At 44.1% G+C, this 113,759-nt stretch overlaps 14 protein-coding genes and 1 pseudogene across 23 annotated transcripts; 8 read left to right on the top strand and 7 right to left on the bottom strand.

The window, feature by feature from the left end:
• The first annotated feature begins 5,435 nt into the window (after positions 1 to 5,435).
• On the top strand, positions 5,436 to 6,444 carry LOC4330587 (nuclear transcription factor Y subunit B-1-like). Its single transcript, NM_001402119.1, has 2 exons — positions 5,436 to 5,519; positions 5,660 to 6,444. The coding sequence occupies exons 1-2, from the start codon at positions 5,498 to 5,500 to the stop codon at positions 6,196 to 6,198; spliced, it is 561 nt and encodes a 186-aa protein (NP_001389048.1). The 5' UTR covers positions 5,436 to 5,497; the 3' UTR covers positions 6,199 to 6,444.
• A 26,007-nt stretch (positions 6,445 to 32,451) lies between these two features.
• Positions 32,452 to 33,626, top strand: LOC4330586 (nuclear transcription factor Y subunit B-3). Its single transcript, XM_015769434.3, has one exon. The coding sequence runs from the start codon at positions 32,548 to 32,550 to the stop codon at positions 33,310 to 33,312; it is 765 nt and encodes a 254-aa protein (XP_015624920.1). The 5' UTR covers positions 32,452 to 32,547; the 3' UTR covers positions 33,313 to 33,626.
• A 2,605-nt stretch (positions 33,627 to 36,231) lies between these two features.
• On the bottom strand, positions 36,232 to 38,789 carry LOC4330585 (tRNA (guanine(9)-N1)-methyltransferase). Its single transcript, XM_015767795.3, has 3 exons — positions 38,284 to 38,789; positions 37,297 to 37,656; positions 36,232 to 36,841 (listed from the first exon to the last, which is right to left on the bottom strand). Exons 1-3 carry the CDS (start codon positions 38,704 to 38,706, stop codon positions 36,413 to 36,415), a joined length of 1,212 nt encoding a protein of 403 aa, XP_015623281.1. The 5' UTR covers positions 38,707 to 38,789; the 3' UTR covers positions 36,232 to 36,412.
• Positions 38,790 to 39,188: 399 nt separating this feature from the next.
• On the top strand, positions 39,189 to 40,323 carry LOC4330584 (early nodulin-like protein 15). The gene is made up of 2 exons (XM_015769526.3): positions 39,189 to 39,522; positions 39,588 to 40,323. The coding sequence occupies exons 1-2, from the start codon at positions 39,342 to 39,344 to the stop codon at positions 40,061 to 40,063; spliced, it is 657 nt and encodes a 218-aa protein (XP_015625012.1). The 5' UTR covers positions 39,189 to 39,341; the 3' UTR covers positions 40,064 to 40,323.
• An 891-nt stretch (positions 40,324 to 41,214) lies between these two features.
• On the top strand, positions 41,215 to 42,975 carry LOC9268927 (protein NOI4). The gene is made up of 3 exons (XM_015769359.3): positions 41,215 to 41,605; positions 42,281 to 42,502; positions 42,646 to 42,975. The coding sequence occupies exons 1-3, from the start codon at positions 41,600 to 41,602 to the stop codon at positions 42,688 to 42,690; spliced, it is 273 nt and encodes a 90-aa protein (XP_015624845.1). The 5' UTR covers positions 41,215 to 41,599; the 3' UTR covers positions 42,691 to 42,975.
• A 1,135-nt stretch (positions 42,976 to 44,110) lies between these two features.
• LOC4330583 (cellulose synthase-like protein E2) lies at positions 44,111 to 49,072 on the bottom strand. 3 transcript variants are annotated; one of them, NM_001401960.1, is made up of 8 exons: positions 48,701 to 49,072; positions 48,165 to 48,486; positions 46,310 to 46,450; positions 45,940 to 46,071; positions 45,622 to 45,834; positions 45,304 to 45,522; positions 44,804 to 45,151; positions 44,115 to 44,712 (listed from the first exon to the last, which is right to left on the bottom strand). In NM_001401960.1, exons 1-8 carry the CDS (start codon positions 49,012 to 49,014, stop codon positions 44,164 to 44,166), a joined length of 2,238 nt encoding a protein of 745 aa, NP_001388889.1. In that variant the 5' UTR covers positions 49,015 to 49,072; the 3' UTR covers positions 44,115 to 44,163. The 3 variants fall into 3 exon arrangements, with proteins under 3 accessions (XP_066163148.1, NP_001388889.1, NP_001388890.1); XM_066307051.1 differs by lacking the exons at positions 48,165 to 48,486; positions 48,701 to 49,072 and adding an exon at positions 46,554 to 47,420 and having other exon boundaries at positions 44,111 to 44,712; NM_001401961.1 differs by lacking the exons at positions 48,165 to 48,486; positions 48,701 to 49,072 and adding an exon at positions 46,565 to 47,420.
• Positions 49,073 to 49,256: 184 nt separating this feature from the next.
• Positions 49,257 to 53,670, bottom strand: LOC4330582 (ribulose-1,5 bisphosphate carboxylase/oxygenase large subunit N-methyltransferase, chloroplastic). Its single transcript, XM_015769708.3, has 13 exons — positions 53,240 to 53,670; positions 52,945 to 53,108; positions 52,769 to 52,852; positions 52,629 to 52,686; positions 52,278 to 52,331; positions 52,042 to 52,113; positions 51,796 to 51,876; positions 50,890 to 51,062; positions 50,405 to 50,507; positions 50,144 to 50,275; positions 49,869 to 49,991; positions 49,619 to 49,772; positions 49,257 to 49,539 (listed from the first exon to the last, which is right to left on the bottom strand). The coding sequence occupies exons 1-12, from the start codon at positions 53,615 to 53,617 to the stop codon at positions 49,686 to 49,688; spliced, it is 1,509 nt and encodes a 502-aa protein (XP_015625194.1). The 5' UTR covers positions 53,618 to 53,670; the 3' UTR covers positions 49,257 to 49,539; positions 49,619 to 49,685.
• Positions 53,671 to 54,479: 809 nt separating this feature from the next.
• Positions 54,480 to 58,204, top strand: LOC4330581 (altered inheritance of mitochondria protein 32). Its single transcript, XM_015769705.2, has 5 exons — positions 54,480 to 54,885; positions 55,804 to 55,889; positions 56,003 to 56,308; positions 56,429 to 56,512; positions 57,450 to 58,204. Exons 1-5 carry the CDS (start codon positions 54,565 to 54,567, stop codon positions 57,862 to 57,864), a joined length of 1,212 nt encoding a protein of 403 aa, XP_015625191.2. The 5' UTR covers positions 54,480 to 54,564; the 3' UTR covers positions 57,865 to 58,204.
• Positions 58,205 to 59,239: 1,035 nt separating this feature from the next.
• On the bottom strand, positions 59,240 to 62,579 carry LOC4330580 (protein kinase G11A-like). 2 transcript variants are annotated; one of them, XM_015769704.3, is made up of 4 exons: positions 62,391 to 62,579; positions 62,115 to 62,214; positions 60,513 to 61,499; positions 59,240 to 60,293 (listed from the first exon to the last, which is right to left on the bottom strand). In XM_015769704.3, exons 3-4 carry the CDS (start codon positions 61,400 to 61,402, stop codon positions 59,417 to 59,419), a joined length of 1,767 nt encoding a protein of 588 aa, XP_015625190.1. In that variant the 5' UTR covers positions 61,403 to 61,499; positions 62,115 to 62,214; positions 62,391 to 62,579; the 3' UTR covers positions 59,240 to 59,416. The 2 variants fall into 2 exon arrangements, with proteins under 2 accessions (XP_015625190.1, XP_015625188.1); XM_015769702.3 differs by lacking the exon at positions 62,115 to 62,214.
• LOC136355368 (uncharacterized) lies at positions 61,934 to 70,024 on the top strand (annotated as a pseudogene).
• Positions 70,025 to 79,473: 9,449 nt separating this feature from the next.
• LOC107277014 (vegetative cell wall protein gp1) lies at positions 79,474 to 80,895 on the top strand. The gene is made up of 3 exons (XM_015769595.3): positions 79,474 to 80,287; positions 80,413 to 80,497; positions 80,601 to 80,895. The coding sequence occupies exons 1-2, from the start codon at positions 79,525 to 79,527 to the stop codon at positions 80,487 to 80,489; spliced, it is 840 nt and encodes a 279-aa protein (XP_015625081.2). The 5' UTR covers positions 79,474 to 79,524; the 3' UTR covers positions 80,490 to 80,497; positions 80,601 to 80,895.
• A 1,518-nt stretch (positions 80,896 to 82,413) lies between these two features.
• LOC4330579 (26S rRNA (cytosine-C(5))-methyltransferase NOP2B) lies at positions 82,414 to 87,660 on the bottom strand. The gene is made up of 17 exons (XM_015767171.3): positions 87,233 to 87,660; positions 86,886 to 87,049; positions 86,726 to 86,789; positions 86,176 to 86,309; positions 85,939 to 86,022; positions 85,737 to 85,811; positions 85,586 to 85,657; positions 85,426 to 85,499; positions 85,122 to 85,174; positions 84,894 to 85,003; positions 84,499 to 84,567; positions 84,342 to 84,416; positions 83,744 to 83,836; positions 83,594 to 83,673; positions 83,415 to 83,514; positions 82,805 to 83,238; positions 82,414 to 82,712 (listed from the first exon to the last, which is right to left on the bottom strand). Exons 1-17 carry the CDS (start codon positions 87,594 to 87,596, stop codon positions 82,676 to 82,678), a joined length of 2,082 nt encoding a protein of 693 aa, XP_015622657.1. The 5' UTR covers positions 87,597 to 87,660; the 3' UTR covers positions 82,414 to 82,675.
• A 388-nt stretch (positions 87,661 to 88,048) lies between these two features.
• Positions 88,049 to 92,383, bottom strand: LOC4330578 (nucleotide-sugar uncharacterized transporter 2). The gene is made up of 7 exons (XM_015768653.3): positions 92,033 to 92,383; positions 90,802 to 90,953; positions 90,475 to 90,683; positions 90,280 to 90,373; positions 89,855 to 90,021; positions 89,611 to 89,781; positions 88,049 to 88,468 (listed from the first exon to the last, which is right to left on the bottom strand). The coding sequence occupies exons 1-7, from the start codon at positions 92,166 to 92,168 to the stop codon at positions 88,207 to 88,209; spliced, it is 1,191 nt and encodes a 396-aa protein (XP_015624139.1). The 5' UTR covers positions 92,169 to 92,383; the 3' UTR covers positions 88,049 to 88,206.
• A 5,241-nt stretch (positions 92,384 to 97,624) lies between these two features.
• On the top strand, positions 97,625 to 98,733 carry LOC4330575 (uncharacterized). The gene has a single exon (XM_015771944.3). It carries the CDS (start codon positions 97,857 to 97,859, stop codon positions 98,583 to 98,585), a length of 729 nt encoding a protein of 242 aa, XP_015627430.1. The 5' UTR covers positions 97,625 to 97,856; the 3' UTR covers positions 98,586 to 98,733.
• LOC4330574 (zinc finger protein CONSTANS-LIKE 9) lies at positions 98,724 to 103,636 on the bottom strand. 7 transcript variants are annotated; one of them, XM_066307877.1, is made up of 6 exons: positions 103,400 to 103,636; positions 101,822 to 101,951; positions 101,005 to 101,700; positions 100,308 to 100,508; positions 99,733 to 100,034; positions 98,724 to 99,447 (listed from the first exon to the last, which is right to left on the bottom strand). In XM_066307877.1, exons 3-6 carry the CDS (start codon positions 101,590 to 101,592, stop codon positions 99,318 to 99,320), a joined length of 1,221 nt encoding a protein of 406 aa, XP_066163974.1. In that variant the 5' UTR covers positions 101,593 to 101,700; positions 101,822 to 101,951; positions 103,400 to 103,636; the 3' UTR covers positions 98,724 to 99,317. The 7 variants fall into 7 exon arrangements, with proteins under 7 accessions (XP_066163974.1, XP_015627427.1, XP_015627429.1 ...); XM_015771941.3 differs by having other exon boundaries at positions 99,733 to 100,037; positions 101,865 to 101,951; XM_015771943.3 differs by having other exon boundaries at positions 101,865 to 101,951.
• Between the last annotated feature and the right edge of the window lie 10,123 nt (positions 103,637 to 113,759).

The following is a 113,759-nucleotide window of genomic DNA, read 5'->3' as shown; positions in this document are numbered from 1 at the left end:
GCAGCCAGATTGAGCAAATCAGCAAGGCTGCAACTGCAAGCCTGCAAAGAACGCATCTCCGGTCTTAATTTGCTTGCCTGGTACGTTTTGGATCTTGCTAAAAGGGCACTGCAAGAGCTGGGAGAGTAGTAGTATACACAATAGTCAGCAGTAAACAGAGTAACAGAGAGCATGCGATCTTTGCTTAAAGAAGTGCAAGTAGGAGTGTGGTAAAGAGATCAAAGCGAAGCAAAGTGGTTCCTGCAAACCGAGCTGGACTGTGCATGGATCGGATTAGGATTATACGGAAAGATGAACACGTTAGAACGTAGTAGAAGATGTGAGCACCGGCTTTAGCTGCCTTCCTACTCTCCCTTTTTTGATACGGTGTACTAGGTAGACATATGGTTTACTTTCTCCGGGGATGTAAGTACCGCAACACAGAGATCATGAAAACATTGGACATGCATAAACTTGTTATGCATAAACTTGGAGTAGTAGTCTATTATACATTCAAAAATGGACAGTTTTCGTTTTGAACTCTTGATTCAGTTTTACAAGTAAAGCTCGAGCCTCAATTCTCAAAAACAGACATGACAGTGCGCTAGTACTCCCTTCGTTTCATATTATAAAATGTTTTGACTTTTCCTTTCTAATCAAACTTATTTAAATTTAGTCAAGATTATAGAAAAATATAGTAACATTTTTTTACCCAAAACATACTATTAACATATATTCAATCAATGTCAAATTTAATAAAACTAATTTGATGCTATAGATGTTTGCTAATTTTTTCTATAATTTAATTGAAATTAAATAAGCTTAATTAGGAAAAAGTAAAAAACATATTATAATATGTAACGGTGAGAGCTATGGTTCCAACCCACGTCATTTGTCCAAGGTAGATACAAAACGACGATCTCCCCACAAAACCTACTTTTGAGTTTTGATCTTATTTCAACGTATGTGGGTCAAAATAATGGTCAAACTAGGTAGAGGCATGAAGCCTATCTAGCTTTGAGAATCCTAACTTACTATAAAATTATAATCCACTAATTTTAAAACTCATACCACCTCATCATCCACTAGCAATAATTACATGCAAAACCTATGCAAGCGTAATCTATAATTCATTGAATTCTACGAATCAACATCCAATCATCTTCCTTCACATTATTTTTCACAAAATTTTTTAACATGTATATATCCATCATTTTCATAGTCCTCTCTCTCTCTCTCTATATATATAGAGTAAGACTATTCAATACCCCCTCACGATTCCCCCCCACCCCACGCGCCTCCTCGAGATTCCTCCTCCCCCCACCTCTCCCTTTTTTTTTTCTCCCGATCCCACCTCCACCCCTCCCCTTTTTTGAGAGAGAAAAAAATAAAAGAAAAATTTGCCTTCAATGGGAATAGAACTCAAGACCTTTAATTCAAATTACCATATGGCACTAACCAGTAGGCTATTTCTCAATTGTGAGAGAGTTTTCTTAGTAAAAATTTATCTTCTCATACGTGCTAAATCCTTGTAGTATTTGGCACAGAACATGTAGTAACGATACGCGTCCGGTTACTACAAAATATATATGTTGTTATTATAGTCAAGTGACTGGTATTACTGGGTTAAAGCCTCACATACTAACTATATACTTGTTATTGCACAAAAGTAGAAGTGTTACTACATGATAGGTGCATGTTACCACTTCCAAGTAGCTATGTTACTGTATGATAATGTAGTTTTACTATGTCATGTTTAAGAGATAAGGATCGAATAGGTGGGTTATAGGTAAAGTCTGTTGATGGCTTTGAGCGAGGTCTGATTGATGTAGGAGTGTTTTGAACAATTTTATACATTTGGTAAAACCATGTTACTGCATATATAGGCCCTTGTTACTGCAAGTTACACATTCTGTTATGGTATGTGGAGGATTAAAGTTCAAAATGCCAGTTTTTGAAAAGCAATATCTCACAAGATATGTATTATTTTTTAAAACCGTTTTCACAATGATACTGTAGTGCATGTGGAGGTTTAAACTTCAAAATGCATCTACATATTCTCCTCCTTAAGAAATCGCTCTTCCTCCTTCTTCTTAAGAAAACCGGTCTCCTCCCTCCAATATAGTGTTACTGCATGCATGTATATGACGTTACTGCACTTTTGACAGTAATATTGATGTGAATTACACTAAACCAGAAATTGAAATAAAAATATATGGGTTCAAATTCTTAGATTCTAACCATATACTTGTTACTGCACAAAAGCAAAAGTGTTACTGAACGGCATATACACGTTACCACCTGACAATTACACATTACCGCATGTTTACGTAGTAACACTATCCAATAACTACAGTAAAACACTTTGTTACTGTAGAACATATATAACGTTACTGTACCTTTGGCAGTAACATCATGGTGAAATTATAGTAAACCAGAAATCAAAAGAAAAATATGGGTTAAAAGTCTCACATGCTAAATATACATGTTACCGTACAAAGTGGAAGTGTTACTACATGGCAGGTACACGTTACCACATGTTTATACAGTAACACTATTCATAAATTGCAGTAAGACGCATTGTTACTACAAAACTTATGGTTTTTACTACACACTTACAGTAACGTCGCGATGGGATTGTAGTAACGCATAACAGATAGTACTAACAAGTAGTAATGCTATAGTATTGCTACTTGTGGAGAGTTAAGATCAAAAAACCCAAGCTTCGAATAACAATATCTCTCATGTGATGTATGATTTTTTAAAACCGTTTGCACCATGATGTTAGAAAAAAATGCTTATCAAAAATAGATCCGTCATGACTATATTTCAACTAAATTTGAATGTTGTTACTGCACGTAAGACACAGTGTTACTGCACGATGGCTGTCGCTTTACTGCACTGTTTCGCAAGACGAGAGCTGAGAAGAGGTGGGTGGTGGGGGAGTTGGTAGGCAGTTTGACCGGGTTTTGACCGACGTCGGGGGTGCTTTGACTGACCTTTGACTGAGGTGGGAGGTGGGTTTGGCCCTTGGGAGGGAGGGGGGGATATAGAATAGCTATTCTATACCCGGGTGTAGAATAGTTTGTGTATGTGTGTGTGTGTGTATATATATATATATATAAAATCAAAGTGTGGGATATTATATTTCATGTACAATCTCATAAAGAGTCTACTAAATATACTTCTCTCTGAATATAGTTTGACAAATTAGTTTTGTGTGTTGCTAATAACTAATATAATTTTTTACTTTTAGCTCGATTATTACTTAGGAATTTCCGCAGCAAAGTGCGGGGAATCACCTAGTTAATTAAAGAATTGAGTCCTCATAAAATACCTTTTCAATATGGCCTGAATCATTGTTTGGTTTTTTGGCCTTCTGTTCTATTTGGTCCAAAAGGCCATCTTTCTAAGTTGGACTGGGCCCATGGTTTCGTTATGGGCCAAAAACAACAATAGCATTTTGTTTTATTCTCCCCTTTTGAAAACAGTATGCAGGGGTGATGCTTGTTCATTATAAGAGGCAAAGGGTAGCATATGATATATAAGTTTATAATTTATTATAGATGACAACCTCAAAGGTAACTATCGTTGACATATGTAAATTATGCTACATTACAAAAGAAATAATGTGAACATTGACATTGGTACATACGTGGACATTATCTATAATTATAGACTGACATCTACATTCCCTATGGTTATCAATCGGAATGTCGGCTCTTGTAGCCTTGTGAACATACGTACTCTCTCGCACTATATGTGCATTGATGTGAATCCTCCAATTTGCTATAGGAATGTCGTAGGTTTGAGTAGCCTATGTATTCATTGTCAGCAAATGCGCACCGTGAACTCTTTACGTCAGAGGATCTACGTCAGTCCGCTAGTACGCTCATGACATATTCCCCCTGTTTTTGAAGATGCGGTTAGTTACTCCTTCTGTACACTCCATAAAATGTGCTATCCTACAATACATTCCCCGCTTCAATGTATGAGATATTTTTCCCCATTTTGTTAGAAAATACTTAAGCAATATGTTCCAAATATAATGTTATATTGGGTTGATGTTGTGTTAAAATGGAGTGGTTAAGCATGAGCCTTCATTTCCCTCATAACTGTTTTTTTAGAACTCCTCGCAACTGTTGCACTCAACAATTTCATTTTCCTTCCTGTTATTCAATTAAGGTTCTCCTTAAAAATAAGTCTTTCATGAATAATTTAGTATTTTGAAGGTACTATTGAAAGAATTATTTGGAGATGTCTAATGCTTGAATGATAAGTAATTTGGAAGGCATCTACTCCTACAAAGTTGAATCTTCTAAATACTCCTTCGCTTTTAAATATACGGCATTGTTAACTTTTGAATATGACAATATTTAACAATTTATCTTGTACAAAGATTTAGTGCAAATATGCACAATGCGTAAAGTACCTTTAATGTAAAACAAGCCACAACAAAACAAATGATACTTAGAGCATTTTTTAATAAGCCGATTGGTCGCATCATGTTTAAAAGTCAACCATGTCATATATAAAAAAAGGGAGATAGTTTCATACATAGCTCTAATATATTTTGAAGGTACTAAATTTTAAAAATTGTTGTTGCAGATTGTAAGTCTTGCATATAATTTATTGTTTCTTTTACTTAGCTTATTAGCTCTAATTAATCACACCCTATCTCTCCTATATTTATATAATAAAAACATCCCGACACACCAACGTACATTTTCTCATCTATTTCTAAGGTATGGATGGTATTGTCATGTCAACTTATCTTCTTTCTAGTTATGCACCCTCCTTAATTATTGTACCAACTTAAAATAAGCCATATATTTTGAAATTATCATACCAACTCACAATATGCCATATATTTTAAAATTATTATGTCAACTCACAATATGCTATATATTTTGATATTATCGTGCCAACTCACAATATACCATATATTTTGAAATGAAGGTCATATTTAAGATGTAGAGTAAATGTATGAAATCCTCCCATCCATATCCTCATTATTAATTGCTTCCACCTACCCCAAGCATTTATAGTTAGAGTAGAACAGTTGTGCTCTTGCACCGAAGGGATGACATGTAGGAGCCATGCCTACGTCCCCTGGCCACCCAAGCCCGTTGAATTAACATGGTCCCTCAACAGAAACATCCATTTTTGATGGTGTGCTTCCTTCTTGGCGACCTTACTGGTAGGTGACATGCTAACAAAAACTGCACAGTCATGCAAGGCAGGGGCCGGTCAAAATTGAAGTCCCTCCTACCTTGATTGTAACGCTAATACTATGGCTCACCGCCTCTGCGGCAATCTGGCAGCCACTTCTCCTCCTCTTGGTGCCACAGCTGCACCTTTGACGTGGCTGGCTGCTTGCATTTGTCCAAGCCGGCGCAGCCCTGATGTAAGTCCTTTGGTATAAATACTGCCCAAGCATAGAGCGAGAGAGAGCCATCACAATCCAATACAAGTTCACAACATAAGCATAGTACAGGTCATTGAGACTTGAGAGAGCATGGCAGGGAACAAAAAGCGTGGTATAGTAGTATAGTCAGTACTAGGATTAGTACTTGATAACTAGCACAACAAAAAGCTACTATCATTTTTGCATTCAAAGTGGTAATTAAGAATCGGATGATCATTTTGATTGTTCCTCTTCATTTGTTTTGGATGTCAGGTGGCAGGAACATGGATCAGGTCAAGAAGGCGGCAGTGAGATCGGATGGGGTGGGAGGTAGTGCGACCAACGCCGAGCTGCCGATGGCCAACCTCGTACGCCTGATAAAGAAGGTGCTCCCAGGGAAAGCGAAGATCGGGGGAGCAGCCAAGGGTCTCACCCATGATTGCGCGGTGGAGTTCGTCGGGTTCGTCGGCGACGAGGCCTCCGAGAAGGCCAAGGCAGAGCACCGCCGCACCGTAGCGCCGGAAGACTACTTGGGCTCATTCGGCGACCTTGGCTTCGATCGCTACGTCGACCCCATGGATGCCTACATCCATGGTTACCGTGAGTTTGAGAGGGCTGGTGGGAATAGGAGGGTGGCGCCGCCTCCTCCGGCGGCAGCTACACCGCTGACGCCCGGTGGACCGACATTCACTGACGCAGAGCTGCAGTTTCTCCGGTCGGTGATCCCCTCCAGAAGTGATGATGAATATAGCGGCTCATCACCAGCCATAGGCGGCTATGGCTATGGATATGGCTATGGAAAAAATATGTGAACAACTTGATGCATGTGTGTGTGTACACTGCATGCATGCGTGGAGGGTCAAACAGAGTCAAGACTCTTGTGGTGGTTTCAATAAGTCTCTAGTGACAATATAAGTTGTGTATCGTTGTTTCCTTTGTAAAAAAAAACGTCATGTATCGTTGTGTGTCCTCATCCGGTAATCCTTTACGTGGGTGGGTTATGCGAGAAAAAGAAAATGACGTTGCATCAAATAAAATGCTTGATGTTTGCGTATTTACTGTATCCATTGCATGTGTGTTAAAATCATATCGCAAATTCAACTATCCTGTGCGTTTATTCTCACTGGTGGAGAAAACGTTTGTAGTCCCAGTTTGTAACCCCCCTTTAGTCTTGGTTTTCAAACCGGGACTACCAATCTGGGACTAAAGATCGCTATCTTTAGTCCCGGGTGAAATAACCGGGACTAAATATCGATCTTTAGTCCCTGTTGGTGTCTAAAGATCGAGCTGACATTTTGTTTTTTTTTGCATGGCCTTGTTGCTGCATGGTTTATATATATATATATATATATATATATATATATATATATATATATTATTTATATATGTTTCAAACATATACATGCATAATATATATGTATTTATACATATATATGTTATGCAAATGCATATATGTGTGTGTATGACCAAAATATATATTTACATTAAAGAAAATGTGTACATGCATATAGAAAAATAGACATGTATTAATTACAATCCATTATGATGTCCTAGCTAGCTACAATTTCGACGTAGTAGTAGTCGTTATCTCAGAAGCTAAGGACCTATGAATTGTATTTCCATCGTAGTAGAATTCACCCTTGGGATCAAGGATTTGTTCGTTGATGAATCCCATGAGTTGTTCTTGAACTGCCGCGATAAATTCCTTGTGTGTGATCAGGTTATCCCTCATGCGAATAAACTATATGAATGTATGAAATTAATTAGTAATTAAACAACAAATCGATACGTACGCAATGAAATTTTGAATTTATTTGTACGTACATCGAGCTCTCTTGTGGTGATGATTTGGTCTGCAAGGCAGTGGCAATACTCGCACACGTAGTAGCCGCACAAGTTAGTTCCCTGCTTTTGCTTTGCGCACTATAAATAAATGACAAACGGCGAGAGATCTAATTAATATACACTTGTATGTATTTGAATTGGAGATTGAATATAAATGTAGAGCATGTGTACTCACAGGAAAATTGAACTTCCGTCTAAGTCTTTCTCTCCATTTGCCACGGACCAAATGGCGGAACCTATACCAAGCCCTACATAGAGTTTAAAGCTATGATTCGTAGTAGCAATTAATTATAACAAGATTCTTAATTAACATAGGAACTTATGACAGTACCTGTCTATAAGTTCAAAAACCTTGTCAAACATAGACTCTTTTTTATCCATTGAGTCATATACGTTGACGGTGCAGGCCTCCAGGTCGAAGAGTAAAAGGACCCAGTGGAATCTGCAATGTGCGTGGGATGCATTACATATGAAACACTTAGCATGTTCGTACGGGAATGAAATTTGTTATAGCAAGACAGTAAAAACTAACTCTGTGTTGTACGGCAATAGTATGAATGTCTTGTAATGCTGCGCCTTCAGGAGATGGACGAGATTGTCCTCTGTGGCTTGCGGATACTGGTCGAGTATTGCGACGTTTACTTTCCGAGGGTCGATGAATCTAGTATCGAAAACCCCTCGCTGTCGGGCCCTTTGAATCTCCATTCTACAACGATAAAAGGAAGTATATATTATATATAGTCTACTTATATACAAGGACCTAATTAATTAAAGGAAACGTAATAAGAAATCTAACTGAACGATACTTACAAAATCCAGCAACTCATAATAGAGACGTCGAGGGCGTCCAGCTGGTATAGTTCGTAGATACCCTTGAAATTGATCTAGAGAATGTCATCTCCTTGCAAGAAGTCCGTGTCCCTGATCCTCGCTCCGATCATCCCTCTACCGGTGGCGCTCATCTCCATGTACAGTTGATGGAACTTGTACATTTGTGTGGGTAGGGACTGCAGCTGCTCAGGCTTGACAAACGGTTTACCGAATTCGTACATGTATTTCACTTCCGCCTTTTCGATTGGTGCGCCTCGTAGCAATTGATCCGTATTAGAACTATGCTAACTCAAACAATCTTATATGCTAAGTTTTATTACAAATCTAATAATCTTATACTATGCTAAGTCTAAGTGTCGTATAACCCTAGGTAATCATATATGCTAAGTCGTCTAAGTGTCGTACATTACAAACCTAGATAATCATATATGCTAAGTCTAAGTGTCGTATATTAAATCTAATAGTCTTAATTGCATTAAAAATCTAATAATCATATATTTACATCACTTGCCTGCGCGAATTCCTTCGAGGGCTATCTACCACTCCGGCTTGAGGGACGATGACGACAACGTCTTTTCTGCAACATACAAAAAGATGTATTAGGATAAACGCAAAGTAACATATATTGTATTTCACGTTCGCGTTCTTGTTAAGTTCACATTTCGTTCACGATCATTCACGTTCGCGTTCTCGTTAAGTTCATGTTTCGTTCACCTACGTTCGTTCGTTCACGTGCATTCACGTTAACGTACGTTAAGTTCATGTTCGCGTTCTTGTTAACTTCACTTTTCGTTCACGCACGTTCGTTCGTTTACGTACGTTCACATACAACGTTAAGTTCACGTTCGTTCACGTTCACGTTAGGTTCACATTCGTTCACGTTCACGTACGTTCATTCGTTCACGTTCTCATTCACGTACGTTTCGTTCGTTCACGTTCGTTCACGTTCGTTCGTTCGTTTACGTTCGTTCGTTCGTTCACGTTCACGTACATATCGTTCGTTCACGATCGTTCTTCGTTCGTTCACGTGGCGGCAATGGAGCGGCGGTGTGGCGGCAGCAGAGCGGCGGCGTGGCGGCGCGGCTACGGCTTGGCGCGACGGCGGCGTGGCGGCGCGGCATCGGCGTGGCGCGGCGGCGACGAAGCGCGCGACGTGGCAGTGGCGGCGTGCGCGGCGGCGGCGTGGCGGCGCGGCGGTGGCGTGCCGCGGCGGCGTCGTGGCGTCCCGGCGTCGTGCCGCCACGGCGGCCCGGCGTCGTGGCGCGGCTTCGTCGGCACTGCCGGCGCGACGTCGTCGCCGGTGACGGCCGCATCGAGGTCGGGGTCGGCATCGTCGGCGCGGCGGAGTCATGTTCGGCCGCGACGACGTCGGCGGCGGCGTCGGCAACGAGGCGACCGGCAGTGGTTTGGGGAGAGAGAGAGAGATCGAGGTCGAAGAGAGAGAGAGGGAGGCGGCGGCGGCGGCTATCACCCCAGAGATGCGGCGGCGGCGGAGGCGGCGACGACGACGCGCGCGAGACGACGGCGAGATACGACGGCGGCGGCGGCGCGGAGATGCCCTAGGCAGTGGCGGCGAAGGAGAAGCCGAGAGAGATCGATCGGGGAAAAAACTTCTAAGTGTTGGTGGAGAATACGAGGGCGCGTATCGGGAATATATATACCCCTAGATCTTCTCAACAACCGGGAGTAAAGATATCTTTACTTCCGGTTGTTGAGAACAACATATCTTTACTCCTGGTTGTTCTCATCAACCGGGACTAAAGATATTTTCCCGCTATTTCCAAATTCTTTTTAAACCCGGTTAGGGTTAAGAACCGAGACTACTGATAAGCGCACTGAATATTAATTTCCATTACATATGTGTTTCTAAAATAGAAAATAATGCATTAAAATTATTTAAAGTCGAAAAATTAATGACAATTACTTCGAAACATTATTGTTGTATGTAGTAAATTAAGTGGATAAAACGTAATAAGCAAATATATGATTTAAAATTAATAAAAATTCTAATAATCATATATACTTAGCATATGAATGACATTAAATTGTTAAAAATTGTAATTAACATATGTATATACATACGACATGCATGATTTAAAATTAATAAAAATTATAATAATCTTATATAATTAGCATATGAATGATATTAAATTGTTAAAAATTGTAATTAACATATGTATATACATACGACATGCATGATTTAAAATTAATAAAAGTTCTAATAATCATATATAATTAGCATATGAATGATATTAAATTAATTGTTAAAAACTATAATTAACATATGTAAATGCCACATGCATGATTTAAAACTTTTAAAAATTCTAATTATCGCATATAACTAGCATATGCATGATTTAAAATTGTTAAAACTCTAAGTATCATATGTAATTGCCACATGCATGATTTAAAACTTTTAAAAATTCTAATTATCGCATATAACTAGCATATGCATGATTTAAAATTGTTAAAAACTCTAAGTATCATATGTAAATGCCACATGCATGATTTAAAACTTTTAAAAATTCTAATTATCGCATATATCTAGCAATTACATGATTTAAAATTGTTAAAACCTCTAATAATCGTACGTAATTAACATATGCAATACAACAATTGATTTATATGGATAATTAATACATCTAAAATAGTTTACATCGTGTACACAATAATTACGGTAATACATTGGCGGTGACGGTTGACCGCACGTACTTTCTCCTCACTATTGTTCCCTCCTTCTGATCGCTACGTGAGTAAGGGGTGTCTTCATTTGATAGGAGGATGCTAGGGTCAATCGTCACCGTGAAAGGGGGTTGCCCATCCAACTGATAATAATCCTCATCAGTCTTGTCCTCAACTCCGACGATTTTTCTTTTGCCTGGGAGAACCACGTGACGCTTCGGCTCGTCAGGCCCTCTGCCCTTCTTTCCTTTGCTAGACATGTCCTTCACGTAAAAGACTTGCGTTACATCATTGGCAAGGACAAAAGGTTTGTCCGAGTATCCAACCTAGTTAAGGTCAACCGTTGTCATCCCACTGTCATCAATCATTACGCCTCCACCAGTCAACCTAACCTATTGGCACCGGAACAGAGGGACCTTGAGAGGACCATAGTCAAGTTCCCATATGTCCTCGATGGCACCGTAATACGTGCCAGTTGTTCCATCGTGTCCCATGGCATCGATACGAACAACGCTGTTTTGGTTCGTGCTCTTCATGTCTTGGGCTCTTGTGTAGAATGTGTACCCATTGATCTCATATCCCTGGAATGTTGCGATCGACCCAGATGGTCCCCTCGCCAGGAAGGCCAGTTGTTGGTTGATCGTCTCGTTACCCATGAGATGTTGTCGTAGCCACGCGGGGAAAGTATCAATGTAATGCCGTGTAATCCATGCATCGGACTTACCGATGTTTTTGGCGCGAACTAGAGCCAAGTGCTCCTCGATGTAAGGAGCTACCAATGAAGATTATTGCAGAACCGTGAAATGGGATTTACGGAATAAATTGTTGTCTACCGTCATTATTGCTTTCCTTCCGAGAGTTCCCTTTCCCCGTAGTCTCCCTTCATGGCGTGATTCAGGTACCCCGATTGGGCGAAGGTCTTCAATAAATTCTACGCAAAATTCGATGACCTCCTCTGTTCCATACCCCTTGGCGATGCTTGCCTCTGGACGAGCACGGTTACGAACGTACTTCTTCAGAACGCCTATGTACATCTCGAAAGGAAACATGTTGTGTAGGTACACAGGCCCGAGAATACTGATCTCTTTGACAAGGTGACAAAGCAGATGCGTCATTATATTGAAAAATGAAGGTGGAAATATCAACTCAAAACTGACAAGACATTGCACCACATCATTCTGAAGGGCTTCTAATCTATCCGGATCGATGACCTTCTGCGAAATTGCGTTCATGAAAGCACATAGCTTTGTTATTGTTGCTCGGACATTGTCTGGAAGGATACCCCTTATTACAACTGGTAGCAGTTGTGTCATCAACACGTGACAGTCATGAGACTTTAGGTTTGTGAACTACTTCTCCTTCGTGCTTATTATTCGCTTGATATTCGTGGAGTATCCAGACGGTACCTTTATGCTCTCCAAGCATTCAAACATACTTTCCTTCTCTGCCTTGCTAAGAGTGTAGCTGGCTGGACTCAAGTAATGGCTTCCTTTCTCGTTTGGTTCCGGGTGAAGGTCGCCGCGTTGTTCCATATGCTTCAGATCATTACGTGCTTCCAGTGTATCTTTCGACTTTCCATATACACCTAGGAAGCCAAGAAGGTTTACGCAAAGGTTCTTAGTGAGGTGCATCACGTCGATTGTGTGGCGGACGTCCAAGAATTCCCAATAGTGTAACTCCCAAAATATAGAGTTCCTTTTCCACATCGCCGCGTGACCATCTTCGCTCTCTATAGGCTGGCTTCCAAGCCCCTTTCCGAACACTACTTTAAGATCTTTAACCATAGCAAACACTGTTTTCCCGCTGTGATGTTTAGGCTTCGTACAGTGGTCCGCCTTATGTTCAAAGTGCTTGCCTTTCTTCCGTACCAGGTGGTTTGCAGCAAGGAATTGACGATGACCCATGTACACAACCTTCCTACAGTGCTTAAGATACGTACTTTCTGTTTCATCCATACAGTGAGTGCAAGCCTTGTACCCCTTGTTGGACTGACCGGAAAGGTTGCTAAGTGCAGGCCAATCATTGATGGTTACGAACAGCAACGCTCGTAGGTTAAACTCCTCCTGTTTGTCCTCGTCCCACATGGGGACACCTTCCTTTTTCCACAACAGTTTAAGATCTTTGACCAGTGGTCTTAGGTACACATCGATGTCATTACCAGGTTGCTTGGGGCCTTGAATAATAATCGGCATTATTATGTACTTCCTCTTCATGCATAGCTAGGGGGGAGGTTGTAGATACACATCGTAACAGGCCAAGTGCTATGGCCGCTGCTCATCTCTCCAAAAGGATTCATGCCATCCGTACTTAAACCAAACTGTATGTTTCGTGCGTCTTTTCCAAAGTCTTTAAATTTTCTGTCGATGTTTCGCCACTGCGAACCATCAGCGGGGTGTCTAAGCATCTCGTCCTGTTGACGCTCTTCAGCGTGCCATCGCATCATTCTAGCATTCCCCTTGTTCCTGAACAAACGCCTTAGCCGTGGTATTATAGGGAAATACCACATCACCTTAGCAGGAATTCTCTTCTTTGTTAGCTGCCCGTCAACTTCTCCTGGATCGTCTCGTCTAATCTTGTATCGTAGTTCTTTGCAAACAGGGCATGCTTCTAGGTTCTCGTACTCCTCACCATGATATAGGATATAATCATTCGGACATGCGTGAATCTTCTGAACTTCTAGTCCTAGAGGGCAGACTATCTTCTTAGTCTCGTACGTTGTCTCGGGCAATTTGTTTCCCTCCGGAAGAATGTTCTTGACGAGTTTCAATAAATCGCCAAATGACTTGTCACTAACACCATTTTTTGCCTTCCATTGCAAGAACTGCAGAGTGGTATCCAAATTTTCGTGCCCCTGCTCGCAACCTGGGTACAACGACGTTCTGTGGTCCTCTAACATCTTGTCCAATTTATGGGCCCCCTTTTCACTTTCGCAGTCCTCCTTGGCGTCCTGCAACATCTGATCAAGATCATCCGCAACGTCGTTACCATCAGCATCCCTTTCCTCCTCGCCCGTTTGATTTCCTTCAAATCCAGCGTACTGACCAAAGTCCGGAATATTGTCGTCTTCCACTTCATCTTCTTCCATTTCAACCCCTTGCTCTCCGTGGCAAGTCCAACAGTTATAGCTTGGCATGAACCCCGACTCAAACAAGTGGAAATGAATAGTCCTGGATGCAGAATACCCCTTCTGATTCTTACACTTATTGCATGGACAACAAATAAAACCCTTATACCTATTAGCTTCGGCCATTCTCAAAAAATAATGCACGCCATCAATAAACTCTTTGGACCGCCGGTCAGCGTACATCCATTGCCGATCCATCTACATGAGATGAAAAAAACTCGTACACAAATAATTATTCTTACAATAATGACAGTCATACAATAATTATAAAATAATTACAAACTCTTTCAACAGTCATACAATAATGACATATCATTATTCATACAAAAATTATAAAATATTACACCAAATAGTTCTTATTTAGTATTTCTAAAGTTTTAAACTAATATTAATGTGTTGTACTTCTTTTAATTTTCATTTTAGTTTGTTTTCTATTATTTAAGATTAACTTTCACTATATTTTCCTTCTCAACTATTTTATAAAACCTTCTTTAGCAAATAAACTAAATTTCTATATATTCTTTCTTCCCCACACAAATTTTCTCTCTCATCAACTTACAACTAAATTTTGGAGACAAAATAGTATGCAAAACATAGCTCCAAATGTAATATGACAAAAAAAACATTGGAGGATGAAGTTGCTAACCTTTTTAGACACCTCCGATTTGTATATAATCACCAAAATAAATTCACTAGAAATTTTGGCATGATCTCCTCTCTTTTTTGAAGAAATTTTGAAGCTTGCTCGGGCAGCTGGAGGAGGAAGAAGACATATATATAGGGGTGGGACTTTAGTCCCGGTTGGTGTTATGAACCGGGGCTAAAGATCCCCGTGATCTTTAGTCCCGGTTGGTAACACCAACCAGGACTAAAGTTACGATCTTTAGTTCCGGGGGGGGGGAGGGTTGACAGGCCCTAATAGCATTTGAGCCGGACTAAAGATCAAATATGCCCGTTACCCTTTTTAACCGGAACTAAAGATCATCTTTAGCCCCGATTTTTATTGCAACCGGGACTATTGTGGAATTCGGCCGACCAACGAAAGATTGTTTCTCCACCAGTGTCTGTTGATTCTAACCAAGAATATACTATCCGTAGGCAATTTGAACATGTAACGGACTGGACAAAACAAACAAAAATGGTCAAAACATTAATTGTAGTAGATATCAACAAAATTGTTCACAAGTATGTATATGTCAGGGTTACGGGTCAGGCATACCCTCTACCCTTTGATATACGTTACATATCGACATGGAATACCCACGCGCACGCGGATATTTCCTACGTATCCTAAGGAAACCTTTCACGAAATCTACAGATGGGAAGAGTTCTTCTCGGACAGAACTGGGTCATCGACATATCGTATTGGGTCCGATATCTCCGAGTCCTACTTGGAGACCTTGTATAATTCTTGTCTTTTGATTGTTCGATGTCGTACTACGTAGATCCTTATACCAACGTACCCTAATACCCTCTATATCCGGTCTACGGGTATCACCTGTCGACAGTGGCGCGCCAGGTAGGGGCACTTGGTACTCAAGGTTCTACTACTATGTCATCCAGCTTCGTCGACAACAACGTCAACACCAGCCTCAGCCAAGCGTTCCCTGCTTCAACAATGCTGGTATGGACTCAAGTCGGCGAAATCGTCTTCCCGGTTTACACCACGACGCCGATCTCAACCGGTCCTCCAATGACCGGAAACGAGAACGCAGTGGCTACAAACCAAGGCGACTCCATGTCGAAAAATCCACCCGTCGAAACGGAAAACAGATCATCGACGACATCCAAGCTCGGGAAGGATTCTGATATGGCCAAACCTTGTCCTTCCGACATGAACCACGAGCCGGCAAAGATGACTTCCGAAGCCACAAGGTCTTGGTGTCCTATCCACCACACCAAGAAACACACCCTGCTAGATTGTTGGGTTTTCCTCAACGTCCGTGCTGAAATTCGCGCCTACAAAGAACGTGGAATTCAACGTACTTCTCCAACTCGGGATGTCTATTGTCCTATTCACAAGACAAAGAATCACGACCTCTCGAGTTGCAAAGTCTTCCTCGGCACCATGAAAGCTCCGTCTCCTAAGTCATACGTCCCCGTCAGGGATAACGGCAAGGAATAAGGAGCGACTCCAGCCTCAGATCGATTCGTTGGGGTAATCGATATCGATCCTCACGAACCATCGGTCTTACATCTTCTCGAAGACTATGGGTCATCGACAACGAGCGTGCCGCGGGAGGTATTGGCTATCGATGACGTTGGCACGTCAATGCAAGCCAACGCAGAAGCGGCGAATCAATCGACTACTCCAGCCCAACACATCAGGGCCGTTCAAGCTATACTGAGGGAAACTCCTTACGATCCCGTTCTGAACGATGACCTCGAGCGTTGGACAGAACGACTACGGGAATCGGTGACCAACCTCAGTAACGCGTTTGAAGAAGCCGCTACCGCAGCGCACCAAGATCAGCCGCCAACTGGCGACGCCAATGGTGAAGATCCGGAACGGAGGGAATCACCTCAACGAGCCACTCCTCCACCTCGCGGCGCTGGCGATCTCCGAGATCAAATCAACGGCCGCCGAGAAGCACGACGCATACGAGACAATGTAAATCACTCTCGGCGTCATGTCTCTTCACGGCGCCATGATAACGGAAATCGAGGAGACCGCTCAAACGAGGACCAGGATCACGACAACCACCACGATCGCAATGATCGCGAACGACGGGGGCCAGACAATGCTGGTCATGGCCGCCGCCGTAACGACGACGATAATGGAGATCGGTGCCGAGACAACAGCGAGAGACAACGACAGGATTCTCGAGATCCAGGCTGTCATCCTCGTAATCGTGCGTCGGAACCAAGCGACCCATCGTCATCATCATCATCTGCGTCCTCCTCATCGTCAGACAGACATCCACGAAGGACACACGACCGCCGACAACCCACCGCCCCCAACGCTGGGTGTAGGGCTTTCGGTCGTTCCCTACGTGATGTCCGATGGCCTGAGAGATTCCGACCCGGAGCAATTGAAAAGTATGATGGGAGCACCGACCTAGAAGAATTCCTTCAAGTCTACTCCACAGTACTCTATGCTGCCGGAGCAGACGACAACGCGCTAGCAAACTATTTACCAACTGCGTTGAAGGGTTCTGCACGTTCATGGCTGATGCATCTTCCTCCCTACTCAATCTCTTCGTGGGCAGACCTGTGGCAACAATTCGTCGCCAATTTCCAAGGAACGTATAAGCGCCACGCGATCGAAGACGACCTACACGCGTTGACACAGAACTCAGGTGAATCATTGAGGGAATATGTTTGACGCTTCAACGAATGCAGAAACACAATCCCTGAAATCACCGACGCTTCTGTAATCCGCGCCTTCAAATCCGGTGTCAGAGATCGTTATACTACCCAGGAATTGGCGACAAGACGCATCACAACCACTCGGAGGTTATTCGAGATCGTTGAGCGATGCGCCCATATGGACGATGCGCTAAGACGCAAGAACGACAAGCCAAAGACCGGGGGAGAGAAGAAATCAGCCACAGACGCATCTGAGTCAAGCAAGAAGAAAAATCGCAAAAATGGGAAAAGGAAAGCTCAAGCGGAAGTCCTCGCAGCAGAATGCGCGAACCCTCCCAAGCGCCTAGACCCACAAGGCAGCGACACAAAGAAATCTTGGTGCCCCATACACAAGACGGACGGACATTCTCTAGAAGATTGCCTTGTTTTCAAAAAATCGCTCGAGAAGCACATGGCATTTGAAAAAGGCAAGCGAGTACGCGTTGTCGAGAAGAACGAAGAGACGGCTCCTCATGAATCGGATTCTGCGTATTCAGACTCCGACCTCCACGTCTCACACATTTTCGGCGGCTCCACAACGTACTCCTTCAAGCGAGAATACAAGAAAGTGGAACGTGAAGTCTGTTCGACATGGCGGGGGGCTGCACCCAAGATGAAGTGGTCCGAGTAGAAAATAGAGTTCTCGGAAGAAGGCCACCCCAAGACCGCCGTTATCCCACGACGATATCCGATCGTGGTCAAACCCACTATTCGGAACATCAAGGTAGCGCGAGTTCTCATCGACGGTGGCAGCTCGATCAATCTTCTTTTCGCCAGTACTCTAGACGCAATGGGAATTCCGCAAAGTGAGTTGACACCAACTGATCAACCCTTCCATGGAATTACTCCCCAATCATCATCCAGACCTTTGGGCAAGATTACGTTGCATGTGACTTTCGGCCAGGCCAACAACTTCCGAACAGAGCAGATCACCTTCGATGTCGCTGAATTCGATACAACTTACAACGCCATCATCGGGAGAACTGCACTTACGAAGTTCATGGCTGCATCTCACTACGCATATCAAGTGCTCAAGATGCCGGGACCGAAGGGAACAATCACTATTCAGCGGAACGCAAAGCTGGCGGTGCAGTGCGACAAGCGGAGCCTCGACATAGTCGAGCAAACGCCCAGCCCACCCGCCACGACTGAGCCACCAAAGAAAGTGAGCAAGACAAATAAAACGCCGAAACCGGACGGCGCCATCAAGATCGTTCCACTCTCCAGTGCCAATCCCGACAAGACTGTCAAGATCGGGGTGACACTAAACGAGAAATAGGAACTCGCGCTTATCACCTTCCTCCGCGACAATGCCGACGTGTTCGCTTGGCAGCCGTCCGACATGCCGGGGGTCCCCAGGGAGGTGATTGAGCACAAACTAATGGTGCGACCCGATGCCAAGCCAGTAAAGCAAAGAATGCGGAGATTTGCACCAGACCGGAAACAAGCCATACGAGAAGAGCTCGACAAACTTCTCAAAGCTGGCTTCATCAGAGAAGTACTTTATGCAGAGTGGCTAGCCAATCCAGTCATGGTGCGGAAGGCCAACGGAAAATGGAGAATGTGTGTCGACTTCACCGACCTCAACAAGGCGTGTCCCAAGGATCACTTTCCTCTCCCTCGAATAGATCAATTGGTGGATTCAACAGCCAGTTGCGAGCTATTGAGCTTCCTCGACGCTTACTCTGGCTACCACCAAATCAGCATGGCAAAAGAGGACGAAGAGAAGACAGCATTCATCACGCCGTTCGGGGTATTTTGCTATGTTAAGATGTCGTTCGGACTAATAACCGCCGGGAATACTTTCCAGCGCACGGTCCAGGGCGCACTTAGCAACCAGCTTGGCAACAATGTCGAGGCTTACGTTGACGACATCGTTGTCAAAACCAAGACAAGCGACTCATTGATTAACGATCTGCGGGAAACGTTCAACAACCTCCGACGATATCGCCTCATGCTCAATCCTGAGAAGTGCACGTTCGGAGTACCGTCGGGCAAGCTACTCGGATTCCTTGTCTCTGGCAGAAGAATAGAGGCAAATCCTGAGAAGACCAAAGCAATCGAGAACATGAAGTCGCCCACGAGACTCAAGGAGGTACAAAAGCTAACCGGATGCATGGCAGCACTAAGCAGATTCGTCGCTAGGATGGGAGAACGAGGACAACCTTTCTTCGCTCTATTGAAGAAACAAGACAAATTTATATGGACACTGGAAGCCGAAGAGGCATTTATTGCACTCAAGCGCTACCTATCAAACCCCCCTGTACTTGCTGCTCCCCAACTTAATGAAGAATTATTCCTCTATATTGCCGCCACGCCATATTCCGTTAGCACTGTCATTGTTGTCGAGAGAGAGAAAGTACAGCGACCAGTTTATTACGTCAGCGAAGCTCTCCATGACGCAAAGACAAGATACCCACAGATCCAAAAACTGCTTTACACAGTCATCATAACATCAAGGAAGCTGCGCCACTACTTTCAAGCTCACAGAGTCACAGTTGTATCCTCCTTCCCCCTTGGAGAAGTTGTGAGAAACAAAGACGTTGTCGGCCGCATTGCGAAATGGGTAGTGAGCTAAGCCAATTTGATGTCCACTTTGTGCCGCGGACAGCCATCAAATCCCAGGTACTCGCCGACTTCGTTGCCGATTGGACTATGCCAGACAACAAATCAGACAACCAAGGTGACAACGAAACATGGACAATGGCGTTCGATGGCGCACTCAACAGCCAAGGAGCAGGGGCAGGATTTATCTTGACGTCTCCCTCCGGAGATCAATTCAAGCACGCAATCCACCTCAACTTCAGGGCGACCAATAACACTGCAGAATACGAAGGACTACTCGCCGGGATACGAGCTGTAGCCGCACTTGGGGCCAAGCGACTAATCGTCAAAGGGGACTCCGAGCTAGTCGCGAACCAGTGCACAAAGACTATAAATGCTCTAACCCCCGAGTTATCCAAGTATCTCGCAGAAGTCAGGAAGTTAGAGAAGAGATTCGATGGGATCGAGGTCCGACACGTCTATCGCAAGGACAACGTCGAGCCAGACGACCTAGCACGATGCCCGTCCAGACGAGAACCGCTCGAACCCAGCACCTTTCTCGATATCTTGACGAAGCCATCGGTGAAAGAAGTTAGCGGCGAAGTTAGCCCGAACACCCCCGACATCAGCTCGGAGGTCACCGAGGCAGAACGCGCCGTTGCTGATATCGAAACCACAGACGACTGGCACATCCCATTAATCAAATTCATCAGCAGTGAGGAGTTGCCAGAGGACGATACAGAGGCCGAGAAAATAACCCGTAAAGCAAAGATCTACTGTATGGTCGGTAACGATTTATACAAAAAAGCTCTAAACGGGGTACTTCTCAAATGCGTCTCTACCGACGACGGCAGACACCTCCTCCTCGACATACATGAAGGCATATATGGGTCACACGCCGCCAGTCGGACATTGGTCGGCAAATCTTTTCGACAAGGCTTTTTCTGGCCAACCGCCCTTAAAGATGCATGCGATATGGTCCAGCGATGTGAAGCCTGTCAATTCCAGAGTAAACACACAAAGCTACCCGCGCAAGCGCTCCAGACTATCCCTCTGACTTGGCCGTTCTCGTGCTGGGGGCTAGATATACTTGGGCCATTCCCACGAGGACAGGGTGGCTACAGATTCCTATTTGTGGCGATCGACAAATTCACCAAATGGATAGAAGCAGTGCCCATGGGGGAAATCAAGGCCGACAACGCCATCAAATTCATCACAGGGATATTCTGCAGATACGGACTACCGCACCGCATCATAACCGACAACGGCTCCCAATTCATCAGCGCTGACTTCCAAGATTACTGCATCGGGTTGGGAGTCAAAATATGTTTCGCCTCGGTCTCTCACCCTCAAAGCAATGGACAAGTCGAAAGAGCAAACGACATAGTACTACAAGGGATGAAAACCAGCGTCTACGACAGGCTCATGTCACAAGACAAAAAGTGGGTTGAAGAACTCCCATCAGTACTATGGGCCGTACGCACCACACCGACAACGTCCAATAAGGAAACACCCTTCTTCCTCGTGTACGGCTCCGAGGCCATGCTCCCCGGCGAGCTACGACATCAGAGTACACGAGTACAGAAGTATTCCGACGAGAACCAGGAGGAACACCGAGACAACGATGTAAATCTTCTCGAGAAGCATCGTGAGCGAGTTGTCGTCCGAGCAGCCAGTTATCAACAGTCCCTCCGCCGTTATCATGAGAAGCGCATCCGAGCACGCATACTTTCGATCGGCGACTATGTCCTCCGACGAGTTCAAACCCAAGCAGGGCGAAACAAACTCTCACCAAAATGGGAAGGACCTTACACGATCACACAAGTCTTGCGGTCAGGGGCATTCAAAATCGCAGACGGCGACGGTCGCGAATTAGCAAATTCTTAGAACATTGACCAACTACGTAAATTCTATGTATTAGTCAATACCACTGTACCTGTAAGTACCCTTACAGTATCAATAAAGCCTATTTCTAGGTCCCATATCACAATCAAAGTGTTTTCACCCGATGATCCCTTACTCTGATGACACCTAGCGTTGAAACCTGTCCTTATGTCCCTTTACGCCGTCTCGACAAGGCCTCCGAGGAACCTAAGGGATCTTCGGCTGGGGACGCCCAGAGCCGATAAAGCCTTGTCAGATCCTGTAGAGAAAAAAGACCATGTAAGATCTGGTCGTGTAAGAGTTCTCGCCGTGCGTATTAACCAAACTGTGAAATCGGAAATCAACTTTCCAACCTCATGGCTGGGGGCTAGGATCAGAGCTTATTCAACCAAGGCAGGTCAAGGGTCCAAGAGCCTTATCCTCCGAGAAAATTCCTCCGACGACAAGGCTGGGGGCTAGGGAGAGTGTACGACTCAAACGGCTGACCAAAGTCGTTAACTGAGAACACACTCTTACACACGACATCTAGAGTAAGATACATTTGTTTAAGGAATATTTCTTTATTCACAAAATGATTCTTACAGTTTTTACATAAATTTTCCACTACATTACATCTTTCCCTGTCACGTCCCAAAACGACCCTAAAATATATCCTCTAAATTATGCCTAGAATAATTAAAATCCGTGTGAAAGCCTCCAACAATTAAAATGTGCAAAGTTAAAAGTCAAATAAGGCTTAGAGGATTTTTCTATATTTCCTAAAAGCCTAAAATACGTAAATAAATTTTAGTGGAATTCTCAGAGCACAAATAATAATTATTAAGAAATAAACAAAGTTAAAATGATTTTATAAAAAGAAAAACCCTAAAATTCCTCCTCTCTAATGGGCCGAATTCGGCCCATCTCCCTCCCCCTCTCTCTCTCTCTCCTCTCCCCCGCGGCCTATTCGGCCTCCCTCCCCGCGCGCGCGCTGCTGACGGGCTGGCCCGCCCGCCACCCTCGCTGACGGGTGGGGCCCACCCGTCATCCCCTTCCTCCCGCCGCTCCCGCCGCCTCCCCCGCGCCCTAGCGCTGCCGCCGCCGCGAATCCTGCTGCCTCCCGCCGTCCCCGCGTGCAATAAAGTTGGGGAAATCACTCCCCGTGATCCCCTCTCCCTTTCCCCCCAATTTTCCCTCCCTCTCTCCCTTGGATTCGTTTGGAAACCCTCCCCTAATCCCGCCGGCGCCATTGATGGAGCCCGAGAGCGCCGCGCCGGTTTCCTTCCCCTCCGGCCGCTCTCTCCCCCTTCCAACCCTATTTAAACCCTCCCCGCACCTCCTCCGTCCGTTTCCGCCTCTCGCCGCCCTTCCTCCTCGCCGGATTTGAGCTCGCGACGTCGCTCTCTCTCTCCGCCATCACCGTTGAGCTCCGGTCCACCGCCGTCGTCGCCCCGGACCGCCTCCCACCTCGGCGCCGCCTCCTTCGGCTTCGCCGCATCCTCGCCGACCTCGTCCACCTCTCCGTTTCGGTCGCCGACCGCCGGAGCGCCGCAGTCCCCGTCGACCCGAGCCGCGCCACCGCCTCCCTCCGCTCCGGCCGCCTCCTCCGTCGCCGCCGTCGCCCCGGGGTGAGCCGTGGACCATCGCCTCCTTTCCCCCTTCCCTCCCCTCTCTCGGCCGCAGCTCCGCCGCGCCGGTGGTCGCCGGCGGCGACCATCGGGGCGCGGGCGCGCCGCCTCCCGCCGACCGCGCCGGCATGACCGCCCTCGGGCGCGCCGAGTGGCTGCCGCGTGGGGCCCGGCCGTCAGCCGCCCGCGCCCTCAAGTGCGGCTGACGTGTGGGGCCCACGGCGTCGGCCGGTGTGAGCCCGGGTGCAACCGGTCCACCGTGGACCGTGAGGCTGCCGCGTGGGCCCCACTCCCGTGGACCCGGTCCGCGCGCCCCCTCCCCCCTCTCGGCTGACGCAATAAACCCATTTTTAAATTAAAATTTAAATGAAGAAATTCACAAATATTCATTTAAAGAGCATATGAACTTCAAATGGACATAACTTGGCCATTTGAACTCGGAATTGGACCGTTCAAGTCTCTAATTTTTCCTTAAGAAGTCAAGAACCCATTTTTGTGCTTTGTTCCTGCTTGTTATATGGAGTTTATTAGAGTAAAAGCCTTTTCTTTTCCGTTGGTCGTGTAGACGCTGCAGCTTCGGAAGATCCGCTCTTCATGGAGGTTGAAGCCGACGTTTGGGAAAGCGAGCAAGGCAAGACACATCATCCTTGAGCATATTGAATCCCAGTTTATAAAATTATTTTGATTTAAATTATTGCATTATCGCTTTACTTAAATTCCCGCGTTATCACTATTTTATCTAGCCATGCCTATTTAACTTTGTTATGACCTTATTATTGTTATTGTTATTATTACCTTGTTCACCCTAGGTTAAACAAAACCCCAACTAGTGGACACTCTACTCATGGTACCACTAGTATGATTTTAGGTAGATGCTTCGCTGGTTAATTAGGCAACATTAGGTGGTTTTACAACTCTAGACTTTGGGATATTTATATCACCTGGACACTATGGAATGGTTGGATTATTGTGGAATTGGATTCACACCTCCCCCTCTATTCAAAATCCTCAAAATGGTTTTAGGCTGGGCTCGGGGTGCATGGTTTTGATAGTAGCACCTCGGCCATATAAGGACCGGTCTTCGGGCCTCTGTTGCAAAGCACTACCGTACTTCCACATGTCTAGTGGGTAAGGCTTAGTTTGTGGCTCAGTCTGGTTATAAACAAAAGTACACGGATGGAGATGGACGAAGTCGGGGGTTGATGGACATCTCTAGGACAAATGAAGGCTACACGAGCTGCGGCCCGGTAGTCGAGATGTCATGGCACAGGGCCGGTGTCCTGCTGCTAGGAGCTCAGTCCTGCCAACCTGTCCCGGGGGTTCCGGCCGTAGGTGGGGTTGGATCGGTACTCTTGTCTATGGCTAGGATGGGTTGGAAACTATGTCACGTCTTCCGTCCGTATACCGTGGGGGTATGTGGCACGTGATTACACGTGAGGAAGATGTGTCTTGTGGGTAAAGATGTACACCTCTAATCAGAGTATAACCTATTCGAATAGCCGCGCCCTCGGTTATGGGCAAGCCGAGCAATGTACCCAAGTTAGTGTTTTAATTCTTAAAACCTGCTCAACAACTAAAATGTGGAATGGTTGGCCTGGGTTAGCTTGGGACGAGCTGGGACCCAGGGTCGGGTTGCCAGTTCGGTCTGAATCATCGTAGGCCTTGGGTTAAGGCAGGTTCGTGTGGGTTCACGACCTTGATTAATAATATTGTATAGCTCTAGGACCATGTTTACAAAATAGCTTTGAGCAACTAAGTGTCTTTTAATGATGTTTACTGCAAACCCTAACTCCCTATATTATGGCTCCCTTGTACTCCCTTGCATTTATTCTGCACTTGTGGGTGTGTCTTGTTGAGTACGGTGGTTGTACTCAGTCTTGCTCAATTTTTTCCCAAACCTAGAAGAGGAGTTCCTGGAAGATGAAGGCTTTGGTGTCTAGCTCGTGCCTGCCGTCAAGCACCTGTGGTCGTCGCCCTAGTCTTCCGCTGTTTTTCGTTTGTCTTCTTGTGTGCTGGGCCTTCGCCACCCATGTAATAAATTAATTAATTACGCTTCCGCTTGTTAAACTCTGAATTGTATCAACTTTTGGTGTACCTTGCCTCCTGGGACAAGGAATAATGCACGCACGTAAGGAACGCCCGTTGGGTTATTTCCGGTCGTGACATTCACTAAGATATCTGTGACAGGGCACGAGTACTATCAAGAAGGCCAATGCCAGTCCATAGACTGGAAGATTTTCTCGGCCAGCGGCGACATTGACCTTGCCAGATGGTCTATCTCCGCCGGAGTTCTCCGAGAACGAGCAAAACCTTCGCGGAGAAACTCGAGGTCCAGGCGCGGGCGGTGATCTCGTAGGCAAGCCAGCACGTGCCCTCCGGCGTATTGACTCACTCGACGACACTCTTACTTCAAGGCCTCGTCGATATGCTTGCCGATGCCATCGAGTTGGGCATAGGCCCCGTTTAGCCAAGAGATGTACCCGGCCGTCGACTCCTCGGGATCACTGCGGACTACTCGAAGTTCCCTGCATACTCTGGCCATGGAGGCACAGCAACTCTTCAAGTAAGAATTAAACCACACCTCGCGACCTCGGAGCGTCTCCACAGCCTGCTCTTTCTTCATGGCCAGCATGGTTCTCTCATGTTCCGCCACTTCAAATTTCGTCTTCCAGTATTGGATACGACGATCTTGATTTGCAAGGGCACCCTCGAGATCTGCTAAACGTGACGACCACTAAGACAAGCTGGATACCTCCTTTACAACATAAATAACCTAATCAGGAGGTCACTAAGAGGTGAAAAGGCTACTCACTTTAGGTGGCCGTTGCCATCCCGGCCTCCGCATCAAGAGTTTGATCCACATTGTCAGACGAAACATGTGGTTCAAAATCGAGTGCCAGAATCATCGCCAGTGACTCAGGCTGCCCGCGCTGCTGGACATCCTCGTCATCAACATCTCTACAATGGATAAAACTCCCGAGATCAACATACAAAATTGGACAAGGGTGGTAATCGCACGCACGAAGGCGGCCAGAGTTCAAGATTTACACAATATGTAACAAATACAAGAAGTCCTACTCTTCAAAAAGGGGGAGAACAAACTCCCCCATATCACCGACTTCTTCCATCACCTCTTTACGCGTGTCGCTTGCCGCCCCCTGATCCAAGATCTCGCGCAGATCGAGTTCAGGACGCGACAATCTTACACACGCGAGGACGTGACACGCCTCGGTGTAGATGTCGTTCGACGTCTCCTCCGCGATCCTGGCCGCATGCTTGGAGGGGATTTCCCCCATCGCCGTCGCTAGTTCCGCAAGAGAGGAAGTCAGCAAAAACTCGTCGGGATTCACCGGGATCGTGGACTTGACGCCGCACTCCTCGGCGAGCTGATGGAAGCCAGTGTAGGTGACCCGCAACGAGTGACGGATCTCGGAGAGATTGTTCCCGAGTTTCGACATTCGGTCCTCGAGCCCCTTTCGTTGACGCTCGTTGCCGGCCACCAACTCCCTCATCTTCGTGAGGTCCTCACGGGCTTCAGCTAGCTCGCGCACCAATCTCTCAGCACGCGTGTTCGCCGTCGCCGCTTCCGACCTCGCCTCCGAGATCTCGCGGCCGATGCCGCGAGCACCAGCTTCGAGAAGGTGCCCCATCTCGACTTGGAGCTCTTCCCAGGTGAGAACGGCCGCTGGCAGACCACGACCTGCAGCGGGATCGCTGACGGGGCCGCTAGGCGTCGCCTCCCGGCTCCCGGTCACGAGCACGACATCTGTCGAGGCCGTGGCAGGTGACGCGCTGGAAGCTCCCCCGGACTTGGCCCGTGCAGCCTTCGCCCGCGCCTCCCTACGGACAACCACGAATCAAACACCATTTGAACGAGAAGCACGAGAATCCACGAATCTGTTTACTTACTTCTCGCCGATCGCCACAATGCGCTGTCGTCGTGGAGGTGGAGGGGACGCGTCTGAAGCCTGAAATACAATCAATACAGAGTAAGAAGAAACCCTCCTTGCTGCACGATCTGACGACAAGATGAAATTACCGAGGGGGTCGCTGCCTTGCGGCGATGTCCGAGTACAGACGAGAATTTCCTCGCCTTGGTCGGGACTTCGCTAGTGGTGGCCGCATCAGATGTCTCCTTGACAACCTTCTCCTTTAGAGATGTCGCCACCTGATGGTCCGCGAGCGGCCCGATGATGTCAGTCAAAGGAAGGGCCTACGCTTAATCAGGTCATAAGGTGATTTCGAAAGGAGAATACGGGATGCTTATCAAATACACTTACGTTGATGGCTTCATCACGTTCCGCCGCCCCCTTTTCACAAAGGGGCACGAGGATGTCGCTAGCCGTAGTCGGACCGCTGATCATCATTTGACCGACGCGCCGCTCTACAGCTTCGCTGCTCAGACCTGTTAAACGGGAACCAACTTTTGATAAGTCAAGAGGAACGCGAGTACAAGCACGCCAAGATGAATACGAGAAAGATACCCCGAGGAGAAACCCGGGTCGCGTCATTCGGCCCGAAATAGTTATAGGCTGGATGGGCCCGAGCCTGGAGCGGCTGGATCCGCCTACCAACGAAGTCTGCAGCGACTTCATATCCCGACAAGCCCCGTTCTCGGAGATCATCGATGATGTCGATAAACGACTGAAGAGAGGGGGTCAAAGGGGGCTTGGCGGTCCAGGCCGGAATCTTGTCCGGTTGATCCTCGGGAACAACGAAGACAGGGTTCGAGTCCTTGATCTCAAAATAGAACCACCTATTCTGCCACTTACTGCGGGAAGAAGGACACTGGAAGGGGATATAACGTGACTTCATGCCATCACTAAGTCAGAACCCGACGCAACCAGACACCCTATTGGATTCCATCCAACGCAGTTCATAGTAGAAACGGAAGAGATCGAGAAAAGGCTCTACCCCAATGTAGGCCTCACAGAGATGAACAAAGATACTAAGAAAGGCGATGGAATTAGGATTCAAATGGAGAAGAGAAAGACCATAGAAATTTTCAACACCAGGAGAAGAAACTCCGAAGGTGGAGGAAGAAAACCGTAGACAACGTAATCTTCGATCGCAACCATGCGACCCAAGAGGGGCTGAGGATCAGTACCTCCTACTTCTCTCTCCATGTCTTCACGGCCGGGAAGGGCGCCGTCCTCCTGAAGGTTCTTCAACGTCGCGCCGGTGGAAGACGACTTGCCGAGATCCATTGCTGTTCCAAGATCGCCGGAAAACGAGCCTGAGTTGGCAAACTAGGTTTTCTTGCGGCGGCGGAGAAGGCAAGGAGCGCTGGCAGGCGGTATGTTTCAACAAGATTGGCAGACTTCAAAATGGGCTCCCAAAATTCCTTTAAATAAGCGCACTACCGACGGTGCGAATTCCAAGGAACGGAGAGAGATCCCCGCCGGAAATCTCTGGGCCCGTTACACGCGGCAATTTTCTGGACTTCAGTTCAAAATTCACTCGTGACCGTTGGGCTTCAAACGGCATGCTCGACTACGTTCTATCTCCGCGGTCCTCGCACCAGGAATGACAACGTTCTCGACACCCGAAGTCGTAAATGGTTGCACGAGTTCATTTAAGCAGAAGTCGGGGGCTACTGTCAGGGTTACAGGTCAGGCATACCCTCTACCCTTCGATATACGTTACATATCGACATGGCATACCCACGCGCACGCGGATATTTCCTACGTATCCTAAGGAAAACTTTCACGAAATCTACAGATGGGAAGAGTCCTTCTCGGACAGAACTGGGTCGTCGACGTATCGTATTGGGTCCGATATCTCCGAGTCCTACTTGGAGACCTCCAGATCTGTGATATAAAAGGGACCCCACGGGGAGGGCATAGGGGATCGAATCTCAGAGCCAACACAACCCACACAGCCTACGAAGTCGAAGTCTGCGAGGAGCCAAGTCATCGAGAGCTAGTCGAATCCACTCGACTACGATCTCGCCGGATCCGACAAGTTCCATCTTTCCCTTTATAATCTGTGTTTTCCACCATATAATCCCATATCAACTGGATTAGGTCTATTACCTACCAAGGGGCCTGAACCAGTATAATTCTTGTCTTTTGATTGTTCAATGTCGTACTACGTAGATCCTTGTACCAACGTACCCCAATACCCTCTATATCCGGTCTACGGGTATCACCCGTCGACAATATATATATTGGAATTTTCTAGGCTTTCAACTATTTCCACATGAGATAGTTGTTTTAGCAATGTTACTGTAGCAACAGCAACAAAAAAATATACTATGAAAAATATTTTGTATTGAAAATCAAATGAAATATCCTGTCGATATACAATTCGATCTTATACATATATGTTTTACACTGATGAACAAATCCCAAAAGAGAAATTTACACATGTAGATCCAAGATGTTATTTGATTTAGTTTACTGCCTAGGATCTCTCTCTCTCCGTGTGTGTGTAATATCTCACTGGAGTAATATCCAGTGTTGGCAAAAGGTGTGTTACACCCCAAACTAGCAATAATGACATGTCCATATATATACGTGAAGAATAAAAACAATTGTTCCAACAATGAATGCATTTATTTTTTTAGTGAAGTGCATGAGCGGTTTCTAAACTTGTATGTGTGTGTTATCTAGATCCTTGAACTATCAAAATGTTGTATTTTTGAATCTCCAAACTTGTCTTAGATGTTATATATATAGGTTCAAACGGGCTCTCAACCCGCTCCATACGCTAAAATGGCATGCCACGATGGTGCCTATGTGTTAGTCAGACCCACATGTTAGTTACATAGAAAAAATAAAATTAAATATATATATATATAAATTTAAGTTTACCTTTTTTTTCTCTCTACCTAAGAGGAGAAAATATGGTTTTAAATTTTATTTGTTATACATAACTGACATGTGGATCCCACTAACATGTAGTTGTCACCGTGTCATGCCACGTCAGCATATGGGACAATTTAGAACCGGTTTAGACCTATATGCTACCCAAGACAAGTTCAAGGACTTAAAAATGTATTTTGGAAGTTTAGATGACACAAATGCACAAGTTTAGCGACCGCCTATATAATTCACTCTTTATTTTTCTAGATATGCGGAGGACATAAATACATACAAACATCAGTGGAGGCGTGGAGCCAACATGTTAGGCTATTGTCACATGGCATCAATGAATCTTGATTTAACCTACGTAGACATTATGTTCTTCAATGAATTACATTAGTATATGATTTGCCTTTTGACGCCACCATGTTCCGGCAGAGTTAGCCCATCCATTTGCTTAGCCCATAAATTGATTTAACCATATAAGTTAGCCCATGTGACCATGTTAAAATTATCTACTAAATCCGTTCTAAAATAAGTGTACTCTTGTAATTCAAATTTGAACTAGAAAGTGTACTAGGAGTAGGGGATTAGACAGGGTCGTCCCGAAGGGAGTGCCACAAGTGCGACTGGGCCCCCATTCTCCGGGGTAGAAGGAATTTGTTGAAGTCGCATAGGCCGAACGCAGCACGTCTATTCATTTTCGCTGCGTGCGTTGATTCCCTCCCAAACACGATATTAATCCAAGTAAGTCTTGACCTCGGTGACTCTGAATTATGGATCCGCCCTGTTAAAGTATTGTACAAGAGTACATTAATTTACAAATGATAGTACTCCATCCGTTTCAGGTTATAAGATGTTTTAACTTTTATTAAAGTTAAACTGCTCAAGTTTAATAAAGTTTATAGAAAAATATAGTAATGTTTACACTATCAAATTAGTTTTATTAAATTAATAATTAAATATATTTTCATAATAAATTTATTTTGGTTTAAAAATATTACTATTTTTTTCTATAAACTTGATCAAACTTAAAGTAGTTTGACTTTGACCAAAATCAAAGAAATTTTTTGGTTTTTGTCATCAGAAATTATGGAACAAGTATGTTTGAGTTTTGGATCGTAGACGTGCTCCATTCATGCAGGCACAACGAAAAAAAAATACTAACACGCACGCATGGCTACCAACGCATTGCTACCGCACCAAAGAGGCTCTTGTATATAAGTTAGAGTAATTACACAATAATTATACTCCATTTATCGAAAAGTCTTAAGCATATTTTATTTTCGGGGTTTTCAAATGAGATGATCATATTTGTACCTCCATATATGTAAGACTTAAATAAAGAGATTGTATTTCTCGTTTTGCCATATTAGAATAAATCATTAACCGGAACCCGAGCAACCATCTTAATATTCGTTAGTTACAAGCACACGTATAATTTTTTTTTGTCTCTGTTATAGATGAGTTAGTTTTTTTTTCTTGATTTTGTTAACAAAATAAACACGTTTTAGTTTTTTTTATGGAGGGATTTGGATTAAACTTGCTCTAAACCAAATCACCCAATCTTTCGTTCCATCCGTTTCTTCGCATGTGACAGCTCATCCACACCGATGGAGCAGTGACGAATTTTTTTATTTTTAATTTTATTTATTAAAATATTTACAGAAATAATTTTTAATTTGAAAATTTTACAAAACTAGTCGCCCATCGCCCTTGCCCTTCCAGAAGACGTTTTTTCCGAAGTAGTAGATGGCCGTTGGCTCTACCATAACGGCGGGCCATCGAGGACGCTCAAATTTTACAGGCGGCCCCCTTGCCACCCTCCCAGAGGGCGATTTTTGGCTCTAGGGGGCCACCTACAAAAGGGTTGGGAGGGCTACCTAGAATTTTTGCAGGCATCTCCCTTGCCGCCGCCTAAGAGGGCTATTTTCTACTATAGGGGAGAGGGTGGTATTTTTGCAGGCGGCCCCCTTTAGCCCTCTGGGAGGACGATTTTCTACAGTGCAGGGGGGCCTTTCGTAGGCGGCCCCCTGTAAAGTAAAAAATCGCCCTCCCAAAAGGCTACGAGGGGGCCGTCTGTAAATTTCTCCTCCCTCGATGCCGATTATTATGGGAGGGCCAACGGCTGTCTGCCACATTAGCAAAATCGCCCTCCTAGAGGACGATGGACGACTAATAGTTTTGTAATTTTTTTAAATAGAAAATTATTTTTAAATATTTTAATAAATAAAATTAAAAAATTCGAGCAGTGACCACAGCGAAGCCGGCGCCACTTGTCACGAACAGGCGCCGTGCCACCTCGGCGCATGCCTCTCTACGGCTAGCTACTCCCATTTGTGGTCAACACCTCGTAGCGTCCCTATTTAACGTATCCACACGCATCACAAGATCGACCACCACCAAGCGAGCCCAGCAACAGTTTCACACTTTAGCTGCTAGCTAGTGCTACCACCCACAGGAGGCAACCCTAGCTTTCCCACGCAGCCAATGGAGGCCGGCTACCCGGGCACGGCGGCGAACGGCGCTGCCGCCGACGGGAACGGTGGCGCGCAGCAGGCGGCGGCCGCGCCGGCTATACGTGAGCAGGACCGGCTGATGCCGATCGCGAACGTGATCCGCATCATGCGCCGCGTGCTCCCGGCGCACGCCAAGATCTCGGACGACGCCAAGGAGACGATCCAGGAGTGCGTGTCGGAGTACATCAGCTTCATCACCGGGGAGGCCAACGAGCGGTGCCAGCGCGAGCAGCGCAAGACCATCACCGCCGAGGACGTGCTCTGGGCCATGAGCCGCCTCGGCTTCGACGACTACGTCGAGCCCCTCGGCGTCTACCTCCACCGCTACCGCGAGTTCGAGGGGGAGTCCCGCGGCGTCGGCGTCGGCGTCGGCGCCGCGCGCGGCGACCACCACCATGGTCACGTCGGTGGGATGCTCAAGTCCCGCGCGCAGGGCTCCATGGTGACGCACCACGACATGCAGATGCACGCCGCCATGTACGGTGGCGGCGCGGTGCCGCCGCCGCCGCATCCTCCTCCGCACCACCACGCGTTCCACCAGCTCATGCCGCCGCACCACGGCCAGTACGCGCCGCCGTACGACATGTACGGCGGCGAGCACGGGATGGCGGCGTACTACGGCGGGATGTACGCGCCCGGCAGCGGCGGCGACGGGAGCGGCAGCAGCGGCAGCGGTGGCGCCGGCACGCCGCAGACCGTCAACTTCGAGCACCAGCATCCGTTCGGATACAAGTAGTAACAGCAGCAGAATGGCGATCGGTCTGCACCTGCATGCACACGTATCGCATGCAGATCGAGCTAGTAGTGCAACTGGCTAACTTGAACCAGTTAAAAACTTAAGACTTAGTGATCGTGTGTGGTTTAATTAATTTGCTACGTTCAGGTAGTGATCGATGAGATTTTAATTTCCTACTGTCAGTTTAATTCACCGTTCATGTACTCGATCCAGCTAGTACTACTCCTAGTTACCCTTGTTCTAATCTTAACGCAATTGTGTCGATCGGACGATCGCACGTTTATCTTCAAGTGGAATTTGTCTTATAACACTAATTAAGCGCCTGGAAGCTTATGTACACTTACTCAATTGTGTATTGATCCCTCAAGAGTTGTCAATTACTATTACAAGGTTCATATAAAAGCAAACTCATACAGTGAGTAAGTAGCCAAAGTAACAAAACTAAAAGTAAAAGCAAACTAATAAAAACCAAACAATATAAAGACTAACCATTACTGAATTCTATTGGTGAATCTCCACCAAAAGTTGGTAGAATGCTGCATAATCGTTGACTCAAGTTTACGACACATATCTTTTATTAGCTTGATATGATCACCGTACCTTTATAGTTGAGCCTATTTCTGAAGTCAGTATGTCTCTAAAAAGAACCTACAAATAAGATTTTGACTGCTCAAAATAAAGTTACCAAAACAAAGTTACACTTGCGCACTCGCACTGCATACCAACCCAACGGAGAGAGAGGGAGAGAGATCTAGAGAGAGAGGGAGAGAGATACGGCGCCATATACGGGTGGAGTACTACTGGAGTGTCGCGTGATTTGCCTTCCCCGGCCGGACGGACGCACGCGTGTCCGGTCAAGGACTCACGGTCGCTCGCCTGATCGACGTTGCGTCGCGCCCTCGTCGTACGTACTACGTTCCGAGCCCATCACCGGGCACCGGCGACACGCACGCACGGCGCGTACGTACATACGGATCGTGAATACTAACATATCTACCCAACCCGAATAGATTGCTACGTATCCAACCCGAGTGTTCAGTCTGCATACATACGATACGGGCATGTACAGACACAGCTGTTGCTCGTCGGGTCCGTATTATGATACTCTAAGAAACTTAAGCACAGTAATTGGAGGACGCGATAGAGTCATATGCGAATCATATTATCTAGTCATATGTATAGCAGGATTCTCAGATCGTATAATTGGGCACGCGCGCGCGCTGCCACACCAGCGGATGTTAATTTGGATGGCGCGTCACACGAACTAGCTTGCTTGCGGAGGGTACGTCGTCTCGCTGCCGGCACACGGACGTATACGCGTCGCGGAGGGTTGCCCGGTTCTTCCGCCGCGGCCCGCGGGCGTACGTTAATATATGCTGCTTTCAGCCGCGTGGATCAGTATCAGGGGCTTCGTTTCGTTTACCCCCTGCATCGGTGGCCAGTGCATGCCCGTCTCGGCTGCCCGCTTTGGGAACCGCAGGCCGCAGCATCGCCTAGTTTTGTGAGCTCTCTCCAGCATCGATCGCAGCTAGTAGCTCCTTCCCCATGTATGCATGCATTGCCTACGGGGGCCCTGTCGATCGATCGATCGATCCATCGATGCATCCTCCTCTGTATGTCTCTCTCCCCTACTGTACGCACGACCGGGTGAGGTCAGGTCAGATTTTTTTTTATTAGAGCAGGTACAATAGTATGCTATAAGCCAACTGTAATATAATATATTTTAAAGAGATAAAAAAAGAGAGAGAATAGCAGCGAGCTACATATATGTAGCTAGCTGTAGTATGGACTCCAATACATAATATGTGTATGACAGATGAGTTATTAATAGTATAATAAACAATTATTGCATGAATGGGCTATTCCCAACTCAAAACACTAGACATAGTTTTCATAAACTCCACATCATCAAGAAACTAGTATTATACACTACTATTTCAATGCAAACACCACTATTCCATACTTGACTTTAATGCTACTTATCTCACATGATATCTTGGATGATGTGTAGAAACCATGTCTCATGCAAGACATGGTTTCCTTCTCTTTCCTCATTTATTCACTTGTCATATTATTTTTTATTCTAAGTGACAGCTTATTTAATTCTATAGACACCATATTAGTCATTGGGTTGAGAATGACCTTACATTGTAGAGCAGTGGACTATAATATTAAACTTGCTCTTATTATTCTCTTTCTTTCTTGTGGCTGCTGCACCTGCACTGCACCCGCAACGGCGCTGAATGATGCCATGCGTGCGTGACGAAACATCTGCGTCCCCCCCCTGTGCGGCGCTGTAGCCATGCATGCAGGTGTGCAGCGCCCTGCATTCGCCATGCGGGAGAGCAGTGTACTCCTCCCCATTTTACCACCGACTGTTTACTAGCTGCTTCCAGGGGCACGCGCGCGCTGCTAGTGGTACGTACCACGATTCCTGGCTCCAACGTGCGCACGCATGCTTTAGAACGAATTTAGCTGTGCGCTGCCGCTTTCGGGCCCGTCAACAATTTGTACCAACCGTAGTATCCTTGTGGCTGTACCCTCTTCTAGGTTCTAGTGATGACATGCATGACAACTTTCCCAGTGAACACTGAATTGCAGCTATCATACAGGTTCCTAAACTCAAAAACTACTCGAGGGATGTGATGTGTGTTTCTGAATTTACGGATGAGAAGAAAGCACTCTGTTCACATTTGATGTTTTGGATTCCCTTGGGTAAACATAGTTTTAAATCTCTCGCTATAGCTGGCGCTATCTCCCGCTATAGTTGTTTGAAAAAGATTCTAGCTATTTGATCTCATGTACAATTTAGCCGCTATAGCTCTATTTAGCCTACTATAACTGTTTGAGAAGCTAACCGCTAAATGTCTTAGCCCGCTATTTAAAATATTGGTAAACATCACTGGCCAAACGCTTGCAGGCATTGCAACGGGTTCAGGGCTACCTTGTTATAGTCATCAATGACAAGAGTAGGCTGTCAAACACGACTGAGATACACGAAAAGAGAGCGCTCCAAACAATGTACGCCCGAGTTAAAACCCCGGGTTAAAGAAAAGCAGTTCTACAGAACAGTGATCATACACCTGCAGTCCAGTCTTCTTCAGTCATCGGCACCATTGCTTTCTTTACTCTGCTCAGCCTGGGGGAGAGCGCCTCCGGTGGGTGTCGTCGTCTCTGCTGCTGCACCGGGAGAGTGATCCTCAGCTGGCCTGGTGGAGGCATCCTCTGCCTCACCATTTTCATGTCTAATACACTGCTTTTTCTTAGCCATATCGGTGTCTTCCTCTTGTAGTTCTTCATCAACAACATCGTCATCATCTACATCCTCATCAAAAACCTTGGTAAGGTCACCTTGATTCTCAGCCCCTTCGGCGGCATCAACATTGTTCATGCTTATATCGACCCCATCATTTCCAGCTTCAGCTTCTCCTCTTTTCCTCTGTGGGATCACATGAAAGAACGAAGTCTTCCAGTCCCTTGTTTCCACAAACTTTAGCATTATCTCGAACACTTGGTTAACTGTCAGAACCTGCATAAATTACATAAAAGGAGAGTCAGCAATCTTCAAGTCTTTAGCACAAATTCTCCAACATCCAAATTCCGGGCCATTTTTATAAACTAGGGTTGTTCTAAATAACCCTCTATTTAGACTGATCCATGATAAATGATTGCCATAATATTAATAATAAGAGCCAATCAAAACACATAAAACTCTTACTACTGCACTAACACGTTTGAAGCCTTTGGAGAAGATCTTAAAAAAAACGTTTCTTTTTCTAAAAGAATTTTCAGGATCATTTAACATGCGGAGAGATAATATAACATATCACTGTATTATCTGATAGAAGATGTCACAACATGTAGGCATACTGGATTATTTTGAACCCTTATTGGAAGTATGGATGAAACACAAAACACCATTTGATTGAAAGAAATCAGGCAAGCCAACATTCTGTACTGGGAAAAACATATCCATATGATCACCTGAGAACTTGACATCTTTAAATAATTTCCAATAGGGAGCTTGGCACATTGAATCCCCTGATCAACCGCCTTTTTCAGTGTAATACCTTTCCATCTGTTCCGGTCCACTAGGCCACCGATGATGTATATTTTTGACATGTCTAGATCATCAAGCACAGTTTCAGCATCGGCTGTAAGGTACACAAGGTTTTCTTTACGATCTTCAAATGCTTCAAGATAAGACTTGGCCTCCTTTTCAATCATCCACTTATCATACCCAGGAATCCTTTGAAGATGGGTTGCCATTTCTCCATTGCAACCTGTCAACCATAGATGAGCAGGGTTCGTAGACCTCCCATTAACTGCATAACAGTACATGATCTGTAACTTGCATTAGTACAAGGGTAACAATTTTGCTCGAACTAGACATTAATGAAGGTAGAATGCTTTTTTTTTTTAGAAATTTCTAGGTAGAAGGCATTTTGGTACATAAAGACATTTTGATATTAACTTTTGTCAATATCAGAACATACTTCAGATAGAATAAGAGATCAATGCTATAGCATTAGCACATATTGATATATATGATTAAAACCAGATAGCACAAGCCACCAGGTTGTCGAAATAGAAAAATCATATATGCAAGATTCATATAACTGGTTTCTCTTACAGGTCTACACTTAACATCCAGTTGACACATGAATAAAAGATTCATACGTGAAACTGCTAACATCCAGTAGAAATTATGGACAAGTAATAAAAGTATAAAGATTTATTTATTTTTTTGGAAAAAAAGAATCAGGATATTTTTTTGGCACCTTTAACAAGCCATGCCAATACAAATATGTGATCTGCCATATACATTTCACAAGTAATCAAGTTACTGGAATGTCCTTCGGATATCATATATATCAATACACACATGATTCGCATATTAGCATTATTTCAAGCATGAAGTTTAGTTTCAGCCCAAAATGTACAAAAGCGAGAAGGGCAAAGCAAATCCACCTGCTGCGTGAGGCTGTGAATCTCGTTGGGCCGCATGAGATCTCCGAACTCGAGGTCCAGCACCACCTTCTGCCCGGCGCCCTCGGCCGCGCGGCGGAGCCGCTCGGCGCGTGCGCCGCGCTCCTCCGCGCGCCGCCCCACCCGCTCGCGCCGCGTCTGCCGCCGCGCCTCCACCATCTCGGCGCGGGCCTCCTCCGAGGGCGCCGCGGCCAGCGCCTCCTCCCACTCGCGCCTTCGCCTCTCTATGTCGGCGCGCCGGCGCTCCTTCTCCGCCGCCTTCCGTGCCGCCTTCTGCGCCGCCTGCCTCTCCTGCTTCAGCAGCTTCTTCCTCGCGCTTTTCGACATCGCCGGAGGCTGCCCTTCATCCGCGGCCCCGGCCGCGGCCACGTCCGTGGCTTGCTCACTCGCCGCGTCGTCAGCCATCTCAACTCGCCGCCGCCGCCGCCGCCGCCGGAGCAGTGGCTCGGTTTGGAGAGGGGTTTTTGGTTTCTCGGCACCACGTGACCGAATTACCGAAATAACCTCAAACGTATTACAAAAGTACGCCTCCTAGTGAAGTTAGCGTACATCAAAATTCCGCCTCAATCCAGGATGCAAACCTATGGGCTACGCGAATCTTATTTGCCACGGCCCAAATAGCCATGTAGATGAAGCCCATCTTGGAGCCCATAAGCGAAATGTGTGTGCTGTACTGCTGTTCCTTCGAGCCATTGACCGGTTGATCCGTTCGGTAGCTTCAGAGCGGTTAGACTCCCCCCAACGATCTGCATGGTGTGGCATCTCTTACCAAGTCAATCGCCAATCACGGCTGTCCATACGGAAGCCAGTAAGAGATCAACGGCTCTCAGTGAAGCAACGTCTCTTCTCCAAACCCAACCGCCCGGCGCGTACGCAGTCCACTACCACCACTTCCGCCGGCGCCACTCGCTTTCGTGAAGAAAACCTCTATATAAACTCCCCCGGCCAGAGACACCGCCACGGCTCACGCTCGCAACAACACAAAACCCTAGACTTGCACAGATCGAGACGAGAGAGGCTAGCAGCAACATTCTTCGACAATGGCTAGCCTTGCAATCTTCGCCGCTGTAGCCTTCGTTCTCCTCGCCGCCTCGGTGTCGTCGTCGTCGGCGGCTTTGTACACCGTCGGCGATGCGAGGGGGTGGGCAGTGCCGCCCACAGGCTCAGAGTCGTACAACCATTGGGGTCTAAAGAATCGCTTCCGCGTAGGCGACGTCGTGGGTAAGTACAAGATCATCGCCGATCTGCGAACGGCGATCATTATCACAGTTCGCATCATTTTGCAGAGTTCAAGTACGTGAACGAATCGGTGGTGGTGGTGAACCACGAGGGCTACAGGAACTGCAGCTCGCTGAGCCCGGTGATCCGGTTCACGGACGGCGACACCAAGTACCTGCTCGACCGCCCGGGGCTCGTCTTCTTCATCAGCGGCGTGCAGGAGCGCTGCGAGCGCGGCCTGCGGATGAGGCTGCGCGTCAGGCCCGCCGCTCCGGGGCCGGCGCAGGCGCCGGCGCCGGGGCCAACGAGGGCGGCGCTGACGCTGCGTCGTCCACCCATCGGCGCTCCCAGGCCGGCCGCCGTCACCGCCGCGTTCACCCCGACATCGCCGTCCGCTTCGCGCCCGAGCGCCAGAACCAGCCCGAGTCCCAGCCCTGGGCCGGCACAGGCGCCGAGCGGTGCATCTGGCCGCGCGCTCACGGGCTTCTCCATGGCAGCAGCGCTTCTCGTCGTGTGTGTCGTCTCCGTGTTCATCTTGGTTTGAGGTTATTTGGAGAGGTTTAATTAGCTCTCTGTCGGTCGGTAGTATCGTCGGTTTTGATAGGAATTAATGCTATAATTCTGAGATCCAAGAAGAAGAAGAAGAAGAACGTGTCATGTCATCTCGCGGTAGATGACAGGATCGAGTCCATTTTTGTTAATTAGGGTGTTCCAATGTTTTGTCTAGGGTACTTAATTAAACCCTTATGGCCTTATGTACGTAAACCCATTCCCTCAATAAAATCCCACCAGTTTTATTGTGAAGATCGACTTGGCAATGCCCTCAGATCCACTGGAGTGATTGTTTGATTTGCCATGGAAGTTGAACTGTGCAGCTCCCTATGTTTAACGGCGGATAATAATTTTCTACTTAAGTGTCATGGCACCTATCATTTACATACAACAAAAAAATTTTAAAAAAAATTCAGTACAATTGATGATACAAATTTATACACAAACATATATGACTATGGGCCTATTTAGTTCGCGAAATAAAAAAATTTTGGGTATCAAATCAGATGTTTGACCGGATGTCGGAAGGGGTTTTCGAACACAAATGAAAAAACTAATTTCATAACTCGCTTGGAAACCGTGAGACGAATTTTTAAGTCTAATTAATCCGGCATTAGCATATGTGGGTTACTGTAGCACTTATTAGGCTCAAAAGATTCGTGATTTCCTTCCTAACCGTGCAATTAGTTTTTCTTTTAATCTATATTTAACGCTTCATGCATGTGTCCAAAGATTCAATGTAGAGAAACAAAAATAATAAATCTTATATGTATGACGCAGATAAAAATTGTTATTTATTGTTTCTTCACATGTAGATTAATTTTAGATTTGCATGTTTGTAATAGTGTCTTATATTATCATAGTTTATCTTATCAAATTTTATAAAATTTTTATATAACTACTTAAATTACATGTACATGTGTAGAAAATACATTCATGTTAAACGGCCCAGTCGATCTCACTTTGAACAGGCGAAAGAAAAGTCCGGAACAGTTCAGTTCCGCGCGCGCGATTCCACCGGCGAAACGGGAGCTCCACGTCCGCGTTCTGTTGCGCCTCGCACGCCCGGTTCCACCGCTCGCGCCGCGCGCTCGGCTCCCGTCTCGTCCACATCCCCCGCGACCACGTACGCTGCCACGCCCGCGCCCATGCCCACGCCCACGCCTGCGGCCGCCGGGCCACCGGTTGGTTGTCCGCCTCTAGTTTCCAGGTCGTCCAGAACCTGGGAAAATCAACCGAAAAAAACTCAAAACAGGCGAAGTAATCGTTTGAAAACGAAACGATTTTAGGCAGCGTCGCATGCAAAGCATGCCACAAGAAACAGGGCATAAGTAGGCGCCTCCATGCAGCGCCCCATGAAAAGCATTCCGATTCCTCTGCTCCTCTTCCTGTTCCCCCCCCCCCCCCCCCCCTCTCTTCTCTCCCCCCGGCCGGGGAAGAAATTTTGCCCCCAAAATAATTTTCTGCACGGACGATCAAAGAAAGGGCAAAATTTTTCTGCGCCTCCGGTTGAAGGAAGCCGTGATCCATGTCGGTGAGTGCTCGTCCTCTGCAGGGTTTGTTAGAGGCGTTGCATCTACGTACGTGCAATTTGATTTGGATTCTCGGTTCTTTCTTTCTTGACCATATGCATTGATTGATCGATCGATGCTGCCATTTGGTATATCTTTGCATTATACCGTTTATTCCTTTGAATCAATTGAGTACCTGATGGCAATTGGATGTGTGGAGAAACGTTCAGGGGTTTTCCGATTAGCTATACAAGGTGGTGATAGACGATCTGGGTTCGAAGCCTCAGCCCTCCTAATTATTTGATATTAAGTCCTCTCCTAATATCCATGTCTTTTTATTGGATGTGTGACGAGGAACTTCTCGCAAATTGGATCGACAGGAGCAACCTAGAGAGATTGATTACAAGAATGAAACTAAATCTATAGAAACGTAGATTGGGACTTTTTCCCTCTGTTCTCTAATCGGGACGAAACAGGGCAAACGGTACAATATGCCCTCACGCTATTGTGACCCTTAATTTGTATTGTCTTCAACTCTTCATTTTTCAAACTTGACCATTCCGATTTGTCTTCTAAATAGCCCAATTGATATGCGTGATACAGAAGCAATCTGCAATAGCACGCTAGCTTACTCGTATCATGCATAATCACACTGATCTTGTCATATACATGGGTTGGTTTTTTTTTTTCTCATCAAGGACGAGACTGGCCGCACCATTCCAAAGTTCGGCGCATGGGACGTCAACAACCCGGCCTCTGCCGACGGTTTCACGGTGATCTTCAGCAAAGCCAGGGATGAGAAGAAGGGCCCCGTCAACGTGGACGCCAGCACCAGGTCAAACTCTGACATGAAAGACTCCAATAACAATAAGGCAACAGAGAAGATCAACCCCTACCACCGCAGGACAAACTCCGCATCAGTATATATATACTTCCTTTCTTCCATTTCCTTCCTTAGCATCACATTATTGATCTCAATGAAAATGAAAAAAAAAAGAGATCATCATCAGATCTTTGGCTTGTTACATGTAAGTTACTATTGTTTATTGATCTGTTTTTGCAGAAGAAGTGGTTTTGCTGTGTGTCGCCCAGCCCCACCCAACCTTGAGGAAGCAAAGGAATACCAAATATAACATGATGCTGCTACTGCCGCCTTGTTAATGCATATAGTAATGATTATACACACCCAGTTGAAAATGGCCCGGTGTTATTCTGTGATGGTTGCTCTGTTGTTGTGAGGAGGCTGGTCTTGAGCTCCTCAAGCCTGTCTGTCAGTGACAACAGCGCCATGTATGATTTGTTTTCCGCCGGGCCAACCATGTACGAGTGTATGACTGTTACATGAGAAATTTATGGGTATATGATGATTAAAAACGTCATGATTTTGTGTGTACTCGTTGACGTTTGATTGTAATTATCCATTCGCTCTTGTCCTTTTTCTTATGGTTCTGCAGTGTGATCCTTCCTCAACTTCATCAACTGTCAACTAGTAATTCTGAAACTGTACTGCCCAGTGCCCAATTCAGACTTCTGATCCTGCTGTAACTTCAGTAAGGTTATACATTGGTACCCACTTTTGTTGGAACCTGCATGGGAAAAAAATGTAGGGAGAACCTAGAAACTACCTAAAGAGTAAAATGTATAGGTGGTATCACAACTTGTGAGGTGGGTGCAGTTTAGTCACTCAATCTTACAAATTGCTCAAATAAGTCACTCATCTTACTTCGATGGTGCAAATTTTACCGAATATATTGTCACATGGATTATTTGTTTTTAGATTGGAGGTCGTATTAGTTTTAAAAAAACAATTGGAGGTTGTATTGACCTCACATCTTACATTTTTTTTAGGAAAAATTGGAACCATGCCATTATAATTTCGCAAAATTTGAGATATGCCATCCTGACCCACGTGTCATTCTTTTTTTTAAGCCATGTGGGTAGGGCAAGCATTACAATTACAAATTAGCACTCATATTTTTCATGTATATACTAATACTCCCGCTTTCAATGAACATGGCCATATTATGCTTGACAATCAATAAAAAATTCATCTTTAATTGGATTTTAATACTGGTAGTATTGTACGTTGGCTTATTTATGGATCGTGTGACCATGTTTACAAAACAAATTAACATAGCACATAACTTCATTGCGAACATCCCACACAACACATGTTTTGTATGATTTGCATCCTAAAACAAGATGAGTAACTTGTTTGAGTATTTTACAAGATGGGTGACTAAATTGCACCCATTTCACAAGTTGAGGTACTAGCGGTGCATTTTACTCCTACCTAAAATACACAAATACACGTCTAAGATTTATCCATGTCATCCCGGCAATAAAAAATTTACTCGTGGTGAATTACTCGGGTGATGTGAATAAATCTTAGATTTCTATTTGTGTATCCTAGGTAATTTTCAGGTTTTCATTACACATGGATACATATTTTCCCGGTCTGCACAGTTTTCAGAATGTAACCTCAGAAGAGAACATCTATGTGCCACCCCTCCACAGTATTGAAGCTCTTTTAAGTTTAATTTCTTCCTGATATATAGCATTGTACATACTGTACGTAATATCATTTACATATTGAGAGTATACAGAGTGGCAACACAAAGCAAATGGAAACTCGAGCGACAGAAGCTGGCAAGCTGCCCTTGTCCCTGCGGAGGAAGAGCGCCTCATAAACCGGAGAATTGATGGCTACTATCAGTACACACAGAACAGCCTGGAGAAACAAAGTTTCCAAACCCCCTGGGCCTTCTTGTAACAAAACTCTACTAATTCCTAACACCATGCATGCCAGGTTGAGCAGCGCAACTGTCGTAAGGATTACAAACATCGCCGAGAAGGATCCGAATTCCATCATCCCCTTCTTGTACCTCTCCAAGGCCTGCAAGTCAGTGACCTTCACTGTCAGGTTGAATCCAGACTCAGAGATGCCCAATATTCTGCGGAATGTGTCGATGGTTGCCAGGAGGTATGAGGTGATCCTTCTAATGAGCCACATCCTCTGTGCATTCCACCACTCCACTGCACTGTCACCACATTGCAGTGACTCTGCTAAGCTGCAGGAGTATGCGGCCACCATAACGTACGCAAAGGGTATGAACCAGGGGCTAGTTTTCTGAGTTAATTGCAGATGTAAATCTTGTGTTAAACTTTAAGCCAAGTGCGTACAAATGTCTGAACAAACGTTAAAGCATATGGAAACTTACCTCAGGAAAGAGGGAGATGCCATTGAGGAAGCAAAGAGAAGGAATTGTGACATAGTACAAGGTGGGGAAGCTGTTCACGGCCCAGAAGCCGCAGACAGAGTAGCCCATTTGAAGACCCAGCTTGATCTTCCCATGACCTAATAAGAAGGGGCTGTACCGTGAGAGGGATATTTGGAGGAACCCTTCTGTCCATCTCTTGTACAGGACCAGGATCTGGCCTAGTGAGGTGGGTGTCATGCCTAAGAATCCCTTTCTTTTGGGGTTGTAGTACACTGATCTCCATCCACGGCATTGGATTTGTAATCCTGTAGTTACATCCTCCAGTGGGCACCCATACCTAACCCCCTTCTGCAATTCAGCAACTTGAAGTCAGTAGCTGTAATCAGTACAAAATGAACAAAGTTCTGTAACTATGCGAATGCCCATTGCTGGTTGATGGCTATAGAGGATAAAATCCAACAGTTTACATGTTCAGGGTATGAAGTAAGAGACTAACATACCTCAATTCCCCAGATGGTGTTATGCTCATATGTGCAAGTCACAAGTGACCTGCCCATTTCTTCCAACTCATTAGCATCTTCTGTTCTCCCTGCTACCCTAGTCCAATCTTCCTTATATTCTTGACTATAGATTCGTCCACATAGGGCCTCTCTCCGATGGAAGCATCCAGTGCCATAGTAACACATTCCACCCCAACCATCCAAGCAAGGATGATCCAACTGGTGATCAACGGAATGAAATCACAAACAAAGTTAGGTCCAATTGTGTAAGTATGTCCACTGAAATTTCAGGAGATGCTATGCTATCTTACTACTGACCTCGTTGACAACATTGATTGGGTGGCCATAGATGTCATTGTGCACCACATTTTCAAAATTCTGAGGATACTGTACAAAACCAATATCTTGGCCTTGCTCTTCATCTAGGAAAAAACACAATGCGTCTCTGATGGACTCTGAATTGTTTGAGTACATATCACAATCAACATTCATGATGATTGGACTGTTGCTTATCACTGATGATACCCTTATCTGCAAATATTGACCATAATTTAAGGAATTCTAGAAACACGATAAGGTTGACTCTAAATTGTTGCGGTAGAAAATCATGGACCATAGAGTGGCTAAAAGACCCACCAAAGCATTCAAAGATCCAGCTTTGAAGTGATGCTGTTTCTGGGGTTTCTTCTCACGTGCCATATATACAAGTGTTGGCAATGCATTTCCATCAATATCAACTGCCTTTTGTTTGTTACTATCGATTAAAATCTAGCCATGGAGAACACTTTGATCAGCAGAATCCACAAATATGTTGCAGACAAGAAAAACAAATTTCATATCCCATTAAAGTTTCTTGTGCATGTACATTCTTATATGTTAGCAATTATGATTAGAGCCAACACACCAGCTTTGTTTTAAAATTTTCTAATCATCTCATTATTCTGAATTTTGAATTCAATTAAATGTTCTTCATCTGTTAACCTGGTCATCACCACATAACTTTTACCTGAACTATAGAAGGGTGATCACTAGAAGTGAAATTCTCATTCCACTGTGAGAAGCCTCTGGAATGGCATCGTGGAACCTCGGGGATCCTACCTGAATTTACTACTGAGTTCACACGATCTGTCATGTCTTTGTACAGTTCCTGAAACACAGAAAAAAGAAAGTAAAGGTAATAAGTAGACATGTAAATCACTAGTAGTGCACCAAATGGAAGCCAGTAATAGTGCACAGACTAAATTGATAACCTGAAAACAACCTCTCGCGTCGCTCTCGCGCGGGTGGCTCAGGGGGCGAAAAAACCCTAGCCGCCCACGCCTCCACTCCCTCCCCACCGCCTCGCCGCCGCCGGAGCTCGCCGGCGGCAAAGCCGGCAGCGAGCAGGGAAGGCGGCGGCGAGGTTCTTCCTCCCGGCGACTCCCCCCGGCGTGACGTGGACGGGACGACGACGCCGGCGAAGACCCTCCACCGCGGCCGGAGGTGGCGATGGCGGCGCGGTGTGGGGAGGCAGCAGATCCGGCGCCTCCAAGGCCGGATCCGACCACCCCACGCCTGGATCTGGCACAACGGCGGCGCGAGGTGGCTGGGGGGGCGGCGGCAGCGGCGGCAGGGACGGCGCGGCTGGCCCGGTGCGGCAGCCTGGGCGCGGTGGCGGTGGCTCGACGGCTGGGATGGCGGCTGCCTAGAGGCGGCGGCGGCTGGGAGCGGCGGCGGCAGCTCGGCGCGCGGCCGGTCCGGGCAGCCCGGGCTCGCGCGGCTCGGCAGTGCGGCGGCGAGCCCCCATGGCGCAGGCAGGCCTCGGCAGCCGGGCAGCCAGGGTGACGCCGCGGTGCCCTCCTCAGCCGGGTGGGCTATGCGGCGCGGCCAGATGGGGTGCGGCGGCCGGGCGACGGGGGCGCCGGTGGGTTGCGCCGGAGCCGGAGCAGCAGAAGCGTCTCTGGCGTCGGCGCAAGCCCAGATGGCAGTGTAAAGGGAGCTGGCGGCGGTGGGTCGTCTTCTCCGTTGCCGGTCGGCACCCTCGCCCTTCCTGGAGCTCCTCCCCTTCTCTGTGGGGAGTTTCTATGTTGGATTGAGGCGGCAGCTCGTCAAGCGGGGGAAACTCAGGCTGCCAAAGCAATGCCATCCAGTCCCGGTTCTCCTTTTGTCCAAAGCTGGCGAGGAGGCCGGCGGGTGGTGGAACGGAGGGGTCCTGGGCCAGCTCTCAGGGGCGGTGGTTGATGTCGGCTGACGGAGGGGCGTCAGTGCGGTGTGGTTCGATGAAGTCGGTCGATGGAGGGGCGTCAGTGCGGTGTGGTGGAAGCTACGTGTTGCCATTTGTCTGTGTAGTGGTTCTGAGTTGGTGGACGGCGATCTACAGTCAAGGTTGTAGGGTCCCAGGCAAAAGCCTAGTCCGGTAATTCACTGGGCCGGCAGCGGCTATGTCTTCGGGCGTCGTAACCTCCTTGGGGCGTTGTCAAGGGTTACCCTCTTCCTTTCTCGATAAGCTTCTCTGGGTGAAAACCACATCTTTTTTAGATGGGCGATGGCGGCATCCTGGATGTCGTGACCACCGTGGTGGCTTCGTTTTCGGAGTCTTGTCTCTGTGGTGTTGCCGTAGGCCTAGCGGCGTTCGGCCATTCTTAGCGGGGGTCATTTGGTGCTAGGCTTCACCCTCAGCGGTTTGTGCTTGGGTGGTAGTGCGTGCTGTGAGGTCATGCACCTTGGTGCATTGTGATGTTTTTTTTTTCTTGTAACTTTTACTCCTTCTTAATATATTTGGATGGCCTCCTTCGGCCTTCCCGGCGAAAAAAAAGTAATAGTGCACAACAGCAATTTAGTTGAAGATGAACTACATTACATCACAACAGTTTCAACTCTACCTTCATGGTAAACCACTCTTTAGGTCCACACCCATCAGGAGGGGAAGCTACTTTAGCAAAGTAAGCAGCTGGTGATCTGGGTTCCACCTTGTACTTCTTGCAAAATGGAATCCAATGCTTTGCAAACTCGGATGCCTCGCATAGAACGTAGAATGTTAAAACCGAACCAGCATCATCAGATAAGTAGATGTTCAGCTTCTCAGGCAGGTAGTCATAAGCCATGACAGACAAAACAGTGGAGATGACAAGCATCGGTGGCTCTGCTGTTGGATCCGCTGTACAGACAAAAATGTCCACACTGGGAAGCTCGTCTTCACTGTAGCTGTTTGCAATCAAAATTCTAGCATCATAGCATGTCTTTCAACAACAATTCTACATATCCTTTTTGAGCAAACGTAATCAATACTACATATCTTTTTTGAGCAAAGGATAATCAGTACATATCCAATGAAAGAACAAACCAAGCAAGGAGAAGGAATTGCGACACAGATTAACCTTGATAGCAGTTGCTGGTACTATCGAGAGCCGGGAGGTACCTTTGAGCGAGGCGGTCTTTGAAGGTGCGGCGGTAGACGGGGCACCACCGCACGGACAGCGTCAGGACCCAGTAGAAGCCGAACCAGAGCTCCGCCGCGAGCATCCCGAGCCACGCCCACCGCCGCACGCCGTCGCCGCCACCGGGAGGCAGGTGAGTGGCTCTGTACAGCCATATCAGAAGAACTCCCGCGAAGACCGTGGCCGCGGACACCCGGTACGCCGCCATCGCCATCCGCCCCGGTTTCTCCGTCGCGAACAGCGGGGGCCCGCGCTGGCGGCCGCCGGAGACGACGCCGCCGCCGCTCCCCGCCATGCTCCCTCCTACCTGCGAAGTATGGAGCAGATGGCACTGGGACTTCAGAGGAGTGGGTGAGTGCTACTGCTGACTACTGAGTAGCCTAGTAGATGGTCAACACAAGCGAACGTCCAAGGCTTGCACCCACCCGCGGCTGCGCTGCAAAGTTTGACGTCTAGTAGAGCAGCATTACTGTTCATCAGGAGAAGATGATGAAATGGACGTTGCAGGCATGGAAGTTGGGGTGAAAACAGCAGAAATAGAAGGGATATTATGCTATAGATATCGAGGGGAAACCCCTGAAACAAAATATACACGAGATGACTCCACTGGTACATTGTTGCATGGTGCTATAGTAGATTTAAACCAAGATATGGACTGTTCAATCGCAAGTTACAACTAGTGTCTTCTATTGAGCTGTGACCACTTCTAGTCTTCTAGCATCAGTTGCTTGTCGGCTGAGATTGTAATCTGATTTGTCAATTTCCTTTTCTTCAACAGTCTGAGCTTCATCAGCAACAAAGACAACCTGAAAGGAAGAAGCTGCAGAATATAGTGCCCAGTCAGTAATATGGTATCCAACAGCTGAAAGTGGCTTAACATGAGATATATTGAGAATTACCAAGATACTAGAGATTAAACATTGTCCTCGAAATCTTCAGCTAACATTGAAAAACAAATCCATCCTTTTATTTGAAGAGCTTTCTGAGCCCATTGAACAATGACAGAGCTTTAAGTTCACCACCTCTCATGTCCCTCAGTCTCCTACGCAATATCTGTAAGAAAAAAGAGGGTTGTAACTTGTAAGAAGTTAAGAATAACCACATGATGAACACAGAGAAGTAACAATATAGCATGCATTATTGACTTACATATTGTGTACGATACAGGATTCTCCGTTCACTAATGCAAAGATCTCTTGCTAGTTGTTTTAGCAGTAACGTCCGGTTGGCTTGCTTTGAATTGGTTGAAAGTTGCAGAGACCCACTGCTACCCTGAAACATTATTGATTGGCGTACATTAGTTTGTTAGCACTCACAAAAGTATCCATAGGATCATCAGAGAACTAGTTTGCATAATGTACTGTTTAAATATCACGATAAATTAACTAGAAGTTCTGCAAGATCTTCCATGGAAAGGATCTCACCTCTAGGAACTTTGTGTATTTTGCTATGTTAGACTCACAACAGTCCAAGATAAACTGAAGAGCTTGTTCCTCCAGTTCAGGATAATTAAGTCCAGGCTTGGATGGACTTTTATTTGATGCAGCGACAGCCATCTGAAAGGATAAGCTTTGGGAGATCACTCATATAGAATAAGTGTAAGCTCAATTTATCTTCAACAAACCCCTAGTTTTACCTCAGTCAACAAGATCCCGAAATATCGGTGCAAAACAGAAATGACAAACCTCTTCAAAACGTTGGCTCATCTCGGGAGGGCTGACCACAAGAAAGGCATAAGCCATCAACTCAACTGGCCATCCTGTGACGCGTAAAGGGAAACTTTCAAACCTGTAAGTAATGAATCAGTGATCAGATCCACTTATATTGATAGCAAAAGTACGATTTGATAGTGACAGAGATGTGCACTGTAAGATAATCGCAGGGGAGTTGAAACAACACTGCATATTCTAATATTTATGAAATTTTACTCATTTTTTTTTCTTCTGCAGACCACACCAGTTACACAACTAAATACTGTTTTCAGACTTCGTTCTTGATGGCATGTTCAAATGGCGATAAGAGAGCAAACATGCCACAAAATACTCCAGCCTAAGGTCTAATGGATGTTCATTTTAGCAAGATGATATAAAGGCACAACAACGCGACAGTTAAGAGAACATTTTCTTTCACTCACTATGAGTTGTTAGCACGCAAGGATATGATCGCTTACTCTGACAATCCATTTCTTTTTAGTGCTTGTAGCTTCTCTTTGTAGCACTTATCAGACTTATTAAGAGACACCAGCAATTCAACTGAATCATTTGGGTTTGTTCCCTCTTTTGGAACAAAACCATATGAAAGCAATAGCTCGCCACTGGATTTCTTGCCATAGGATATAAACACCTGAAGAGGATATTTTAGAAACGGATAAGTTTAAGAGTTAACTGCATGAAATAACTACACCTAGACATAACCCACAGAAAAATCTCATTAACTCCATTTTAAAGAAAAGGATGGCTGACAGATCCAAATGTTCCATGAATCACACTTAAGTACAGTATGCTATGTTTGCACAAAACAAAATTTATAAAATGGATGAACTCCAGATGTTTTGGGAACGCATCCTAAAACTAGTGTCAAGATTCAAGATGATTTGCTTACTACTCCCTCTGGTCACAAATAAGTAACGTTTTGGAATGCGTCCAGTCAACATGTTCTCTTTAAATATTTCTTTAATCGTCACCATCAATTTCTTTAAATATCTTGATTCAACTTTTGAAAGTGATATGGTTAGATTCATCTTCAAAAAATAGTTTCCAAATATTATAACTTTGATATATATTTTATGAGTTTTATACTAGTAATTTGTATAAAACAACTGTAATGGTGACTGTGTTGCTGTCTAGAATGACACTTATTTGTGACCGGAGGTAGTAATAGGCAGAGATACCAATCTATTGGTAGAAAACAAGGATCCTAGTAAGTTGAATTTTTTTTGACGTAATAATTTTTTTTTGACGTAAAGTAAGTTGAATGAAACAGTAAAAAAAATTGCTATCATATTCACAAGGTTAAGTTAAAAATCCCCAATCTTGAAACAGCAATATAGGGCTAAAGCATAAATGAAAAGCGTTACCTGCTCACCTGGTTGATATGAACGATCGGTAGTGAAAACTATTCCCCCTGAGGATTTATCATAATCCAAGAATGTTTCCACCTGAAAATTTATTTTGCAAAAAACTTATGAAGTAATCTCTAACAATAAGAATGTCATGAAGACCTATGAAATTGTACAAGTAATGAAAACTATGGGAGACAGAGTGCTTAAGGAATTCTGTGCACTATTCATAATGATTCTTTGTTACTAACATACAAATCGAACCTCAGGACTATGGTTAAGCATATCTGCCCAAGGAACTAGTGCAACCCTTCCATCCATTGATGGCAATCGAACCTGCAAATCATTCCAATGAACATTCTTGTTTAGCAGAATGACATCAACAGCAAGCAATGCAAAAGCCTTCAATTTTGTAACAAAACAGGTAACTGGAGAATACATGGTGGAAGTAAAAAAAATGTTTTTACTGCATTTGGTAAGTTCATAGTACTTTAGCTTACCAGGCGTGAGAAGAGGATGCCGAAGGACCATCTAAACGTCTCTAAGTTGTAAACCTAAAATAGTAAAGTTAAGTTATATTAGATAAACCAACCAGGTTACACTAAAAACACATGATATTTTAGAAGTAATATGTGATATCTCTCATGTGAGTGAACCAGTACATTTCTTAGTGCGTAGTATGTAGACCACTTTCACATCTTTGTGTTAGTACTGAAAGCTAAAGAATGATATAATCCTTAGCCTTGTTATATATTTTAACTTGCTGAGACTTAAAAAGTAGAATCTAGGTCGGAAAGGCCTCTTGTGTCATTAGTCTCAACAAAGAACATACTAACTTTTGTGAAACATACCTCCTCAGGGAACAAATCTGAATGCTTAGAAAATATTCTGTCACGGAGATCATTGTATCTGCCAAAACCAACAGAGTAAGATTTTACAATTAAGGCTAAATGACCATCAGGACTACAGCAGAAAGAAAGAAAAAACATACGTTCCGACCACATCAGTGATCCTCTGAATTGCGCGTTCCCTGATCGGCGAAGCCACCAAGTATGCATCAAGCTCAGGCCTAGTCCTGCAACAACAAATAAAGGCTGTACAAGATTGAGAATGCAATCTCCAAGCCCCACCGAACTTCCCCCATCAACAATAATCGTCAGGCTATACCAGTACAACAGAGAGTAAGGCTGCCTTGGCAACGCCGCTATGTAGCTGCTCCACCTCGACGAACTCTCTAAACTAGCTTCGCTTATAAGGTAGGTAGCAATAAGCGGCCAATCCGGCACAGAATTTCTCTTCAACACATTCCCCACCTCAGGGCAGCCCCATTCCTATACAAGAAGCACAACAAAAATCACCAAATTGACAGTAAATTCATCACATGAAGCACCTGAAATCCACCATTAAAGCTATCAACGAGCGGGGGTAGTGACTAGTGAGAGGGAGGCTAGGGCTTTCTTACTGAGTCAGCTGTAATGACGAGGGAGGGAGGCACGAAGAGCAGCTTCTCCCCCTTGCGGATGTTCTTCAGCGCGACGAGGCCGCGCTCACCGACGTCCACCCGCTGTATCCCCAACCTCTGCTCGGGGAGCCCCGAATCGGTGAGCCACCTCTCCAGCGACACGGCGCTCTCCAGGGACTCGATCTCGCAGCCCCACGGGACTCCCGCGGCGGCGGCCTCCCGCTGCGCCGGCGCCGACGCCGACGCCGACGCAGCCGAGGCGCGGACGGGGGATCGGATGAGGACTCCTGAGGGTAAGGCTAGATGCTGCCGGAGACGGCGAGGCGAGCGCGGCGGCCGGAACTGCGTGTGGAGCGCGAGCGCCGCGGCGGTGGCCATGGCGGAACCGCGAAATGGCGGTGCGGTTGTGTGCGGGCGCGGGGGGCTTATCCGCTTTGCCAGTCGCGGGCTTGGCTTTTTTATGCGACACTTTTGTGGGCTGGCTGCAATTATTGGGCCTTTTTGTTTATTAGGCCGTGAGGTAGTACTACACGGAATGAAATAAGTTCAATATTACTCCCATAGCTAGTGGTGGAATCTGATTCGTATCCCAAACCATAATATCGATATATCGACCCCCAACTATTAAAACCGGTGCACATTTGACTTCCTCGATGATTTTGGAGGATGGTTTCGCTGATGTGGCGACTACGTGGTGGTGTTGACTTAGTCTTCGTCCTACGTGATGCCACCGCTATGTTGACCAAGTCTCGGCCAGCTTCACATCTCCCCCGTCTCTCCCTACTACAAGCTCTCCCGGCGACGGTAGCCGGCGGCGGTGCCATGTAGGATAAAGACCAGGTCAAACACCGTCTCGTAGTTACCACGTTAGTGAAACTGCCATCCAAAATCGTTGAGGGAGTCAAATTACACTGATTTTAATAGTTGAGGGTCGAGATATCCAGTATTGTTCTTCAAGGATACGAATTAGATTTGGCCAATAGTTAAGGGAGTCAAAGTGAACTTATTCGTCCACGGAATCTTACTGACAGGTGTGGCCCACTGGACTGACAGTGTGACACGCGCTCCTAGTTGACATCAATCGCCCTCCTCTTGTGGGCCCCGCTCTCGCCAAAAAGAAAGCAACAGAATTCAAACGCAAAACGTCACTGACAAGTGGGACCCTATACGTGGGATCACTCTTTCCCCTCTCGCAAGAACATCTCGAGCAATAAAAACCCCGAGAGAAAAAAAAAAGAATGCTCGCCATTTTCCCCAAGCTCCCGAAGCGATTTCCATTTCAACTGCTCTTCCTCCCTTCGCAGCACGCACGTCGCCGTAGCCACATGGCCGACCCTTCCAGATCCTCCCCCACCGCGGCCGCCGCCGGCGACGCCCTCCTGGCGGCGGCGGCGGCGCCCGGTGACGCGCCGGACGCGACCGCCCTCGCCGTGGCGGCCGATGCGGACGCGGAGTTCGGGTTCCAGCGCGCGGAGCTCGGGACGGAGAAGCTGGCCGGCACGGTGCAGTTCCACGAGCGCCACGTCTTCCTCTGCTACAAGGGGCCCGAGGTGTGGCCGTCCCACGTCGAGGCCGCGGAGTCTGACCGCCTCCCCCGCCTCCTCGCCGCCGCCATCAAGACCCACAAGTCGGACTTGAAGAAGAAAGTGAGTGTTTCTTCACCCCCTCCCCCTTTTTTGGGGGCTGAGATAAGCTGATTCGGTGCTTTCATGTCGTATTCTTGATTGTGGTAGGTGTTTTTTTTTACTTAGATCGGTGTGTAGTGGGAACTGCTTGGTGGTTTTGGCCCAACCCTAGGATTGTGCTCGCCAATAGAGTTCGATTAGCTTGAACTATCATGTGGAGTAGTGTGATTTTGCTTGTCAGGTGGCAGCATATGATGAGGTGATATTTCGTGTACGAGGTTTTAGCCCTTGCTAACAAATTGGTCGATTTGATGGGTGTTTTGCCAGATGGTTTAATTGTTACCTGCCTGTGATTGTAAATTGAGAAGTAGAGCTTGTTGACGTTGCAGTGATCCAAGGTGCAGTGCTGTTCATAAGCTGATGTTTCATGTCAGTTTATGCTATATGGTCCTCGTGTCACTTGTTACCATTTCTATTATTGTGTTTTGGTTAACGATGTGGTTATCGGTATTCTCCTTTAAGGTTAGGGCTATTTCAGTTGGACATGTGAATTGTGTTTTGGGAGTTTGGACATTTTCAGGATTTTACTTATTCTGTTTGTGTATATTGTGGCTGTGCTTACTAAAATAAACGGTGATTCAGTGGTATCATATAGTATTGCAGTTACAGAGTTACCGAAAGTGCAGCAAAATGCTTTTGGCTGTTGTTTTGTCCTAAGAGAGTATTCGCCCCTGTGTTGCCAGGTTATAGAGGAGGCAGTATTTATTGTTTGTTAGAATTGGGGGTATGGCATTACTCAGTATTATCAACCAACCTACAGTTGCTTATTACCTGGCCTTATGCTAGCTTCATTCTCATTAGTTATGAAGAAAATTCTAGGATTGGAAGTATTTCTAATTGGTATTTTTCTTGCTAATGAGTGGTGTATTCATTCCTCAGACCAAATTGACCATTTGTGAAGGAGAAGATGGCACTGAGTCATCCAATGGAGACGTGTTGATCTTTCCAGATATGATCAGATACAGGTAAGTTCTAATCCCCAAACAAAATAAACATACAATCTTTCTTCTTGTGTTAGATATTCTGATAAATAAGCCAGTTGATTATCTCTATTCAATTTGTCATGTAATGTTTGCAGAGGGCTGACCCACTTTGATGTTGACAACTTTGTTCAAGAAGTGCTTGTGAAAGATACTGAATGGCTTCCTGGATCTCCTGAGGCTATAAAAGGTTCCTATGTTTTTGTTTGCTGCCATGCAAGCAGGGATAAGAGGTGTGGTGTCTGTGGACCTGCTTTGATTAAGAGGTTCAAGGAAGAGATAGGTGTACAAGGCCTTGCTGATCAGGTGTCAGTCAGTGCATGCTCACATGTGGGAGGCCATAAGTATGCAGGAAATGTCATTGTTTTCAGTGCAGATGCCAAGGGAGAAGTGACTGGTCATTGGTAAGAACGAAAGTGTAATTAAATTTGTATGCACCATTGAACTTAATGCTCTAATGTAGCTCCTCATTTTAATTATATGCACTATAACTCAGTGCTTGCTTACCTAAATTGCATTTGTAGGTATGGTTATGTTTCTCCTGATGATGTGCCTGTCTTGCTACATAAACATATTGGACAAGGAGAGATCGTGGACCATCTATGGAGGTACCCTCTTGTACTTAAATCACAGGCTGATGTCAACAAGGTTGATATTAGTTCTACCAATCATTTGTATCTTGTGCTGTGTGGTGCCATTTAGGACTGTCAACATTTCAATTTACATCTTTCTCTTGCTGTTGTTATCAGCATGCATGTCACATGATATGCTTATGCAAACGCACATCACAGCATGTCAGCATCTATGACTAATAGTCTAAACACTGTACAAAATCTGCTTTGTTGTTCTAGTTTGATACTTTGGTTGTACGTCTTGCAGCATTTATTTTTTTATCTTATATAAAAAAATGGTTAACTTCAAGTGCCCCTCACAATCTTCAAAATTATTATTATTTTATTATTTAAGGGAGATACGATACCGTATCAGAAGTCTCCATTTGAAATTTTCTTGAGCATTATAATAAAGTAGGCCAAAACCATGTGCTACAAGCATGTGTGGAGATGAACTCTGATGTAGAGTTGACTTTGACTTCATCCAGCTGAATTGTTATTCATTCAGGAATGCTTATTTTTGTTTGATTCCATCGCCAAATTATTGTTTATTCTGCCTTCTAGTTTGTTCAAATTACCCCCTTGTTGATGTGAGTTTTTTTTTCTCAAATGAGTATGGTTGAAGCATCGGTGCCTATATTATGTGTTTGTCGGCTCACATCTTGTCTATAAATATACGCAAGGATAAGGATATTTTGCTATATTTGTTGCATTTACAAATCTCCCTGTAGATTTAATTGTGGCAACCTCTGAAATAAGGAAATAACTTTTATGTGGTTATTCTTTTCCGCCTCAAAGAATCACAATTCTCATTCTAATCATTAACAAAAACTTGTAATCTTGCTTTCCATATATTATGCAAAACCCAATATGTCAAGTATGTTCAAGTGATCCTTCTCTTTGTGGTTCTTATATGTATCATCCTATTTTGCAGGGGTCAGATGGGTTTGTCTGAAGAAGAGCAGAGGAAAGCCCTGGAGTCTAAACACGTGACAAATGGTGTGACCGAGGATGGTGCCCATGAATCCCCTGAAGAAACTACCAACGGTTCTGCTTGCAACCCTGTCGCTGCAGGTGGTTGCTGCCAGGGCAATGGAGGCTTTACCTGCTGCCAGAGTGATCTGCCAAAGGAGGATAAGAGCATCACAGCTGAGCAGAACCAGAAGAGCTCCGAGAAGGGGGCTGACAAAGAGTGTGCTGCTGGCAGCAAGAAGAGGCACATGAAGATGTGTTCCATGCCAACCTGGTTTGAGACATGGGAAACGGCTGACACCTATGCTGCTCTTGGTATTGTTGCAGCTGCTGCATCGGTGTTCGTCGCTTTCAGGATCTACAAGAACCTCAATTGAGAATCCTCAGAACAGGGCTAGGTTTTGTGCACTAAGGACAGTCTACTGCTGTAAAACAGTCTGCTGTGAGAATAATATACTACGTGTGCATAGTAATGCAAGATTAGAACTTTAAAGTAGCTAATCTGAAGAAAGTGACCAAAGTTGTTTTGGGTAATGTCGTCCTCATGTGAAACTCTGCTTAATCTCCAAGTTTTCCCACGCCTTGCCTATTTGTTTACCTTCGCAAGGCAGTGACCCTGCTGTTCGACATGACGATGTTATCTTTATTTTGAACTGGAGGTGTTCTTCAGCATGTGGATGCATGCTATTCAGAAAATGGTCAGCTTGTATTTTTGTCGCTGGTTGCTGCTCCTGTTGTTGAATGTTTTGAGCACTCCATTTATATGGTAATAAATATTTCATTTTCAATTTGCCGTGGACCCCGTGGTGGCTCTGATCACAATATTAAGAGGATCTCAAGTATTCTCTACATGGCAATTCTGTTCTTAGCCCCCTTTGTTCTCGCAGAAAGGCACCGGAGGTGGCTGCGGCGTCTGGAGAGTGGAGTGGAGACTGACGCTCCGGCAACACAGCGTTTCAGGTCCAAACATAACCGCTTCGTCACCACTCACCAGCACGCCCGATGCAACTACTTCACTGCTGCTTCTTCCTGGTACGCCTCTACAGCGCTTGATTTTACTGGCAAGATACTGTGCTAAATAAGGGGATTGGGATCGGAGAAATATTAGGTCCATAAAAGTAAGAAAAAAATATTAGGACAAATCTAAGCTGGTGAAGAAGCAGTGAAGAAAAAAATACAGTACATTATTTATCACAGGCTCATACTATAAAGCATCACCGTTCCGATCTCAGAAATCTCCTCTGTACAGCAAATAGCTGTGGACAACAGAAAACTAGACTGCACGTCTGCACAGGTAGAGATGAGAGAGCACATGCCCAATGCAGTACATCGTTTGCTGAAATAGTGAAATGGATACGTGATCGATTGGTATCTGTGGTCCGTCCAAGCTAGGATGTGTGTAAGCAGAAATGGAGGCGGCAAGCAATTGCTGCTGCAGATATTGCAGTCGCAGATACATGTGCTGAACTGCCAGCCATTCTTAAATGATGGTGGCAAACATTCAGAGATATGGTGTGCCCACGATTTAACTTTCCATTTGTGTTGAAGTGTGATCCTCAGCTTAAATGTTTTGGTTACATATAGTGCAAGCCGTTGTAATTCTGGCATGTGGCCATCAAGGCATCAAATAGTTACAGTAGAATGGCCACTGGCCTGGTTAGCAATCACATGGCATCATGAACCCCCTGAATTGGACTGAACTGGGATAATAATGGATCACATGCAACTTTGGCATACTGCTTGGCCAGAAGATTAACAGAATCAGAACTTGTGGAAACACAAGCTGTAAAAGAATATAGATTATGCAGGAAATAACAGAAACAGGTTGCAGTGGACAGTCTACAACACTTATCATCTGCCAGAAACACTACACCTAAAGAAAACTACATCTCATCGCACAATCGATATATATCGAAATCCATATGTTCATCAGAAAAAATCAAACTCTAAGTAGCCATCAGAACCCTTCTGAGGCGCACCACTGGACACATCAGTAGTTCCAGATGTGGATGGGGGCAACTTTGGTGGCCTCTCAATCTCGACAGGCTTTGGTACCTCCGGTGGGCTTGCACATCGGATCAACGCCCAGTTTACGCCTTCGAAGAACGGATGCTGCTTTATCTCTGTGGCGCCGCGTTTGTAAGCTAACCGATGCTGGGGCTCCTTCACAAGTAGACCTCTTATCAAATCTCTTGCTGAGAAGCTGACAATTGGGTACTCCGGGAAGCGCAATGGCTGACCAATGACATTGAACAGTGTTGCCCTGTTGCCAGAGCCCTTGAATGGTGTCTTTCCAAACAGAAGTTCATACAAGAATATCCCGAAGGTCCACCAATCGACAGCGCTACCATGGCCCTCGCCTTTGATGATCTCTGGGGCCAAGTACTCATGTGTTCCAACAAATGACATTGAACGAGCATCGCTGGGCTCCGCTATGAGCTCCGGCCAAGGGCTGATCTGGGTCGCAATTTCAGGCTTCGGTTTGCGATCTTTCTTGGATTTGGAGAAGAATCGAGGGCCAAAGCAGGTTGTAGGGGCTGCACATGATGGCTGAATCACGCAGGATGGCTCGACGCATGCTGGCTGGACACAGTAACCTTGGCTGTTCTTCCTGAGTGCTTCAGCGTCCGGGTTGGATGATTTTATTAGTGTTGGACTCACCGCGCAACGGAGTGAGAGGTCAAAGTCAGATAGCATGATGTGCCCATCCTCCCGAACGAGGACGTTTTCTGGCTTGAGATCACGGTATATGATGCCGAGCATGTGCAGGTACTCTAATGCCAAGAGGATTTCTGCTACATAGAATCTGTAATATGACAGCAATGCAGCATTTTATTAGTAAGGCTCCTAAGACAGTAGAAGGCAAAAGGTCATAAATTATAGTAAGCTAGACTTGCCATTTGTCACTACTGATTTCACATGAACAAATTTTAAGAAAATCACCATTTCTGTTAGGTGGTGAAGTACATGCAGAAGGTAAAATGGAGATAAACAGATTTTTGAAAGAAATGGTGAAAAGACATACTTGACAGCTTGCTCTGGAAAATATTTGCCCGGCTGCCTCTGCCTAAGGGTATGCAGGTCTCCTCCTGGGCAGAACTCCATCACCAGGCATGAGAACTTGTCAGTCTCGAAGTGAGTGTACAATGTAGGAAGAAAGGGGTGATCCAGGCATTGCAGAATTTCTTTCTCAGTTTGAGCTCGAAGCAACTTCTTGCGGCTTGCTAATGAAGCCTTATCCATAATCTTCATCGCGAAATAGCTTTTCGCCCCGCTCAATTCAGAGAGATATACACTGCCAATATCACCACAGCCTAGCTTCTTCAACAGCCTGAAATGGCTCAACCCAATGATCCCATCTCTCACCCTGATCGTCTGGATCGCCTCCCACCGTGAATCATTTGACTTATGAGGCTTCGTGGTGCTGCTCATGCTGCTACACGAACTCTCATCACTGATATCACTGCTTGTGCTTGGCCTGCATCTGCTACTACTACCCCTTTCACCGGTCTCGGATCGATCCGTCATCCTAGCACTTCCACTTGCTTTTCCTGGACCACTCCCTTCGCATGTGTGAAATGAGGTGGAGCTCCCATTCACACTCTCATACTCCACAACCTTCTTTTCTTGACTTGCAATACCTTCTGAAACCATTTCTTCGCTCACTTCTGTCGGACACTTGGCCGATGAAACATCAACAGACTCTTTCAGGTGGTGGTTTGGCTTTTGTTCCTTTGGCTCCAATTTATGATTCAACTTGCCGCGGTCTGATTCTTGTAGCAATTTAGGTACTGAAGAACGAGAATTGTTTGATTTGGGGATGTCTGGAGCAGTCTTAGTATACTGCTGTGGTTCTGGGGTGGTTGGGATTTCTGGGAGGGTTTGAGGAATTATCTTTGAAGCCGTTGTCGCCATGACTGGTTATTTATCAGGCAAGATGGCCAAATACTGCCACAAGCTATAGTTAATCAAAATAGCAACCTTGGAATAGTGATGAAACTTCCATTCACATCTGCAAAGGAGAAAAAAAAATCTGATAAATTCAAAGGTGCATTCATGAAACCAACTATCATTCCATGATTGGACTAGGAGGTAAAGATTCACCAAACAAACAAAAGAGATGTAGTGGCCAACAACAAACTAATTACCTGATTAAGATATTTAAAAGTAGGCAAGTCAATCAATGGTTTGGTTTCAGTCAAGAAAACTAAACATCAAGAAATGGCCTCCACAGTCCACACCCTTCTCCATCAACCTCCCCTCAAATGGACACTTAACACTATTGTGTGCCACACACAGGAATTTGTCTGCTTAACTACGAAAGCTAAAGCCATGGAGAGCTCCTTCCTATGGCATTAAAACCATCAATCCTGCCTAACCCTCCACTAAGGCCAATAATCATGCAACACACTACAGATCTAGCGTTCCCTTTCACAATAAACAAGTGTTTGATCAGATGAGAGCACATGAAAGGGGCCACCAAAAAAAAGAGAGAAATGGCAAATGGAGCCTTTTCTTTCTTCTAAATTAAACAGCATCACTCTAGTTGAGCAAAAGCTGTGCCTGTTGATGTATTCCTTCCGAGAGGTTGCATAAACAAAGTGGTAGCACATATCAATCGGCCTACCTCGTTCCAGTAAAATGTCAACATGTCATTTGTGAGCGCAGAAAGGTGAGGAAAGCAAGAATCAAGAACACGCCAAAAGGAAAGCCCTTTTCTCGTCTCTCTGCAAAATGCAGCAGACTGAAATCTTACATTCTTTGCAAGAAAGATAAAAACAGAGAGGAAAAGGTTTACTACGATCAAGCCAAGGCAGATCTACAGGGCCAAAGCAGAGGATTCTCTGAAGAACCGAATTGGGCACCAGAAGAAGAGAAAAAGGCAGGAGAAGAGAAATCTCACCAGACTGAACTGAGCCCGGAAGGCTGAACCCAACTGCTCACGAATCAAACAAGAAGGAAGATGCCGAGCGGTAGCGGTTTTCTACTCAGGAGAGGCGTTGGATTTAGCCCGGTTTTTCCACGAGTTCTCGTGACTGTGTACTTGAGCTGTTCGTGGTGGGGTTCAGCAATGTGCTGCAGAAATGGATGCGAGGAGGAGGGCAGGAAACTGGTGGCTCGACTGTATTAAAGGTTGGCCTCCTCATCACCTTCCCTGATTTTATTTTTCTATTGCTTTTGTTAATCCCAAATGCAATGATCTTGTCTATAGTTTTGGGTCCCTGAATATGATTTTTCTTTTTAAGAAAAACAAAAGAATGCCTTGTTGATGTTGTTGCTCTCTGTCTCAATTATTAGCCGACCAGAATCACCAAGTTTACCATTTTTGGAGCTTGACGATGTCAATTTCTACGTAGCCACGTTAGATTAGATATTCCTTGGGCTAGGAATTTGAATCTAACTTGAAAGTTGAAACATCTGGAACTGTACATTATTTTCAACACGTTCCTGAAACAGCCCAGGGCCTAATTGTACATTATTTTCACATGAATAAATTCCTTGGGCTAGGAATTATTGTTATCAGCATTAATTAAGAAAAAAAAACATTCCAACAAATTCCCACCCTGGGCTAGGATAGAAAAAAAAATTGTAAGCCGTAACCAAAATCTAAATTCTGCTAGACCTTTTTTTATCGTTTTGTTTTTTTAAAATCATGATTTTTAAGTCCTATCCTGACATTATTTTTCTTTGCCTCATTTGTTTTTCTAAGGCTTCAAATTAAAGCCAAATAATCAATAAGACATGACAAAATGCATTCCGGCCTCCTTTCTCAAGTCACTTCATTATTTTATTTTATTTTTATAGATGGAGTCACTTCATTTTTACTGCAACTCCCAACAGAACTTTTTCTTGCCTCTAGGAGTAGTACTCTAGAGACGGAATCAGCGCCAAAAAAAAAATGAAGAGGAAAAAAAAAGAACTAGTACTTGTGCCAATCACCAGCTCATGATCGATCGATCTGCTTCGAAGTCCGGGCGGCAAGTAAAAAACCGCGCGGTGAACGGCAGCTCCAATCCAGTTAATACCAGCTCCAATTTATCTATATCCGATCTAATAATTAATTTATACAATAGTTATTTATTATACTATTAATATATGGTTCCACCTGTCATGCACATATTGCGTCTTAAAGTCCGTGCTGCAGCTGACTAAAGCCTATAGCCGGCTGCTCTTTTCTCTTATCTTTTATCTTATTAAAATATATTTATAGCTGGCTAATGTACCTGCTCTAAATTTCGGCCGGAAGCTGCCTCCTGCATGCTTGTGCAGGTGCAGCCACATCAATCAAGCAAAATTTTTTAGGTGTGGTTGCTGCTACTGCCGCGCTGTGCTGGGCCGGGCGGCCGGTTCGACGTCGTGGTCACGCCATGCCATTGCAGCCGCAGCTCAGCTCAGCTAGCGCCGGTCGCCGTCGTACAGTTTGCCCGGTAAAGGGTCATGGGACGCCATGAAGTGTGCCCATCTGCCTCCCTGTCCTCCCTCTCCTTTCATCTTCTCCAAGGCTTCAAGCTCAATGTCCCCAGCTTAGCCAATCATGCATGCATGCGTGTTAGTTGTTAGTTTACATAGGAGTACTACACTTGCACGTTGATGAAAAAAAAAGCTTTTTCTAAGAGTATATATCATATGAATGTCCATTGTTTGCAAGAAAGTAACGAAAGGAGAGACAGAGACAGGGACAAACAGATAGTACAAGGTCGAGCGGCTATGGACGTTGTGGTTAAATAGACCATTAGCATATGCATGTGTGCCACTGTGCAGCTAGTTAATTATCCAAAACGGCACCCAACGGGTGTACGATGTGCACGATTGGCCAAGCTATTAGCATAGCATGGAGTACAGGATAACAGGAACCCGTCGATCAAGGTCAAGGCGAGATTATTGACGCCATATAAATTTTAATCACCGTAGGGCGATAGGCCAATTGTCAGCTACAGTATTAACGTAGTTAATTACCTCCTCTCTCCACCAGCCGTTGCACAATTGCATGACCTGACGACGGAGCACCTTAATTATTCCTTGGCTAATTTACAAGCTCACAAGCAGAGTTTGATTCCGATTTCTGACCTCTTAATAGTCTTTTTGGAATTTCTGCTATGACGTTCGGGGTTAATACCGGAGACAATATTATTACTTATTTGGGAAAATCCAGAAAAATACCATCGACAAGCTTTCCAATCCAAAGAAATACATTTTTTTTGCGAACGCCAATCCAAAGAAATATCATCGACAAATTTAACTTCTTAGAAATTAATGTCATTGTACAAATGTCTTTATCCCATAAATACCATCGCTGTTAGGTTTCCGTTAGCAATCATTTGTTGAGTGCTATAAAAAGATCATTTTACCCCTACGAATTGCTAAAAGATGATTAAAAATTTTGCTCTTTTCATAAGCTTAGACTAATTTCTAGGTCGTTATTTGCACTAAACTGTTGTTAGTTGACTCGAAGAGCAAATGTTTTGATGAGTTTTCAACAATTCGTACGGGTAAAATGGTCTTTTTACAGTACTTAACGAGGATCTACTAATAGAGACCTAACGGCGATAGTACTTTTGGGACAAATGCGTTTGTATGATAGCATTTCCATGAAGTTGGATTTGTCAATGATATTTTTTGAACCGTGAGGCTTGTTGATGATATTTCTTGAATTATAACAAAATTTCATTATACCGATTACGAACCCCAAGACGAGGCTAACTAGACCTGAAGTTCATATAATTAAGTATATAACACCTGACAAGTTATGATCAAACTACTAAGTCCAGAGTTTTATCTAGGGAGCACACGCAGTACGTGTGCGTTGGCACATGGATGCAGGCATGCAGCCGCTTAATTAGCTAGGTACAGTACTGTTCTTGATGGCATCTTAAGAATCCATAACCTCACAACGCAACATTTCAACCCCTGCAATTACTCAATCAACAGTTGCTCCCCCATTGAATAAGCTGCTCCTGCCTTGCCCCGTTGAGAGGAGGCATGTGCAGGGCACATGGTTGATCAGTATAGTGCACTGTCAAGGAAGCATCCTTTGGAACGGAGACCTGTCACTGTCTTCTTGTCAAGTCCAAAGTTTCTGCAGCGCCAGTGAGAGAGATTTGCTATACATCCATCATCCATGTGAGGGAATACATGAAAGTGTAACGCTGAAGAGAAAAAAAAAACTTAATTAACACGTTACATTCAAACATGCATAGCGTAGTGATAAAGAAGCCGGCAATAATTGTTCTTGGAGAGACTGTTCAAGAGAATAAACACACACATCAGTGTTTACCCAAGAACAATGATGCGTCCACTGGTGGAGAAACCATCTTTCGTCGGTCGGCCGATTTCCACAATAGTCCCGGATGCAATAAAAACCGGGGCTAAAGATGATCTTTAGTCCCGGTTCAAAAGGGTAACGGGCATATTTGATCTTTAGTCCCGGGTTCGAATGCTGTCAGGACCTGTCAGGCCCCCCCGGGATCTTTAGTCCCGGTTGGTAGCACCAACCGGGACTAAAGATCTTAACTTTAGTCCCGGTTGGTAATACCAACCGGGACTAATGATCCCGGTGATCTTTAGCCCCGGTTGGTGCTACCAACCGGGACTAAAGTCCCACCCCTATATATATGTCTTCTTCCTCCTCCAGCTGCCCGAGCAATCTTCAAAATTTCTTCAAAAAAGAGGGGAGGTCATGCCAAAATTTCTATTGAATTTATTTTGGTGATTACATACAAATCGGAGGTGCCTAAAAGGTTTGCAACTTCATCCTCTAATGTTTTTTTTTGTCATACTACATTTGCACCTATGTTTTGCACACTTTTTTTGTCTCCAAAATTTAGTTGTAATTTGATGAGAGAGAAAATGTGTGTGGGGAAGAAAGAATATATAGAAATTTAGTTCATTTGCTAAACAAGGTTTTATAAAATAGTTGAGAAGGAAAACTCTAGTGAAAGTTAATATTAAATAATAGAAAACAAACTAAAATAAAAATTAAAAGAAGTAAAACACATTAAAATTAGTTTAAAACTTTACAAATAGTTTTTAAGAATTATTTGGTGTAATATTTTATGATTTTTGTATGAATAAAGATATCTTATAATTATTGTATGACTGTCATTATTGTAAGAATAATTATTTGTGTGCGGTTTTTTTGACTCATGTAGATGGATCGGCAATGGATGTACGCTGACCGGCGGTCCAAAGAGTTTATTGACGGCGTGCACTATTTTTTGAGAGTGGCCGAAGCTAACAGGCAAAGGGGTTTTATTTGTTGTCCATGCAATAAGTGTAAGAATCAGAAGGAGTATTCTGCATCCAGGACTATTCATTTCCACTTGTTTGAGTCGGGGTTCATGCCAAGCTATAATTGTTGGACATCCCACGGAGAGCAAGGTGTTGAAATGGAAGAAGATGAAGTGGAAGACGACAATATTCCGGACTTTGCTCAGTATGTTGGATTTGAAGGAAATCAAACGGGCGAGGAGGAAATAGCTGCTGATGGTAACGACGTTGCGGATGATCTTGGTCAGATGTTGCAGGACGCCAGGGAAGACTGCGAAAGTGAAAAGGAGGCCCATAAATTGGACAAGATGTTGGAGGACCACAGAACTTCGTTGTACCCAGGTTGCGAGCAGGGGCACAAAAAGTTGGATACCACTCTGGAGTTGTTGCAATGGAAGGCAAAAAATGGGGTTAGTGACAAGGCATTTGGCGATTTATTGAAACTCGTCAAGAACATTCTTCCGGGGGGAAACAAATTGCCCGAGACAACGTACGAGGCTAAGAAGATAGTCTGCCCGTTAGGACTGGAAGTTCATAAGATTCACGCATGTCCGAACGATTGTATCCTATATCGCGGTGAGGAGTATGAGAACCTAGAAGCATGCCCTGTTTGCAAAGCACTACGATACAAGATTAGACGGGACGATCCAGGAGAAGTTGACGGGCAGCTAACAAAGAAGAGAATTCCTGCTAAGGTGATGTGGTATTTCCCTATAATACCACGGCTAAGGCGTTTGTTCAGGAACAAGGGGAATGCTAGAATGTTGCGATGGCACGCTGAAGAGCGTCAACAGGACGGGATGCTGAGACACCCCGCCGATGGTTCGCAGTGGCGAAACATCGACAGAAAATTTAAAGAATTTGGAAAGGACGCACGAAACATACGGTTTGGTTTGAGTACGGATGGCATGAATCCTTTTGGAGAGATGAGCAGCGGCCATAGCACTTGGCCCGTTACGATGTGTATCTACAACCTCCCCCCTGGCTATGCATGAAGAGGAAGTACATAATGATGCCGATTATTATTCAAGGCCCCAAGCAACCTGGTAACGACATCGACGTGTACCTAAGACCACTGGTCGAAGATCTTAAACAGTTGTGGAAGAAGGAAGGTGTCCCCGTGTGGGACGAGGACAAACAGGAGGAGTTTAACCTACGAGCGCTGCTGTTCGTAACCATCAACGATTGGCCTGCACTTAGCAACCTATCCGGACAGTCCAACAAGGGGTACAAGGCTTGCACTCACTGTATGGATGAAACAGAAAGTACGTATCTTAAGCACTGTAGGAAGGTTGTATACATGGGTCATCGTCGATTCCTTGCAGCAAACCACCCGGTACGGAAGAAAGGCAAGCACTTCGAACATAAGGCCGACCACCGTACGAAGCCTAAACATCGCAGCGGGAAAACAGTGTTAGCTATGGTTAAAGATCTTAAAGTAGTGTTCGGAAAGGGGCCTGGAAGCCAGCATATAGAGAGCGAAGATGGTCACGCGGCGATGTGGAAAAAGAACTCTATATTTTGGGAGTTACCATATTGGGAATTCTTGGACGTACGCCACGCAATCGACGTGATGCACCTCACTAAGAACCTTTGCGTAAACCTTCTTGGCTTCCTAGGTGTATACGGAAAGTCGAAAGATACACTGGAAGCACGTAATGATCTGAAGCATATGGAACAACACGGCGACCTTCACCCGGAACCAAAGGAGAAAGGAAGCCATTACTTGAGTCCAGCCAGCTACACTCTTAGCAAGGCAGAGAAGGAAAGTATGTTTGAATGCTTGGAGAGCATAAAGGTACCGTCTGGATACTCCACGAATATCAAGCGAATAATAAGCACGAAGGAGAAGAAGTTCACAAACCTAAAGTCTCATGACTGTCACATGTTGATGACACAACTGCTACCAGTTGTAATAAGGGGTATCCTTCCAGACAATGTCCGGGCAACAATAACAAAGCTATGTGCATTCATGAACGCAATTTCGCAGAAGGTCATCGATCCGGATAGATTAGAAGCCCTTCAGAATGAAGTGGTGCAATGTCTCGTCAGTTTTGAGTTGATATTTCCACCATCATTTTTCAATATAATGACGCATCTGCTTTGTCACCTTGTGAAAGAGATCCGTATTCTCGGGCCTATGTACCTACACAACATGTTTCCTTTCGAGAGGTACATGGGCGTTCTGAAGAAGTATGTTCGTAACCGTGCTCGTCCAGAGGCAAGCATCGCCAAGGGTTATGGAACAGAGGAGGTCATCGAATTTTGCGTAGAATTTATCGAAGACCTTCGCCCAATCGGGGTACCTGAATCACGCCATGAAGGGAGACTACGGGGAAAGGGAACTCTCGGAAGGAAAGCAATAATGACGGTAGACAACAATTTATTCCGTAAAGCCCATTTCACTGTTCTGCAACACTCTTCATTGGTAGCTCCTTACATCGAGGAGCACTTGGCTCTAGTTCGCGCCAAGAACATCGGTAAGTCCGATGCATGGATTACACGGCATCACATTGATACTTTCCCCGCGTGGCTACGACAACATCTCATGGGTAACGAGTCGATCAACCAACAACTTGCCTTCCTGGCGAGGGGACCGTCTGGGTCGATCGCGACATTCCAGGGATATGAGATCAATGGGTACACATTCTACACGAGAGCCCAAGACATGAAGAGCACGAACCAAAACAGCGTTGTTCGTGTCGATGCCATGGGACACGATGGAACAACTGCCACGTATTACGGTGCCATCGAGGACATATGGGAACTTGACTATGGTCCTCTCAAGGTTCCTCTGTTCCGGTGCCAATGGGTTAGGTTGACTGGTGGAGGCGTAATGATTGATGACAGTGGGATGACAACTGTTGACCTTAACAAGGTTGGATACTCGGACGAACCTTTTGTCCTTGCCAATGATGTAACGCAAGTCTTTTTCGTGAAGGACATGTCTAGCAAAGGAAAGAAGGGCAGAGGGCCTGATGAGCCTAAGCGTCAAGTGGTTCTCCCAGGCAAAAGAAAAATCGTCGGAGTTGAGGACAAGACTGACGAGGATTACGATCAGTTGGATGGGCAACCCCCTTTCACGGTGACGATTGACCCTAGCATCCTCCTATCAAATGAAGACACCCCTTACTCACGCAGCGATCACAAGGAGGGAACAATAGTGAGGAGAAAGTACGTGCGGTCAACCGTCACCGCTGATGTAATGCCGTAATTATTGTGTACACGATGTAAACTATTTTGGATGTATTGATTATCCATATAAATCAATTGATGTATGGCATATGTTAATTACGCACGATTATTAGAGGTTTCAACAAGTTTAAATCATGTATATGTTAGTTATATGTGATACTTACAATTTTTAAAAGTTTTAAATCACACAGGTGGCAATTTCATATGTATGTTAATTAGAGTTTTTAACATTTAATTTACTAGCATTCATATGCTAATTATAATTGACTAGAGGATTTTTAAAAGTTTTAAATCACGCAAGTGGCAATTTCATATGTTAATTAGAGTTTTTAACATTTAATTTACTATCATTCATATGCTAATTATAATTGACTGGAGAATTTTTAAAAGTATTAAATTTAATATATTTTTAAAACTATCATTCATATATTAGAGTTTTTCACAATTTAATTTACTATCTTTCATATGCTACTTATATATGACTATTCAAATTTTTAAAAGGTTTAAATCATGCATGTGGCATTTACATATGTTAATTAGAGTTTTTAGCATTTAATTTAATATAATTCCTACGCTAAGTACATATGATGATTACAATTTTTATTAATTTTAAATCATGCAGTATGTACATTAATATCTTAATTAGAGTTTTTACCAATATAATAATATCATTCATATATATGCTAAGAATATATATATATTGGAATTTTTATTAATTATAAGTCATATATTTGCTTATTACGATTTATCCACTTAATTTATTACAGACAAAAATAATTTTTCGAAGTAATTGTCATCAATCTTTGTACTTTAAATAATGTTAATGCATTAACTTCTATTTTATAAACACATATGTAAGCGAAAATCATATGCAGTGCTATAATCTTTAGTCCCGGTTCTTAACCCTAACCGGGTTTAAAAAGAATTTCGAAATAGCGGGAAAAGATATTTACTCCCGGTTGTTGAGAACAACCGGGACTAAAGATCTTTTCTTTACTCCCGGTTGTTCTCAACAACCGGGAGTAAAGATCCAGGGGTATATATATTCCCGGTGCGCCCTCGTCTTCTTCACCAACACTTAAACGTTTTCGGCCGATCGATCTCTCTCGGCCTCTCTCCTTCGCCGCCACTGCCTAGGGCAAATCCCCGCGCCGACGCCGCCGTATCTCGCCGTCGTCTCGAGCTCGTCGTCCTCGCCGCCGCCTCCGCCTCCTCTGCTGCCGCCGCATCTCTGGGGTGAGAGCCGCCGCATCTCCCTTCATGCATCTCGATCTCTCCGATCTTGATCTCTCTCCGTCGCCTTCGACGCCGCCGCCTTCGACGCCGCGCAACGCCGCCGCCGCATGCCAACGCCACGCCGCCGCCGCCTTCGCCGCCGCCGTCGCCACGCCGCCGCGCCAACCGCCTCCCCGATGCCGCCACACCGCCATTAACGAACGAGAACGAGAACGATCGAACGAACGAGAGCGAGAACGAACACGTCAACGTACGTTGCCGCGACAACGTGAACGAGAACGAGAACGATCGAACGAACGTGAACGAGCTAGGGAACGTGAACGAGCGAACGAACGAGGACGAACGTTAACGTGAAATGCAATATATATATATATATATATACATATATATATATATACATGTATATATATACATGTATATATATATACATGTATATATATATACATGTATATATATATACATGTATATATATATACATGTATATATATATACATGTATATATATATATATATATATGTATATATATATATATATATATATATATATATATATGTTACTTTGCATTTATCCTAATACATTTTTTTTATCTTGCAGAAAAGACGTGTTGTCGGAGTCGTCCGTCAAGCCTGAGTGGAAGAGCTAGCCCTAGAAGGAATTGGAGCAGGCAAGTGACGTAATAATATAAATGATTGTTATATTTGTAATGCAATTAATTAAGATTATTAGACCTGTAATTAGACTTATCATATAAGATTGTGTAGTGTTCTAATATTATTTGAGTTTTAATATAAGATTATTTTATTGCAAATTAGACTTAGTATGACATTATTGACTACGGAATTGGTGCGACTCCTAGGAATTGACTATTGTAGTCTTAATTAGACTTAGCATATACGCACGAAACACTTAGCATACATTACTATTTTAGTCTTAGCATGTAATATTATTTGAGTTTTAATATAATATTACTTTATTTGTAATTAGACTTGGTATGTAATTATTGACTACGGAATTGGTGCGACAAGTAGCAATTGACTATTGTAGTCTTAATTAGACTTAGCATATACGCACGAAACACTTAGCATATACATGACTATTTTAGTATTAGCATGTAATATTATTTGAGTTTTAATATAAGATTATTTTATTTGTAATTAGACTTAGTATATAATTATTTACTAGCTAGGGTTGTATAATATACGTCACCTAGACTTAGCTTATATCACGATTTGTAATTAGACTTAGCACGTAAGGTTGTGTAGGGTTCTAATGTACGACATTTACACTTAGCATACATGACTTAGATTGTTAAAACATAAATGTCTCGTGACTTAGCAGATGTTTCTTGTATCAACAGATGGCTGACCGCGATGAGGAACAGATATTGTACGATACAATCGCGGAGGGAAGCAGCCAGTACTGGAATGAAGAAGAGGGGAACGAGGATCCAAACCAGTACTTGAACGAGGAAGGGAACGTGGAGAGGGATGCGGAGGGGAACCAGCAGGGGCACGTGGAAAGGGATGTGGAGGGGAACCAGGAGGAGGAGGCTAGTGGTAGTCAACCCTCCGTTGGACAGAAGAGGGCACGCGGGCAACGAGGTGCAGCGAAGAAGCTTGAGGGTCGGCACATCATAACGGAAGTGGAAGAAGATGGACGTCCTAGTGCCCCGGCCGAAGCCGCCAAGAACTATGTACGTCACAGCGGTTGGGTTGTGCGGGATAACGTGCCTGTCAGTACGGTGTACTGGCGAAGAACAAGGGCACGCGGAGATCATGAGAGCTTTGTCCCAGATTCGGAGAAAGAGATGCTGTGGACCACAATGCTCGAGACATTCACCCTTCCTGCGGGTACAGAGGACAAAGTGAAAAGGTGGACTCTGAAGAAAATGGCAGAACAGTTTCAGAGCTTCAAGGGAGATCTGTACCAGAAGTATATACTGAAGGGGCAGACACCGAACTTCGACACATTCCCAAAGCTAAGGGATCACTGGGACGAGTTCGTTGCATATAAGACAGGTGAACAAGGGAAGGCGATGATGGAAAGAAACAAAGAAAATGCCGCCAAGAAGAAGTACCATCACCACTTGGGGTCAGGAGGCTATAGCGTCGCGATGCCGAAGTGGGAGCAGATGGAGGCTAGCTTGATTGAGAGGGGTATTGAACCGGCAACAGCCAATTGGCCGGAACGATCGAAGTTCTGGTACTATGCTCACGGTGGAACGCTCAACCCAGCTGATGGCTCACTGGTCTTCGGCTATCAGATACAAGAGGCTGCGCGACGACTAACAGATGCAGTGGAAGCCTCCTCTCAGGGCACGTTCCGACCAGACAGAGATAGGGACGAGCTGACACTCGCCCTGCAGACTCCAGAGCATCCAGGACGAACTCGAGGGAAAGGGGTGATTCCTTGGAAGATTGGTTTCAAGGAGGACATCCACACGTACAGGAGTCGGATGAGGAGCAAGAGAGATACCGAGGCGAAGATTGCAGACCTAGAGTTCCGGGTATCGAGCTACGAACTCAACATGCAAGAGGAGGTGGCAAGGAAGGTTGATGAACGCATGGCCGCACATCGGTCCCATGATCCCCAGCCGACCATTCCTCCTGCAATGGTGAGCCCGTCAGGAAACCGTAGCAGCTGCGCCTCAACGGGGCAGGTAGGATCACAGAGCATGGACGCCATGCAAACACAGGACGAATCGACCTGTCCCGTTGATGACATCACTCAGCGGACACCATGTGAGCTGCATATTCCTTTGAAGAACTTATCAATAAAGGTAAGATTTAGCCATTCCGCTAGTTGCTGCTTATATATGTTGATTACTAATAAATAATCTCTCACAACATGAAGGTGGCGTCGGGCATGGCCATCCCAACGGACCCTTCAGGTACTTACCACTGCAGGCCGATTCCAGCAGGATACTCCAAGGTCGAAGTTGAGTTGGTCGAAGGCGCGTACGAGAACCTCGAGCTGGATTACCCTGGAGGAGACGGTGAGACGCATCTACGAGACACATGCCATGCCATTATTCTATGGCGCAGGCGGTACATCATCCTCCCTGGGCGACAAGCGGCGTCTCGTGCACCATCTCCTCCGGCTCCGCCATCTCCTCCTCAGGATCCTGCACCGTCTCCTCCTCATGCTCCGCCAGCACCGTCTCCACCTCAGGCTCCAGCATCGACTCCTCAGGATCCTGCACCGACTCCTCCTCGTGCTCCTACACCTACTCCCCCGCAAGCTCCTCTTCCGGCACCTTCAAAGTCAAGGGCCCCCCAGCTCCACCGCTTGCCCACATAAGGGCAACAAAGAAGGCGAAAGTTGACGCCGCCAAGAACAAGGACCCGGGGTACGATTGCACGCAAGAGGAGCTTGACGCTTACGTTGCATCAGAAGTCAAGAGACAATTCAAGCCTCGAAGTCCAGAAAAGAAGATTCCTATAGACCCCAGTGTCAGGAACTTCTTCAGGGGTATGTTTGCATCTGTCAAGGAGGCCATCAAGCTATCGGACTATGAGCGAACGCTGAAGAAAGCATCTTCTGGAAAGTCCAAACCAGTCCCTCAGCTTGGAGAGCAACCAAACCAGGAGATCGAGCCGTTGGTGACCGGTAAAGAAATGACGATAGAACAATTTATTACTGACACCGGTCTAACTACGGATCAATTGCTAGGAGTCGCACCAATCGAAAAGGCGGAAGTGAAATACATGTACGAACTCGGTAAAGCTGCTGCAGTCCCTACCCACACAAATGTACAAGTTCCATCAGCTGTACATGGAGATGAGCGCCACCGGTAGAGAGATGATCGGAGCGAGGATCAGGGACACGGACTTCTTGCAAGGAGATGACATTCTCTGGATCAATTTCAGGGGAATCTACGAACTATACCAGCTGGACGCCCTCGACGTCTCTATTATGAGTTGCTGGATTTTGTAAGTATATCGTTCAGTTAGATTTCTTACTATACGTCTCCTTTAATTAATTAGGTCCTTGTATATAAGTAGACCATAGAAAATAATATACTCCCTTTTATCGTTGTAGAATGGAGATTCAAAGGGCCCGACGGCGGAGGGTTTTCGATACTGGATTCATCGACCCTCGGAAAGTAAACGTCGCAATGCTCGACCAATATCCACAAGAAACAGAGGACAATCTCGTCCATCTCCTGAAGGCGCAGCATTACAAGACGTTCATACTGTTGCCATACAACACAGAGTTAGTTTAATTTTACTGTCTTCCTACATACCAAATTTCATTCCCGTACGAACTTGCTAAGTGTTTCATATGTAATGCATCCCACGCACATTGCAGATTCCACTGGGTGCTTTTACTCATCGACCTGGAGGCCTGCACCGTCAACGTATATGACTCAATGGATAAAAAAGAGTCTACGTTTGACAAGGTTTTCGAACTTATAGACAGGTACCGTCATAAGTTCCTTTGTTAATTAAGAAAATCTTGTTATGTTAATTGCTACTACGAATCATAGCTTTAAACTCCATGTAGGGCTTGGTATCGGTTCCGTCATTTGGTCCGCGGCAAATGGAGAGAAAGACTTAGGCGGAAGTTCAAATTTCCTGTGAGTACACATGCTCTACATTTATATTTCTCCGATTCAAATACATACAAGTGTATATTAATTAGATCTCTCGTTGTTTGTCATTTATTTGTAGTGCGCAAAGCAAAAGCAGGGAACTAACTTGTGCGGCTATTACGTGTGCGAGTATTGCCACTGCCTTGCAGACCAAATCATCACCACAAGAGAGCTCGATGTACGTACAAATAAATTCAAAATTTCATTACGTAGCGATTTCTTGTTTAATTACTAATCAATTTCATACATTCATATAGTTTATTCGCATGAGGGATAACCTGACCACACACAAGGAATTTATCGCGGCGGTTCAAGAACAACTCATGGGATTCATCAACGAAGAAATCCTTGATCCCAAGGGTGAATTCTACTACGACGGAAACACAATTCACCGGTCCTTAGCTTCTGAGCTAGCAGCGAGTACTACTACGTCGAAATCGTAGCTAGCTAGGATATATAATGGATTGTAATTAATACATGACTACATATGTTTCTATATGCATGTGTACACATTTTCTATAATGTAAATATATTTTGTTCATATATATATATCTATATACATATGCATTTGCATAACATATATATGTATAAATACATATATATATGTATGCATATATATGTATTGAAACATATATATGCATGGTTTATATATATATATATATATATATATATATATATATATATATATATATATAAACCATGCAGCAACAGGGGCATGCAAAAAAAAAAAGGTCAGCTCTATCTTTAGTCCCGGTTGGTAACACCAACCGGGACTAAAGATGGCTCAGCCGGTTGGTGTTACCAACCGGGACTAAAGATCGATCTTTACTCCCGGTTATTTCACCCGGGACTAAAGATAGCGATCTTTAGTCCCGGATTGGTACTCCCGGTTTGGAAACCGGAACTAAAGGGGGGTTACGAACCGGGACTACAAAGGGTTTCTCCACTAGTGGTCATATGCGTGGGAGAAAGATGCTCCTTCTGCATAGCACGACCACGACTCCACGAGAGACGATAGACAACAAAAACAAACACACCATTGCGCTGTTCCCGGTTTCCAACGATAATCGCCTTCGCGGAGACGACGATGGCGTGCGGGCGGTGCAGGCGTGCTGCAGCAGGAGATGGGAAGGGAGAGACGGACGGGGACGCGGCGTCGATCCGTTGCGCGGCGCGCGCCGACCTGTTGAAATTAAGCTAGCGCGCGCGCGTGGATCGGACGTACACGTCCCTCTCCATCTGCAAAATGCGGACGGCAGCGGACGGCCGCGCGCGGATCGCGTCGTGTTACGGACTCGTGCCGTGCCGTGCCGTGGCGCTCGCGCGGCGGCGCCGAGCCGCCGACCCATGCGGTGTCGACGAGGCTGAGACATGGACGCGGCCGCTCCTCGTCGTGCACGCCACGCCCGCCGGGCGCCGGCGCTGAAATCTGAAGAGAATTCGCGGATTACCTCCTGGGCCTAACTGAACTTTCAGGGCCAACTGTTCAGTTTTCTGACGCAGGTATGAAAGACCGAAAGAAGAGGAGGATGTGGCCTGGTCTGTCTACTACTTCCTCCATTATAAAATGTAGGTATTTCTAGTACAGCACCTTGTCCTAAAATGAAGCTATTTCTCTACCTCCTACTCTCAACCAATCACAACCCTTATTTTTCACCTACTTTCTCTTTTTAACCAATCACACACTTTCTCCAGTCGTGCTAAGCCCGAGGGGGTTCGAGGATTAAAACTCCAAACCCCGTTGGCCGTTCGATTCGGAGTATACGGATCAGATGAGCCGACAATTATCACGGTCTCCTTGCACACATCAGCACACATGCATATTGGTGCGTGCGGCAGGCGGCAGCGATGGCGGTGGCATGGAGTCCGGAGTCCACTATGAGGAAAGAAAGCTGTAAAGGGAGAGCAAGCAAGGACTGCCATGGCAGCGGAGAAGGAAAATACGGGTCGGAGATCCGAATTCCGACCCTCCTGGGGTCTCTGATGGCCTTCCAAAGCTAACGTTTTTAACTGTGTATCCGCTAAAAACATGTAGTCAGTCAGATCACATTGTCAATGTAACCAAGACAGTGCTGAAATAACTAACATTAGCCACATCTGAATTATTGAGTGCAATTCTCGAAACCATAACTCTGTGCTAGCTGCATAAAACAATGGGACCATGAAATTCTACGGCAGCACCCTCTTTTCGAAAAGAACAAAATATCTTCCCTAACAAGATCAGAGGCATTTTTCTACTTCGCCCTAGAACTTTGCCAAGTTGACGCTCTACATAGCTTTTCTCTGTCGTTCGTGAGTGCCATGGTGTTGGACCGAAGCAGGGAATGGCAAGGATGCGGCGGCTGTGCTGCTCCGGCGAGGTGTGCGTGGAGAGGGAGGGGTTCGGAGAAGAAAACTCCGCCCCTTCCTGCCCGTTCTATCAAGAAACTCCCGAAAAGGCCGTGGAATTGGGCTCAGCTTAGGCCTGTTACGCAGGGACGGCCCAATAATGGCCCGTATCTAGTCGTTTTGAATTTGTGATCCAGAAAATAGAAATTACTAGTAAGAATCAAAGACCCCATCTACTACCTTCGTCCCTAAATAAGTGCAGTTTTGCACTGTTCATGTCTCACGTTTGACCATTCGTTTTATTTGAAATTTTTCTACGATTAATATTTTTATTGTTATTAGATGATAAAACATAAATAGTACTTTACGTGTGACTAACTTACTTTAATTTTCTCATAAAATTTTCAAATAAGACGGACGGTTAAACGTTGAACACGGATTCCCACGGCTGCGCTTACTTTGGGACGGAGGGAGTAAGAAACTGGATATTATGACAAGACGCAATTTGAATTTATTCAGGACTGCAGAGTGTCATGTCTTCAGCATAGCTCTGATTAGTACTCCTACATAACTCTCGACTATCATGTATGTGTCGCAACAATGGCGTACTTCTACCTTATGGAATTAAGAAATTGATAATACTCTCTACTTTATCTGAAAATGAAGAGTTATATGTTCTCAATATCATCAGAGATTCATAATTTCTATTACGAGTTATGTTATCTCTTTGACGCAAGCGAAATCAGAGACAAAACGTCATACTCCACTAACTAGACTCTGCGATTTATCTGAAAACTGAAGAGTTCTATGCTCTCAATATCGTCAGAAAATTCAGAACTTTTTAGGGGCTGTATTATCTCTTCGAGGAAGAGCAAAACCAGAGCCAGAACCTCATACTAGTTGGACTAGTTAATTCTTCAGTGTAAAGTCCTGAATTCTCATTATTACAAACAGAAGTATTAGCTCCAACTTCACCATGCATGTAAGGTAACAATGGTAGTCTTCTCCTCTTAGGGATGAAAAACAACGGGAAACATTTAAAATCTGGCTACTTTTATCTGAAAAATGTGAAGAATTTCACGTACCTGACATTATATCCGCATTGCAATTTGCAAGTGCAAGTACGCTGTATCATCTCTTACAGCCCTACAGGCAAACGAGAGCAGAGATTTTATTTTTTTTACAAAAGCATCAAACATATTTTGAACTCGTGAGTTCGCTGGATATATGTTTACCTGCTTAATTACGTACGAAAATTAATCCAGAGTCCAATGTCATTACATGAATATTCAAAGTTTCAAACCCCAAATCTCTAACTGAAAATGCACTATATATTGCGAGCGATCCCACGTAGCTCTTCACAGCAAATCAGCCACCTCTCCACCTCCACCCAAAGCCACCGATCCCGACGAGAGAGATGGCGCCGTCGTCCAAGCTCGCCGCCGCCCTCTTCTTCGCCTTCGCCGTCGTGGCGGCGACGCTGGCGCCGGCCGCGGAAGCGAGGGTCCAAGGGTTCGAGCCGGCCATTGCCGTGGAGAAAACGTCGGTGAGCGGAGGAGCGCAGCGACCGCCGACGACATTGCCGGGATTACTACCCGGCTTGCCGTTCCCGCTGTTCCCGTTCCTGATGTTCCCGATCCCTGGCTCGCCGGCCGGCGCCGGCGGCGCTCCGCCGTCGGCTGGGTCCGGCGGCTTCCCGTTCCCGTTGCCGTTCCCGCTCCCGCTCCCTGCGCCTGGCTCGCCGGCCGCTGGCGCTCCGCCGTCGTCTGGGTCGTCGGGTTTCCCGTTCCCAATGCCGTCCCCGCTCCCGCTCCCGGCGCATGGCTCGCCGGCCGCTGGCGCTCCTCCGTCGTCCGGGTCGGGTCTCCCGTTCCCTCTGCCGTTCCCGCTCCCGCAACCTAGCTCGCCGGCGCAGCCGCAGCCAAAGGAGTGCATGACGCCGCTGATGTCCGTGATGCCGTGCGCGGACTACCTGACGAACACCGCCGTGCCGACGCCGCCGGCCACCTGCTGCGACGGCTTCAGGTCGCTCGTGAGCACCGCGCCCATCTGCCTCTGCCACGGCATGAACGGCGATCTCAACAGCTTCCTCCCCACGCCCGTCGACCCGATGAAGATGATGCTCCTCCCGATCACCTGCGGCGCCATGCCACCACTGCAGACGCTGTTCATGTGCTCCTGTAAGTTAAAATTCGATTAATTACACCTCATTAAACCCTAGCACAAATCATGTTTATTTATTTTTAATGCGCATTGTCTGTTTGATGAAGGGATTAATCTAATCTGTTGTTGTTGTGTTTGACAGCTCCATCGGTGCCGCCATTGGTGCCTCCGAGGTCTCCTGCCGCTCCAGCGCCTGCTAGCCCCTCCGTGTCGCCATAGATCTTCAGGTAAATTCATGTTTGGAATTCTCTGAATTTTGAACAATCTGTTTTTTTTTAAAAAAAAAGTGATCCGGATCTAACACCTTTTTTTATTTTTGTGTTTTGGCAGGTGTGTCGCCTTGGTATATCTGATGCTTCACCACAGCCACGGTCGTCTTAGTTAGTATCAGGAGTTACTTTATTAGGATGAATATATTGCCCTAAGTAGCAGGTTAAGGATGTGATTAGTTATCAAAGTGTTACTGAGTTACAGTCATGTAAGTTCTCGTAAATGGAATAATAAATAGTGGTTTTGTGTGAGGTTGTTCTTTGGTATTTTCGTGTTAATGTTATCTTCCGCTAAAGATCCCATGTTTAATGCTTGGTTTCATGGCTATTACTGCAATGATCCATCAAAATTGAATATTTCTCTCCGCAATAAATAAATAAATAAATAATTGGGCTATAGCTGGGCATCGAACAGAGGAGGTGTTTAGATGAGGGGTGTAAAGTTTTAGCGTGTCATATCGGGTACTCCCTCCATCTACTTTTGATAGTCATATTTCATATTGCCACACAGACCAAGGATTAGTAATTCTACTTATCATCCATTTAAACATGTTACTAATCATTCCTCATAAATAAGCGATTCATTAATATTTACATTTCTCGATGTCCATGTAGTCAATCTTTCAAGAGGATAGATTGTTGGATTGAAATATACCTATAAAAATATTTTTTTTAGATTTAGAAATATGATTATCAAAAGTAGAGAGGGAGTATTATATAGGGTGTCGCATGGGGTGTTCGACACTAATAAAAAAAACTAATTACATATTTATTAAACCTAATTAATTCGTCATTAGCAAATGTTTACTGTAGCACCACATTGTAAAATCATGAAGCAATTAGGCTTAAAAGATTCGTCTTGTAAATTAGTCGCAATCTATGCAATTAGTTATTTTTTAGCCTATATTTAATACTTTATACATATGTTCAAACGTTCAATGTGACAGAGTAAAAAATTTTAGAGTGGGATCTAACCAGGCCCTGAGCCTTTTCTGGATCCATCCCTGGTCGGAGTTCATTTTCCTGAACCCCCGCAACGTCATGAACCTATCAATTCGAGTATTCGAACGCTAATCTGCTTGGACTCGTTTTTTTTTTAAATTCTCACAGCTAGCTTTACATTCGAGAAAATAGTTACATCGTTAAGAAGAAGTTGCCGAATGAAATCAGGGGGATCATCTATCCAAACAAAAGAATTTTTGCCTATCAAAGCTTGCCTAGCTAGCTCATGAGCCACGACATTACTATCTCTAATACAATGACTAATGGAGATAGAAAGAAAATCTTTCCAATACTGGGAGCATTCATCATAAATCGCAACTGCTGCCGTGGCAGAAAAACCTCCCTCTTGCATTGTTGTGACGACTTCCATGCAATCCGATTGGAATTCCACACGACTACGACCGATTTGTTGTGCCAATAATAATCCATCTCTTAAAGCTGCTGCTTCAGCCATGGTTGCATCCACCACATAAGGAATATAACTATATGAAGCAGCGATAAACCCACTCGTTTAATTAGTCGTTTAACTGGCTTGGTTTCTTATAAGATAAAAATTATTCGATTTTGAACGATTTGGGTAGATTTTTCTTTCTAAATACTTTTCATACGATTAGTATAATTATGTTAGATATTATCGTTGTATTTTAATAGAAAAACAATATCAGAGTTACACACAAAGACCACAGGATTATATATTTTTCAGAGGAATAGCTTATATTTAAATATGAAGGTAAATTAATTTCAAAGAAAGCTCAATAAAAAGCGGAGCCAGCACGATTTCCGCCCCTAACCCTGAGCACAACCACACGTCGCCCTTAGCAAGCAGAACATCATACTGTTCCATCGGCCAGCATAGTACTTACCAGGCAACATGACGAAGTCAATCACATACTCCCATAACTCATGTCCGAGAAGTGCCTTAGTATTGGTACATTAAACCAAGACGGAAAAGAAAGGGTAAAACTACAGACGATCACTTCACTAGACTTAAGTACAACAAAAATTTTCCTTCGCCTCGAACTTGAACCAACGCCAAAATTGTGTATTCTCGCTCCTTCTAACATCTTCCCCGTATGTGGGTTTTCAAATTTAACTGCAATTTGTCTACGGCTAGAGCTCCTTCATCCGTGCCTTTCATACTTGTTTACTCCTCGACTTCTTATAAGCTTCCCTGTTAGAAGATCATTACACCAAATCAGAATAAAGCAACGAAAACAACAATTCCAAGGCATGAAAAGGCACAACATCATTGTACTATCTCACCAGTCTCGCCTCACCATCCAGTTTCTTTTCCTCTTCTCTCCTTTGCCCGTATCCAGCTTCTTTCCTTTGTTACCTGATATTCTCTTGGGAACAGATTTTTTTATTTTAGCAGACACAGGCTGCTTTTTTTCACTTGTAGGCTCTTCTTCGTTGTGTGTTTCTTTCTGGTCTCCCTTTATTTTAGTACTCTCAGGGCCATTGCGTTTCTTACCCTTCTTGTGGTTCTTGAGTGTCTCATGTGTCTGCCTTTTGTCCTTAGTCACCCCATCAAGGATGCTTGTCTCTTCATTCGTCGTCTTCACATCTTTATGTTTTTTTGACTGAATGGGCTGTTTTTGAGGATCGTCACTGCTAGGATCAGCCTTCTCAATTGCTTCTTCAGGCACATTAGATGACTCAGATGCCACTGGGATCGTATTGCTCAATTTTTTAAGCTGCGTCAAAGGAAGTACCCTAATCAGATGGTATGTCCAAACTAAGCAAAGAAAATTAAACTTTTCATAATAGAGTTCAATACATTCAGCACATCCTAATAATGAAATAAGCACCTGATCAAACAACCTATTTAATAGATTAGATATTTCACCATGAAGTTTAGCATTGGTGTTACCTTCGCAACAAAAAAACCATCCATGTTGTTTACATGGGGATAAAATCTCCTTGTTTTATCTAAAGAAGTATGGAATCGATGCTCTCGGAACCGGATGAATCTGTAGGATAAACGGATAGTAATAAGATAAAAATGTAGAAATTCTTCATAACAGGTCATGGGAGAGAGATTTACAGTACCCTGGACGCCCAAAATCTAATCCACAAGGTACAAGCTTTACGTTTCTCTTTTTAAGGGCATAGTCAACAACCGCTTCATTCTGCAAGAATGGAGAGAGGTTCAAGAAACTAAGTTGACTATCATTGAACTGGCAAGGCCAATGAACTTACCTCTGGAATCATCAATGAACATGTTGAGTAAACAATGTAACCTCCAGTTTTGGAGTTGGCATCAACCAAATCAATAGCAGCTAATAGCAATTGCTGTAAAACAACTCATCAGTTAGACAGTAAATAGTGGTATACATACCAATTTCAAGGTGATTGAGGTACTCAACCAGTATAGAATAACAGCTCGATTTAGAAAAAACTGACCAAACAAAAATTGTGTAGCTTAAAAGACCAAATTATGATTGAACACAATCACATAGCTTAGCAAATACAGATTAAGTAAACATAATCCATAAAAATGAGCAAACAGAACATAGCAATTCTGGGGTTATATGTTATTTCCATGTAAGAATCAGCACAACTGCACAATATAAATTGCTTAGAAATGACCCCCAAAAAACAAACTCAACACGAGGACGAACCAATAATGTTTTAAGCAAGTGACTTGGTTAAGAATCAAAATTGGAATAATGTGAGTGGAATGCAGTTCTTTTCCTCGATAACATAAGAAGAATTGCATTTAGAATTGTTAGGTGGGAATATGCCAAATGGTAAGTAGGTTCAATTTAAACAAGACCTAGAAATACAAGAAATGCACCTTTTGTACAAAAGCACAGTCTCTGATGTCCTCAATGCCCTTCGACGTTTTAATTTGTGGATCCTTCCAAATGGTCTGCAGAAAAAGTAAGCATCTGTTTAAATAAATGAGAAAATATGACAGGAGTAGGAGCTTATACGAACTATATGATGCTTACCCCTGTGCCTGTGCAGGGTGCATCCAAAAGAACTCTGTCAACCGAATTCATCCCAAGAACTTTAGGTAGCTGAAATAAACAGAATGTTATCACAAAATAGGTTTTCAATGAGAAAATGCTGCACCCAATTCAAGCAACCAAAAATTATTAGGACTTGACATTTATCTTCTCCATGATTAAAATGGACCAAAAATTATTGGTCAGAGATTATGTAACAATACTTATAATGTGTTTTCATTCTGTTATCGTTTTGTACAAAACAATATACTGTAGTTACATTATACTAAGTACTTGACAAATACCACAAATCAAGATTCTTTCTTAATGCATAAAATTAGTTGATTGTGTTTCGGCTATCAGATAGCACGTTAACAATATTTGTACTGTTTGCTCACCTCTTTACCATCATAATTACAAACTATGGTATTGGTAACACCCATGCGATGTATGTTGCCCAAAAGTCCATGCAGCCTTTTCTCATTGAACTCATTTGCATAAATTATTCCTGTGCATGACAAATGAATAAAACAGTATATTTGCATTTCAATTGGCAAGAAACCACACAAAACAAAATTACTCCAATGGAGGAACAAAATGTATTTAAAAACAGGCAGCATACTGACCAGTATTCTTCATAAGAGCTCCAATATATGTAGTCTTGCCACCTGGGGCAGCCCTGGAAACAAGAAAAGAATGAGTTCCTGATCAGAAACGAGGACATGAATTCCATGAATTCAAGGTAATTAATTCAGTTGAATGTATCATCAAATTCAGAAGCAAAGTGGTATATCAAGACAGCATGACTAGATTACATACATGGCATATTACAATTACATGTTCATTGAAAAAAAAGGATCACATAATAACTTAGAAGTCATGATAGTGAACAATTGCCAAAAGTGTATGAGACAAAGGAAAACATCTTACGCCATATCAACAATTCGCTCTTTCTCCTGAGGAGCAAGAGCCATCACAGGTAAGAAAGAACTTGCACCTTGTTTCTGTAGTCACATTTTTTAATACCAACATTAGTGGAAGGAGAGCAAATGAAATAATCTACACACAATGATATCGGAGAAGAAGGTACCATGTAATGCCCAGCCATATATTCAACAGTGGCACCAGCTGAAATGGTGGAGTCGTATACAACAAGGCCTACCTGCCATTTATACCAGGAGAGTTGCTTTGGGATGTTGGATATATTACTTGAGTAAAGGAGAAGATCGAACAAAGCATACCTTTGACCACTTCCCTATCGGATCCAGATTAAATCCTCTTGGTATAAGAGCAGCAGCAAGATCCCTTCTCCGGGTCTGCCAACATCATGAACAAAGCAGGTAAGGACGATGAAGAACGCAAAGAAAAGACTGAAGCACATATAAAGAATCATGTATTCCATGGCACCACATACATACATATCAGGAGATCTGAAATAGTTACCTTCAATGTATTTGTTCGTAAGCATTCAGGCGGTCTTTTCTCAAAAGATTCCAGTAGTTCAACAAGCTCCACAGCTGGGAACATCTGCGCAGTAAAAATATGTATACTGTTAACTCATAGCAGGTAAACCATGATCATATTTTAATAAGCATGTCAGACAATAATTTCTAATTATAACCTGATGCAGTTGGGGAAACGCACAGCTCAATGGAAAGAAACAAACGGCACCAAGCTCACCTCAATAAATGCTTCAACGAGAAAATCATTGTATCCATAGTATGACATTATATCTGTCTTCAGCTGATTGACATAATCCTTTCGCGGCACATCTTTTTGCCTCAGCTTACTAAAGTTTGAGAGTACCCGGACAACTAGAGGGGAAGACCAATGGGCAGAAAGAAAAGTCAGAAAGGGAAATATTCAATGCTTCTATCACAATGCAAAATGACCATAGTTATAAAGCTTAAATTTGCCCTTGGAGTTTACACAAGAGAACAGCTACATCTTGTTAGCTCACTAATATTATGCCAAATCTCAATTGAGTTTTCTCTGATTCATCTAAAAAATTCATAAACTTGATAATGCAAAATATATATATGAACACACTTTCTGATATCCTCCTTTTAAGATTCGGCAGGTTTGGTGGTCGAAGTGCCTTGGAGTTTACACAAGAGAACAGCTACATCTTGTTAGCTCACTAATATTATGCCAAATCTCAATTGAGTTTTCTCTGATTCATCTAAAAAATTCATAAACTTGGTAATGCAAAATATATATATGAACACACTTTCTGATATCCTCCTTTTAAGATTCGGCAGGTTTGGTGGTCGAAGTGCCTCTTCCTCCAACTCCTGCAGAGCATACAAACTATGATATATGTGCACATCACTTGCGGACCTTCAGCGGCACGTAAAACTGAAGACATAAAAGAAGGTGGAAAAATCAACCTCCTTTGTGGGCAATCGGAACTCATCAGATTCTGATCTAATATTGAGCTTGAGCTCCTCCTCAGCCTCTTCTTCTGCCTTCTCTTTCTCTTCATCAATCGCTCGCGACTTCGCCTCTAAGTCATCAGACTCATCTGAGTCCACACCAGAGTCGTCTCCTCCGTCTACAAAACACAATACAATCATCAATAGATATTCCCCTAGATGTACAATACAGCATTGCATTCCCATTATCGATTATTACAATACTAGCTCGCGTGAATGCTACAATCGAATGACTTGATGGGGAAAAGGCTGAAAAGCACGTTGTTAAAGCTAATTCGATTCAATAGTAATCCGTGCATTACCACTTTCGTCGTCACTGCCGGCGAGGAAGTCGTCAGCGAGGGGGTCGTCGTCGCCATCCTCATCGTCTTCCTCCTCCTCCTCGTCGCCGCTGTCTCCTCCCTCAAAGGAGGCGTCGTCCGAGTCGGAGAGCTCCTCGGCGCCGGAATCAGAGGGGACGTCGAGGTCTGACCCGGACTCCACCTCCTGAAGCTGCCCCTGCTGCTGCTCCAGCTCGGAGTCGTCGGAGGACGACTCGAGCAGCCTCTGCTTCTTGGGCGCCGCCCTCTTCGCCGCCTTCGGGGAGGCCTTCCCCTTCTTCCCCGCGGCCAGTTGCCGAGGCGGCGGCGGCGGCGGCTGCCTGCGCGGCGCGCCCTTCTTCGCCATGGGAGAGAGAGAGAGAGAGAGAGAGAGAGGGCGGAGAGGGGAAAGAGCCGCTCGTTTTAATGCTGGGCCTCGGGCCCTCGGCGAGAGAGCTATAACTACCTCGCTTGCTAGATGGGCCAGGCCGGCCCAAAACTTGAGTATATTGATCCAAAGAAATAATGGGCCAGTTTCGCACGCGTCCCCCGTTTCAACTTAGAAAAACAATATGGCAAAAGGTTCATATATTCTCCCTCAATCTGCAGGCCGAGTCCAATTCATGTTCATGAACTACAAAACCGGGTATAGATGCTCCGTCAATTATTAAAACCGGACCAATTTACCTTCCCGAATGGTTTAGAGCGTGGTTTCCTCCTACGTGGTTCCTATCCTATGTGACATGCTGACATGTTCTTCATCTTACGTGACATCAACTGTGGAACTTATCAGCAAGAAAAAAGAAACGAAGAGAATTGTGAGGCAATGTTTTTGAACTTTTTAAGAACTGTAAAAGGGTAAAATCATGAAGTGTTTCTATGTACAATGGACTCAGCAATGGCGTACAACTCTTGGAGAATCACCTAAGTATGCTTATAGTACAATCGACCAACCAGGATGAATAATCCTCGTCAGCTCATACAGAATCCTCATGCTCCAAACCAGGCTTCTCACCATCCCCAGCAGCTTTGGGCTTCTGTGCTAAAGGCGGTTTCTTCCCGGTTGTCGTCGACTCTTTCAGACCCAGATAGGTGTAGACGGACATGCCACCGAGAGCGACGATGGCTCCGCAGATGCTGGTGATTCCAGGATCCGAGCTGAAGATCAGGTAACCTGAGAGCATTATGACTATGGTCTTGAATTGCCCCAGCACAACGTGTGACAGAGCTGATGTTGCGCTGCAACGATCAAGAGCAAGTTAGTTAGAAGTGATCTCCAAGCTGCATTTTATTGCAGAAATGGAGTGATTGTTGCAGCCATGACTGAAAAGTGATGCATGGCCAAACTGTTTTCAGGAACCAATAGTATGGTACATGATAAATAGGACTTCTTGATAGTTGACATGATGTGGTGTGCTAATCTCTGTCTCCAACAAGCTGAAAATGTTACTCATTCAGTTTTTAATGAAAAACACAAGTATTAGGGAAGGACCTAATATCAAATAATTAGGAGGGGTGAGGCTTCGAACCCAGGTCGTCTAACCCACCACCTTGTGAAGCTAGCCGGAAAACCCCAGGACGTTTCTCCCTTCAGTTTTTAATGGCTGACATTGTTGGCATTTAAACATACCTTTACCACTTGTCTTATTTTAAAAACTATACATATATACAAAAAAGCCATAGTTATGAGGTAACAAATAACAACAAAATAAATGATAATTCTATATTTCTTTTGAACAAGAAAAAATATCAAACATGTGTTTAAAAGTCAATAGCGTCAAACATTAAAAACCAGAGAGAGTACATTTGAGCATCATAACAACCTGAGAGACCTTGAATGTGGAATTATCAGCTACTTATAATTAATGGAAGCTTTAAATTTCAGTTGAAGTGTGACTGAAGAAATCAAACGTGCAGGTCATCTATCTTATTCACGTCATTTTCATGATCCTCTCCCCCAACAAGATGCCAAAACTAGAAGCTAGGTTACATCAATTGCAATCCTATGTAGGCCTTGTTTAGTTCTAAACTTTTACTTCAAACTTCCAACTTTTCCAACACAACAAAACTTTCCTACACACATAAACTTCCAACTTTTTCATCACATCGTTCCAATTTCAACCAAACTTTTAATTTTGGTGTGAACTAAACACACCCGTAGTAAGATGTAACTCTATCGTTTATCGGACTCTGCACGCCACTAGGAATGTCATATGGTCCATGGGAAATTATTTATTTCAGATATCACACTCATTGCAAGATACAAAGAAAAAAAAAAGAAAGATAAGAAAGCAGGGTTGACCACAAATCCTGGGAAAAAAAGAGCCATTTTGAATGATTGAAGCCAGCACAATTACGTAAAGTGATGTATTATATCTCACCCAAGTGCCAAAGCGCCAGACCATTGGAGTAGGAAGCCAAACAAAGCAGAAATGATAATAGCTAAGCTGTTCCTGAAGTTCCAGTCAAACAGCAGCAAGCCCGGGGGATCCAACAAAGGCATCAGTGCCAATAAGAAAAATATCGTGACCGGAGTTGTCTTCCACATCAATCTGGTTAAACAATCCTTATTACTTAGTGAGGTAAAACATGTAACAAGAGATTGGAAGTAAATTCAGAGCTTACGCAAGGGCAGTCCAATTTCCACTCTGTTGCAAATTTGACCATAGAATTTTGTTTACTGCACTAGGAACAATCCAAGCCAATGCTACAACAGCACCGAAGAAATTGAACTCTAGATCAGTAACAGTGGCTACGGCCACTCCAAATGACACAATTGCCAGTGTGATAACCTGCAATGTTGGAGACAGATTTGGACAAGAAAAAACAACAGGTTAGCACTCCCACAAGCAAAAACATGCACACAGATATCGTGAGTGCAGTCTGGTAGAGGGAGAAGAAAGCATGCACACTAATTTTTTTTTCTTCTAGATTTTAATATTTTTCTTGCCTGTTTTTGTGCTTAATGAGTGCAGAGTTGAAATTACTGTGATACCATGTGATAGCAGTAGTACAGAATAGCGTAAGAGGCACATTTCGTCAAAGCCTACCTTTTGAGAGGAAACCCTTTTCTGGAAAATCATAAATTCAGCCACAACAATTGTTGGAGTTACAGCAATCTTAGCCATTTGATAAAAACCTACACTGAACAGCGGAAAATTCTGAGAACACATAAAGCATATAAAGTCAATATGACAGAACATAAAATGCAAGTGCAGTTCGCTGTCAAATAGAATCTTGTTTACCTATTATGTTTTAAGCTCACATTAGCAAGCCCAGTGGAGAGAGACATTACAGCACCCAAAGCAAATAAAGAAGAGAAAGGTGTGGATTTAGAAGGAGGAGCAACTGGCAACATGGACATCGTCTTAAGGATGGCCATTAGAACAAATGCAACCGCGTAATGAATTAGCGATAGTGCAATTGGGAACTTAAACCCAACACTCCCCATCACCTACAAAGACAGTAGATCCTGTGTGTGAACAATCATGTTTCCTTGTAGACCAAAAAAAAAAATTTGCACGAGTATACAAAAAACTGTACACTTTTTTTTTAAAAAAAAATATTACTACCATTTTGTTTGCCATGATGATACCAACAGCAACAGCAAAATTAAATGTCAGTGCAACACTTGGTCCACAGAACCGCTGCTGCTGTCGCTTGGCCCCTTCTGAGCTATGCATTTCATTGTACAATGAACTCCGCAACTCCTCCAACGCACGACCTGCTTTGTTCAAAAGTCAGTCAGGAAGCGATCGAAAAATGGTCACTTTTTCATGATTAACCATTGATGCAGGGAACTGCAGCACTTAATTTCCTTGGATTAGGTTAAAGAATGGATCATAATAATTTATCACGAGTTCGTATGATATACTATATGTTCAGTCATATCCCAGCTTGACTGGGTCAGTCAGAGACCTTACGCCAAATTCCTACTGTAACTGAAACAAACAAGAACCCAGCTGTTCCTTAATCCTAATAACACCACTGTGGTGATCGTGTTTCCATTCGCTGCGTGCGCCAGGTGCCAAGCAACGTTCAGAAGCTCACATGCCAACACTGTCACCTGCATGTCCTTCGTTGCAGGGAATCATTCAACCATTTCATCATGTAGGCGAAAGCGACAGAGCAGGACGACCACTGATTTCAGGGGGGGCACGGGCGCAGCAGCAACACCGAGAAGCAGCAACACAAGGGGCCAACACCAGGAGATGCAAAATGGGCTCTAGCAGGAGTGAGTGAGTGTGTCGTGAATCGCTGAAGAACAAGAAGAAAATGCTCAGCTGCTTCGGTTCCTTTCCTAAATTTGCTCACAGAATATTTGCCATGCAGGAGACGATTTTTTCCCATGAAAACCAAAGAAGACATCACTCGTGGTCTAGTGCACGCAAGCAAGTTCGATGCGATGATGACATGAACATGTCGAGCAACAACCTCGCCGTTCGAATGGAATGGTAACCAACCACGAAAGGGAGCATCTTTCGTGCTATTTCCAGCACCAAAATCTTCACACACACGCACAAAAGCAAGAGCAAGAGCAAGAGCAACTAGGAGCAGAGTAACTGCAAGTGCAAAAGAAAAGGAGCAGTTTTTACACCGCATTTCACCAAAAAATGCACCAAACTGGCCTAAAAGATCTCGTCTCTTGAAATGCGGAGAAAAAGACCGACGAACCAAACCGCACGAACGCTAAAACCGCGCAAAAGGTGGGATTTCCACGAAGAACCCAACAAACGCGCAAGAGTTTGGTGAGAAATGAAATTGATCGGGCGATCGACGGTACGATACGATACGAATACGAACCAGTCTCGCCGGCGTCGCTGTCCTTCCTCTTGAGGAACCTCCTGCCGCCGCCGGCGAGGACGGCCTCCCACACGCCCATCGCCGTTACGGCCGCGACCTCCGACGCGTCCACCCGCCACCAACGCAGCTTCATCATCTCGCCCGCCCCCGGACAGGCGAAAACCAAGATCGAGCAGCGTCGGCGCGCTCGCGCGGCAGCAGCGAGGGAGGGAGGCCGCTCGCTCGCCCTGCCTCCTGCGCGGTAGGCGTAGGCGCGCGGGCGGGTGGTGCGTGTTTGTGCCGGGCTATTTCGGGGGTCGAGAGCTCGTTTTAGCCGCGCGCCATGGGGACGGAGACGGACGTGTACGTACCACGAGATGGTGGGATGAAATCAATGCGTGCGCAGCAGCGTACTCCGCTACGCGGCCACGAGCACGAACGCGACACGACGCGAGTGGTAGTGGCGGCACGCCGGCACGCGAGGTGGTGTGGTTGGCCGGTTTTCTTCTACTAATATGTTGACGTGTAATTTTTTTATGCGTTCACGAAAAAAGAAGTGGTTGGTTGGTTTTCTCGCTGGATTTAAGCGACGTTTCGGTGCATGGTTTGTTCCAGGGTTGTGAGATTGTTTGGGAACCAAGAGCTGATCGTCTGTTTAGCAAAAAGGGAGATCAAAATAGGTGGACCACGCACGGTGGCGGTGGCGACGAGATAAATTGCACGCAGTCGATGGTGAGTGTGAGTGTGAGTGCGAGTACTCCGCTTTAGCCGTATCCCCGTAGCCTCCGAATTTTCAACAACTCAACATAGCACTAGTTTGCATTGCCTTCAGATAAGATTACAGCTAAGCTCATTCAAAGTTGCGGTTCTAGCGAAGTCGTTAGTACTAACAAGTAGGTCAGCTATGTAAAATTCATCGAGATAGCCACCCACCATGCATATCGCCATAATAATAACTAACATGGTGGAGTAGCTTACACGGGTCGGTTGCTTCGTATCAAACTCGGGAGGAAACAGCGGCACACGGCGCGCCACCCGGTGCGGATGGCCCAAACTAACAATGGGCTCAGCCCAAATCTCCGAGCACTTACGGCCCAATAAGGCAACACAAGATCTACAAGTCCTAGCGCGATACGACTCCGATCCGGTTCCAATTCTGTTCGCCATATATGATGATCTGCGGTTAATCAATTTCGATCATAACCAATCAATCTCTCGTCGTCGTCTCTACCCCAATCCGAATTAAGGGATCGAGATGGAGGAGGAGAAGGAGGAGATGGCGATACCGGCGGTGCCGGTGGATTTTTTTCAACTGATGATCGATGGAAGTAGCAAGCAGTGGCGATGGGGACGGCGAGGAGAGAGTAGCAATCGATCGCAATGGCGAGAAGAGAGATTGTTGATCGAGAAGATGTCCATGAGGAAGAAGATGCAGCTGGGACGATACCCTTGCTCTCGCTGCAACCAACCACGATCCCGAGGAGGAGAGACGTCCATGGCTACGGCGGCGGCGGCGGCGGCGGCGGCGAAGTGCAGGTGCTCCCGCCGGCGGCGGCTGCCCGAGCGGGAGTGGACGGCGGAGGAGGACGAGCGGCTGCGGCGGCTCGCCAAGGAGAACCTCTTCCGGCAATGGTGGAAGGTCGCCAGGGAAATGCCTGGGCGCTCCGGTGACTCGTGCCGCGCCAGGTGGCGCCACCACCTCGCCCGCGACGTCTACCACCGCCCCTTCACCGCCCGCGACGACGAGGAGCTCGTGCGCCTCCACCGCCACACCGGCGGCAGCTGGAGGAAGATCAGCCGCTCGGTCTACGGCCGCACCTCGGCCATCATGAGGGACCGCTGGATCCAGCTCCGCCGCAGCGGCTTGGTCCCCGACGCCGCCAAGACGGCGGAAAACGCCGGTTGCCCGCCGCCGGCCGCCGATGACTCGGAGTACATGGGGAGCGAGGCAGAGTTGAAGTCGCCGCCGCCGCCGCCGCAGCAGCAGCACCCTCTCGCCGACGTTCTTGCCTCGAGCTTGGATTCTTGCACCCTAGCATCCGACGCGACGGATCCCCGGGACGGCATCCTCGCGCTAGATTTCGCGTTCATGTCGGTCTGAGTCGTAAAACAGAAACGGACGATTTTGTATATATGGCGTGTTATCTTTGGAGCAAAAGGGGGGAAAGGGGGATTTGGAGGCGTTATCAAATTTTTATTTTTTTTAGAGTAAAATGATCCAGAATAACAAATAAATTGTAGATTTATGTCGGCAATGGTGTGTTTTGTGGAGAGTGGATTTTAAACTCTCGAGGAGATGACCCCTTGTTGTTTGTATGATACTTAAATTGTTAAATTAAGAAGATATATTAACATGTGATATATCACTCTACAAACATATATACTCCCTTCGTTTCACAAATGTAAGACTTTCTAGCATTGTCCACATACAACATCTAAATGAATATGGGCAATGCTAGAAAGTCTTACATTGTAAAACAGAGGAAGTACAATTTAAAATTCAATTTCTACAAATTACAAAAAAGAAAAGAAAAAACAAATTAAACTATCATATTTATTCACGGTCAAATTTTTTTTTCATTGCGACATTTAGATGCATTGCATGATTGTGGATTGATCTATCACATTAATTTATCCTGTTGATTTTTTTAAAGAAATTTATAACTACTAGCAAAATGCCCGTGTTTCGCTATAGTGTATTATAACTAAAAATATTTATTTTTAACCGAAGTTATTTTCATACTACTTTGGTACTTTTGCTTTTTAGTACATCAATTTAAACCTTCCTAGGAATTCATATGCCTAGATTATAGTGTGTTTAGTAATATCCTTAAAATTCAAGGACTTCTCTATAAAATTGACTCTTATGGTATAGAAATTCTCATATTTACGAAATAGAAAAATACTTAAAATTATTGAGATGGAAAAAGCACTGATTTTAGCCCGGCCCAAATATACGGCCCAATAGTGCGATGGCCCCATGCGGGAGAAGCTGGGACCGATGGATCCACGACCATTATAAATAGCGGTCAACCAAACCCTTAACCCTAAATCTATTTCAGCCCAATCCCCCGATCCTCTTCCTCTCTCTCAAAGCGACCGCGGCGGCGACAGAGCCTGGCGACGGCGCCCTCCTCCCCCCCTCCCGCGCGCGCGCAGCGGCTTCCCGCGCCGCTCCGGTCGACCACCGGCTCCACCCCGTCCTCCTCTCCTCGTTGCGGTGGCCCCCTTCCTCGGCAGCGGTGATGACCTCCTCCTCCATCCCCCTCTTGCGGTGGTCGAGCAGCGGCGGCGACGACGCCCTCTCCAAGCGGCTGTGGCGGTGCCCTCCCCCACCGTGAGCAGCGGCGGTGGAGGTGCCCTCCTGCGGCTTCCCACGGGCGGATCCGGCGGCGACGTCGGCTTCCCGCGTCGGTCCAGTCGACCACCGGCTCCACCCCGTCCTCCTCTCCTCATTGAGGCAGCCCCCTTCCCCGGCAGCGGCTACGACCTCCTCCTAGTTGGGCGCAGGAGTAGGCGGCGGTTGGAGCAGGTGTTGCGGTGGCGGACACGACAGCGACGAGCTGGTGGCGGTGGCGGGCACGCTAGGGCTCCTCTCTTTGTGATGAATTTTTAAGAGATTTGTTTTTCATTTTTTTCTCTTTTTAGTTGATTTTCCCCTTGTGATTGAATCTGTGATGAATTGGCTTCCCAACGAGGTGAATCTGTGATGAATCGGCTGCAAATCCGTGGGTGGTTTAGTGGGTTTCTTTTTTTTTTTTTTGCGATTTCTTCCATCCCTAACACAATCGAATTAGGATGTACAGGTTTACGGTCGAATACACGGACAAAAAATTAAGGTGATGAAAGGAAAAATACGAATCTTTTAAATAGTTAATATTTGAGTGGCATTTAAATAATAAGTAGACATTCTCTCGAGGGTTTATAATAGTTTTCATGTTTTGTGTTCTTACCATGTTAACATAGGTTGAAAATGATAAGAGAGGAGCGGGCTCTTTGGGAGCTTCTAAGCTTTAACAATCTCTAGCTACTCCAATCAATTTAGATATAAAAGCCACAAAATGAACTACATAAAAACCAGGACGCAACTCAGAATCGGGTGCTCGATCCTGGGGTAGGAAAATCCGGCGCCATTATGCTGATGTCAGACGCAACTCAGAATCGGGTGCTCGATCCTGGGGTAGGAAAATCCGGCGCCATTATGCTGATGTCAGCAAGATGCAAGATGCATGTGTGCAAAATCACTTTAAACTATTTTTTCTCTTAAATTATTTATCTAAATTATGATCTGATTGCACCATTAAATTCGTTGCAATTAAATCTTTAAAACAAGATCACACATGGATATATTCCAACAAAAAAAATTAGCTTATTATTGAATTATTTTTAAATGTTGCATACTGTTCCAACAAGTATATCGGAATTGTTTCACTAAATTGAAATGTTTCAATTGTTTAAATCGGGCGTTGTTTCACCTTATATAAAAACAATATTTTAGTTCACTGCAAGATTTGATCCTTACACAGTGAAACATTATAAATACACTAGGTGAAACATTTTTGTGGAACAAAAAATGAAACGAATTCCCTTAACAAAAGAATGTTTCAATTCACTACAACATTAGGTATATATATATATAGTGAAACATTATGTGTACACTACTTGAATTCCAAAATATGTGGTGATTTTTGCAACGGAGTATGTGGTGGAAACACGTGGTAGGTTCGGTCACGGACATGTGGTGGGCCAGGGCGGCACGTGCGCGCGTGTGTGTGGGGATGGGGGGGAGCGACCGATTTCGCTCCCTCCCTCCGATCGACTGATCGGGAGCAATTTCGTAAAAACCGGAAGCTGAAAACTTCATCTTAATTTTTTTAAAATAGGACATTAGGCATAACACTAATTTCCAATAACAAACTACAACTGTATACTAATGAGTCATGACTCGTTAATAACAAACTAGAACACCACACCGCCCGAAGCGGACGGCCTGAATTGACGATGCACTCACCCCAAATCGCACAAAGCGGCAGGATTGCTAATTGGCGCGTGCGCGCCAGATATCGATATGGCGCGCGCGGCCCCCACCATGTCTCTTTTGCGTCTTTTTCTCTTTTTTTCGCGATTCTTTTTCGTTTTTTCTCTCTCTTTTTTTGATTTTTTTTTCACGCCAATTAGCAAGTTTTAAACCATAACTTGAAAATTTTTAAATCTTAACTTTAATTTTTTCAAATTTGGATTTGAAAGTTTTCAAATCTCAAGTTGAAAATTTTCAAATATCAAGTTAAAAGTTTTCAAATATTTCAAATCTGGATTTGGAAGTTTTCGAATATCGAGTTGAAAGTTTTCAAATTTTCAAATCTCAAGTTGAAAATTTTCATTTTTTTTCAAATCTGGACTTGAAAGTTTTCGATCTCGAGTTAAAAGCTTTCGAATCTGAGTTGAACGTTTTCAAATCTTGAGTTGAACGTTTTCAAATCCGAGTTGAAAGTTTTCAAAATTTGACTTAAAAATTTAAATCTTAAATCGAAAGTTTTCGAATCTAACTTAAAAAATTTTCAATCTGTTAGTAAAAAATCTAAAAAAAAAAGAGAAAATCTTCATAATCTTCCCTAATTAGCCGTCATTAGCGTTAAATGTTATAGTTAAGCAGGAAACGCGGGTGGTGGTTCCATGCATGCATAGCTAGCCCATCCAGGATTCCCGGTCCGATTCTAACTTTATGCCAACGAGGACGCGTTGCCATATAAGATCATCCAATGCATCTAGTGAATCGATCCCGATCGATCAGAATTAATCTTATCTCCCGTCCTCCTCGTCGCCGCTACTCGCCATCGACGATCCCATGGAATCAGGATCGATGGATATCACAGCCATCGACGATCCCAAGGAGTTTGACATGCTGCTGGGACGATGGCACCCGATCGAAGGAAGTAGCGGCTACGACGGGTCACCGTTTTGTGAAAAGAGGATCCAGATCGTGACGGGGAAGACGACGACACCGCCGCCGCCGCCGGCCACACCGTTGTGTGCGGCGGCTAGGGGCAGGTTTGCTGCCTGCCCCGCCGTCAGGCACCGTACGCCCAAGGAGAACGCGCGCCTCCGGTACGTCGACTCCGGCAGGCAGCGCCGTGCCGCCGAAGGGTGCACGCCGCTGGGGCGCTCCCGCGACGTGCGGCGCCACCGGCGCGTCTACCGAATCACCGTCTTCGCCGCCGTCGACCACGACTCCTTCGCCGCCCGCGGCGCCGAAGGGACCATGCTCCTCCACCGCCACGTCCAACGCTCGGTCGTCGATGGCCGCGCCTCGCGCATCTCGGTCGGTTGCCGGATCAAGCACCACCGCCTGAGCGGCTTGGTCCCCGCCGCCGAGACGGGCGCCACTTGCCCGCCGCCGGCCGCTGACTCGGCGGCCATGGAGGGCGGCGTCGCGGAGTCAGAGTCGCCGCCGCCGCCGCAGCACCCTCTCGCCGACGCTCTCGCGTCGAGCTTGGATTCTTGCACGCTGGCCTCAGACACGGCGGATCCCGGGGACGGCGACCTCGCGCTAGATTTACCGTTCATGTCAGTTTGACAGAGGAGACAGCAGCCTCGCGCTAGATCGAGTTAGTGATCTACTTAGGTTGCATGCATATTTGATTTCAATTTAGGTTACCAAATTAGCACGCATGTTTGATCACGTCTCAATTTGAATAAAGCTCTATGCTCACCCTACAGATCAATGCAGCATTTTACTATCATTTACAAAGGTAAACTTTATAATCGTCACAATATTTTCTTAACAGCCATCCATCTATATACACATACATACACGACAGAAGAACAATCCCACGGCAGATTGTGATTCGTAAATAATATTACAGCGGTGCAAATTCCATCAGTAGTATAATTAATCATGTTACCTAGAGATCCAGCCTGACAGCCGCAACACAAAACATCACAACAGAAGCAGGTGCGTTCGTCGTCGTGCGGTAGGCCCATGTATTTGTATTTGATTAATGCACAGATGGTAGAGAGTGATTCAGACATCTCAACCAGAAGCAACTGAAGATGCATGAACTGTACAGGAGAAAATGGAGCATTACCATCCATGAGCTTCTCGCATGTTTGCATCCTATTTTTTCCTTTTTTATTTCATTAATTTGATTTGATCACAGCGTTTGGTTTCCTTTCCCCGTTTTCAATTGCAAGGTCTGCCGCAATTGCTTGTGTTCTCCAGTGATCATGCTTGCCGTGCAACCAACATCAAATCAGCTGCTGAAAATTGCTACTTGAACACTGGACGAAACCAATCGAGTGAAAGGCTTTAGTAGCTTCTTGTTTGGCTCAGCGGATCGTAGTCATATGCTTCGCCAGCCTTTACAAACCGTCCTTTGACCCTTTTTCTCACATCTGCCCTAGCCTTACGAGAAGCATACCTTATCTTCTTGTCAAATCTGTTAAGAAGAAAATATGTGAAGAAAGGCCATATAATAACTTCTTTTAAGAAAAACATAAAGTAGCATTCACACTAGGAGCAAGCATCCACATGTCTAAAATGATCACGTGTATACGAAAATATCGATTTGGCACAGTAAGCTTTTTAATATAGAATTCCAAATCTGAAAATTGAATGATACTGCAGCCACATTCTTAGCTGTAATGCATTTAACCATGGCATATCAAGTACTAGTATGAACTTACTTTCAAAAAACTGAAAAAGCACAGTAAGATGCACTTACTTTCTTCTCTTCTTCTTCTCCTTGTACCGTGTAAGAGCATTATCTCTGCTGCCTCCAGCAGATGAACTTTCAGGACCAGGAGGATGCCAGGGTGGCTCACCCATAAGGATCATTGACGATACCCCACAATCTTGAAAATATCCAGCACTGCTTTCACCAGTCAAACCAGAGAAGGAAAGGGATATGTTGGATATAGCCTGCCTACCAGGAATACAATGGCTGGAATCAGCCCTTGCAGCTGGGTTTGACATCCCAGAATCAACAGATGCGACATTGCTACATTCTGGCTGCACAGGTTTGGGCTGCTGAAAGTATAACAGTCATACCAAAATTTTAGTAAAATAATTAATAGCCATAAAATGGACGATGAGATATGCAGACATTCCACTCCTAATTAACCCAATCAATCATTTAATGATTCTCAGTAAAATGGTAGGGTCAACTCGATATAAGCACAAATGGAGGAAAACGAGATTAACCCTGATTATGGCGGGAAGGTCAGAAATAGCAAAACAGAGCTCTTTTCCTACAACAAACACAGCAGATAAAAAGACTATATGCAGAAAGGTACGGACCTCATTAGATTCATCTGCTGGCACATCCTTCATTTCAAAATAACTGTCAATTCCAGCATCATCAAAGAGTTGTTCTGTTTGAACGTGAGAGGTACCGAATAATTCTTCATAATTCTCAAATGTTAGGTCAGCATCATCCACACAGAAGTCTCCATATACGCTCCCATCATTGAACATATCTTTGTCTGTGACACAGGGTGCCTGAATTATGCAACCAAGTTTCGATAAGCACGCAGTGACACCATAATGACAGGCATCGCAGATGACATTTTCATGAATAATGATATTGGAAATACACAAATTCCAACTGCAGCAATTGTTCAACCATCATCATTAGGGAATTATAAGATCTAGGTGAATTCACATTCAATGGTAAAATTATTAGAAGATAAGAGTAACTTGCTCGGCAGGAGAAAAACACCAGGAAAGCTTTGACAGTGTGGAACTCTTAAGAAAGTAGCAAACAGTAATAAATAATGACCAAAAGATGGTCATTGTACCATTGGTCAAACTACAGAAAGTTTTCCCTTCGAACGTTCACTTCTAGAAGAATACCAAAACAAAGTACATGGTCGAAACCGCAACCACGCAGTGTGAACATTTGGTGTAATAATATGTCCATGCAATATGTTATGACCTATGCAGAAACTTAGCAGAATACTTGAATAGGTTTTGGAGGGGAATGAGAAGCATGCACCTTAGGCGTCGTTGAAACTGGCTCAGCTGGCTGATCTGAATTAAGTGGCAGAAGATTCATCCCATCTCCTGAAGAAGAACCTATTAAAGGTTTGAACTTGTCTCCTGTAGGTAAATCACTCATGAGTGCTGTGCTAGCTATATCCAACAAGCGGCCATCTTCTGGAGCACCACAATGGTTATTGACGTCATTGTCATTAATGCTCATCATGTTTATTCCTTCCTCACAGTTTGGCTCCGCAGCTACAGTTGGGATATCCATACTAAAGGACCAGATTCTCGAGAGCTCTGCCGACGATGGGCACCCCGAGTAACAGTTTATGGTCTGCCTTTTATGCCCAGCAGCTGAGGATGCTGCCCCATGTCCATTCCAGTCACAGTTTTGGCAAAGTGAGGTGTTCTCTTCAAGACAACGGACTGCTGCAGGCTGTCCAACACAACGATCACAAAGAAGGGTTCTTGTATGGCGTCGGGAAAGGGCATTGGCTGAATGCACATTACGATCACACGACAAGCACAAGGATGCTGCATCTGATCGGCAATAGACCATTGACCTTTGCTCCCTGCAGAAATCACAAAGAGCATCCATGGTCCTGTACAGTACTGGAGCACTTCCACTAGCACTGAGTGCCACAAGAACAGCCACCTTCCTGGCTTTTTGTTCAACAGTTGAATTCAGTGGGATCCTACCAGGATACTGGTGTGCAAAAAGCCAAAAACAAAAATCAGTAACAACAAAACAACAAACTTATAATTGAACATTATGGAAAGAGAGTAGTATATTTTTTTAATGGAAAATATAGCAAATATGTGCACACTTCAAATTAGAAAAGAAGGGACAGATTTTGCAGCCCATGTTACATGATGAGTTTGTTTCCATTCCTTGGTAAGTGTTGGAGATATATAAGTATATTGATACAGGCCATGAAATGAACCACTTGAATTGCTCTGCAACCAACAGAAACATTTCAAATGTATCACAACAAGAGCAATCAATATATTCATTGACTTAGTAACAATTTAAAATATAGGTAGCGTATAACAATTTGTGAAGAGTTTTGAGTTTTATTATCCCACCCAAGATTTGCTAGCAAGGGCATAAAGAACTCAAAAGTCTCTGAAATAGAAGGGCACAAAACTACTTGCAGGAAGTTTTTCTTGGTAAATGTTACGGTTTTATCTTCTATCCTATGTACTGTCAGTCTGTAACCTGTAAGCGCATGTTCTCTGTAAAGCATATAAGGGGGAAAAAAGTATCCATGTTTAAAAAATAAGGGTCAATAACACCAATTCACTAGACAAGTCTAGCAGAGAGCAGTACAATGCATCTGATAACAATGGAAAAACATGAAATTAGCAACATGGAGCTATGCAGCAAACAAATGCTAGCTGCAGTTGATAGCATTTCTGAGTTAATAAAAGTCACTTTTCGTACCAGCATGGGATGGCTTATTAGCATGCATGGGCAAGAGCTAGAAGCGGCAATACAAATAGGACTTCACCAGCTGTGCATCCAACAATGATCCTGGTTGCTCATTTTATTATGTCCCTTTATTTTTGACGCTGGTATGTCCTATTTTGCATATCAAAAGGGCACCTTTTCTGAGCACTAATCATGTAAATCAACAAGCATGCATCTCCACAATACAAACAATTTTATCGGGACTAATCCTAAGTTTTAAATAGCACTAACCCCACTTCTCTGATCATATAAAGCATGCCGTGTGTGGATAAAAGCAACAAACTTTCTGAGCCACTCAAATAAGCAAGAGAAATGTTATTTTGTTTTTTAAGATTATCCAAATTTAAGAATACAAAAGGGCTTCCTTTCTGCATCTAACCGCAGTTGCCGCTACACGACTATTATGTCAGTAGACAAAAGGGCAGAGGGGATGAAATTGTTAATATTTTCTAGTTGAAAACTGAACTGGATACTGAAACATGCTAAGCCATCGTACTTGTATGTACTCCAATTAGAGAAAGAAAAATAATCAAATTCTGAGCAGCTAAAGTCCAGCTCAAAGCTAAAGCCGGACCAAAAACCACTCACGTACGCTCCACGCAACACGAGAGAAAGCGTGAAGTGTCCGCAAAAAGAAAGAAAACCAAAAAATCAGTTCAGACTCCCCAACACCAAACACCCTGGAACACCACAGAAACGATCAAGCGGACTCGAAATCGAACACTCAAACCCAATCCCCCCCAATCCACCGACATCCATGATCCATCCCCCCTCCCAATCCCAATCCCAGCCCCCTAATCCAGCAGCAGCTCACGAAATCCACCAAACAAGCGGCGCTGATGCGGCTAGCCTACACAACGCAAATCCAACCCAATCCAATCCCCACCAAACAAACAAACAAACAAACAGCTCGAGCTCGCGAGACCGGACTCACCGAATCGGCGCCGCCCCGGATCCACCCCTGCTGCGGTCGTCGGCGGCGGCCGGCGGAGGAGGACGACGACGAGGGACAGGTATCGAGAATCTTCCACGGAAACTCGAAAATTAAAAAACGACTTTTCTGGTGCGCGAAAGGGAGAGCGAGCGAGGAAGAGATAAGCGAGGAGAAAATGGAACAACAGGTGGAGAAGCACAAGAGACGATGCGCGAGCGAGAGAACGAGAAGACGAGCAGCGAGTGGGGGGAGGGGAGAGGAGGTGGATGAGGAGGAGGGGGCGGTGGGCCCCACCCGGGGTGCCCTTTTTGCGCTTTTTGCTCGAGAGAGAGGGGCAGGACCGTAATTTGCGTCCGAGATAAGGGGGATCCAGGGCGGGCGCCACGTGCGCGGTCCTTTCGCCAAGTGGCGGCCCGAGCCGATTGACTGTTCTGCCCCTCGCGGAGGTCTCACTCGCACACCGCTTTGTCGTGACGGGGTTGATGTCATTTTAAATTATAGAGTTATCAAAAATATGTAATCTCTTCGTTCTAAAATATAAGAATTTAGACAGATAGTATGTCCAAATTCATAGTATTAAAAAATATTTCATCCGGTTCTAAATTCTTATATTTGGCTTTCTAGATTTGTAGTACTTGAAAATGTCTTATCCGGATCCAGTAATAGATTCTTATATTTTGGGACGGAAAAAGTATGTGTTTAGTTTTTCACTAAACTTCAATAGATACATAAGAAAATCATACCAAAATTTTAATAAATATTGCCAACTTATTAAAATTTTGATATTGTCAAAATTTGGTAAGTTTTATTTTGACTACAATTTGAACAACTCATTCGTTTCACTCTCTCGTCTTCGCCTTGCCTCGCGCTGTTGGTTTATACGGCGAAATTCGCCAAGTGCAGACGCTCGTTGCGGCGGCTTGCCGGCTGGCTGGCTGCCGTTCCGTCCGATCTTTTCACATGGTGCGAGGAACAAACAGATCCAGGCAAAGGGAGTTCTCGCGGAAGCAACCACACAAGGAAAAAACCAGGCCATGCAATGTTTGTGTGAGGGTAGTAACCAAACTAGTTTATATATACGGATTAAAATCCTTTGACAAATCACTGACATGTGGGTCCATAACAAAGAGGGCTCACATGTCAGTGACTCAAAGTCATGTGACTTAAAAGTTAGAGGATCTCGATCCCATATATACGGCATAATCGAACTCTAGTGATGAGGTGCAGAGATTAGGCGACAGATGCTATACTTCAACCATAAATTTAATAACGAAGATATTATGATTGTCACAATATATGAACAATCAAGCCTAGCAATGTTTGTCATGGTATCTCGCACCTAGTCTAATCTATCCTAATAGAAGGTGCTACGTTTAAAGGATAATATAAATCATATAATATAATGTGATTATGAAATTATGGAATAAAGTTTGTGAATTTAGAGATAAAATAACGAAGTTGTGGTTGCGTGGTGAAATAGCGATCTTACCGATTTAGGAGTGCATTCTCAACGACCGATCATCGGAAGCCTCTGATTATAGTGTACTTGCAGCAAGTGGATGAGCATGCCATTTATATATAGGGTGTCGTAAGCAAGTGACTCACGGGTTCTTCTTTTACTCCATTCGATTCTGAATGTTAGTAACATTGACAAAAATATATGAAACGAGTATATATTTGAGATAATTGGCTGGTCACGAAGGATGGAACGCTTTCTTTTGTGAAACAATATAATGCAGTTCGCATTGAGGGAAAATTAAGGTAGGAAAGGTCGTTGCATCATTTCAACCGTCACCAAACGATCATTCGTACTATAAAGTATGAACATGAGAGATATGTACTGTCTATATATATTAGCTTCGATAATATATAACATACTAAATGACATTAAAAAAAATAAAGCAATGACAACAACAGTCACATTACATCATTTTTAGTTTTTATACGTTCTCTTAACCTCGGCTCCACGAGATCATAGGCTGTATATCTTTCCTTATACTCCGTCTATCCCATAAAAAACCAATCTAATATTGGATGAACGTATCATCCAATACTAGGCTGGGTATTTTTTATATGAAGGGAGTAGTCTTAAAGGTGTGTGTGCTTTATACATTGACGGTGTTTGAAATGACAAATAAAAAAATAAAGTGGGCCAATAATGCAAATCTTATGAAATTTTTATAATGGCTCCAACAACGTACTGTAGTTATTTGAACTTACGAGGATTGGGCAAACATTGGTACATCATTTGGTTGTCTCGCACGCTTGTTGCTATCTAACATGGATTATGAACAAGTTGCTCAATTGTGAGGATTTTTCTTTTTATTATGGTTGATTGGTTGACCGCTTTTCTCAAATTTAATTGATGATAAAAAAAATTATTGAAAGCAAGTTTCAAAAAAAAATTTTCTTCAAAGCAAAAGAAAGAAGAAGACAGGACGGTATAACATTTATTACTCCTACCTTGGAATTTACATTTTGTGATTACTTCTGACGCAAACAAAAAACAAACATATTATCGAGACTCGCTAACCATGTGCAGTTGTTTATCTGAAAAGGATAGAGCAACCATCAAATTGGTCTCTCAAACAGTAGAACATGAAAAGTCACCAATATACATGGTACTCGAACAGTTGAATCCAAAAGGTCGTTGATACGCGAAGTGAGTATAATTTAACTGGTTAGATTTTTTTAAACCAGTTCATTCAAGTTTAAATTCTAGATTTAATATGGGTGTTCATATTTACGGCTACTTATCCTTTCAGTGGTAGGTGACACATCCGTTGCGTCCGTGGTGAGTTATCAATCTCAAGATATACCGATTTATTCTTTCAGAGGTGCTCATAGCGTGTGTGCATTCATCTAGGTAATATATGTATCGACAGCGAGGTGTCCATGGTGACTTAGACTCAGTCTTTCAGATATGCTCATAAGGATAGGGTATGCACGTGCGTTATGAATGCCTGCATTTGTACTGTTTTTTTATAAAATATACAAAGATCGCTGATACGGTACAAGTCGCGCGCTTTTAGAAGGATGAACAAAGTTTGGAGAATACCATCACTCCATCAGTCTCTAAAGGTTAGACGTGCAACGCTCCTTGAAAAATATGCTAAGTGTGAAATATTATCTTCTATTTGAAGGCAATATATGCATTTTTTAACGAAATGATAGAATGTAGTGTCATCAAAAAGGGCTACGTAAAGAACGGTTTTACATTATTTTAACTGTCGCTGCAAGATTCTTCAAGCAGTATGAACAATTTTAACCGGACTGGTTTTTGATTAACTTCATAAACAATAATATGGAACGGCGTCGCAAAACAATTATGGCATCTATTATCTACTCCTCTCCTTTCATATTATAACTTGTTTTGATTTTTTTAGCCAATTTTCTTTAAATTTGACCAAAATTATAGAGAAACAAAATAGCATTTTAATACAAAACAAATATATTATAATATATTATTGAAATATATTTAATTAAACCAATTTAGTGTTCTAGATGTTGCTAGATTTTTTCTATTAACTTGATCAAACTTAAAAAAAATTGATTAGAAAAAAATCAAAACGACTTATAACATGAAACGGCGTGAGTAGTTGTTAGCTTACCGCTAGTACAAAAGTTAAAGTTTAGAGTTAATTTTGGAAGATTTTTCATCACAATCTATTTTTAACCCCTAACTTTTAAACCGACAAAACATATTACTCCCTCCGTTTCATAATGTAAGTCATTCTAGCATTTTCCACATTCATATTGATATTAATGAATCTAGACATATATCCATATAGATTCATTAACATCCATATGAATGTGGGAAATGGTAGAATGACTTACATTGTGAAACAGAGGAAATATATAAGGTCACTTTATTTTTTTAAAAAGGGTCAAATAAGTAAACTAGAAAAAATAATGTCAATTTGATACTTAGGTTCTGAAATATGGTCAAATGAGCAATTGTTTCTATATAAAAAATTTACTGATAAATTGATGTCATAGTTAATGTTGTTTTGTTTGGGCTTATGAGTTACTCCCTCCGTCCCAAAATAAGTGCAGTTTTGCACTATTCACGTTTAACGTTTGACCGTTTGTCTTATTAGAAACTTTTTATGATTAGTATTTTTATTGCTATTAGATAATAAAACATGAATAGTACTTTATATGTGACTAATTTTTTTTTAATTTTTTCATAATTTTTTCAAATAAGATGGATGGTTAAAGGTTGGACACGGATATCCACAGCTGCACTTATTACGTAGGTAGTATCAATCCTAGCTTGTTCATTGCATCCAGCTGTCATTGGAAGATTCTTACTACCATGAGCCTATGATAGGTTAAAATTATCTGCAAATTATCTGAAGGTAGTAGTAGCGTTCCTGCAAATTATCTGTTGGCAAAAATACCCCTAAGCTGAACTGAAGCATATCCAGGAGGAATCAACACAAGGGGGAGCAAGTGTCCTTTTTGGGGTCCAGTGGGTGGAGCCCACCTCCTGCCAGGACTAGCCAGTGGCAACTAATCGCCGGTTTCCAAGTGGATTGCAATTTTGACTGTTCACCGTTTAATTTTCATCGTCCATCCTGGCGTGCAAACTGCCTAAAATTCGAAGACTGTTGGCAACATTTACTGTGTTCTTGTCGTGTACCAACATGAACACGCACCGGTGTGTATGTCTCAACTTAGAACCTGTTTTACACAGTTTCAGCTCCAACTCCATCTCTCGGGAGCTGGAACTCAGCCAAACAGTTTAATCTCTATTTAAAATAGAAGTAGAGTTGGGTGGAGCATTCTCAAAAAATAAATTAGAGAGGTAAAGCTGGGTTTAGGCAACTCCATAACTTCACTTCAGATTTAACTCCTGAAACTAAATTTAGGAATTGTAAATATACTAAACGGGCCATTAAATTCATGTAAAGATATATGAAAAACTGATTCGAGTTAACAAAAGCTAGGGGCAACTAGTAATTTAAACTCTCCTAACCTCACAAACAAATCTCAAGATTTTCACAAGCTATGCCACACGTATTGTTTCTCGGTGACTATATTCTAGTGGTTTTCTGCCTAATAACTTTATTATTATCTACACTTTTTTCTCTATTTTCATAGCATGGTTTTCAAACCAGGAAATGAAACAGAAAAAGAAAAAAAAAAGGACCAGCCAAAAGCCAACCTTTTTACCGCTGCTGCTCACTATGCGTTCCGTACTGGCCGTCGCGCTCGTTGATCCGGCACAAGAAAAAAAACGGAGCGGATGCACGTTTTTCACGTATACCGGTATACGTCGCAGCACACCGTACTAGTACAACACATTCCTATTTCCTAGAGCTAATTCCTAGAGCTAGCAAGGCCAGGAAGTCGCGTGACACTGTGACTGCGTGTGTGAGCCTGTCTGTTGTTGTCATGACAACCATCATCCAGGTCAGTAGTGCCACCGATTTCCAAGGCCGCGAAAATGAAATGACACGTTGACACTGTGATAGATACATACTCCCTGTCCCATAAAAAACAGATTAGTACTAGTACCGAATATGAGATATTCTAATACTATAGATCTGGACACATATATGTCAAGATTTGCTTTTTATAGGATGGTGGGAGCACACCATCCGTCCCAAAATAAATTTATCTATGAGTTTCGATGTCTAGTGTTTAATCGTTTGTCTTATTTAAACTTTTTATGATGGGCATTTTTATTATTATTAGATGATAAAACATGAAGAATACTCCTGCATGACTTATTTTTTAATTTTTTTATAAATTTTTAAAATGAAATGAATGATTAAACGTTAGGCACATAAGCGCATAAATGAGGACGGATGGTATAAAAAAGCAAAAAAAAAAAATACTTGTGCATTATCTGTCCACGCTACCAGCGGTACACTGGTGGAGTGTACGTACTACTCCAGTGGCAGTAGTACTGCACCAGTCGGCTGCACTCCGGTACGGTACGTATCATACCGTCCTTACTGTACTGTTGTTGCTTCTGTGCAAATCAGAGGGAGAAAGGTCGCCGGCTAGTCGGCAGGGGTGAAAAGAAAAAAACACTCAAAATTATTGGCATGGATCGTCATCGTCTTGCATTGAGCTCAGTCCGAACTTGAAGCCATAATAACGACTTAACGAGTGAAGTCGAGCTAAGCTGTTAGTTCCCGAGCGTAATGAGTCAGCTTATGAGCTCCTCCTTATATCAATTTAAACTATAGGAGTAGTTATCTTATTTGGACGGAGCCTTTTAACTAGGACTTAGTACTTTAATTATTTATGTACTATTTTTATCTAGTGGCTTCTTTACTAATTAGTGTTTGCTATTATGTTAACATAAAATAAACTGATAAATATTCAAATTAAAAATTGATAAACTTTAAAACTACATGTGAAAGGGCATATAGCCTAGTGATTGCAGTGACCTGAGTAGCACCCGCTTGATAAGCTAAGTTCCTAATTTAAAAAGGTTGCATATATCCGATTGGATATAGAGGCCGGGTAAAAAAAATATCCATCTCTAAAAAAAACAAAAAAAAACTACAAAGACGATGCAAATGCGGTAAATCTTGTTGACGGATCTAATGAGCTACTCCTTCCGTCCCAAAATATAAGAACCTAGAATCGGATGGGACATTTCCTAGTGCTACAAATCTGGATTGGTAGCCTATATCCCAAAATATAAGAACGTAGTATCGGATGAGACATTTCCTAATACTACGAAGCTGGACATGCCCCATCAAGTTCTAGTTTTTATATTTTTAGACGGTAGAAGTAGCTAGCAAGCTAAGGTTTTTTTTTTAAGAATTACACACTACAACGCAGACACTCACAATGCACGCACACTCACCCCTATGAACGCACGCACGCAAACTGTACCCCTATGAGCATCTTCGAAGACTGGGCCGACAAATTTATTCTGGAGATTGACAAAGTCACCAGAGACACCTCGTTGTTGACGGGTACGTCGATTACCACTGAAAGCATAAAACCATTAAGTCCCGAAAAATTCATTCCCACGAAAAATCAAACCCAACACCTAAGCTTTTTAGATCTATAGATTTAACAAGTCGGAGTCAAGCTGGTTCATTAGCCACACCTACCATGCTACCAGCCGGGTCGCTGTTCCACGGTTCGGTCATGGTGCGATTCCCGTGTGAACAGTGAAAGGTACGCCTCGATGCCGTCGTTCTCGGCCGGTCGGTTCTCGCGTGGAATATGTTCTTTGGCATGCCACATGTTGCTGCTTGTGTGTTGTGTCAGCTTGGATGGTGCATCACTCTGCAATCTGCATCAGTGCAACTGTGCCCCTTCGGTTACTTGAAGGCACAGTAGAAAAGAATCGAGAAACACTAGTGCTTAGCACAAGACACCTTGGACATGTTGATGTGGAATATCCTGCTTTGGCGGAAAAGCATCCGTGATCCGTCGTGTATATGGTCTTATTCTGATGTAATAGTATTTAATCATTGTACATATGATACCGATTGCTTCGTTTGGGCGTCTTATCGATTAATCCTAAGAATTTCTAAGTAGATCGGATCATCGGAAATATAGATGTTGAGAGAGACGGAGGAAAGGGAGATAAATTTGTCCCCAAGGATATAATATATGTTATCTACTCCATCTATTCTAAATATTGCTACTTACAGGATTTAATTTGTCTTAAAAGTTCTTCACCTATTCTCTCATCTTAACCAATCATAATTTTATCTCTTTGATTTTTTTTCATCTAATTTCTCATCTTAATCTAGCACCACCATCCTCATTTAATTTCACATATATCCTTAATCATCTTTTAAAAAAACTCTATTCCACCTATCCCAAAATGCAATAAGTTTTAGCATTCGGTATAGGGTGTTAAGGAAATGGTGGTAAAAAGAAAAACTTGGTTGCATTGTTGGGGTGGATGAGATATATGTCCGGACTTGTTGCATTGAGACTATAATAGCAAATGATAGTATGGATAGTTTAGTGGTAAAATCATATTTTACAAGTATTATGTTGTTATATTCATGATAAAATTTGAGCTATGGAAGATGTTATATTTTGGGTCAGAGAAAGTAAAAGTACTTATATTTTTATAAAATGAGGGTGTACATAATTAGCATATGTGTCCCCTTTTTTAAAAAAATGGAAAAAAAACTGTTATGTTTGTTTTGTTGTTATATTTTAAATTCAACCTTGAAAATAAAACATGTTTGGTGTCTTCACCTTCTGTGGCTAATGGCAACTTGAACTTGTCTTTGTGTAGCTGGAAAGCTACTTGCCCTTATCACGCAGTCTTCTTTGTTACCGATTCTCATCATTGTTAAACCAACACACCATGCTTTTATGTATCTCATCAAAAATGTCATATATAAGACTGGGACTAGCTACCTATTTGTCGACAGATTTTTGGGTCAAAATCACCCAGATTTTGGCCACCCTTGGATCACCATCTAAGGGACAAAAAAACATGCAGGAAAAATGAACTTTTCTCACTGGGCCAGAATCCAAAACAACAAAACAACAGTCTATAAAAAACTAGCCGAAAATAAAAATAAAAAAACCAATCAAAATAGAAAAAATAAGAACAAAGCCCAAAACTAAAAGTTGTCAGCCCAATATGAAGAAATCACTTTTGGCAGAAAAAACAACTTTTAGCAGTCCAAGTACAATCCAACCCATTACGATGGACTTGGCATCCAAGAAAGCTCACCAAAAAAAAAGACAGATCACGCACATGTCAACGCATCCCCAGATCGATCCCAACCCAAATCAAGCACGCCATGGACAGCGACGAGAAAGAGAAAAAGAAAAACAAGCAGATTATCACCGAGAAGATGGAGATCAATAGGTTGAATTCAACCAAAACCAATCTACCAGGTAAATATATACCTACCTCAACTCCCTCTATAGCTTTTTGGTACTGATTTCTGCCATAATTAACCTTCAAAATCAACAAGAACAACTCAGATCTCAAAATCTTGGAGAAAACACAATAGAACAGCGAATTTCTTTAGATAATGCAGTAGTGAGTATGTAAGTTTGGGCAACAAATCAATCATACAAAAGCATATATGCTGTACAAACACACAAGACACATACTTATGAATTTAGAAAAACCATATATGCTAAATATCATAGCTCCAATAATCAACCTCATGTTTTTGAACTGATAGCACAGTACCTGGAACACTTGAACATTCAGCCCCATGTTTTTGAACTGATAGCACAGTACCTGGAAAATATAAAAAGAAGAACAAAAATGGCACAATCATGTATGCAATGAACTAAAGTTACAGTATAGCAGTACCAAAGTTACAAATGTAACTAAGGCACAAATCGACTGTAACTGCACTGTAATTAGTGAATGATTGCACTGTAAGTGGTGTAAGTGGAGACAACAACTAGAAAAAAAAGGGCCTACATCTACACTTATAATTTTTTGTATGATGCTACCAGGCTTACATGCTTTCTAATGTTTTTCCAACACATTTTGCAGGACTAGTATCTGAACGTGAAAGTTTGAAGAATACCAATTGGCAGAACAAGGAAACTATGAAGAAAGAGCAATCAGGTACAGTATCCACTAGTTCAATCTCCAGGGGATGTATCCAACCACACTAGTAGCACTCTGAATTTGACAAGATTAAGTTTATACTTTACATATCACATTTTAGTAACCCCTTCAAAAATCAACCTAGCATGCAAACTCAAACAAAAGAATCAGTAGGAACTAAACACTTGTAGCCCCCAACAAGAAAAATTTCAAAGTAGAGTTTATAGAGATAAATACAAAAGTAACTTGCAGTCAAGTTGCCATGTAACTGAACTAAAAGGATGATTTTGAATGGACATTTTTTGCAATGATTTGAACCATATTTTGCAGGAATAAAATCAGATGGGCAAAACAAGAAGGATATGAACTTGCAAAACCTAGAAAATATAAAAAGAAGAACAAAAATGGCACAATCAGGTATGCAATGAACTAAAGTTACAGTATAGCAGTACTAAAGTTACAAATGTAACTAAGGCACAAATCGACTGTAACTGCACTGTAATTAGTGAATGATTGCACTGTAAGTGGTGTAAGTGGAGACAAGAACTAGAAAAAAAAAGGGCCTACATCTACACTTATAATTTTCTGTATGATGCTGCCAGGTATACATGCTTTCTAATATTTTTCCAACACATTTTGCAAGACTAGTATCTGAAAGTGAAAGTTTGAAGAATACCAATTGGCAGAACAAGGAAACTATGAAGAAAGAGCAATCAGGTACAGTATCCACTAGTTCAATCTCCAGGGGATGTATCCAACCACACTAGTAGCACTCTGAATTTGACAAGATTAAGTTTATACTTTACATATCACATTTTAGTAACCCCTTCAAAA

This window comes from Oryza sativa, chromosome 2 (assembly GCF_034140825.1).
Source record: "Oryza sativa Japonica Group chromosome 2, ASM3414082v1".
Lineage (NCBI taxonomy): Eukaryota > Viridiplantae > Streptophyta > Magnoliopsida > Poales > Poaceae > Oryza > Oryza sativa.
Note: the sequence above shows the minus strand (reverse complement) of the source record. Positions and strands in the feature narration are given on the sequence as shown.

Bases quoted from the DNA above. Each gene is read 5' to 3' on its own strand.
- LOC4330587 (NM_001402119.1), top strand. From the start codon at position 5,498: ATGGCAGGGAACAAAAAGCGTG. The intron at 5,520-5,659 runs GTATAGTAGTAT...TTTGGATGTCAG, and splicing joins GGCAGGGAACAAAAAGCGTG to GTGGCAGGAACATGGATCAG.
- LOC4330586 (XM_015769434.3), top strand. From the start codon at position 32,548: ATGGAGGCCGGCTACCCGGGCACGGCGGCGAACGGCGCTGCCGCCGAC.
- LOC4330585 (XM_015767795.3), bottom strand. From the start codon at position 38,706: ATGGCTGACGACGCGGCGAGTGAGCAAGCCACGGACGTGGCCGCGGCC. The intron at 37,657-38,283 runs GTGGATTTGCTT...TGCAAGTTACAG, and splicing joins TTCACAGCCTCACGCAGCAG to ATCATGTACTGTTATGCAGT. The intron at 36,842-37,296 runs GTGATCATATGG...TAATTTATGCAG, and splicing joins TAAAGATGTCAAGTTCTCAG to GTTCTGACAGTTAACCAAGT.
- LOC4330584 (XM_015769526.3), top strand. From the start codon at position 39,342: ATGGCTAGCCTTGCAATCTTCGCCGCTGTAGCCTTCGTTCTCCTCGCC. The intron at 39,523-39,587 runs GTAAGTACAAGA...ATCATTTTGCAG, and splicing joins CCGCGTAGGCGACGTCGTGG to AGTTCAAGTACGTGAACGAA.
- LOC9268927 (XM_015769359.3), top strand. The intron at 42,503-42,645 runs GTATATATATAC...CTGTTTTTGCAG, and splicing joins GCAGGACAAACTCCGCATCA to AAGAAGTGGTTTTGCTGTGT.
- LOC4330583 (NM_001401960.1), bottom strand. From the start codon at position 49,014: ATGGCGGGGAGCGGCGGCGGCGTCGTCTCCGGCGGCCGCCAGCGCGGG. The intron at 46,072-46,309 runs GTAAAAGTTATG...CTCCATGGCTAG, and splicing joins ATCACCCTTCTATAGTTCAG to ATTTTAATCGATAGTAACAA. The intron at 45,152-45,303 runs GTATGTTAGTCT...GCTGAATTGCAG, and splicing joins ACACCATCTGGGGAATTGAG to AAGGGGGTTAGGTATGGGTG.
- LOC4330582 (XM_015769708.3), bottom strand. From the start codon at position 53,617: ATGGCCACCGCCGCGGCGCTCGCGCTCCACACGCAGTTCCGGCCGCCG. The intron at 52,853-52,944 runs GTATAGCCTGAC...TTGTTGTTGCAG, and splicing joins CCTTACTCTCTGTTGTACTG to GACTAGGCCTGAGCTTGATG. The intron at 51,877-52,041 runs GTTCGATTTGTA...ATAAATTTTCAG, and splicing joins TGCTTAACCATAGTCCTGAG to GTGGAAACATTCTTGGATTA.
- LOC4330581 (XM_015769705.2), top strand. From the start codon at position 54,565: ATGGCCGACCCTTCCAGATCCTCCCCCACCGCGGCCGCCGCCGGCGAC. The intron at 55,890-56,002 runs GTAAGTTCTAAT...TAATGTTTGCAG, and splicing joins CCAGATATGATCAGATACAG to AGGGCTGACCCACTTTGATG. The intron at 56,309-56,428 runs GTAAGAACGAAA...TTGCATTTGTAG, and splicing joins GGAGAAGTGACTGGTCATTG to GTATGGTTATGTTTCTCCTG.
- LOC4330580 (XM_015769704.3), bottom strand. From the start codon at position 61,402: ATGGCGACAACGGCTTCAAAGATAATTCCTCAAACCCTCCCAGAAATC. The intron at 60,294-60,512 runs GTATGTCTTTTC...GTCATATTACAG, and splicing joins TTTCCAGAGCAAGCTGTCAA to ATTCTATGTAGCAGAAATCC.
- LOC107277014 (XM_015769595.3), top strand. From the start codon at position 79,525: ATGGCGCCGTCGTCCAAGCTCGCCGCCGCCCTCTTCTTCGCCTTCGCC. The intron at 80,288-80,412 runs GTAAGTTAAAAT...TGTGTTTGACAG, and splicing joins GACGCTGTTCATGTGCTCCT to CTCCATCGGTGCCGCCATTG.
- LOC4330579 (XM_015767171.3), bottom strand. From the start codon at position 87,596: ATGGCGAAGAAGGGCGCGCCGCGCAGGCAGCCGCCGCCGCCGCCGCCT. The intron at 85,004-85,121 runs GTCAGTATGCTG...TGTCATGCACAG, and splicing joins AGCTCTTATGAAGAATACTG to GAATAATTTATGCAAATGAG. The intron at 83,837-84,341 runs GTGCATTTCTTG...GTTGTTTTACAG, and splicing joins ACTGTGCTTTTGTACAAAAG to CAATTGCTATTAGCTGCTAT.
- LOC4330578 (XM_015768653.3), bottom strand. From the start codon at position 92,168: ATGATGAAGCTGCGTTGGTGGCGGGTGGACGCGTCGGAGGTCGCGGCC. The intron at 90,374-90,474 runs GTAAACAAGATT...TCCGCTGTTCAG, and splicing joins GTGAGCTTAAAACATAATAG to TGTAGGTTTTTATCAAATGG. The intron at 88,469-89,610 runs GTGAGATATAAT...TGATCGTTGCAG, and splicing joins TCTGGCGCTTTGGCACTTGG to CGCAACATCAGCTCTGTCAC.
- LOC4330575 (XM_015771944.3), top strand. From the start codon at position 97,857: ATGGAATCAGGATCGATGGATATCACAGCCATCGACGATCCCAAGGAG.
- LOC4330574 (XM_026022873.2), bottom strand. From the start codon at position 102,462: ATGCTAATAAGCCATCCCATGCTG. The intron at 101,952-102,438 runs GTACGAAAAGTG...TGTTGGTTGCAG, and splicing joins TAATAAGCCATCCCATGCTG to AGCAATTCAAGTGGTTCATT. The intron at 100,038-100,307 runs GTCCGTACCTTT...TTATACTTTCAG, and splicing joins CAGCAGATGAATCTAATGAG to CAGCCCAAACCTGTGCAGCC.